Here is a 144,179-nt window from a genome sequence, read left to right as displayed (position 1 = left end):
CAGGCTCAAGTGATGCTCCCACCTCAGCCTCCCAGGTAGCTGGGACTACACGTTCATGCCACCACACCTAGATAATGTTTTCATTTTTTCTAGACATGGGGGTCTTGCTATGTTGCTCAGGCTGGTCTCAATCTCCTGGGCTAAGGCAATCCTCCCGCCTTGGTCTCTCAAAGTCCTGGGATTACAGGCATAAACCACTGTACCCAGCAAGCTGCCACTCTTATTCTTCTCTCTCTGGACATGAAAAAATCCATTTTAAACTCTAAAGAGAGGATAAGAAATGGGGCTGAATGCATATTAATACAGTTGGAATTAATGAGAGAAAACAATGTATGTAGGATGGACAAAAGACCTTGTTTTAAGACTAAAATTTATGAAGCTATCCTGCAGAGTTAATAATAAATTGCCAGGTACAGTGACTCATGCCCATAATTCCAGCACTTTGGGAGGCCAAGGCAGAAGGATTTCTTGAGGACAAGTGTTCAAGATCAGCCTGGGCAATATATTGAGACCCCATCTCTAAAAAAGATAAAAACATTAGCCAGATGTGGTGGTGAGTGCCTGTAGTTCCAGCTACTCTGGAGGCTAAGGCAAGAGGATCTCTTAAGCATAGGAGTTTGAGATTACAATGAGCTATGATCACACCACTGCACTCCAGCTTAAATGACAGAGTGAGACTGTCTCTTAAAATTTTTTTTCAGAATGATTAATAACTTATGCAAGTCTGGAAAAATAATTATGCCCATTATACTGCTATAGTTTTTTGGAAATTATTTGTCTTACCAATTATAAAAGTATATGGAAATCCTGATGTTGGAGAGGAAGATCAATACCTCTTTTAGCCTAACACTGTAATATTTTAGTTTTTTTTTTCAGGGAAACGTTATTTGACCCATTGCTTAAAGTAATAAATCAGTGAGATACAATGATAAGCAGTACTTTATGAATTATGTATAACATCTTAAGTTTATTTTTTTGTTTTCTATGCTTAATGGGCATTAATTATGCATTACTGAATATTCACTAAATGTTAATCATGCATTGGGTATTTTTCAGAAATTTTATTTTGTTGGTTAGGAAATATAACATCGTTCCTTCAAATTTTAAGTGGATAAATTATAAAACAATATGCCCTTTGTTTACTTTCATATAACTGCATATTAAGCCATTATTTTCCATATACTATTATTGCTACTTACAACACATATCCTACATTGAATGCTTACAGTGTGCCAAGAACCATTCTCAGCACTTTATTTTTTTTCTTGTTAGCTGGATATATTTCTTTTTCTTTTTCTTTTTGTCACAGAACACTGTTTGCAGTAGAGGAAACTGGCATTGCAGTCTGGTGGTATAATGACTTCTTCACATAAACCAGTACATGTTCATCCTTTAGCACAAAAAGCCCTAATGGCACATATCCTATTAAAATTCAGGACATCTCCAATATTCTCTCTCTCTGTTTTTCTTTGTCATATATATATATATTTTTAAATAAACATTCTCAAGGTTTGTCCAAAAGAAGGCCATGCAGGTTCTTGGCTAGCGGAAGACAATTCAGAACAGCTGTTGCACATTTGGACTGTCACCTTCTCCAGGCTGGCAGTTGATATCTTATTTTTTTAAACTCATTTTCATTAAAAAAAATGTTAAAAGTGCTCCAACTATCAGTTTTGCAAAATCTCTAAGGGAAGCACAAGAGTAAGGTGCTGAGGTAAAAAACAACTGAGGTAGCTTTTTTTCTGTGTGTTTTTCTTGTTAAAAAAAATCTGTAAATTTAGTGCTGCAGTAAACATACGTGTGCATGTGTCTTTATAGCAGCATCATTTATAATCCTTTGGGTATATACCCAGTAATGGGATAGCTGGATCAAATGGTATTTCTAGTTCTAGATCCTTGAGGAATCACCACACTGTCTTCCACAATGGTTGAACTAGTTTAACAGTGAACAGTGTAAAAGTGTTCCTATTTCTCCACATCCTCTCCAGCACCTGTTGTTTCCTGACTTTTTAATGATCGCCATTCTAACTGGTGTGAGATGGTATCTCATTGTGGTTTTGATTTGCATTTCTCTGAAGGCAAGTGATGATGAGCATTTTTTCATGTGTCTGTTGGCTGCATAAATGTCTTCTTTTGAGAAGTGTCTGTTCATATCCTTGCCCACTTTTTGATGGGGTTGTTTGTTTTCTGCTTGTAAATTTGTTTGAGTTCTTTGTAGGTTCTGGATATTAGCCCTTTGTCAGATGAGTAGATTGCAAAAATTTTCTCCCATTCTGTAGGTTGCCTGTTCACTCTGGTGGTAGTTTCTTTTGCTGTGCAGAAGCTCTTTAGTTTAATTAGATCCCGTTTGTCAATTTTGGCTTTTGTTGCCATTGCTTTTGGTGTTTTAGACATGAAGTCCTTGCCCATGCCTATGTCCTGAATGGTATTGCCTAGGTTTTCTTCTAGGGTTTTTATGGTTTTAGGTCTAACATTTAAGTCTTTGATCAATCTTGAATTTATTTTTGTATAAGGTGTAAGGAAGGGATCCAGTTTATTGCAGCACTATTCACAATAGCAACGACTTGGAACCAGCCCAAATGTCCATCATTGATGGAGAAATGTGGCACATACACAAGAAAATGTGGCACATACACACCATGGAATACTATGCAGCCATAAAAAGGATGAATTCATGTCCTTTGTAGGGACATGGATGAAGCTGGAAACCATCATTCTCAGCAAACTATCGCAAGGACAGAAAACCAAACACTGCCTGTTCTCACTCATAGGTGGGAATTGAACAATGAGAACACTTGGTCACAGGAAGGGGAACATCACACACCGGGGCCTGTTGTGAGGTGGGAGGAGTGGGGAGGGATAGCATTAGGAGATATACCTACTGTAAATGACAAGTTAATGGGTGCAGCACACCAACATGGCGCATGTATACATATGTAACAAAACTGCATGTTGTGCACATGTACCCTAGAACTTAAAGTATAATAATAAAAAGAAATCTGTAAATTTAATGCCCTGGGCCAACAACCTTGTATAAATTTCTACTTTCCTCCACATTTTTTTTAAAGAAAGAAATCATTTTGCTGAATATTGATGGCTTTATACCAAAATGCAAAAGACAAAATACATTCTTTCATTGTGGAATTTTGTCTTTGTTTGGTTGATTGGTTGGTTTGATGGGTTCCTGTTTTCCTCTTCCAAAATGCTAGGATAAGTACCATTGACTCTTGTTCTTTTGAGTAACCAAGTGTAAGTTGAGGCTGGTTTGTGCGTTTCGCTTTTGTTCCTTTTGTGTGATATGATACTCAGAGCACTGCTTTGCCTGGCAGGGGGTGTGTGGGGGGTGGGTGGGGGGGTTAGGGGGGTGCATAGATACGGGATTGAGATTGAGGGATAAGGGAGTTCAAAAGAATGGAGATGGAGAAGAAGGAGGGGGGGGAGGGGAGAGATAAACAGAGAGAGACAGAGAATTATATAGCAGTATACAAAAAACCAGTTTAAAACCTGTGAAGCACGCCTGTAACCCCAGCACTTTGGGAGGCCAAGGCGGGCGGATCACGAGGTCCAGAGATCGAGAGCATCCTGGCTAACACGGTGAAACCCTGTCTCTACTAAAAATACAAAAAAAAAAAAAAGCCGGGCATGGTGGCAGGCGCCTGTAGTCCCTGCTACTAGGGAGGCTGAGGCAGGAGAATGGCGCGAACCCAGGAGGCGGAGTTTGTAGTGAGCTGAGATCGCACCACTGCACTCCAGCCTGGGAGACAGAGTGAGACTCTGTTTAAAAAACAAAACAACAACAACAAAAAAAAAAAAAACAAAAAAACCCTGTGCAAAATGGGTGTATGAGCTAGATACTCAGGAGGAGTGACAGAGATTCCCCTTCAAGGACACGGCAGTATCCCTTCTGTTGATATACACAGGTGATCCAGAACTGCTGTGAGTGTCCTTTGGACGAGATTTCCCTCTGGGTGAATTTTGTGTGGGTGGTCTCGAAGCTCTCTACACCGTGAGACCTTCCAAAGACTTTATTCTTTAAAGTCTAGAAAAGCCTGCTTTGTCTTTAAAAAGAAAAAAAAAGTAATAAATGACTGAAAATTGGAGTTAGTTGAGTTATTTGATATATTATTTCTAAAATATATGACCACTGCAGGTATTCTGTGTAACCCGCAGGACACATGTCTTAACATCTTCCCCTTCTAATATGTATACACATATACAGAGACTATTTGCCACAAAAAAGGGCGTGCACTTTGCTTGGCTTTGAACACGTTCACCTTCGTTAGTTCAACTAAAAGGGATAGCGTCGTGGGAGTTAAGGAGAGATCCGAGTGGATGGTGAAGTGGATGGCTGAAGCCTGCAGAAGCCCTGCGGGCCGGGAGGCGGCCCGGTTGTTCTGGCAAACCTGACTGCCTTTCTCACCCCTCCTCAGCTCCTGGGATTGTCAGGGCCTCTGCAGAGTCCCTGGCCGCCTCCGCAGACTTCTCATTCCTCAGATGGTCTTTGGTTTGCTCTTGATCTGGCTAGCTGTGTTTGGCCCCATTCTGTCAGGTGTTGGAAGGGCTCCATTCATCCGTTGTTTTGCTGGTGCCTGTGGAAGCCTCACTTGCTGCGCTGTGAGGCGACTCCCTGAGGGTATTTCTGCTCCTGCTGCTTCACCTGTTGTACAGTTCCCCTGATCTTGCGCTGTGCAGTCTGGCACAGAAGCGCCCGATAATTCTGATGATCACTGCCTCATTTTCATCTGGCGTTTGGTCAGGAGGCAAGATGACTTCTGCACTGGTTAAGTTCTGCAGTTCACTCACGGTCTTGCCACCTTTGCCTATCACCCAGCCAGCTGTGGAAGAGGGCACTCTGACATGGGCTTCCAGCTCCACTTCTTCCTTGGGGTTAAAAAAGTTTTCTTCTTTCACTTTCCCAAAGATCCATCCCTGGCCCTGAACTGGGCTTCCTGTGGCCCGGTGATGATGACGATCCTTTCGCTGACGTCTGGGCCTTCCACAGGGGCGATCTTGATGGAGGCTCCAGCGAATCTCGCCAGCTGTTTGATGTGTGCCCCTTTCTTCCCGATGATGGTGCTCACACCCTGGGTTGGGATGAAGAGATTCACCATCCCCTGCTCTGGATAAGAGTGATGATGCGGGAACGGGCCAAACTGGTGATGGGGGTACAGGTGGAGAAGTATCCGGAGTGGGTATTAACAGCCAGCATATCATTTTCGAAGGCCTCACTCAGCTTCTTCATAATCTCTATCTCAGCACTGGCACAGGCCTCAAATGTGCCCTTCACAGTGATGGTTCCCGGTTGTACATGCTCAAATCCTGCAAAGATGAGATTGTTATCTTGGTCCCTGTTTCATGTTCCTTTTTCTTCCAATTTCAGCCTTCTTTTCCAACCAGTCTTCCAACCAAGCCATTGTGGGCCAAGATTTTCTTCAGCTAGTTTGGCCTCATCTGCCTCTTTCTGCATTATTTCAAGAATCGCGCGGCATGCTTCAGAAGTCTCCTCTGGGGTGGCATGGATGGTGACAGGCTTCTCTGCAGCTCCAGAGTTCTCTTTTCTATAGATGTCTACCTTGGACTGGGTCTGCTTAGTGATGTTCTTTGTGGTCAAGCCCTCCTTTCCAATGATGGCACCAACAAACTGGGTGGGGACCAGGATCCACAGCAGGAAATCGATCTGTCTGGCCTGAGAAGAGCCCCCAGGGGCATGGCCTTGCTCCCAGGAAGAGTGGTCCCCAGGCTTGGCTGGCTGAGGGGGCGAAGGGGAGCTCACCTCTTCATCCGGGATGTAGGAAATCTTGAAGGAGTAGTTCTCAAACTGATGCCCGCTTAGCTTCTCCATGGCTATTTTTGCTTCTTCTCTTGTTGCAAATGTGACGTTGACAACGGCGGTTTCTGTGTCTGTGTTGACTTGTTCCACATTCTCCACCGTCCCATATTAAGCCAAAAGTCCATCCAACACCTCCCACTGCAGGAGAGGAGGGATATTTCGAATCTGAATGTTCCTGCTCCTTAGCTTTTTAGAGACTGAATAATCAACTTCCATGATTTTCCCATGCAATTACACTGGAGCTGAGAGGGTCTCGATGGCGCGGATGGCCCAGGTCTGGTCCGGGTAGTCTACGAAGGCGTAGCCGGACTTGAGCAGGACCTGTCCCGCCAGGGACAGCATCCTGTCCCCAAAGAGCTGCAGGAGGTCGTCGGCGGTGATGGCGGGGCTCGGGTTCCCGATGAAAAGCTTATTAGTCATCCGTCTCTTCCCCCAGAGCCCGCGGCTCCCCGGGCCCAGTACCCGGCGCTCCTCACCTCCTCCGCTGCCCGCGTCCCTCCTCTTCGTCCTCCGCCCCGCCTCCCCGCCCTCCGCCCTCCCGCCACCCAACCCCACCCTCAGCCTGGCTACCCGCTCGAAGCACTTTAAATGTGTTTTCTACTTTAATCTTTACAAGAATTGAATGAGGTATGTCCATTTTACAAATGAGGAAACAAAGTCACAGAGACGTTGTGATAGTTTGCTAAGAATGATGGTTTCCAGCTGCATCCATGTCCCTACAAAGGACACAAACTCATCCTTTTTTATGACTGCATAATATTCCATGGTGTATATGTGCCACATTTTCTTAATCCAGTCTGTCACAGATGGACATTTGGGTTGATTCTATCTACATGTTTTATGGCTGCAAAATCAGATGACACTTAAGTTTATGCAGAATCAGTCTAAATAACTCACCTTATTTAAACTGTATGAATTAGATTTATCTTACTAGTCTCTTTTTCTAATTTTTTTTTTTAAAATTAAAGGAATCACAATTAACTTCAGTACAATGCCAGATGCTATTACTCAGAGGTGATGATAACTTTAAAGATTAAAGATTAAATTGACAGGGTGAGGTGGCTCACGCCTGTAATCCCAACACTTTGGGAGGCCGAGGTGGGCGGATCATGTCAGGAGATCTAGAATATCCTGGCTAACACGGTGAAACCCCGTTTCTACTAAAAATACAAAAAATTAGCCGGGCGTGGTGACAGGCACCTGTAGTCCCAGCTACTGGGGAGGCTGAGGCAGGAGAATGGCCTGAACCTGGGAGGCGGAGCTTGCAGTGAGCCGAGATCTGGCCACTGCACTCCAGCCTGGGTGACAGAGCGAGACTCTGTCTCAAAAAAAAAAAAAAAAAAAAAAAAAAAAAAGATTAAATTGACTTATTGTGAAAGTTTAGCCAACCAAAAATTCCAGAATAAATGAAAAAATATCTAGTAACCCTGATACAATCTTACTGGACTAATCTTTTAAAACCTGTATTTTCATCTTCAACACAAACATCAGGACTTCTAAAGTTGGACTTAAATGTCTTATGCCCGCAGTATTGGATGATGATCTCAGAATAAGTTTTCTCAACATTCTGTACTTGTCTTATACTGTCAAAAACATGAGAATTCATTTTAAAAATCTTTGCTCATAAAGATATCTATCTATATTTTCTTTCATAACCATGTTTTTATAGAACATAAAAATACAGATAGTTTGGCCAAACTACCTGTATTTGAGTTTTGGTCAAACTATTTGTATTTTTATGTTCTATATTGTCTAAATGATAGTTTATCCTGGAAAAATGTCAAGCCATTACCTTTGCCTTATATTTCATTTTATTTACTTATATATTTATGTATTTATTTATTCATTTTGAGTCAGAGTCTTGCTTTGTTACCCAGGCTGGAGTGCAATCATAGCTCACTGCAGCCTTGGACTCCTGGGCTCAAGTGATGCTTTTGCCTCAGGCTCCCAAATAGCTGGGACTACAGGCATGTGCCACCATGCCCAACTGATTTTTTTTTTTTTTTTTAATATAGAGATGGGAGTCTGGCTAAGTTGCCACAGCTGGTCTTGAACCCGTGGCTTCAATCAATCCTCCAGCCTTGGCCTCCTAAAGTGCTGCAATTACAGGCATAAGCCACCATGTCTGGCCTGTCTCCTTTTAAATAGAAAAAAATATATATATATATGTATTTGCATGCCTTCACTTAGTTCTCATCTGATAAGCCCAAAAATGTGCTTTAGATAAGGTATGTTCTCTCTACCATACCACTTGAAATCAAAGACTCAAATTGCAGAAACACATATACATCAAATTATGAACTATGTTTGTCTTTAAAATATCCTTTGGAAAAAATCTTTACTTGAAGAGGCTAGAGAGATGATGATTCATGCTATAATTTTATCTCATGAAACTATAGCAAATTTCTTTGGCTAACATCCCAGTCAAATTCTAAATATGACTTCATTCTACATGGAACATAACTGTCAAACTATGTATTCATTTTAAGTTTCTTAAATCTATCCCCAAGTACTGTATTTGACCACCCGTAGCCACCAATTTCAGAGAAAACAGTTTAAAATCACTCTTAAAATTTTAAGTTCTAAGTAGTCAATCACTTTTTGCTACAGTTCTGGGAGATAAAATTATTATATCAAGCACTAAATAAATTTCACTTTTCATTCAATTTTATACATTTCTGTGTCTAGCATACAGATTTTTCTTTCATAATAATAGCAAAACAAAGAAAAATAACCAATTTGAGAGCCTACTACGTGCCATGTACATTACATACATTATTGTCAATCAGCTTCACAATCTTGGAAGACAGTTGTTGCCCATGGGCAAAGGTAGTACTCTTTGTTCTATTCCTTTGTCCTTTGACTCAATCTGCAAGGAGCAGTTTTCTATGGTTTGATTTGGTTTGGTTAATGAACATTGCATGATCTGCAGCTAGCAGCTTGGTGCATGGCCGTTTATCAAATGCCCTAAGAAGACTGGTATGGCAATAACAGCTAGTGCTATATTTTCAAAACTGACTTTGGGTCTTTCCCTTCTTTTCAATTCTGTACCCATGTGGATATGGAAGGAACACTTAGGACTTGGTATAAGTCTAAACCACTTCCCTTTTCTCTGTTCTCTCTCTCTCTCTTTTTTTTTTTTTCCCACACAAACCTAGTGTCTTGCCCTGACACAGGAAGGTCTGGGATAGATGCCTTTATGTTCAATGAACAACTTTTTGCTCGTATATGTCCCTTATTCTCTCGATCTGGCAGATGTTCTTTTCATACCAGTGGAAAGGCAAATTTCAAAACTTGAGGGTGAATGAGGTGATGAGGCAGGAAGGAGAGACTAGATGTGCCATTTGACTTGCTTTGGGTATTGGCGTTTGTAGCCTCCAACCTAAGGAAGTGGAATTCTACACTTCTTCTGGACCAGCTCTCTGGAGTTTTGCATTAAGGTTTGGAGCCAAAGATACAGCTAGCAATGAAATATGACTTTGTCTTGATTTGCCCCATTGTGCAATAGCTTCCTCAACACTGTCACAGAAAGGAGTGACAGGCCCAAGACTAATTCAGACATTCCTGGCCAAATACCATTCAGCACCATCTTGATGCTAATCCATTTTTATAATTTTAATATATAATAGCAAAGATCAGCCAGGTGCTGTGGTTCATGTCTGCAATCCCAGCACTGAGGGAAGCCAAGGTAAGAGGATCACTTGAGCCCAGGAGTTTGAGACCAGCCTGGGCAACATAGTGAGATCCCATCTCTACAAAAAATTTAAAAATTTAGCCAAGTGTGGTGGTGTGCACCTGTAGTTCCAGCTACTCAGGAGGCTGAGGTAGGAGGATCAACTGACCCTGGGAGGTTGAGGATGCAGTGAGTCATGACAGTGCCATTGCACTCCAGCCTGGGCAACAAAGCGCGACCCAGTCTCAAAAAAAATTGCAGTCTGGGTGCAGTGGTTCATGCCTATAATCCCAGCTTTTTGGGAGGCTGAGGCAAGCAGATCATTTGCAGTCAGGTGTTCGAGACCAGCCTGGCCAACATGGTGAAAACCTCATCTCTACTAAACATACAAAAATTAGTCAGGCATGCTGTCAGATGCCTGTAATCCCAGCTACTCAGGAGGCTGAGGTATGAGAATCACTTGAATCTGGGAAGCGGAGTTTGCAGTGAGCTGAGATTGCCCCATTGTTTCCAGCCTGGGTGACAGAGTGAGACTCCACCTCAAAAAAAAATTGCAAAAGCATATATTATGTGCTAGGCTCTGTTGTGACTGCTTTAATAATGCCACAACAAACACATTGAAATTAACACTGGCAAAAAACTGTGCTGAATGTTGGCAGTAATGAAAGAGTTAAAATATATGAAATTTTATAATTTCCCTGTAAGGGTACAGGTCTCCTTAGTGCTGCTATGAACAGTTTTAGCTCTTAGCTGAGACCAAATCTGCAAATTATAGAAATCACTTAGCTTCACATATGGTGTCATTAATTACTTGTAGAAAAAATATTGAGACTTTTTTCTCCTGAATTTCTGTCTTTTAATTAATGGGTCTATCATTCCACATTTGTTTTTGTGAAATAACAACTTCAAATTATTTCAAAAAGGCTGCTTCAGCTTGCATTCGTTTAGTGAATTAAATACTATCTTCCATGGGTATTCAGCGTTCATGGTAAAAAATGTGAAGGATGGGAACTGAGTGAAGAAACATTACTTTCTATCCAATCCCATAGCAAGATTCTTACTTAAAGGTCATAATACAAGGTTGTCAGCCAGCTTCAACTAACAAGACTACAAATAAAATCATTTTTAGAAGATGGGAGGTCAGAGGGGCTGATAAACCAGCCGACAGTATTCTAACGTAGCTCCCCTTATCTTGTGCTACATGATGAATCAAAGTCTCTGCAGACCGTTATGGAAGAGCCAAAACAAAAGCAGGACAAATGTTGAAACCAGATACAGAGGAGGGTACAAGCAGGTCAATGAGACCTAGTAAAATAAAGCAAAAGCAGAATCAGAGATTGGCTAAGGACAGAAGCCAAGTTGCAAACAAAGATGTGCTATGTAGCAGCCCCAGTTTTGGTACATAAAGCTTTATAGATGTTCCTCCACTAATTTTAAAGGTTGCAGACATGGCATTTGACACAAGCTAAGGTCACGTCACTTGGTTTTGTTTTCAAAATATGAACGTCACCTTTCTGTCTCTTAAGTGCATTCAGGTGGTTGCAAAAGGCACTGAGCCAGAAAGCATAAGAATGGATGTAAATCTGTCTCTGCTAATATGAAACAATTCAAGGTACATGACAAACCAGCATTAAATCAGCAAAGGTTTATTTGTATTCTGATACTAAGAGCAGGAATCGGCCCATTTGCAAAGGTTCTGCTAATTGGCTTCTTTTTTTTTGAGACGGAGTTTTGCTCGTTGCCCAGGCTGGAGTGCAATGGTGCAATCTCGACTCACAGCAACCTCCACCTCCCAGGTTCAAATGATTCTCCTGCCTCAGCCGCCTGAGTAGCTAGGATTACAGGCATGCACCACCACCCCCCGCTAATTTTCTATTTTTAGTAGAGACAGGGTTTCTCCATGTTGGTCAGGCTGGTCTCGAACTCCCGACCTCACAAGATCCGCCTGCCTCGGCCTCCCAAAGTGCTGGGATTACAGGCGTGAGCCACTGCACCAGCCTTAATTGGCTCTTTTTAAGTGTAGAAAAACAGTTATCATCATTCTGGGATCATTGGGATTATTGGTTCTGCCTCCAGATAAGCAGAATAAACAAGCCTCAGTTCCGATGGAAACTACTTGTGTTGCATTCTTCCACACTAGGCTCTCACAGCCAATTCTAATTGGTTATTTGCTTTTCTCCTGTGTCTGTATCTTCACATCTACCTAGGCCAATGGACAGCTCCTGAGAATATTGTCACTTAAGATGTTTCCAAAAACTATTTGCCCTATGTTAGCAGAGCTCATCAGCTCACTTGCAGATAGGGTTGTCCGTTGGATTTAGTTTTTGCTTTCATTTCAGGAAGGGTCAAGTAGCTTGTGATAGACCTTTTAAAAAGTCTATCTACTTAAATATATTCCTACTTCAGTAAACTTAAGTGATATATCTACTTAAATATATTCCTACTTCAGTAAACTTAATATCAGGGGTAGGAGGGACAAATACATACTCAGCCAACTGATTTCACATGATCTTGCCACTAAATATTATTATATAGGAAAGTAAAGGCAATATACTTATTCTTTTTTATTTATTTATTTTTTTTTGAGATAGAATCATAGCTCACTGCAGCCTCGACCCCCCAGGCTCAAGTGATCCTCACACTTCAGCCTCCCTAGTAGCTGGGACTATAGGCATGTACCACCACACCCAGCTGCATTACACTTTGTCTAGTCTTCTCTTTAACGGTTATATACATTGACCTGCACCCACCATTTTATTCTTGAGATTGCAGTGATAGGAAAGTAGGATAAGAAAGGACTGGGGATAAACTGAGAAATGGAATGAATGAGAGAGTCATTCATAACTTATTCAGATTTAAGTTTTGGGTTATTGATTTATGTGTAGTCTAGTTCTCCCACATAGAAACTATAGCCATAGCTGACGTAAATAATTTTTTTATTGCTGTATGTGATTATACTTCACTTGTCTAAAAGACATTGGTCCAACAACTTCTCTTCTCTATAATATGACCAAGAAGTAGGAAATAAGGGGGATCACTGTGATAAATGAGAAGTAATATTTCTGCACTAATGCTCATGAACTTGGCCGAAAAGACAGCCCTTTGGATTTCCAGTCAGTCCCTGTCTTCCCTGCCTGTAGAAGTAACATGGAAGAAACAGATTTGAAAGGAGGACAAGGCAGGTGGTAGCAAGCACGATGGTAGCATAAGAAGTGGCAGTGGATGGCCAGGCATAGTGGCTCATGCCTGTAATCCCAGCACTTTGGGAGGCTGAAGTGGGTGGACCACTTGAGTCAAGAATTCGAGACCAGCCTGTCTAACATGGTGAAACCCCATCTCTACTAAAAATACAAAAATTAGCTAGGTGTGGTGGTGCACATCTGCAATCCCAGCTACTCAGGAGGCTGAGGCAGGAGAATCGCTTGAACCCAGGAGGTGGAGGTTGCAGTGAGCCGAGACTGCACCACTGCACTCTAGCTTGAGTGACAGAGTGAGACTCCATCTCAAAAAAAAAAAAAAAAAAAAAAAGTGGCAATGGACAATTGGACAATGAAGGAAGTAACAGAGAAAATGTAAAAGCAGATTGAAGACCTCACAAAATTTAGGGTTCTGGCCTATCTGTTAGATGGACAAGCACATCTACATACTCAAATAATGGAATATCTTTTACAGGCTACTAAGGAGTTTGGATAAATAATTAGAAATCATTAAGGACCTCTAAGCACTAGCATAGCACTAAATTTTAGTTTTGAGCAGCCAGACAAGAAATATTTAGCAAGAACCCTATCACCTGGGTCAGTGCCAGGGCTATGGAAGTTAACAAGGTACATTCCCCATCCTCCTGGGATTTATAATGTGGAGGAGACATTACTGAGGGAGTAAAAAATGATAGAAGAGGCAGAAGAATGACTAGAATACAAAAGGAATGAAAGTGACCAGACCTAGGGCCTCACTGGATGTGGATGGTGACAGAAAGTCAAGATTCTGAGATGAATCTTGATTTCCCACATGGGCAGTTGGGTAGGTCGTTGTTGTTAACTGGGAAACAAAAAACAAGAAGACAAATATATTAGAGAGAAAGGAGGAGTTCACTTTTGAGACGTTTGTGGGACAGCTAGAAGTCAGAAATATGTTTCTAACTTTTGGCTGTCCCACAAACGTCTCAAAAGTGAAAATTATTTGGCATTCTAATGTATTTGTGATAATGGAAGCTGTAGGTGAAGATGAGAATACTGTATAAAGATCAAGAAGAATAAGAACTATAGGAACTTAAAAACAATCAACTTTTAAAATATGGGTAGATTAAGAGGAGCTAGGAAAGAGTATGGAAAAGGATTTGGTCTGAGGAATAGGAATAAAATCAGGAGAGAATGCTGTTATGAAACCTAAGTAAAGGGTTGAATAAGGTGAGTAGTGACAAGTGATTTTTGGATTTGACAATAAGAGCATCTTTAGTAATTGTTGAAAGGGGAAAACCAAATCTAAAGGTTTGAAAAGTGGGGAGTGTTTATTTAGGGAAAGTTGAATCTCTGGGCTAAAGAAAAAAGAAAAGTGAAGAAAGTTGACAGAATGGAGAGAGCAAGCGTAGATTTTTTTCGAGAGGCCTGGCCTTCAAGGCGTGGTAGACAGCCTTTAGGATGGCTCCCAGTGATCCCTGCCACCTGGTTTTCATGCCTTTGTGCAATATCCTCCCATTGAGTGTGGGCTAGACTTAGTGACTTGGTTCTAAAGAATAGACTACAGGCCAGGGGCGGTGGCTTACGCCTGTAATCCCAGCACTTTGGGAGGCTGAGGCGGGCAGATCACGAGATCAGGAGATCGAGACCATGCTGGCTAACACAGTGAAACCCCGTCTCTACTAAAAATACAAAAATTAGCTGTGTGTGGTGGTGGGCACCTGTAGTCTCAGCTACTCAGGAGGCTGAGGCAGGAGAATGGCGTGAACCCGGGAGGCAGAGGGTGCAGTGAGCCGAGATCGAGTCACTGCACTCCAGCCTGGGTGACAGAGCGAGACTCCGTCTCAAAAAAAGAAAAAAGGATAGACGAATAGACTACAGCAAAGTGATAGGATGTCACTTCCAAGGGTTACAGAAGACTAGATTCCATCTTGCTTGCCCTTTCATACAGTCTCTGCTCACTCAGATGGAAGCCAGCTGCCACATTGTGAGCTGCCCTAGAGAGACCCACATGGCAAAGAAGTGATGGAAAATTCCAGTTAATAGCCAATAGGGAACTAAGGCCCTCAGTTCAACAACCTGCAAGGAATTGAGTTCTGCCAACAACCAGATGAATGAGTTCAGAAATGGTTCCTCCCTTAGACAAATTTGAAATGACTTTACCCCCAGCTGACATCCTGATTGCAGTCTTGTAAGAGACTCCAAGGTGGAATACCTAGCTAAGGCACACCCAGATTCTTTTTTTTTTTTTTTTTCAGCTTCCATCTTTTCAGACATGTTTTATTTATTTATTCTCTATTTTATTTATTTTTTTGAGACAGTCTCATTCCATTGCCCAGGCTGGAGTACAGTGGCGCAATCTTGGCTCACTGCAACGTCCTCCATCCCCTGGGTTCAAATGATTTTCATGCCTCAGGCTTCGGAGTAGCTGGGATTACAGGCATGCACCACCATATCCGGCTGATTTTTGTATTTTTGGTAGAAACATGGTTCACTATGTTGGCCATAATAGTCTCAACCTTTTGACTTCAAGTGATCCCCCTGCCTTGGACTCTCAGAGTGCTGGGATTACAGGTGTGAGCCCCCGCGCCCAGTTGACACCAGATTCTTGTTCTACAGAAACTTATTTTCAGCTAAGCTTGAGGGTAATTTGTAATGCAGCAATGGATAAATTGAAAATGCAGCTATGAAAGTGAATGGAGGCGGGAACTTAATCCAAATGGTAAGGTGTGAGACTGGGTGATGACTTTAGAAAATGTTTTGGAGAAAGGCTTTTTTTTTTTTTTTTTAAATTATACTTTAAGTTGTGAGATGCATGTGCAGAATGTGGAGGTTTGTTACATAGGTATACATGTGCCATGGTGGTTTGCTGCACCCATCATCCCATCATCTAGGTTTTAAGCCCCTCATGCATTAGGTATTTGTCCTAATGCTCTCCTTCCCCTTGCCCTGCACCCCCTGACAGGCCCCAGTGTGTGACATTCCTTTCCCTGTGTCCATGTGTTCTCATTGTTCAACTCCCACTTACGAGTAAGAACATGTGGTGTTTGGTTTTCTGTTCCTGTATTAGTTTGCTGAGAATGATGCTTTCCAGCTTCATCCGTGTCCCTGCAAAGGACATTAACTCATTCTTTTTTTATGGCTGCATAGTGTTCTGTGGTGTATATGTGCCACACTTTCTTTATCCAGTCTATCATTGATGGGCATTTGGGTTGGTTCCAAGTCTTTGCTATTGTAAATAGTGCTGCAATAAACATACATGTGCATGTGTCTTTATAGTAGAATGATTTATAATCCTTTGGGCATATACCCAGTAATGGGATTTCTGGGTCAATATTGGTATTTCTAGTTCTAGATCCTTGAGGAATCGCCACACTGTCTTCCACAATGGTTGAAGTAATTCACACTCCCAACAACAGTGTAAAAGTGTTCCTATTTTGGAGAAAGACTTTTTAAGATAAGACAAATTCAAGCATTTTATATCCTGAAAAGCCATTAGAGAATTTGAAAATAAAGCAAGGAGAAAGGATAATTGGTAGAGCAAAAGGAGATAAGGGAATATCAAATAACAGCCTTTCTACTCTAAATGTGGTCTATGAACCACTAGCATCAGCATCATGTGTTGGAAATGCACAATCTCAGGCCCCACCCTAGACCTACTGAATCAAAATCTGCATTTTAATAAGAACCACTAGTAATGCCTGCAGCCTGACTCAGAACACAAGTGAACAGAATAGATTCATCCAGGGGGAAATAATCTCTACCCGAGACAAGAGGGAATAGGGAAGGAGATGGAGATATTAATACATTTGTAGATAGAACTGAGAAGGAGAGAACTTGGTGACAAAAACTGCTTCCCTCCCTCCCTCCCTTCCTCTCTTTCTCTCTTTCTTTCTTTTTTTTTTTTTTTTTGACAGGGTCTTGCTCTGTTGCCCAGGTGGGAGTGCAGAGGCACAATCATGAATCACTACAGCCTCAGCCTCCCAGACTCAAGATTCTCCCACCTAAGCCTCCCAAATAGCTTGGACTACAGGCACGCACGACTATGCCAGGCTAGGTTTTTGGATTTTTTTTGTAGAGACAGGGTTTTTTCATGTTGCCCAGGCTGGTCTTGAACTTCTGGTCTCAAGCGATCTGCCTGTGTCAGACTCCCAAAGTGCTGGGATTATAGGCATGAGCCACTGTGCCCAGCCACTTCAGTGCTTTCTATGAAGTACAAATTCATTCAGGGCACAGAGCTTGAAATGAGTGGGAAAAAATTACAATAGCTATGAAAGTGAATGGAGGAGGGAACAGATCCAATAATATATATAAATGTCTGCAAATAATTACTAGGAGTACAGCTGAGTTTGGAGACTAGGAATTTGCCAGGTGTGGGATTAAATGATTTTTTTCTTTTAGTGTTGTACAGCAGTCCGCATGTAGACTAGAAAAGGCAGATTGCAGAATTAATGCAAGGATGAGATACAGTGAATTCTGGAAATGGGATAGTAAGTTGAAATAATGCACTAGAGCATCTTGGATAGAAAAGAAAGAAGTTGAGTCCAAGTTGAGGAAAAACAGATTTATTAGGCTGGTAGATAAGAAGTAAAAATGGTGAAAGGGTAAGAATCCTGGAAAATTAGGAAGGCATTTTCAGAAATCAGAGTAAAATAAGATTTCAGAGGTAAAAAGGTTGGATTATTTAAATCCTCCAGCATCTCCTTCATTTTTTTAAAAACACATCTCATGAGCAGTAACACCCTCCATTTTTAAATCTCTAGAAATAACAACAGATACGGAAATTGTAACCATATTATTTAACATGCTCAACCCAAGGGTTGTAATTGATGAACTAGCTTTATGTGGTTTACCACTATCCCTTCACATTTATTAAATGAGGAAAGTAGTTTTGCTGCCCCGTTGAGAGCTCCAAGAGGCCCCCAAGGACTTTTTAGGTATCCCTTAGAAAATAGACAGTTTTATGCTCACTTTAAGTTGCAAAACACAGTCTGAATATGGAAATTAGCATCTCCAGTTTTTCGGTAAGAATTATAATCTAAAGTTGATTTAGAATGAAATCTTCACTCTTACAGTTAGAATCAACTTCAGGCCAGCCTCCCCCATACCTGGAAGAGGAGATGTGATGAGTTTCTTTTCTCTCTTTGTTTCTTCTCCCTCAGCTTGATACTCATCGCTTCTGGCCCCTTGAGAGTTGAGGCATAAGGAGAGATGAAAGGAAAGGGGGCGCAGAGAGTTCTTATGTGACTGATACCACTCTAGGATGACAGTATGCTCTCTAGCTTGCAAGTATTTAAAGCAGATTCTCTCGCAGGTGTGTTTTTAGGTTCTTAGGTTTATGTTTACTCAACTGCCTGTGCTATGATGAAATCGTTTTCCTCAGTGGCCATTGCTGCTTCTGTAAATTCTCAGTCCACTCACACAGACCATCTCTTGGGGCTGGGGGAGAACCTCCTTTACCTTTGACAGAAGCCCTCCCAGGCCAGAACACTTTGTTTGTTTGTTTGTTTGTTTGTTTTGTTTTATTTGGCAGAGTCTTGTTCTGTCGCCCAGGCTGGAGTGCAGTGGTGCGATCTCAGCTCACTGCAACCTCCACCTCCCGAGTTCAAGCAATCCTCCTGCCTCAGCCTCCCGAGTAGCTGGAATTACAAGTGTTCACCACCATGCTTGGCTAATTTTTGTATTTTCAGTAGAGACGAGGTTTCACCATGTTGGTCGTGAACTCCTGACCTCAAGTGATCTGCCCACCTTGGCCTCCCAAAGTGCTGGAATTACAGATGTGAGCCACTGTGCCCGGTGCACTTTTTAAGTGACCCTCGGCTGATAATTCTCCCAAGGGCTCCACACCTCATCCCTGATAGTCATGCACCTTTGGCTTCTGTCAGAGGGGAATGTAGTTACTTCTCAAAGCAGAAGCATCTCTCTTGCATCTCTGCCCTGCCTCCTCAGCCAGTTGCTATAGGTTCTCATCTTTCAATTCCTCAGGCCTATCAAACACCAAACCACCATTTAGTGTTGTTATAAAGGAACCTGAGTCTGGATAAAGAAAAAGAGTTTATTTGGTTCACAGTTCTGCTGGCTAGAAGACTGGGCATCCAGCAAAAGCCTCAGGCCACTTCCACTCATGGTAGAAGGCGAAGGGGAGCTGGCACTGTAGAGATCACATAGAGAGATAAGGAAGAGAGAAGGCAGGGTGAGGAGGGAGTGGGGTGCGGTGCCAGGTTCATTTTAACAACCAGTTCTTGTTGGAACTAATACAATGAGAACTCGCTCATTACCACAAGGATGACACCAAGACATTCATGAGGGATCCTTCCCTGTGACCAAACTCTGCACATTAGGCCCCATCTCTAACACTGAGGATAAAATTTCAGTATGAAGTTTGGGGGGACAAATATCCAAACTATAGTGACATTCATAGCAACATTATTCATAATAGCCAGGAATTGGGAAAAAATCCAAATATCCATTAGTTGATGAATAAACAAGAACGGTATATCCATACTGAATCCTATTCAGCAATAAACAGGAGTGAATGACTGATACAGCCAATGACATGGATCAACCTCAAATGACTATGCTAAGGCCAGACGTGTGGCTCGTGCCTGTAATCCCAGCACTTTGGGAGGCCGAGGCAGGTGGGCCAACTGCGTCAGGAGTTCGAGACCAGCCTGACCAAAATGATGAAACCCCCGTCTCTACTAAAAATGCAAAAAATTAGCGGGACGTGGTGGCATGTGCCTGTAATCCCAGCTACTTTAGAGGCAGAGGCAGGAGAATTGCTTGAACCGGGGAGGCAGAGGTTGCAGTAAGCTGAGATTGCACCATTGCACTCCAGCCTGGGCAACAACAGCGAAACTCGTCTCAAAAAAAAAAAATTATTTTGCTAAATGAGAGAAGCTAGATACAAATGAGTATACATTGTATGACTGCACTTATGTGAAATTTCTAGAAAAAGCAAAACTGTAGAGATGGAAAGAAAATCAGTGTGTGCTTAAGATTGAGCAGAGGGCAGATTGAACATGAACACAAAGAAACTTCAGAGGGCAATGGAAGAGTTCTAAAAGTGAATTGTAGTGATGGTTGTGCAACTGTATAAACGTAGTAAAAATCATCAAAGAATAATCCACTTACAATGAGTAAATCATACAACATATAATTATACCTCAATAAAACTGTGAAGAAAAACCTTATTGGTTACTACTAAAACAGAAATAGAATCTATAACCCCTAAACAGTTAAAATAAAAATCAGATTAATAGATTTAACTACTCTAACAAAAAATGAAATAGGGAGAAAAACAATAAAAGAAAAACACACATAGTAAATGCAAAATAAAGTGGTAAGCCTGGGTGCGGTGGCTCACGCCTGTAATCTCAGCACTTCGGGAGGCGAAGGCAGGCAGATCATTTGAGGCCAGGAGTTTGAGAACAGCATGGCCAACTTGGCAAAACCCCATCTCTGCTAATAATACAAAAATTAGCAGGCATAGTGGCGCACTCCTGCAATCCCAGCTACTCGGGAGACTGAGGCAGGAGAATCCCCTGAACCCAGGAGGCGGAGGTTGCAGTGAGCCGAGATCGCGCTATTGTACTCCAGCCTGGGTGACAGTTCATAACTCTATCTCAAAATAAATAAATAAAGTGGTAAGATTTGTCCACACTTATCATAACTGCAAACATTGTAAATAAATATTTGCTGATTTTAAAAAATCTTTTAAAAAATTAACTTTATACTGAATTTCTAAGATACATCTTTATTTAAAAAACATCACAGATTGGAGTTCAAGGAGATGGCACAGCCCAGAATGTGGCTTTGAGAATGGGCTGTTGGAATGATTGAAGGAAGTCAAAAAACTTCAAGATCAAGACTGAATATCAGGCTGGGCGTGATGGCTCACACCTATAATCCCAACACTTTGGGAGGCCTGGGCAGGAGGGTTGCTTGAGTCCAGAGTTCAAGACCAGCCTGGGCAACCTGGCAAAACCCCGTCTCTACAAAAAATTTAAAAATTAGCTGGGTGTGGTGGCTTGTGCCTATAGTTCCAGCTACTCAGGGGGCTGAGGCAGGAAGACTGATTGAGCTTGTGGGAGGTCAAGGCTATAGTGAGCCAGATCATGCCACTGCACTCCAGCCAGAGCGACAGAGACAGACCCTGTCTCAAAGAAAAACGGAATAAAAGAAGGAAGGAAGGAAGGAAGGAAGGAAGGAAGGAAGGAAGGAAGGAAGGAAGGAAGGAAGGAAGGAGGGAGCGAGGAAGGAAGGAGCCGGGTGTGGTAGCTCATACCTGTAATCCTAGCACTTTGGGAGGCTGAGGCAGGTGGATCACCTGAGGTCAAGAGTTTGAGACCAGCCTGGCCAACCATGTTGGTGAAACCCCATCTCTACTAAAAATACAAAAAATTAGCTGGGTGTGGTGGCAGGTGCCTGTAATTCCAGCCACTCGGGAGGCTGAGGCAGGAGAATCGCTCAAAACCAGGAGGCAGAGGTTGCAGTGAGCCGAAATGGTGCCACTGCACTCCAGCCCGGGCAACAGAGCAAAAAACTTCATCTCAAACAAAAATAAAAACAAAAACAAAAAACCACACACACACAAAAGAAAGAAAGGAAGGAAGGAAAGAAGGAAGGAAGGAAGGAAGGAAGAAAGGAAGGAAGGTAGGAAAGAGAAGGAAGGAGAAAAAAGAAAAAAGATTGAATATCAATGTTGAAACTATCTAGAATGATTATGAAATTATGGATAGAGAGTAAGATTGAGGAGCATTTCCTGAGAGATTGCATAATGACAATGCTGTTGAGTGCTGGAGGATGAAAACAATGGTGTGAACCTTGAAGAAGAAAGTGATTTTACACAGGAGAGGAAGAATAAAAGTCTAAAATTGACAAAAAAAAAAAAAAAAAGGAGATTGACGACCCCTTCTCTGTGGCGTTTGTTTCATAGGGTGTGAGAGGATGAACAACGTATTCTCAGTGGGTTGTAGACAAAGTGTGGTAAGAGGGCAGCCAGTGAAGTCAAGAGCAGGGCGAGGCACATTCAGGGGAAAACTGAGATAGAGAATATGTAAGAGTTAGGTTTGTATCTGGTTGTATGTAATACAGTCATGACCTAGAGCAAATTAATCAAATAGGGAGTTTCCTGACCTTACAAAATAAAAAGTCTGAGAATAAGCATTTCAGGGTTCGCACTGCAGTTTCCTGAGATCATCAGGGAAGCATACTGCTTGCTTCCTGTGATACCATTCTTAACATGTGGCTTTCAATTTTATGGTACCAAGATGGTTTCTGTAAAGCCAAGCATCATGTTCTAGATATGGACAGGAAGAAGAGGTGGAGAAAAGGGCAAAGTGTGTGCCTACTTGACTCTGCCTCCCTCCCCGTCCTCCCCACCTCCACCTTTTTTTTTTTTTTTTTTTTTTTTTTTGAGACTGAGCTGTTGCCCAGGCTGGAGTGCAGTGGTGCGATCTCAGCTCACTGCAACCTCCGCTTCCCGGGTTCAAATGATTCTCCTGCCTCAGTCTCCCAAGTGACGGGACTACAGGAACACATCATCACACTCAGCTAATTTTTGTAATTTTAGTCGAGATAGGTTTCGCCATGTTGGCCAGGCTGGTCTTGAACTCCTGACTTCAAGTGATCTGCCTGCCTCAACCTCCGAAAGTGCTGGAATTACAGGAAACAGCCACCACACCCAGCCTGACTCTGCCCCCTTTTAATAGTAAAACAACAGTTTTTCTGGAAACTCTGAAGTAGACTTCTGTTTATATCTCATTGGCTAAAATCATGTCAACTACGACCACCCCCAACTTTATGTGTGATTTAGGGCACATTGATCAAAATAAATGAGCAAAATCAGTGTTACATTAGTAAAGAAAGAGAGATGACTGGGGACGGTGGCTCATGCTTGTAATCCCAGCACTTTGGGAGGCCAAGACGGATGGATCACTTGAGGCCAGGAGTTTGAGACCAGGCTGGCAAACATGGTGAAACCCTGTCTGTACTAAAAATACAAAAACATTAACTGGGTGTGGTAGCAGGCATCTGTAGTCCCAGTTACTGGGGAGGCTGAAGCAGGAGAATTGCTGGGACTCAGGAGGCAGAGGTTGCAGTGAGCTGAGTTTGTGCCACTGCACTCCAGCCTGGATGACAGAGAGAGGCTCTGTCTCAAAAAACAAAAAAACAAAAAACAAAAGAAAAGGAAAAGGAAAAGAAAGCAAGCAAGGTTATATATATCAACAGAAATTGATTTGTCACAGTTCTGGAGGCCAGAAGTCCAGGATCAAGGAACCAGCATACTCAGTGTCTGGTTTGCAGATGGCATCTTTTCACTGTGTTCTCACATAGCGGAGATGGTTAGCTATCTAGCTCTCTGGGGGTTATTTTATTTATTTATTTATTTATTTTTATTTGAGATTCAAGGTGTACGTGTGCTGGCTTGTTACACAGGTATATTGCATGCTACTAAGGTTTGGGCTTCTAATAATCTTGTCACCCAAGTAGTGAACATAGCATCTGATAGTTAGCTTTTTAACCCTTGCACCCCTCCATCCCAACTCTTTTTTGGAGCCCCCCGTGTCTATTGTTTCCATCTTTGTGTCTGTGTATACCACCCAGTGTTTATCTCCCATTTATAGGTGAGAACATGTGATATTTGCTTTTCTGTTTCTGCATTAACTCCCTTAGGATAATGGTCTCTAGCTGCATCCATGTTGCTTCAAAGGACATGATTTCATTTTTTCCTTATGACTGCAAGATTTTGGATAGACAATTAGCAGCCAGTGCCAGAGTATTCATTCATTATAATCTCATGTTGTTCTAAAAGGTACTAAGGAGGTTTTACAAATATGTTAACAACACAGCAAAGCTTTTTTTTTTTTTTTTTTTTTTTTTTAAGTATTAGAGACAAAGCAAACAAGAAGGGAAAATAAGATTATAAGACAAAGAAGAAAGTGAAATTTATTCACAAAATTGGCCCTGAGCTTTCTAGCAGGCAATTCAAAGAGGAAAACACTCTAAAGGAAATGCAATATTCTTGAGAAAATAGTTTGTGTTTGTTTGTTTGTTTGTGGAGAGTGCTCCAAAAGGCGTAGTAAAAAGGGATGATGTAGGTGGACAGCCACTACTGGGAGAGGGAATTATTGAGGAGAAAGTACAAAGAGGTACTTTAAAATATAGGATAGGCTGGATACGGTGGCTCACACCTGTAATCCCAGCACATTGGGAGGCCAAGGCGGAGAATCCCTTGAGTCCAGGAGTTTGAGGCCAGCCTGGGCAGGGTGAAACCCTGTCTCTACAGAAAATACAAAATTAGCTGGACATGATGGCAAAGTGCTGGGATTACAGGCACAAGCCACCATGCCCAGCCTTCATAAACTTTTAAAAACAGCATTCTGGTAAATTCTGAATGAGGCCATAAAATGGTTATTAAAGAAATTGTTAATTTTTTAAAAACCTGGTACAAAACCTTCCCTTTCCAAGGCTAAGGAATTTGCAATATTAGCTTTTTTTCTCTTGCATACTAATAAAATTAAATTTAAAAACATTCTGGCCAGGCGCAGCAGCTCTTGACTGTAATCTCAGCACTTTGGGAGGCCAAGGTGGGCGGATCACCTAAGATCAAGAGTTCGAGACTAACCTGGCCAACCATGTTGGTGAAACCCCATCTCTACTAAAAATACAACAATAAGCTGGGCGTGGTGGCATGCACCTGTAGTCCCAGCTACTTGGGAAGCTGAGGCAGGAGAATTGCTTGAACCCAGCAGGCAGAGGTTGCAGTGAGCCGAGATTGCATCATTTCACTCCAGCCTGGGCAACAGAGCGAGACACTGCCTAAAAAAATAAATAAATAAAAAATAAACTCAGATGCTGACTATATCTCTCACATTAATAGAATTTTAGAAAGCAAATAATGGTTCTGTGAACATACTGCAGCTCCAGTAGTGGTGTAAGTGATGGCAGCAGCGGCTCATCTGTAGCAGCTGCTGCAAAGACACAGGCTGCAGTTGGGGAGGTGTGGTCAGGGCTGTATGCTCTGTGAAGCCAGTGAGAGCTGGAAACAGGTGGGAGCCCCACCTTCCTGGGCGCAGCTGCAGCCACTCAGCCACAGCTGCGGACCCAGGCATCCCGTGCTCTCCGGGACCAGGAAGCCCCCTGCCCCCACAGGCTCAAAAGTGCCTGCTCCCGCTGCCTGGCCTCTCCCTGTCCCTGGCGCCTGCTCCGATTTCAGAGCAAAGTTGAGGCCAGGCCCAGGAGCTGACATACCAGTACCCTGCCACCACAGCCCCCTCCAGACTTTGGGTGCCAACAAGCACGGGAGGGAGGCCAAGGGGGGCTGAGGGTGACTCAGTGTGGGTACAAACATCCTGGGTGCCATGGGTGACATTTAGATGGTGGCAGGAGGCAGACAGGCTCCTGGGCAGAAAGGGATGGGTCCCCAGTGAAGCCCCACCCTCAAGCCAGGGACAGTCTGAAGCCTAGCGGCCAGACTGTCAGTTTAGCGTGGAGTCCACAGCCGGGAGTGAGAACCTCTGGTCCTTTTTCCAGGCCTATTCATGGACCAATCAGCATGCACTTCCTCCCTTCTGAACCCATTAAAAACCCTGGACTCAGCCAAACTCAGGGAAATGTCTAGACGACCTGCCTGTGGATAGGCCGATAGGATCTACCCATATGCCGATAGGATCTACCTACTCTGGGTCTCCTCTCCGCTGAGAGCTGCACTCATTGGATGACCTGCCTGTGGAAACGGGCTACCCACGTTAGGTCTCCTGAGACCTGTGTACTGTCATTCAATAAAGCACCTCTTTGCCTTGCTCACCCTCCAGTTATCCCTGTACCTCATTCTTCCTAGACACAGGACAAGAACTTCGGGCCTGCTGAATGGTGGGACTGAAAGTGCTGTAACACAAACAGGGCTGTAACATGCCCCCTCACCTCCCACTGGCCACATTGTGGGCGACAAGGAGAGAAGAGCTGCAGCCCTTCTGCGAGCCCAGACCTAGGAGCTCCCCGAGCCAGGGCTGTGACACCCTCTTTGGAGCTCTGTGGTTTCTGGCATCTCCAAGCTTTTGGGCGCCACCGTGTTCCCTCGTCCAGATGCGGGCGCCCACAGCGGAAGCTGCTTGTGGTGTATCAGATCCAGCTGCAGGCTTGCACCCAGTCAGCGCCTGTGCTGCTACCTGGAGCTGCCTGTCCCACTGCAGCAGCCAGCTGGCCTGGCTGTGAGCAGTAGCCAGATCCCGTGCTCACTCGCTCGTGCACCCTCCCTGCTCTGTGCCTGGCTCGCTTTTGGCAGGCATGGGATCTGGGCTGGTAGCATGAGACCAGCGCAGCCTGCCAGGCCAAATGGGTGGAATGAGCTCAGCAGGCTTGAGCAAAACTCAGGTAAGGGCACCACCTGCCACAGAGGCTTCCTGCTGAAAGAGTGACATTCCAATGATCCTATGACATAAGTGCAAGACGTTCGAATTCCTTCCTTGAAGAGTATCTCCTTTACATTTTTCTTGATTTTCCCCACTGTCTACAATATCATTCACTAATGTCTAAAATTTATTTCCTTTTCTACATACTACTCATAAATCTAACAATAACATAAAAAGCAATGTTAAACAAGTAGATCAAATAAGACTTTAGCTCATTAGTAAGGCAGTTCCTCAAAGGATGAAACATAGAGCCAGGTGCGGTGGCTCATGCCTGTAATCCCAGCACCTTGGGAGGCTGAGGCGGGCAGATCACTTGAGGCCAGGAGTTTGTGACCAGCCTGGGCAACATGGTGAAACCCCATCTCTACTAAAAATACAAAAATTAGCCAGGCTTGGTGGTGCCCATCTGGAGTCCCAGATAATCCCAAGGCTGAAGCAGGAGAATCATTTGAACCAGGGAGGTAGAGGTTGCAGTGAGCCAAGACAGCACCACCTCACTCCAGCCTGGGTGACAGAGCAAGACTCTGTCTCTCTCTCTCTCTCTCTCTCTATATATATATACATTAAACATAGAATTGCAATTCTACTTTGTGGAATGCAAAGAATTGAAAGCAGGAACTGAAAAGCTGTGTATATACACCAGTGTTCATAGCAGTATTGTTCCCAATAGCCAAAAGGTGAAAGTAATCCCAAGAGTCCATGGATCCATGGACAGATCAATAGCTAAACAAAATGTAGTGTGTACATATAATGGAATATTATTCAGCCTTAAAAAGGAAGGACATTCTGACACATGCTACAATATATATGAACCTTGAAGACATGCTAACTGAAATAAGCCAGTCACAGACGGACAAATATGGTGTGACTCCACTGATATGAGGTACTTGGAGTAGTCTAATTCATAGAGATAGAAAGTGGAATGGTGGTTACCAGGGACTGAGGGAAATTGGGAGTTATTGTTTAACTGGTACAGAGTTTCAGTCTGGGGAGATGAAAAAAGTTCTGGAGATAGATGGTGGTGATGGTTGCGCAATAATGTGAATATACTTAATGCCACTGAATTTTACACTTAACAGTTAAAATGGTAAATTGTAATGTGTATTTTACCACAGCAAATAAATAGGTAACAACTTAAGCTCATGTAAAGATCTAAATAGTTCCAAAACAAAAAAGAGCATTATCATTTAAATAATAATAATATAACTAAATCAATAAATTAAAAATGACTATAGCTTTCCATCACTAAAACTTAGTAGCTAAAAATAATTCATTACAACACAAATCACCTGCATGCAACTCAACTGATACAGAAAGAAATTGATTTCAAATACCTGTATTAGGTTCATTAAGACAAAACAACATCATGTTTTATTTAGTAGAAGTGAAGGATTTATTGCAGAAATTTTGAATCAGATAGCTGCATCCAAAAATAATCACAAATGCTAAAATATCAGTTCTCACCAAGTTGATCTATGGATTCACCCCAACCTCAATCCCAGCCTCAGCAGGATTTCCTGTAGATATCAACAAGGTAATTCTAGAATTTATTTGTAAAGGTGAAGGAAATAGAACTATCAAAACAATTTTGAAAAAGAAGGGAGTTGAAGGACTCACACTATCTGATGTCAAGATTTACTGTAAATCTGCAGTAATCAAGACAGTGTGGTTTTGGCAAAAGAATAGACATATAGATCAATAGAATATAATAGAGAGTCTAGGGATAAATCCTCAAAAATATAGTCAATTGATTTTTTACTAGGAAATTCAATGGAGAAAAGTTAATGTTTCCAATAAATTGTTCTGGAACAATTTGATCCACATGTAAAACATAAGCCCAATCCATACCTTAAATTTTATATAAAAATTGGCTCAAAATGGATCAGGGACCTCAAAATGGATCAGTAGAACTTTAAAACTGTAGAAGAAACACAGAAAATCTTTTTGATATTGGATTAGGCAAGGAGTTCTTAAATATGACATCAAAGTCATAGTCTTTAAAAGGAAAAAAATTGATACATTGGACTTTATAAAAATTAATTTTTTTGCCTCTTTGAAAAACTCCAAAGAAAATAATAAGACAAGCAACAGTTGGGGAGAAAATATTTACAAATTAAATATCTGGGTCAGGCATGGTGGCTCATGCCTGTAATCCCAGCACTTTGGGAGGCTGACTTGGGAAGATAAGTTGAGGCCAGGAATTTCAAGATCCACCTGGGCAACATAGTTAGACCCTGTTTCTACAAAAAATCAAAATTTTGCCAGGCGTGATGGTACACACCTATAGTCCTAGCTACTTGGGAGGCAAAAGTGGGAGAATTGATTGAGCCAAGGAGGTCAAGGCTGTAGTGAGCTGTTATGGCACCACTGCACTCCAGCCTAGGTGATAGGGTGAGACCCTATCTCAAAAAAAAATATATATATATATGTATATATATGTGTGTGTGTATAGATATGTGTGTGTGTGTATATATATATATATATCTGAAAAAGGACTTGAAAGCAGTGCATAGAAGGAGCACTTAAGACTTGCTAATTAGATTCAGCAAAATGTTAATACGCCATAAAGTGGAATGCAATTTTGATATACGCCACAACATGGGTGGACTTCGAAAACATGCTTAGTGAAATGAGCCAGACACAGAAGGACAAATATTGTATGATACCACTTACATGAGGTACTTAGAATTGGAAAATTAATAGACACAGAAAGTAGAATAGAGGTTACCAGGGTCTGGGAGGTGGGGTTGGGGGATACTAGGGTGAAGAGGGAGGTCATTATTTAATGAGTACAGGTTTTGTTTGGGGATGATTGAGTATAGATGTTGGTGGTGGTTATAAAACATTGTGAGTATATTAATGCCACTGAATTGTATGCTTATGAAAGGTTAAAAAGTTAAATATTATGTTATATACATATTACCTCAATTTTCAAAAATCTCAATAGTAAGAAAACAAGCAACCTGCTGTTTTAAAATGAGCAAAAGTTTCAAATAGATGCCACACTAAAGAAGATATATGAACAGCTAATAAGCTGATGGAAAAATGTTCAACATTATTTGTCAAAAAGGAAATACAAATTGAAATCACAATGAGATGCTAGTGAATGGCTATAGTAAAATAAAGATTGACAGTATTAAATGTTGATGAGTATTTGGGACAACCAGAACTCTCATACATAGCTAGGGGGAGTGAAAAATGGTACAGCTAGCTTGAGAGAAAGTTTGGAAGTTTCTTATAAATTTAAATATAAAATACCATGTGATCAGCAATCCCACTCCAAAATGTTCACCCAAGAGAAATGAAAACTTACAGTCACACAGAATACTGCATGCAAATGTTTATTGCAGCTTTATTCATAATCACCAAAAACTGGAAACAACCCAGATGTCCTTATACTGGGGAATGAATCGACAAACTGGGGTACATACATATAAAGGAATATTATTCTGCAACAAAAAGGAATAAGATATTGATACAAGCAACCCCATTAAGGAATCTCAAATGCATTATTTTAGGTGAAAGAAGCTAGACAGGAAGGGCTACATGCTGTATGATTTCATTTGAATGACATTCTGGAAAAAGCAACTCTAGGGGTGGAGACCAGATCAGTAGTTGCCACTGGTTAGAGTTGGGGAAAAGGGCTGACTACAAAGGAGTAGCATGAGAGAATATTTTTGGATGATGGAATAATTTTATATCTTGACAGTGCTGGTGGCTACATGACTGAATGCATTAGTCAAAATTCATAGATGTGTGAATTTTACTATATGAATTGAAATACAAACTGTAGAAAATGATCGCATATATATGACAATGAAAACCTTGGTTAATAATCATCTGGAGATCTTCTGTAGTGATTAGTGAAAGAGTGAATATATGATCAAGAAACATATCAAAACAGATGCTGCAGAATATGTGAAGAGGTGTGCTAATGTTGTATTGTTTCAGGCATGATAATATGGTTTTGTACAAAAAATTGTATTTCAAATAAATATACATTGGTAAATAGATCACTGTATTGCTACAAAGATGAACCCAAGCCATATTTTGAAGAATACTACAGAATTAATCATCACATGATAAACTAGGAGTCATAATAACAGATCAACAAATTTTGCCAACCAATTAATCATTCTGCAATCTGAAAAAGGCAGTGGAAAAATGCCTTGCTATTAAAAACATCATAGAAATTTGTTGGGGTGGACGAGAAGTATGTGCCTCTGGCAAAGAAGCTAAAAGCAAATGTGGAAACTCAAAACCCTCAAAGTAAAGCTGCTTCTCTTCCTGGCAACTGGCATGACTTCATATACATGAAATCTTACTTGGACATCTTATTAACTAGAAATGCTTTGATGTCAGTTTAGAAGAAAGAATTTCTCTATGCTTGCTAAATAACTAGAGATTTCAATCACCACAAGTTATTATTATAAAACTCTTCTATTAAAGTAAGACCAGATTGATTTCATACACAATCACATCTTACATTTGTAAAATGTATCAACTCTACAAAGCACTTTTACATATATGTGTGTGTGTGTGTGTGTGTGTATGTGTGTGTAATATATGCCTCATTTAAACTTAAAATTTATGCTTGGATTTGAGACAATTTTAGAAACTTTCAGGCCTGTAATATTCTGTTGTTTTCAAGTAGTTCAGGAGTTTTATAGTAATTTAGCCATAGAAATACATATCACTGTAAAGGTTACAATTTATTTTGGTGCTTTCCTTTCATAGTAACAAGAGAGTATAAGGTTTGTTGAGATCTACAGTTTAGGCAGCTGTCACCAACAGTGGCATTTGAGTTTTGGCCTTGATTCAAATAGAAACTAAGATTTCATCTCTCCTAGGCCACACCGCACCCAAACACTATGTATCATGTGGATAGAATGCTAGAATTTTAGAATTTCATACCAAGAACAATCGTGAGAGATTTTTGAGTATAATCCTTTCATTTTGCAAATGAGAAAATTGAGGTCCAGAAGACCTAAGTGATAAATACGTGGAGAAATATTTAGACACAAAAAATACTTAAATAAAAAACAGTTGCAGAGCAGAAATGGAGACAACTGAAATATGTTACAACCTTCAGCTGATTCTATACCTCTCTCCTCGTTGTTTTAATTTATGTAAATAGGCTGGGTGCGGTGGCTTATGCCTATAACCCCAGCATTTTGGGAGGTTAAGGCGGGTGGATTGCTTGAGCACCAGAGTTCAAGACCAGCCTGGGCAACATGGCGAAACCCCATCTCTACAAAAAATACAAAAATTAGTTCAGATGTGGTGGCATGAACCTGTAGTCCCAGCTACTCAAGAGGCTGAGGCAGGACGATCGCCTAAACCTGGAGGTCAGAGTGCAGTGAGCCATGTTCGTGCCACTGGGCTTCAGCTTGGGTGACAAAGTGAGACTCTGTCTCTAAAATAAAATATAAATAATGATAATTGTTCTTTTGCACGAATTGTTGTTGTTGTTGTTTTTTAATTATTGAGATAGAGTCTCGCCCTGTTGCCCAGGCTGGAGTGCAGTGGTGTGATCTCGACTCACTGCAATCTCCACCTCCCGGGTTCAAGTGATTCTTGTACTTTAGCTTCTCAAGTAGCTGGGATTACAGGTGCCCACCACCACGCCAGGATAATTTTTGTACTTTTAGTAGAGACAGGATTTTGCCATATTAGCCAGGCTTGTTTCAAACTCCTGAACTCAGGTGATTCTCCCGCCTCAGCCTCCAAAGTGCTGGGATTACAGGCTTGAGCCACCGTGCCCAGCATGAATTGTTCTTTTGCCTAGGGACAGGGCACCCTAGGCAGAACGAATCCTGGCAGTGGGCCCAGCTGTCCCATGGGAGTATTCAGTGAGTCCATGGACGATGGGCTACCTGACAATTCCACCAAGCTGTTTGGGTTTCCATGACTCGGAGGAAAGAAAAAGAGCAATGCGCCTTTTCAAGCCCCAGTGGCATCAGGTAAGGCAGGTAAAAGCAAACATTTGCATAGAACTTACTGTACCAGCCACAGTACTTTGTGTCAACCCACAATAATTCTTTTTTTTTTTTTTTTTAAACAGCGTCTCGCTCTGTTGCCCAGGCTGGAGGGCAGTGGTGCAATCTCGGCTCACTGCAAGCTCCGCCTCCTGGCAAGTACTATTATCACTTCCATTTGATAGGTGAGGAAATTGAGGCACAGGATAGTTAAGTAACTTCTCCAATATTCAGGTAGAAACTGGTAGCGCTGGGATTAGAAACTGCCAGTTTGGCTCTAGAGTCTAGCTAATGTGTTGAGCTGCCTCAGAAAAACAGCTGGCACTTAGATATTACACGTAAGTGCTAGGTGCTCTTTCTTTCTTTCTTTCTCTCTCTCTTTCTCTCTCTCTCTCTTTCTCTCTTTCTCTCTTTCTTTCTTTCTTTCTTTCCTTGTCTCTTTCTCTCTTTCTTTCCTTCTTTCCTTCTTTCCTTTCTTTCTCTCCCTTTCTTTCTTCCTTCCTTCCTTCCTTCCTTCCTTCCTTCCTTCCTTCCTTCCTTCCTTCCTTCCTTCCTTCCTTCCTTCCTTCCTTCCTTCCTTTCTTTCTTTCTTTCTTTCTTTCTTTCTTTCTTTCTTTCTTTCTTTCTTTTTCGAGACAAAGTATCTCTTTGTCACCCAGGCTGAGTGCAGTGGTGCAATCTCAGCTCACTGCAACCTCCACCTCCCAGGTTCAAGAGATTTTCCTGCCTCAGCCTCCCTAGTAGCTGGTACTTCACATGCATGTGACCACACCCAGCTAAAAGGCACTTTTCCTAAGGGCTGTACATATATTAAGTTGTTTAACCCTCGTAATAATCCTGTAAGTATGTATTATTATCAGTCTCATTTTATAGATGTGAAAGCTGGGCCATGGGTTAAGTAATTTGCCCAAGGTTACACAGCTAATAAGTTTCAGAAGCAGAATTTGAATCCTGGCAATCTGGTGACAAAGATCCCTCGCTTGGCCAAACTTTAGTCAGGCTTCCTAACCTTCTGCTGGGCCCATTTGTCCACTTTCTTGTAAAATCCAGTTTTAGCAAAGAACCCTGCTGAGTGAATTTGGCAGGAGCTGCCCTCATCCATGATATCTGATAATCTTCAATATCTGATCAAGTTCCTCATTCTTTCCATTCCCCAGGTGATATCCGGTCACCCTGGCCTGTCTTCGGCAAAAATCCTGTTAGTTTGGTTTAGCTTGAATCCTCTTTACCCCTGAGGTTTCTTCTTTGTAATTTTCTACCCACTGACCCCCACTGTGCTCCTTGGCTATATATTCCCACTGTGCTATTATTGAAGTTGAGCCCAATCTCACTTTCCCACTACAAGACGTCATTGTGGTGGTCCCTCTGCCTATCACAGTGGTCCTGAATAAAATCTCCCTTACTGTGCTTCAGCAGGTATCATTGAGTAATTTTTTCTTTTTACACTGGCTGTAGATAATGCCCCAACCACTGGTTTTTGCTTCTTAACAAACTTATTCATATTAAACATTTTAAATATATTTAATCCTGGCCAGGCACGGTGGCTCACATCTGTAATCCCAGCACTCTGGGAGGCTGAGGCGGGTGGATCATTTCAGGTCAGGAGTTCGAGACGAGCATCACCAACATGAAGAAACCCCATCTCAATTAAAAAAGAAAAAAAAAATAACCCGGTGGGTGGTGCACACCTGTAATCTCAGCTACTTAGGGAGGCTGAGGCAGGAGAATCTCTTGAACCTGGCAGGCAGAGGTTGCAGTGAACCAAAATCATGCCACTGCACTCCAGCCTGGGTGACAGAGAGAGACTCTGTCTCAAAAAAAGTATATATATGTTTAATCTAATTAATGTTAAGTAAGGCCAGGTGTGGTTGCTCATGCCTGTAATCTCAACTCTTCAGGAGGCTGAGACAGGAGGGTCGCTTCAGCGCAGGAATTCAAGACTCCATCGCTACAAAAAATAAAAAAAAAATTTTTTAAAGAAATGTTAAGTAACATATAACATGTAAAATATCTTAATTATATTACTTATATGATAAGATGAGTTTGCTTCTAGAATATAATTTGCTAATGAAATGTATTATTCAAATGGCAACGTGTTTATTACAAGAAATCTTTCAGGAATCACTGGAATTTTATTTACATTACTGCAAAAGCCAATGTTAGTTCAATTATTTTCTTGTGAAGATGTATATGACCACAGATTGAACTTTCTCCTTAAATATCACTCTCCAAGATTATGTCTCAGGAAAATATTATTTTCACTACTGAGAAATTTGATATTACAACTGTGTTTGTGCTATTGGTAGATAAATTTTAGGTGCTTAAAAATTTTTCAGATATGTTACAGTAGACTTTTCTGGGTCAAACATCTTCATGTAAGAATGTTTAAAATATGTTTGACTTTACTAGAGGGTGTTCTAAGTGTAACTACAATATCTATATTTTGAACTGGAAGCTTATAAAACTGCTTAATATATGATCAGAGATGAAATCTTTACAACTGTGGAGTTTATTAAAAAGCTGTGTTATATAATAAATACAACACATTAACATGCCTGGCTCTAGGGTATGCATATAGAGTTGCTTTCCCTTTTTAATATCTAAAGATGCAGATTTGCAAGGGTGCTCAGGGTTAGTGATGCACTATGACCATGCAGAAATAAGAATTTTGCCTTTGGGGACTCTCTCTGATTTTTAGAAATCTCAAACTTTGACCTTCTCAACAACTAATTCAACCACACTATATTAAATATTCACGTGTACTGAATAAGTTTTTCTACTGGTATCTTTTCCACTGGAATCCTTTAAGCTCTACAAGGATAAATAAAAAATCTTATCTCAGGGGCATGTGTTAGATTCTTTAAATGGCACTAGTAAGAACTAGTAGAAATAAAATGTAATTGATTAAAAAATGCAGACAGACAAAAGTGGAGGCAAGAAAGAATAGGAAGACTAAGGAGCAGAAATTAAGTGTGTCAAATAGAAAATTAACAGAAATGAGAAAAACTTGGAAAAGGTCGATGGAAAAGGCAATATCCACAGAAACAAAAGGAGGAAAATACAAGAAAAAACACAATAGGAGAAGGAAAGTGAAGGAAAAGTTGACATAAAATAGTAAGGCCAATAGAAACCGGAGTGGAATTTTGAGGAAGATCAGAAGATTAAAATAACATTTTTATTTTATTTTATTTTTTTGAGATGGAGTCTTTCTTTGTTGCCCAGGCTGGAGTGCAGTGGTGCATCTCAGCTCACTGCAACCTCCACCTCCCGGGTTCAAGCAATTCTCCTGCTTCAGCCTCCCGAGTAGATGGGATTACAGGCACACGCGACTACGCCCAGCTAACTTTTGTATTTTTAGTAGAGATGGAGTCTCACCGTGTTGGCCAGGCTGGTCTCAAAGTCCTAACCTCAGGTGATCCACTTGCTTTGGCCTCCCAAAGTGCTGGGATTACAGGCGTGAGCCACTGCGCCTGACTAAAATAGCACTTTTTTTTTTTTTTTTTTGAGACAGAGTTCTGTTCATGTTGCCCAGGCTGGAGTGCAGTGGTGCGATCTCGGCTCACTGCAACTTCCGCCTTCAAGGTTCAAATAATTCTTCTGCTTCAGCCTCCCAAGTAGCTGGGATTACAGGCTCCTGCCGCTATGCCCAGTTAAATTTTGCATTTTTAGTAGAAACAGGGTTTCACCATGTTGGCCAGGCTGGTCTCGAACTCCTGACCTCATGATCTGCTTTGGCCTCCCAAAGTGCTGGGATTTCAGCCATGAGCCACTGCTCCTGGCCCAAAACAACATATTTTAAACAAAAGTTTTCTAACAAGAAAACAAAAATTACCCCTGGGAGTGGCGATATTGAATACTGAAGTGAGGCTACATATAAAATTCTAACTCTATTATATAGTAAGCCGATACCCTTTGTACCAAAGGAAAATCATCATATAGACCTCTATGGCTTTGGACCAAATCCATGCCCTTTTCTGCAAATAATTATTTGAGCTTTTCAGAAACAGCCCTCGTCTGGCTATTTAGCCCTGGGTAGAGACGGAATGCCTAACTATGGGACATCAAGTGGCAATGTTAACTGAGCCTTCCTTTATGAAATGGGTGCTATCTGGACCACCAAGCCATAAGGTTGGATACACATGGCAGCAATCTGTCATCAAGTGGAAATGGCATATATCAGACTTATGCAGAAATGGGAAATAGGTAATTCCATGAAGAGTCCTTCAACAGTGACTGTTCGTCTCTCAACTCATATCTATTACTTTATAAGGAGTTTCTTACAACTGATTGAGAGGGGAAAATCCCAGGCCTGGTATACAAATGGTTGTACATGATATGCTGTTACCAACCAGAGGTGGATGGTTACATCATTATGGTCCCAATGAAAGGTGGCCTTGAAGGGCAGGAGTAGAGGGAAATTCTCCTAATGAGCATAATTTAGAGCAACATGTTTGGTTGTCCACCTTGTCTGGACTGAATCATGGTCAGAAGTATGGATCAGCACTGATTCATGGGCAGTTGCTAACATTTGGGCTGGAAGATCAAGGACTCAGAGAGGACAAGATTGGAAGATCGATAGAAGAAGATCTAAGGAAGAGGTATGTGGATGGATGGACCTTTCAGGATGGTTGAAACACTGCACGTGAATACATTTGTGCCCCATGTAGATACTCACCAAAGGGCACCATCTGATGAGGAAACTTTTAATGATCAGATGAACAAAATGACTCATTCTCCTGATGTCAGTCAGCCACTTTCCCCAGTCACCCTAGTGATCTCTCAATGGACCCATGTGCAAACTGATCATGTTGTCCAGAATAGAGGCTTTGCATGGGCTCAGCATTATGATGTTCTCACAAAGGCTGACCTTATAGCCTGGCTACATTGCTACTGCTAACAATACTAACTGGCCAACAGCACAAACCAACACTGGGTCTCTAATTTGGCACCCTTCCTTGGGGAGACAAGTCAGCCAGCCACCTGGTGGTCGGTTGATTATATTGGACTGTTTCCCTCCTGGAAGTGGACAGAGATCTTTTCACTGGAATAGACACTTATTCTGAATATGGACTTGCCTTCCCTGCCTATAATACTGGCACCACTATTCATGGACTCATGAAATGCCTTATTCATTTTAATTGTATTCTGCACAACAGTGCTTGTGATTATTTCACAGCAAAAGAAATACAACGATGGGATTATGTCCATAAAATTTACAGGTCATACCATGTATTCCTTCACCCAGAAACATCTGGCCTAGTAGAAAAGTGTAATGGCTTACCGAAGACTCAGTTGGTTTAAAGACAATGTCCTGAAAGAAAGCCATGCTATCTTACAACAGGCAGTGTGTGTTTTGAATCAGAGACCAATATGTGGTGCTGTCCCACAGCCAGAATAAATACAAGAATCAAGAGATGGAAATGGGGCTGGGCATGGTGACTCACGCCTGTAATCCTAGCACTTTGGGAGACCAAGGTGGGCAAATCACTTGAGGTCAGGAGTTTGAGACCAGCCTGGGCAACATGGTAAAATCCTGTCTCTAATAAAAATACAAAAGCTAGCCAGGCATGGTGGTTCATGCTTGTAATCCCAGCTACTGGGGAGGCTGAGGCAGGAGAATGACTTGAACCCAGGAGCCAGAGGTTGCAGCGAACCATGATTGTGCCACTGTGCACCAGTCTGAGTGTCAGAGAAAGACTCCATCTCAAAAAAAAAAAAAAGATAAGTTCCAAGATGGCTGAATAGGAACAACTCTGGTCTGCAGCTCCCAGCGAGACTGACGCAGAAGACAGGTGATTTCTGCATTTCCAACTGAGTGTAAACAAGGAGGCCAGAAAGCTTGAACTGGGTGGAGCCCACCACAGCTCAGCAAGGCCTACTGCCTTGCTGTAGATTCCACCTCTGTGGGCAGGGCATATTAGAACAAAAGGCAGCAGACAGTTTCAGCAGACCTAAATGTTACTGTCTGACAGCTCTGAAGAGAGCAGCAGTTCTCCCAGCATGGTGTTTGAGCTCTGAGAACGGACAGACTGCCTCCTCAAGTGGATCCCTGACCCCCGTGTAGCCTGACTGGGAGACATGTCCCAGTAGGGGCCAACAGACACCTCATACAGGCAGGTTCCCCTCTGGGATGAAGCTTCCAGAAGAAGGATCAGGCAGCAATATTTGCTGTTCTGCAGCCTCCACTGGTGATACCCAGGCAAACAGGGTCTGGAGTGGACCTCCAGCAAACTCCAACAGACTTGCAGCTGAGGGACCTGTTAGAAGGAAAACTAACAAACAGAAAGGAACAGCATCAACATCAACAAAAAGCACATCCACACCAAAACCCCATCTGTAGATCACCAACATCAAAGACCAAAGATAAAACCACAAAGATGGGGAGAAACCAGAGCAGAAAAGCTGAAAATTCCCAAAGCCAGAGTGCCTTTTCTCCTCCAAAGGATCGCAGCTCCTCACTGGCAAGGAACAAAACTGGATGGAGAATGAGTTTGATGAATTGACAGAAGTAGGTTGGTATTGGCATCAGAAGGTTGGTAATAACAAATGTCTCAGAGCTAAAGGAGCATGTTCTAACCCATCGCAAGGAAGCTAAAAACCTTGAAAGAAGGTTACATGTATGGCTAACTAGAATAAACAGTGTAGAGAAGGTCTTAAATGACCTGATGGAGCTGAAAGTCACAGCACGAAAACTTTGTCACGCATGCATAAGCTTTAATAGCTGATTCGATGAAGTGGAAGAAAGGGTATCAGTGATTGAAGATCAAATTAATAAAATAAAGCAAGAAGAAAAGATTAGAGAAAAAAGAGGGAAAAGAAAGAAACAAAGCCTCCAAGAAATATGGGACTATGTGAAAAGACCAAATCTACGTTTGATTGGTGTTCCTGAAGGTGACGGGAGAATGGAACCAAGTTGGAAAACACACTTCAGGATATTATCCAGGAGAACTCCCCCAACCTAGCAAGGCAGGCCAACAGTCAAATTCAGGAAATACAGAGACCACCACAAAGATACTCATCGAGAAGAGGAACCCCAAGACACATAATTGTCAGATTCACCAAGGTTGAAATGAAGGAAAACATGTTAAGGGCAGCCAGAGAGAAAGGTCAGGTTACCCACAAAGGGAAGCCTATCAGACTAACAGTGGATCTCTTGGCAGAAACCCTACAAGCCAGAAGAGAGTGGGGGCCAACATTCAACATTCTTAAAGAAAAGAATTTTCAACCCAGAATTTCATATCCAGCCAAACTAAGCTGAAGGAGAAATAAAATCCTTTACAGACAAGCAAATGCTGAGAGATTTTGCCACCACCAGTCCTGCCTTACAAGAACTCCTGAAGGAAGCACAAAACATGGAAAGGAACAACCAGTACCAGCCACTACAAAAACACACCAAATTGTAAAGACCATCGATGCTATGAAGAAACTGCATCAATTAATGGGCAAAATAACCAGCTAACATCGCAATGACAGGATCAAATTCACACATAACAATATTAACCTTAAATGTAAATGGGCTAAATGCCCCAATTAAAAGACACAGACTGGCAAATTGGATAAAGAGTCAAGACCCATCAGTCTGCTGTATTCAGGAGACCCATCTCACGTGCAAAGACACACATAGGCTCAAAATAAAGGGATGGAGGAAGATCTACCAAGCAAATGGAGAACAAAAAAAAAGCAGGGGTTGCAATCCTAGTCCCTGATAAAACAGACCTTAAACCATCAAAGATCAAAAGAGACAAAGAAGGCCATTATGTAATGGTAAAGGGATCAATTCAACAAGAAGAGCTAACTAGCCTAAATATATATGCACCCAATACAAGAGCACCCAGATTCATAAAGCAAGTCTTTAGAGACCTACAAAGAGACTTAGACTCCCAGATAATAATAATGGGAGGCTTTAACACCCCACTGTCAATATTAGATAGATCAACAAGACAGAAGGTTAACAAGGATGTCCAGAACTTGAACTCAGCTCTGGACCAAGCAGACCTAACAGACATCTACAGAACTCTCCACCACAAATCAAAGGAATATACATTCTTCTCAGCACCACATCGTACTTATTTTAAAATTGACCACATAATTGGAAGTAAAACACTCCTCAGCAAATGCAAAAGAACAGAAATCACAACAAACTGTCTCTCAGACCACAGTGAAATCAAATTAGAACTCAGGATTAAGAAACTCACTCAAAACCACATAACTACATGGCAACTGAACAACCTGCTCCTGAATGACTACTGGGTGAATAACGAAGTGAAGGAAGAAATAAAGATGTTCTTTGAAACCAATGAGAACAAAGACACAATGTACTAGAAACTCTGGGACACATTTAATGCAGTGTGTACAGGGAAATTTATAGCACTAAATGCCCACAAGAGGAAGCAGGAAAGATCTAAAATCAACACCATAACATTATGATTAAAAGAACTAGAGAAGAGCAAACAAATTCAAAAGCTAGCAGAAGGCAAGAAATAACTAAGATCAGAGCAGAACTGAAGGAGATAGAGACACAAAAAACCCTTCAAAAAATCAATGAATCCAGGAGCTGTTTTTCTTTTAAATCAACAAAATAGATAGACCGCTAGCAAGACTAATAAAGAGGAAATGAGAGAAGAATCAAAAAGATGCAATAAAAAATGATAGAAGGGATATCATCACTGATCCCACAGAAACACACTACCATCAGAGAATACTATTAAAAAATCTATGCCAATAAACTAGAAAATCTAGAAGAAATGGATAAATTCCTGGACACATACACCCTCCCAAAACTAAACCAGGAAGAAATTGAATCTCTGAGTAGAACAGTAACAGGTTCTGAAATTGAGACAATATTTAATAGGCTACCAATCAAAAAAAGTCCAGGACAAGACAGACTCACAGCCATATTCTACCAGAGGTACAAAGAGGAGCTGGTACCATTCCTTCTGAAACTATTACTATCAATAGAAAAAAAAGGAATCCTCCCTAACTCATTTTATGAGGCCAGCATCATCCTGATACCATAGCCTGGCAGAGACACAACAAAAAAAGAGAATTCTAGGCCAATATCCCTGATGAACATCAATGCAAAAATCCTCAACAAAATACTGGCAAACTGAATCCAGCAGCACATCAAAAAGTTTATTCACCATGATCAAGTGGGCTTCATCCCCGGGATGCAAGGCTGGTTCAACATACACAAATCAGTAAACATAATCCATCACATAAACAGAACCAATGACAAAAACCATGTGATTATCTCAATAGATGCAGAAAAGGCCCTTGACAAAATTCAACAGCCCTTCATGCTAAAAACTCTCAATAAACTAGGTATTGATGGAACGTATCTCAAAATAATAAGAGCTATTTATGACAGACCCACAGCCAATATCATACTGAATGGGCAAAAACTGGAAGCATTCCTTTGAAAATCGGCACAAGACAAGGATGCCCTCTCTCACCACTCCTATTCAACATAGTATTGGAAGATCTGGCCAGGGAGATCAGGCAAGAGAAAGAAATAAAGGGTATTCAATTAGGAAAAGAGGAAGTAAAATCGTCTCTGTTTGCAGATGACATGATTGTATATTTAGAAAACCCCATTGTCTCAGCCCAAAATCTCCTTAGGCTGATATGCAATTTCAGCAATGTCTCAGGATACAAAATCAATGTACAAAAATCAAACATTCCTATACACCAATAACAGACAAATAGAGATCCAAATCATGAGTGAACTCCCATTCACAATTATTGCAAAGATAATAAAATACCTAGGAATCCAACTTACAAGGGATGTGAAGGACCTCTTCAAGGAGAACTACAAACCACTGCTCAACGCAATAAAAGAGGACACAGACAAATGGAAGAACATTCCATGCTCATGGATAGGAGGAATCGATATTGTGAAAATGGCCTTACTGCCCAAGGTAATTTATAGATTCAATGCCATCCCCATCAAGCTACCAATGACTTTCTTCACAGAATTGGAGAAAACTACTTTAAAGTTCTTATGGAACCAATAAAAGAGCCCACATAGCCAAGACAATCCTAAGCAAAAAGAAAAAAGCTGGAGGCATCATGCTAGCTGACTTCAAACTATACTACAAGTCTACAGTAACCAAAACAGCATGGTACTGGTACCAAAACAAATATATAGACCAATGGAACAGAATAGAGACCTCAGAAATAACACCACACATCTATAACCATCTGATTTTTGACAAACCTGATAAAAACAAATACTGGGGAATGGATTCCCTATTTAATAAATGGCACTGGGAAAACTGGCTAGCCATATGTAGAAAGCTGAAACTGGATCCTTTCCTTACACCATATACAAAAATTAATTTAAGATGGATTAAAGACTTAAATGTCAGACCTAAAACCATAAAAACCCTAGGAGAAAACCTAGGCAATACCATTTAGGACGTAGGCATGGGCAAAGACTTCATGACTAAAACACCAAAAGCAATGGCAATAAAAAAAAAGCCAAAATAGACAAATGGGATCTAATTAAACTAAAGAACTTCTGCACAGCAAAAGAAACTATCATCGGAGTGAACAGGCAACCTACAGAATCGGAGAAAAATTTTTGCAGTCTACCCATCTGACAAAGGGCTAATATCCAGAATCTACAAAGAACTTAAACAAATTTACAAGAAAAAAACAACCCCATCAAAAAGTGGGCAAAGGATATGAACAGACACTTCTCAAAAGAAAACATTTATGCAGCCAACAGACATATGAAAAAATGCTCATCATCGCTGGTCATCAGAGAAATGCAAATCAAAATCACAATGAGATACCATCTCACGCCAGTTAAAATGGCGATCATTAAAAAGTCAGGAAACAGATGCTGGAGAGGATGTGGAGAAATAGGAATGCTTTTACACTGCTGGTGGGAGTGTAAATTAGTTCAACCATTGTGGAAGACAGTGTGGCGATTCCTCAAGGATCTAGAACTAGAAATACCATTTGACCCAGCGATCCCATTACTGGGTACATACCCAAAGGATTATAAATGCTACTAAAAAGACACATGCACATGTGTGTTTATTGTGGCATTATTCAGAATAGCAAAGACTTGGAACCAATCTAAATGTCCATCAAATGATAGACTGGATTAAGAAAATGTGGCACATATACACCATGGAATACTATGCAGCCATAAAAAATGATGAGGTCATGTTCTTTGCAGGGACATGGATGAAGCTGGAAACCATCATTCTCAGCAAACTATCACAAGGACAGAAAACCAAACGTTACATGTTCTCACTCATAAATGGAAGTTGAACAATGAGAACACATGGACACAGGGAGAGGAACATCACACACCAGGGCCTGTAGAGGGGTGGGGGGCTGTGGGAGGGATAGCATTAGGATAAACACCTAATGTAAATGACGAGTTGATGGGTGCAGCAAACCAACATGGTGCATGTATACCCATGTAACAAACCTGCACGTTATGCACATGTACCCTAGAATTTAAAGTATGAAAAAAAGAAAGAGAGATGGAAATGGGAGTGCGTGTTCTCACTATTATGCCTACTTGCAGAAATTTCGCTTTCCATCCCCATAGCATTGCATTCTACTAACCTGGAGGTCTTGATTCCCAGAGTAGAAATGCTTTCATGAAAGGCCACAACAATGGTTCTATTGAATTGGATGATGAAATTGCCACTTGGATATTGAGTACTCCTCGTGCCATCCAACTAAAGATAAGTAAGAATGTTGCTTTATTGGATGGGGAGACTGAACCAGATTCAAGGCAAAATTGGGTTACTGATACACTGCAAGGATAAAAATGACTATGTCAGAGAAACACAAACCAAACTCACAATGAGATACCATTTCATGCCATTCAGAATGGCAATTATTAAAAAGTCCAGAAACAACAGATGCTGGTGAGGTTGTGGAGAAGTAGGAATGCTTTTACACTGTTGGTGGGAGTGTAAATTAGTTTAACCACTGCAGAAGACAGTGTGGCAATTTCTCAAAGATCTAGAGGCAGAAATATCATTTGATCCAGCCATCCTATTACCAGGTATATACACAAAGGCATATAAATCATTATATTATAAAGATACATGCACGCTTATGTTCATGGCAGCACTATTCACAATAGCAAAGAAATGGAATCAATCCAAATGTCCATCAATTATAGACTGGAGAAAGAATATGTGGTACATATACACCATGGAATACTATGAGTCATAAAAAGGCACGAGATCATGTCCTTTGCAGGGACATGGTTGATTCTAGAAGCTGTTATCATCAACAAACTAATGCAGGAACAGAAAATCAAACATATATGTTCTCACTTATAAGCGGGAGCTGAACAATAACAACACATGGACACATGGAGGGGACCAACACATACCAGGGCCTGTTGGAGTGGGAATTACTGGGCAGGAGAGCATCAGGAACAATAACAGATAGATGCTGGACTTAATACCAAGGTGATCTGAGCAGGAAACCACCATGGCATACTTTACTTATGTAGCAAACCTGCATATCCTGAACCTGTACCCTGGAACTTAAAATAAAAACTGAAGGGAAAAAAAATCACTATGTCTTCAGCCTAGGGTATTCTTCAGAGTACCTCTTAGTACTTCAATGTCCAATAGTAAAAGTTCATGGAGACTTCAGTAACCAAACCAAGTCAGGACTACTGAGCATTTAGACACTTCAGGAATGAAGGCTTGGGTCATCTCATCAGGCAAAGAACTCAGTGTTGCTAAGGGCTTGACTGAAGTAAAGGGTAAGAGGGAATGGTTAGTGGGACACAGTTATAACTAACAACTGTGGTCCCATGACTAGTTACAGAAAGGAGGACGTAGCAGCTACATATATTTTCTTCATCGCTTATGTGTGTGCATGTATGTGTGTGCATTTGTAAGTATGAACTATTTTATTCTTCCTCTTCCTCCTTTTATTACTTAATATAAGTTTTGTTGGAGGTTAAACTATAACATTTAGTATTTCAGTAACAGAAAACCAGTTAAGACTGTGACTGAATTTAAGAAGTTATTAAAATAGTGTGGAGATGGATGGTGTGATTATATCCATTAGTGTGGATATAATGACTGTTGGGGCATAGTGTCTCCTCATTTTAGGGGTGGATGAGAATGTCTTTGTATATGGGATAGTTGCATCTAGGGGAATGGTAGAAATGTCTCATTGTATAGAAGTTTAAATATGTGTAGAAAAGTTTGTGTGATGCTGAGTGGTCAAAGAGGTCATCGTCCGTCAGCCCCACCCCACCCTCCACGCTACACTCAGCTTTGTGATGGGAGCTAGTACTCAGCTATACTCTGGGACCCCATTTTCACTTTGTTCTCTTGCTCCACCTGGCTCAGCCAAGGGGTACCAGCAGGAGGCTGCACAGCTGGAGAAAGAAGGGACTTGCTTTTTTTTTTTTTTTGAGACGGAGTCTCGCTCAGCCTTCCAGGCTGGAGTGCAGTGCAGTGGTGAGATCTCGGCTCACTGCAACCACCATCTCCTGGGTTCAAGCGATTCTCCTATCTCAGCCTCCTGAGTAGCTGGGATTACAGGCACTCGCCATCATGCCTGGCTAATTTTTGTATTTTAGTAGAGACGGGGTTTCACCATGTTGGCCAGATTGGTCTTGAACTCGTGACCTCAGGTGATCCACCCTCCTTGGTCTCCCAAAGTGCTAGGACTACAGGTGTGAGCCACTGTCCGCGGCACTTGCTTTTCTTCTTTTTGCTTCTTGTTGGCTTTTTGTTGGCATCTAGTCCTCTCCCTGCTCCTCCAAGCATCGCTCCAGCAGCAGCAGTTCCTTTCTTTGGCAGAAGCAGAATCCACTTTGCAGTTTTCCTGGTATTTGCAGAACCAGCTGAATAAGACCTTGTCAGAGACACCAGCACCAGTGGGCCACAGTGCTCCCCTTTCAGAGGGGTGGGGTAAAGTCTTGAAACAATGACTCCCAGCTCCCTATTCAAGGTTGTCCTTCATTAACGAATCTTATGTTCCCATCACACTACTTCCTGGATTTGGGAAAGGTGGATGAGAGTCAATGTGTAGACACGAGAGGCTACTTTGAATCTAGTGTTGGGCTGGTTTGGAGTAAAGAGGAAATGCAGGAGAAATGGAGTGCTGGTTGGTGGTGCCATTAGTTAAGGTGAGACCATGGGATACCGTAGAGAGCAATTAGAAAGGGGAGTAAAAATGAGGGGAAGGGTACAATATAGGGGGAGAGAATTGAGAGCAAGGAAGGAACAAAAGGCTAGAGGCAAACTAAAAAACAGGCAATACTGTGCTGAAATGAAGTTGAGAGACTGGGCCAGGCATAGTGGCTCATGCATGTACATCCTAGCATTTTGGGAGGCTCAGGTGAGTGGATCACTTGGGCTTAGAAGTTTGAGACCATCCTGGGAAACATGGTGAAACCCCGTCTTTACCAAAAATACAAAAATTAGCCAGGAGTAGTGGCGTGCACCTATGGTCCCAGCTACGTGGGAGGCTGAGGTGGGAGGATTGGTGGAGCCTGGGAACTTAAGGCTGCAGTGAGACATGATTGCGGCACTGCACTCCAGCCGAGCAAGACCCTGTCTCAATTTAAAAAAAAAAAAAAAAAAAGGCTAGGCGCGGTGGCTCATGCCTGTAATCCCAGCACTTTGGGAGGCCGAGGTGGGTGGATCACCTGAGATCAGAAGTTCAAGACCAGCTTGACCAACATGGTGAAACCCCATCTCTACTAAAAATACAAAAAATTAACCCGGCCTGATGGCAGGCGCCTGTAATCCCAGATACTCAGGAGGCTGAGGCAGGAGAATTGCTTGAACTCAGGAGGTGGAGGTTGCAGTGAGCAGAGATCACAACATTGCACTCCAGCCTGGGCGACAAGAGCAAAACTCTCTGTCTTAAAGAAAAAAAAGAAAAGAAAAAAGAAATTGAGAGACTGACAAGTCACCATTAATATTTAGGTATGTCTCCTTATAATCTGTTTTGTACGCTTTTTATATACTTATTCAATTTTAGATTCTGCCTTTTTCACTTAACATTACAACGAAAGCATTGCCTCTTGTTACAAATTATTCACCAACATTGTTTTTAATGACTTCTTAAAATCCAGTTCTTTGGTTAGATCATACTTTATTTAACTATTTCTCTTCAGATGACCATGCAGGTTGTTTTAAACATACATTAAAATAATTTCATGGCTATTTCTGTGGAAAAACTTTTTATGTATTTCAGATTGTCTCCTTAGGATATATTTGTCAAAACAGAATTACTGGGTCAAATACTGTGGATATTTTAAATCTTAATTTTTGTAATCTTAATTCTTACTCAAATTTTTACAGATCCATAATCCTTTGTCCACAATCCCATAATCCAAGAAGCACTGAAAATTGAAAGCTTTTTTATATTTTACCTTTTATCATTTAGCAGCAAAACCTGAGTAGAACTGATGTGAGATGATTTACAGACATTAATTTTCCCACTTAGTATGAATATTTATGTTTTTCAGAAATATTAGTGCGTTTGATTAAGAGGCACTATCTCAGAACCCACTCAAAGTGTTAGGTAATTAAGTATTATTTATGTCAACTGCCTTTTGAAAATTCCCAAATGCCTTACTTATAAAACACATCCAGCTTTAAGGGTTTCGGGTAAGGATTGCGAACCTGTACCAGGAGTGTTATAAGAAGGCACTGGATATGTTAATTTACATATGCATATATATATATTTGCTGAACTTGACACTAGTATTATGGGCTGAATCATGTATTTCCCTCCCCCAAAATTCGTATGTTTATGTCCTAACCCCCCAGCATCTTAGAATGTGACTGTATTTGGAGTCTTTAAAGAGTCTTTAAAGATGTGATTAAATTAAAATGTGGTCATTAGGATAGCCCTAATCCAATTACTAGTATCCTTATAAGGAGGGGAGGTTAGGACACAGACACACAGAGAGAAGACCACTCGAGACAGAGCAGGTCATCTACAAGCCAAGGAGTGAGGCCTCAGAAGAAATCACCCTGCTGTGCTGACATTTGTTTTTTTTTTTTTTTTGGATGGAATCTCGCTCTGTCACCCAGGCTGGAGTACAGTGGTGTGATCTCAGCTCACTGCAAGTTCCGCCTCCTAAGTTCATGCCATTCTCCTGCCTCAGCCTCCCAGGTAGCTGGGACTACAGGTGCCTGCCACCGCGCCTGGCTAATTTTTTTGTATTTTTAGTAGAGATGGGGTTTCACCGTGTTAGCCAGGATGGTCTCGATCTTCTGACCTCGTGATCTGCCAGCCTCGGCCTCCCAAAGTGCTGGGATTTCAGGCGTGAACCACTGCGCCTGGCCACCTGCTAACATCCTGACTGCAGACTTCTAAGTTTCAGAACTGTGAGCAAATATATTTCTGTTGTTTATACCACCTAGTCTGCAGTACTTTGGTATGGCACTCTAGAAATCAAATACTGCACAACTGGTGACATATAACTTTTATAACTAACAAAATTAGATACCAGTCAACCAAACAAAAACCACACAAATCCATCTTTCAAAACATGATTGGTTTTACCATTGTAGCTTACTATTATACTTGGAGCTCCTGCTCTTAGGGAAGGTTTATAGCTCATTTCTCCCTTAGGTACCCCATTTTCTCTCAAATTCCAGTTAATAAACAAGAGGGTACTTCTCATTTCAGGTATTAGCTCCTGTTGCCTAATAACTGTATACAACATCAATACATAGTTTTTATTGCTGTTATTATGTTTGGCTAATAAACTCAAGACTAACCAGAAGATCTATGGCCTCTGAGATCCTGCTGTCTCCTTTTTTTAATTTTTAATTTTCTGAGACAAGGTCTCACTCTGTTGCCCAGGCTGCAGTGCAGTGGCACTATCATAGCTCACTGCAGCCTTGATCTTCTGGGCTCAAATGACCCTCCCAAGTAGCTGGGACTACAGACGCGCACCACCACACCAGGCTAATGTTTTTTTTGTTTTTTTTTTTTTTATTTTTTTTTATTTTTTTTTTATTTTTAGTAGAAACGAAGTTTCGCTATGTTGCCCAGGCTGGTGTTGAACTCTTGAGCTCAAGAGACCCTCCTGCCTTGGCCTCTGAAAGTGCTGGGATTATAGGTGTGAACCACTGTACCTGGCCCACTGTCAGTCTCTTGATCTAAGAAAGACTCTCAATGTTTTTATTCATTCTCCAGAGAGAACAGATTTCTGTTCACCCGTGCACAGAATCACATGCACAATTTCAGTACCTACTTCAGTCTCTCCTAGGAAGTATATTGGAATGGGAACGGATATTATTATATCAATGGCCTAGGGATTACTTTAATTTCAATTTATTTATTTTATAGAAACAACTCCTGCCATGTTGCCTACGCTGGAGTGCAGTGTCTATTCACAGGCATGATCCCACAGCTGATCAGCATGGGAGCTTTTTGTTTTTGTTTTTGCGATGGAGTCTCACTCTGTCCTCCAGGCTAGAGTGCAGTGGCGCAATCTCAGCTCACTGCAACCTCTGCCTCCCAGGTTCAAGCAATTCTCCCTGCCCCAGACTCCCAAGTAGCTGGGATTGCAGGCGTGTACCACCATGCCTGGCTAATTTTTGTATTTTTTAGTAGAGATGGGGTTTCACCATGTTGACCAGGCTGGTCTCGAACTCCTGACCTCAGGTGATCCACCCACCTCAGCCTCCCAAAGTGCTGGGATTACAGGTATGAGCCACTGCACCTGGCGCTGCACAGGAGTTTTGACCTGCTCAGTTTCTGACTTGGGCCAGTTCACCCCTCCTTAGGCAACCTGGTGGCCCCTCACTCTTGGGGAGTCATCATATTGATGGTGAACTTAGTGCGGACACCCGAATAGATTAGTACACTACAGCCCACAGCTCCTGGGTTCAAGTGAGCCTCCCTGCCGCCTCAGCTCTCAGCTTCCTCAGTAACTGGGGAAAAAAACAGCTTTACCTTTTTTTTTTTTTTTTTTTTTTTGACAGAGCTTCATTCTGTCACCGAGGGTAGAGTGCAGTGGTGTGATCTTGACTCACTGCAACCTCTGCTTCCTGGATTCAAGCGATCCTCCCACCTCAGCCTCCCGAATAGTTGGGACTACAGGTGCATGCCACCACACCCGGCTAATTTTTGTATTTTTTGTAGAGACAGGGTTTCCCCATATGGCCCAGGCTGGTGTTCAACTCCTGAGCTCAATATATTCACCCACCTCAGCCTCCCAAAGTGTGGGGATTACAGGCATGAGCCACTGCGTCTGCCCTCATTTACCTTTTAAAAATTAAGGTAAGGACAGGCACAGTGGCTCATGCCTGGAATTCCAGCACTTTGGGAGGCTGAGGCAGGAGAATCGCTGGAGCCCAGAAGTTCAAGGCTGTAGTGACCTATGATGGCACCACTACAGCGCAGGCAGTAGAGTGAGACTGGCTCACACACAAAAACAAACAAACAACAACAAAAAAGTAAATAATCAGAAAACTTCAACACTTTATTGTTAAATTGTTAAAACGATTGTTAGTGTTTGTCACTTTACAAGTGACCCTAATAAATTACATTTCTAAAGTACTGAATTCTGTTAATGTATTGAAAAGACACCTGATTGCATAAGAACCTAGGCCACTCTAGTAATAAAATCTTTATTCTCCACAACAGCCACTCTTACAGCTAGTAGAGAAACACTTTAGGAAAGGTGTGTTTTTTTGTGGTGAAATGGCAGGAATAGCTCTTGTACTGCTGTCTCCATGTAAGCCTAGTAGTGGCAGATTTTTTTTTTTTTTAAGAGAAACACCAATAAATGGGAGGCAGTTGGTATAGTGCAAGGGCATGTGATTCTGTGCTCCACATAAACTAGGTTCCTTGTTCATCGACAAGGATGTGTGGAGTTGTAAAGTTCATTTTGAAGGATAAATGTTAATTCTGGCATTTATTGACCATCCACTGCAAGCAATATGCCTAACAGTTTGTAAATCCCAATATGAAAGAAAAAAATCTCATTCAAGAATTGTAACACAAGTGAACGTATTGATTATTTATTATAGAAACAGGGTCTTGCTATGTTGCTCAGGCTGGTCTTAAACTCCGGGGCCCAAGTTATTTTCCTGCCTCAGCCTCCCAAGTAGCTGGGAATACAGGGGCCTGCTAACCTGGCTATAAGTGGATGTATTTATTCTCAGAATATTTATTGAGTGCCCACTATGTGTCACACTGTTCTAGAGGCTGGAGATGCAGCAATAAAGACAATAAAAGTTCTTGTCCCTTTTGTTCATGATTTAGAGGTGCGGCTTACTTTTTAGTGACAGAGGTTACAATCTAGTGAAATGGTGATTTGCAACATGGGGGATTTTTAGAGTGCTTGATTTAGTTTTCTTTTTATTTAAAAATACATTGTTGCCATCACTTTTGCAAGTGGGGTAGTTCTTATCAGTCTCTTTGAAGATCCATCCAGTTGAGGCATTTAAAAACATCACAATGCTTTAGACTTGTAAGAGACCTTAGTTGTGACAGTAGTTTTAACTCCTTTATTTTACATATGAAAAAAAGGAAGTGATTTAGCTGAGTTTACCCACTGCATTACTGAGAGGTTAAAGACTAGGCCTCAAATCTCGTTCTCTTGTATACGTTCCTCAATCATATTCCTCATGGTTCCTGGTTTCCGAATTCGGGTCTGAATCATGAGAAGCTACATTTTCAAAAAGTACAGATGGTACAATGAGTTTAGAGGCTGCTATGTAAATGGAGTGATTTGGTTAATCAGAAAGAAGGCTCGGTGAAAGACATTCGTCTCAGGATACCTGAGCTCTAACCCTGGCCTATTCATTAAAGAAAAACCATTTAACCTGGGCCCTAACTTCCTTGTCTTTAAAATGAAGGGCTAGACTATGGATTTACAATGGCTTGACTTACGATTTTTCTACTTTACGATGGGTTTATCGGTGTACCAAATGCATTTTCGATTTACAATATTTTTTATTTAAGATGGATTTATCGGGAAGTATCACCATTCTAAATCGAAGAGCATCTGCAGTCGATGAGGCCATGTGCATAGTACTTTGAGTCCTTTAAAATTACGTATCTACGTACAGGGATTTACAAAGTGCCTGGCATATAGTGCTAAAAAAAATATTATTTATTTATTTAGAGGCGGAGTCTTGCTCTGTTGCCCAGGCTAGAGTGCAGTGGCACCATCTTGGCTCACTGCACCCTCCGACTCCCGGGTTCAAGCAATTCTCTCTGCCTCAGCCTCCCGAGTAGTTGAGATTACAGGCACCCGCCACCAGGTTAATTTTTGTATATTTTTTAGTAGAGACGGGATTTCGCCAAGTTGGCCAGGCTGGTCTTGAACTCCTGACCTCAGGTGATCCGCCCGCCTCGGCCCCCCAAAGTGCTGAGATTACACACGTGAGCCACTGCGCCTGGCCAAAAATTGTTATTTTATTATTAATCGCACAACAATCTCATATAGATGCCATTCAGAAGATGAAAACTTTGAGAATTACAGAAATTAAGCAATACTTTCAAGATCTATCAGCTAAGAAACAGGGGAAGCAGGCTGAGAACCCTGGACTTCTGACTGTACCATTTCCTTTGTAGTTTAGCTATGAAATTATCATTTTACATGAATTCAGAATTGATGTAAACCTAGAAAGATGGACAGAAACAGCACAGTTAAAGAGGGATCTAGTTGATGCAGAAGTAGCCCATGTGCATTGGCAGGAGGCAGCTTTTCTCATGGGAGAGGGATGCAGAGGTAGGGAAAATGTGAAGCCTTTAAATGCCAGGCTAAGGAGTGTGGGAGTCGTTAGTGGTTCTTGATCAGAGTGGTGGCATAATATTAACAGCATTTTATTATTCATCTAGTTGTGGATTACTGAATAGATTGGGGAGGTGGAAGTGGAGTTCAGAGACCAGTTTGATGGCTGTTGCTGGAGTCTGGAGTATGAGGACCTTTATTTAGTATATTGAGGTAAAAGAGACCTGGGAAGGTGTTCTTTTGTTAGCAGACAGCGTTGAGGGCACAGGCAAACTCCTTATATTTAAAAAGGCCTTATGAGTATGTATTGGGTTTCTTTCAAAAGCAGCTACTGCAGAGGCCTGAGAGGCCAAAAGGGCGCCTTTGGAATTAAAGCAGAGTTAGACTACTGGCTTTGTCATTTTCTAATTATGTAGCCCAGAGGAAGTCACCTAACCTCTCTTGAGTCTTGATTTTGATTCCTGTAAGTGAGGGGTGACAAGCCCTACTTGTTAGAGCATCTGTGTAGTGCTTTAAGGCATCCAGCAATGGCGCTGCGTGTTAGTTCCCGCCTTCCCCGGTGTCCTGCAGGCGGGGACTGAGTAGTTAAGGACGGCGGAGGCCAGGAAAGTCGGTCTACCTGGAGACCCCGGGCTGGCACTTCTGTCCAGACCTGGACAGGTCTCCGAACGCCGGCCGGTCCCACCTTGGACCAGGTTTCGCACGGCAAGACTGAGCATCCCAAGCCAGTCGGTGGGACAGACGTTTTCCTCCTCAGAGGGGCTCTGGAGCGCGCAGCAGTCCCTGGCAGCCGTGGGTACCGAGACGACGACCGGGCAACAGTGCGGAGAGGCAGCGCCGGCTCCCGAGGCCGCTGCGGCCACCTCCGCACCGCCCGCCGGCGAACTCGCAGCGGGTGCTGGGGCCGCGCTGGCCGCGTTTGAAGTCTCCGGCGCGGCCGCTGGTTGGCGGGCGCGGGTCACGTGCGCCCAGGCAGGAGTTTCCCCGACAGCTGGAGGCTGCGTGGGATCAGGCGGCGGTTCCCGAGCGCGGCGGTGCGGCCTTCCCCGCCCCCTCCCTCCCTCTTCCCCCGCCCGCTTCCGCCCGGCTTATTATCCTCCTTATTGACAAACAGAGCGGCTGCGGCGGCGACTCTCGGCGTGCGTTGATACCCAAGCCATGGGAGACAAGAAGAGCCCCACCAGGTAACAGCGCCCGGGCCCCGGGGCCCGGACTGTGCGGGCGGCAGGGCCCTCGTGCAGGGCTTCGGGTGGCTGCCTCGCTCGCCGCCCGGGCACCGGGGCGAGCACGGGGGCGGCGCCGCTGGTGTGCGAGTGCTGCCGCGTGAGGGGGCCGGCGCCGGCCGCCCCACAATGGAGCCGCGATGGCGGCGGCTACCGGAGCGGCAGCCCGGGTGTCAGAGCGGCTGTGGCGGCGGCGAGTGCCGCCGGGCTCGCGCCCTGCCTCTTCCTGACTTCCTTCCCCCTTGGAGCCGGAGCGCGGCGCGCCGAAGGCCCGCCGGGGGCCCGCCGGGCGGGGGTCGCGGAATTGGGGCGGGGGGCGGGGCGGGGGCGGCCGCGGGGCCGGGGCGCCGGGCGCGGCCTGCTGGTGACCCCGCGCCGCGTCGTGTCCGGGTTGTGTCCTGCAGGCCGAAGCGGCAGCCGAAGCCGTCCTCGGATGAGGGTTACTGGGATTGTAGCGTCTGCACCTTCCGGAACAGCGCCGAGGCCTTCAAGTGCATGATGTGCGATGTGCGGAAGGGCACCTCCACCCGGTGAGTCCCAGGCCTGCCCCGCGCGCCGCCAGCCGGCGGGGTGACGACCAGGGGACGCCCCTGCGGCTGCCACCCCCTCCAATGACATTCGCGGACCCGGCGGGGGGAAGCGAGACGAAGGTGGCTGTGGCGATAGGAACTGGGTCACATTGATCGCAACCCAGGCGATGGTTTGCGGTGAGGGGTAATTGAAGAGGCTGTACAGTTTTTTGCTTCCAAGAGAGAATAAATTATTTATGGGAGGCATTAGCTACTGCGATTTAATTCGTATCGCCGGGTGTAATGTCCCTCTCCCCACTCTGGGTATAAAAATGTTGGCTGCATTGTTGTGTTAGTGTGTAGGGATCAAGGAAAACCCATAAAATCCTCTTTAGGAGCAAAGGATGTAATTTAATTTCGTTCCTAAAAAAAGAAAAGTATCTGCAGAATACACAATATATTAAACTTCTTTTCTATATGGACTTCTGGAAGGGTCAGATCAAGGTTTTATTTAGTGTTTTTATTCCAGTTCTGTAATATTTTATAAATAAGTAGTTGGAGATGAGCCCAGTCACAGAAACAGATTTTTACCGAAAGTACCTGCATATCTTTGGTTTGATTAAATGGCAGTCTCTTAGACAAATGAGATAAAAAGATCTCTGCCTATTTTCAGACTTTATTTATTGTAAGCTTGCAGTATAATAATTCTGTCTTTTAAAAAACGACTTTGAATTAAATGGATAAAGAAAATCATCCAGGAAATTCAGTCTGGCATTCTTAATCTGTCAGCACTTAGTTATTGAGCTCCTTGATTTTTATAGGAAGGTACCCTTTGAATTAAATATAATCCTGTGATTTATTACTTAGTATGTAGAGAAGATATATATTTTGATGTTACAAAGTTCATTAGAAACTAAACTATAACAATAAGCATACTAATCTTACTGTTGCTTTAAAAAAGAGGGCATATATAATATTGACATATGCAAATATTCAGTAGACGTTAGATTTCTAAAAAATGAGATCTTGATTTTTTTTAAAACACTTTACAGAATTTTATTAAGTTTGAAATGTAGAGACAGGAATGGTTGACAATAACTTATTTGAAAATTTTCTCAGTGAAGCTCGCTGGTTTTGATATGCTTTTTTTTGTAAATATTATATGCTTTTTGTATATTCCCACAATGGATAAAATATTTTGTTCATTTTTCATATTCAAAAAGCAAACTTTCAAACATACTCTAAATTTAAGGGATTACAACAAAACATTCCAAAAAGAAAAACGTATATACTAAAATGATTGTGGTTACTAATTTTGGACCCATTTATTAATTCTCATTTACAGTGGATAAAATATTTTGGACATTTTTTATGCTTAGAAAGCCAACTTTTAGACATAACGCTAAATTTAAGGGATTACAACAGAACATTCCAAAAAGAAAAAAAGCATTTGCTAAAATGATTGTGGTTACTATTTTTGGACCCGTGAATTGTGACTTAAGTATTTTGAAAAGCAGAGTATCTTAATGGCTGTGTAAGGTTGGAGTTGGTTTAGAGTGTATTTGTATATCCGTGTTAGTACTTTGTGCTTTTTAAAATGCTCAGTAAGCAATATTTAGAAAATTTGTTTTTTTGGGGCAGGAACATTAAAGTGGAGACAATTATTATAATCTTGATCTCTGGTACTATATATTATTGCTTTTTGTTGTTCCCTCTCTATTTTCTTGTAGCCATTAGAAAAATACTGAAACTAGAAGAGCCTATATGTTTATTTGCAGGGACAGCAAGGAAGGGGGGAAGCTGGTGTCCTACTCCACAGCCAGTCTTGGGGTTAGAGGAACCCTGAGAAATAGAGTAGGTGGTGGCAGCTCAGAAGAGAAGAAACAGGCTGAATACCTGGCACCTGGAAGAAGAAGGAATATAGTACACAGGGGAGTTGGCCCAGGACAGAGAAGTGGGCCTAGTTTAAAAGAGGCTTGAGGCCCACCTGGGGGCCCCTGACTTTTTTTTTTTTAACCGGTGCATCCGAGCTCTTGTAGATCCAATTTTTAGTGGTGGAAACATTACTTGAGGAGGACTCAGAGAAGCATTGTCATTTGGATTGAAACTGAAGAGGCTCTGGGCAACTCACCAGAAATCTAAGGGACACTGTGTTCCTGAAAGTAAGTGTTCTACACTACGACCCTCTCAGCTTCTGCCTTCCTCTCTCTGAATTGTCTCTTCTCTTTTGATTTTGGCTCTAAGTTAAACCTAAGAGCTCTAATTTCTGTTATCTGTTATTTTCCTAGTGGTTTCTGAAATTCAGGGTAGAATCCATGTTTGTCTAGAACAGTGTGGAACAGGGTATTGTTAATAGAGAAGATATTGATTGCACCACAGAATATTAATATTTTTCCTCTCGGGTAATGTTAGAAAAACAAAATTAAAGGACTGCAGAATGCTGTTGAGAAGCAAAAGTTTCAGTAGTTGGAAGGAATAATTCTCCATAATTGACATAGTAATTAACAGGGTAATTTCCAGAGTAAGGTTGGCAAGTACTAAAGCTGGGACTGGATAGCTGCAGAGCAGAAGGATGCAGTTTGCTAATGTTTTGTTTGTGTGACCCATGAATGGGATTTGAATCCTTTGGGTCAGACTGACCTTTGAACTGATTCTGCCTCATTGCCAAATGTTAGGCCAAGTCTAAGCCATTTTAGACATTTGAAAAACTTTTTTCTTTTTAAACCTGCGGAGAAGATTGAGTCCTTGTTCTACCTTTAAAGTCTTTTTTTTTTTCTTTCTTTTTTCTTTTTTGAGATAAGATCTCATTCTGTTGCCCAGGCTGGGTTGCAGTGGCATCATCCAGGCTCAGTGCAGCCTCGAACTCCCAGGTTCAAGGGATCCTCTCACCTCAGCCTCCCAAGTAGCTGGAACTACAGATGCATGCCATCACGTGTGGCTAATTTTCTTATTTTTTGTAGAGATGGGGGATCTCTCTGTGTTGCCTAGGCTAGTCTCAAACTCCTGAGCTCGAGTGATCCTCCCACGTTGGCCTCCCAAAGAACTGGGATTATAGGAGTGAGCCACCATTCTGGTCCCTTTAAAGTTTTTATTGACAATATTTTTTTTTTCTTTAAGGAATATTAAGTTCAAATTCTTTATATTGCAACAGAAGCCCATTTCCTTTCGCTATATCCATGGTAGGCCATGTGTTTCTATAGAATGAAGTTACATTCATGGCATGTATTTCAAAATAAAACAATTTGTTGTAGCTTCAGTTCCTCAACTTTTAATTTTATTTTATATTTTGGGGTACATGTGCATGTTTGTTACTGGGTATATTGCAGAGTCAGGGAATTGGGCTTCTAGTGTACCCTTTATCCAAATAGTGAACATTATATCCAACAGGTAATTATTCAGTCCCTCACTCCAAAATTTTTTACATTGTGCTTTTGTGAGAGAAACAGTAGTAAATGTCAAACTGACAGGAAAATTTTTAGAAGGAAAAAAATTCCACGGTGACAAATTATTTTCAAGATGCTGCACAGTGTTTATATCTGAAGTTTCTTTTCTTTCTTTCTTTTTTTTGGGGGGGGGGTGGTGCAGAATTTGAGACAGAATCTTGCTCTGTCGTCCAGGCTGGAGTACAGTGGTGTGACCTCGGCTCACTGCAACCTCTGCCTCCCAGGTTCAAGCAGTTCGCGTGCCTCAGCCTCTGTGGTAGCTGGGATTACAGGTGCCCGCCACCACGCCAGGCTAATTTTTGTATTTGTAGTAGAGATGGGGTTTCACTATGCTGGCCAGGCTAGTCTCAAACTCCTGACCTCAGGTGATCTGTCTGCCTTGTCCTCCCGAAGTGCTGGGATTACAGGAGTGAGACACCATGCCCAGCCTATCTGAAGTTTCTTATAAGGCAAGAAATGTCCCAAATATAAATGCAAGGAACTTTAGGAAATTAAGGATCATTCTTGACTGGGCCTAGTGGCCCACATGTGTAAGCCCAGCACTTTGGGAGGCTGAGACAGGAGGATTTCTTGAGGCCAGGAGTTTGAGACCAACCTGGGCAACACAGTGAGCTCTTGTCTCTACTACAAATAAAAAAAATTATCTGGGTGTGGTGGTGCACGCCTGTGGTCCTAGCTACTCAGGAGGCTGAAGTGGGAGGATCCCTTGAGCCCCAGAGTTTGAGGTTACAGTGAGCTGTGGTCATACCACTGCATTCCAGCCTGGGCAACAGAGTGAGACCCTGTCTCAAGAACAAAAACCATTCTGAATCATCAGAGAAAATGAAATATTAAATATTAAGGATAGTCTGTATGAGGGTGATAATCAATGTGTGATGATGAAATTAAGACTGGTGTCTTATTGCTACTTCACCTAGGAGTGGATGGTTACTTTGCTTAATTCAGGTAGCAAATACTTAGAAATGAAAATGATAGAATTATTGGTTTGGGTTTTAAACTGTGGTCTAAATGGTTCATACCAGGCTTTCAAATGTAACAGGTAATGTTACATTTTCTTAAGAGGATATTGTAACAGTCCTTTAGGTTTCTCATAGGTGTTATTTTAGAGAGCTATGAAAAAGATTTCACATAGTAGAAAGAGTAGAAAAAAATCTTTTCTTTTTGTGACAGAAAAGATTTCACATAATAACTAGATGTTATTCTAGTGTGAGTTTGGTAACCTGGGTTCATATCTCATTTCATATCAACCATTTCAACATTCAGCATTCTGCAAATGTTTATTGAGCATCTTATTTAAGGGCTGAGTTGGATACTAGACATACTGTGGTGAGCAGAATGGATTTTTTTGTTTCTTTAAAATTTTACGGTTTTGCAAATCAGAACCACTTTAACTGTACCAAGCTCTATATGTGAGGTTTAGTGTTAGTAGATCTTTCCTTTAAGTGTAGGCTGAAGAGGTGGAACTTTTTCATTAAAAATATATATTGTTTATAACTGAACACAGTATTATCAGTATCATGGTTAGGTAAAAAGAATGAGTTATTTCAGCTTCTGTTAAAAGCAAACTATAAAATTCACATTCTGAAAGAAGCTTAAACCAACTACCATCTGGTAGAAATCTTTTCAGCATCGTTGTTTTCTTGTCATACTTGCTTTCTATCTTCAAATTGGAGGTTTGGCACTGATTCTCCTAGACCTTTTGTGTAGGAATGGGAGAAAAAAATTGAGGACCATCTACGTAAGTCCTTTTTAAACAAATGCAGGGTTCCTGAGCCCCCTCCTGTCTATCTGAGGAGCCTTTCTAGCAACCATTTAGTTGTTCAGAGACTCCTTATTCTAGGAGGTTTCTTACTTGTTTGTTTTTTGTCCACTGTCTTAGAGGACTCACACTGGTTAATTGTATGTGGGTAAATTTTACAAGTGATTAGTGTTTGTATAGTCCGGATATCAGAGTGGTTTTCAAAGTATAGTCTGAGGGACACTGAGAGTCCCTGATATCTTTTTAGTTGAACCTTTCTATGAGGTTCACACTGTTTTTATAATAATATGAAGATGTTATTTGCTTTTTTCAGTGTGATGGTGCAGAGGCAATGGTGGGTAAAACTGCCAGCACTTTAGCGTGAATCAAAGCAGTGGCACCAAGTTGCTATCTTCATTGTAATATTCACCACCATGTACATGAATGCAGTAAGAATAATGCCAGTTTGAATTAAGAATATCCTTGAAGCAGTAAAATTTACTAATTTTATTACATCTCATATTTTAAAAAATATTTTGTCTGACAAAATGGGAACTACACATAAAGCACTTACACTGTATACCAAAGTATAGCAGTTAAGGGAAAGCACGTGTGTAGTTTGTCTTGCAAGCAGAACTAGTCTTTTTGTCATACATCATTTTTACTTGAAAGACTACCTGAAATACCATAGTTATTCAGACTTGGATATTTAGCATATATTTTCTTGAAAGTGAATATATTCAAGAAGTATATCACTTCAAGGAAAACATTTGAGAGTATATGTTGCCAGTGATAATCACTCAAGTGAAAATTAGAATTTTTGAAAATTTGTAGCAACAATGAGCTTTAGAGTTTCTGTGTATAAAGACTTTTATGAGAAGATTAGTGGTGATATCAATGAATGTAATTTTTGACATTTTACCATGGAATGTGTCAGCATTTGGAAAATACGCATAACTCAGCAAACAAATTGTTCCTAGTTACCAATGTTTGATTTTATAAAACTGTAATGGGTAATCCATTCGAAGTACAAAACACCAACAGATTTTAAGGGAACACTATAAACTTCATTGATGTGGTTTCAGATTTCACATTGCACTAACCTTTGAGAAACAACTGTTTTTATGTAGTATCAAAGAATAACAGCTGTAATTATCAAAAAATGCTATTAAGCTACTTATCTCTTTTCAACTATATATCTGTGAGAGTGCAGATTTTCTTAATATTTTTGGACTAAAACAGCGTATTGCAACAAATTGAATGCTGAGACAGATGTGACAATCCAGATGTCTTCTACTAAGCCAGATGTTAGAGGTTTGCAAAAATATACAGTGCCACTCTTCACACAAAATATCTTTGTTTTGGAAAATAATAAGTTCTTAAAATAATAATATGTCATTTAATATGTGATGTGTTTATTTTTTAAATGAACTTATATATTTAGATTTTTATCAGTTTTTATTTCTAATATAGTAAACATCGATATATGACCCATATTAAGAAAAACAAAAAACAAAAACTCTCCTTCCTCGATGTCTCTAACACTCCTTTTTCATAGATTTCTATGTATATTTCTGAAACCCATTTCTGCGTCTCCAAACCTGTCATCTGTATATTCTCTACTTTGTATGTGGCATGAACTCCTTTCTGAAACCTCAGCTAGAAACCATCATTGTCTCAACTTTGATTCTAACTTGTGGTCATCCTTCTTGTCTTTTCTCTGGATTTTTCTCTTAAATCTATCCTTTTTCCAGTTTATGTAGTTACAGTTCAGAAGCCCATATCACTTCTCTCATGAACTGTTGGACAAATTGGTCTCTCCTTTGGAATGCTACTAACACTATCTTCATTGTCTTCTTTGAAACCTGTCTGATTATGTTGGTCCCTGTATATTAAAAAACAATTGAATCCTATTAGTGGCTGCTGAATAAAAGCTGAAATCCTGAGTATAGTGTTCAAGGCTATAATAATAATCTATCCCTAAACTACCTTCCTAGCTTCATTTCCTGCTGCTTATCCCAATCCTGTGTTGTATCAGCACTGAATTATTTTTATCATGTGGTACTTTTCTTTTTCTTTTTCTTTTTTTTTGGAGACAGAGTCTCGCTCTGTCGCCAGGCTGGAGTGCAATGGCACGATCTTGGCTCACTGCAATCTCTGCCTCCCAGATTCAAGCGATTCTCCTGCCTCAGCCTCCTGAGTAGCTGGGATTACAGGTGTGCGCAACCCTACCCAGCTAATTTTTGTATTTTTAGTAGAGACAGGGTTTCACCATGTTGGCCAGGATGGTCACCATTTCCTGACCTCGTGATCTGCCTGCCTCAGCCTCCCAAAGTGCTGTGATTACAGGTGTGAGCCACCATATGGCACTTTTCAAAGAGGCCCTCTAGGATTACTATCCCTCCACCCCTTAGTATCATACTGATTCTATGTAGTAGAGTCAGTCATGCACTCCATAATGACATTTTGGTCAGTGGGGGACCACGTATACAGTCCCATAAAATTATACTACTATATTTTTACTCTACTTTTTCTATGTTTAAGTACAAATATTTACTGTGGTGTTACAATTACCTGCAGCATTCAGTATAGTAACATCCTGTACAGGTTTGTAGCCTCAGAGCAATAGGCTCTACCATATAGCCTAGGTACGTAGTAGGCTGTACCATCTGGGTTTGTATAAGTACATTCTGTGATGTTCCCACGATGAAATCACCTAACGATGCATTTTTCAGAACATATCCCTGTCATTAAATGATGCATGGCTGTATGTATATGTAATTATTCCTGGCGAATCACTACATTGTAGTACAATTGTCTAGACACTTACCTGCCTTACAGGGCAGAGACCGTCTTACTCACTTTGGTATTCCTAGAAGCTAATAAAATACCTAAAGTATTGTAGATATTTGAATGTTTTCAATTAATGTTTAGGCAAATTTGACTATTGCTATGACACGTGATATTGCTTTTCCAATAATTTTGAACATTATGTTTGTAAAAATGTTATCAAACTTTTTTGTCTCTAAGTTGTAGGTATAAATCGTTTATTTATTTATTTATTTTCTGAGACAGGGTTTCACTCTATTGCCCAGGGTGGAGTGCAGTGGTGTGGATATAGCTTACTGCAGTCTCAACCTCCCTGGTTCAAGTGGTCCCCCCACCTTAGCCTCCCAAGTAGCTGGGACTATAGGAGTGTGCCACCACGTCTGGTTAATTTTTAAATTTTTGGTAAAGGGGGTATCTCCCTATGTTGCCCAGTCTGGTTTCGAACTCCTGGGCCAAAGCAATACTCTCACCTTGGTCTCCAAAATGTTGGGATTACAGGCATGAGCCACTGCACCCAACTGTTTTTTAGCATTATTTCAAGGCTGATATTGTACATGAACACCTTAGCATTTTTAAGGAACAGCTTTGGCAAGTTGTGTATTATTATTATGATCTCATTTGTGGGCACTTATTAGGTCTTATTTTTCAGATTGTTGAAGTTTATATAATATAGCTAAAAATGAAGTATTTCGTTACTAAAACTAATGAAGTCGTGAAAGTGTACAGCATATTAAGAAATATATTGTATATTCCATTGCTGCAAGGAGAATAAAATATCTACAAGGGATGTGAAGGATCTCTTCAAGGAGAACTACAAACCACTGCTCAAGGAAATAAGAGAGGACACAAACAAGTGGAAAAACATTCCATTCTCATAGATAGGAAGAATCAGTATTGTAAAAATGGCCATACTTCCAAAGTAATTTATAGATTCAATGCTATCCCCATCAAGCTACCATTGACTTTCTTCACAGAATTAAAAAAACTAATTTAAATTTCATAGGGAACCAAAAAAGAGCCTGTATACCCAAGACAATCCTATGGAAAAACAAAACAAAACAAATATCAAAGCTGGAGCCATCATGCTACCTGACTTCAAACTATACTACAAGGCTACAGTAACCAAAACAGCATGGTACTGATACCAAAACAGAGATATAGACCAATGGAACAGAACAGAGGCCTCAGAAATAACGCCACACATCTACAACCATCTGATCTTTGACAAACCTGACAAAAACAAACACTGGGGAAAGGATTCCCTCTTTAATAAATGGTGTTGGGTAACTGGCTAGCCATATGCAGAAAACTGAAACTGGATCCCTTCCTTACACCTTAGACAAAATTAACTCAAGATGGGTTAAAGACTTAAACATAAGACCTAAAACCATAAAAACCTTAGAAGAAAACTAGGCAATATCATTCAGGACATAGACATAAGCAAAGACTGTATGACTAAAACACCAAAGGTAACGGCAAAAAAAGCCAAAATTGACAGATGAGATCTTACTGAACTAAACAGCTTCTGCACAGCAAAATAAACTATCATCAGAGTGAACAGGCAACTTATAGAATTGGAGAAAATTTTTTGCCATCTGTCCATCTGATATCCAGAATATACAAAGAACTTAAACAAATTTATGAGAAAAAAAACCCCATCAAAAAGTGGGCAAAGGATATGAACAGACACTTCTCAAAAGAAGACATTTATGTGGCCAGCAAACTTGAAAAACTCATCACTAGTCGTTAGAGAAATGCACATCAAACTACGATGAGATACTATCTTATGCCAGTTAGAATGGCAATTATTAAAAAGTCTGGAAACAACAGATGCTGGAGAGGATATGGAGAAAAAGGAATGCTTTTACACTGTTGGTGGGAGTGTAAATTAGTTCAACCATTGTGGAATACAGTGTGGTGATTCCTCAGGGATCTAGAACCAGAAATACCATTTGACCCAGCAGTCTCATTACTGGTTATATACCTAAAGAATTATAAATCATTCTACTGTAAAGACACATGCACACATATGTTTATTGCAGCACTGTTCACAAAAGCAAAGACTTGGAACCAACCCAAATGCCCATCAATGATAGACTGGATAAAGAAAATGTGGCATATATACACCATGGAATACTATGCAGCCATAAAAACGATGAGTTCATGTCCTTTGCAGGGACATAGATGAAACTGGAAACCATCATTCTCAGCAAACTAACACAGGATCAGAAAACCAAACACCACATATTCTCACTCATAAGTAGGAGCTGAACAATGAGAACACATGGACACAGGGAGGGGAACATCACACACTGGGGCCTGTACTGGGGTGGGGGACTAGAGGAGGGATAGCATTAGGAGAATTACCTAATGTAGATGACAGGTTGATGAGTGCAGCAAACCACTGTGGCACATGTATACCTATGTAACAGACCTACAGGTTCTGCACATGTATCCCAGAACTAAAGTATAATAAAATAAATATATTGTATTCTTCACCTAAATTGTTAGTTTTCTTTTGAATGATTTTTAAAGTTAAGGTAGTTAAGGTAGACATCAAGGGCCTATCAGAAACTAAAATATATTATAAATGCATGCTTACTGGGAAAATATGCAATGAATTATGCTAGGATTACAAAATTGTGGATGAAACCCAATTCTAGCCTTTAAGGGTTTGAATTCTAGCACAGAAGATAGGTAATATTTGCTAGTGAGTAAATGCAAGGAGTTGAGAATGGATTTTCCAACATAATTCTAGTTTTTGGAGAAGTCTGTGCTTATATGAAATCAGTTATTGTTGTGGCTATTATTTATTTTACTTTAACATCTGGGATGCATGTGCAGAAAGTGCAGGTTTGTTACATAGATACACATGTGCTGTGGTAGTTTGCTGCACCTATCAACCCATCATTTAGGTTTTAAGCCTTGCATGCATTAGGTATTTGTCCTGATGCTCTGCCTCCCCTTGCCCCCCCACTCCCCGACAGGCCCCAGCGTGTGATGTTCCCCTCCCTGTGTCCATGTGTTCTCATTGTTCAGCTCCCACTTATGAGTAAGAACATTTGGTGTTTGGTTTTCTGTTTCTGTGTTAATTTGCTGAGAATGATGGTTTCCAGTTTCATCCATGTCCCTGTAAAGGACATGAACTCATCCTTTTTTATGGCCGCATGTGGCCATTATTAATAAAGCACTTTTGGTGGGGTGAGGTGGCTCACACCTGTAATCCCAGCACTTTCGCAGGCTGAGGCAGGAGGATTACTTGAGCCTAGGAGTTCAAGACTAGCCTGGGCAACATAGCGAGACCCCATCAGTACAAATAAATAAATATAAATAAAGCACTTTTGGTAAAATGTGCTTTAACATCGTTGCCAATTTCCAGTTTGATTACTGTCTCCCCTAAGAAATTTCAGCCAAATTATGTTCTTTGAAACAGCTGGCATTTCATTGCTGGGTAAAGCCTTTTCTTTATTCATTTGTGTATGTGTGTGTGTGTGTATTTTTTTTTAAAAGAAATTGCTGTTTTTAAGATGATAGTTATATAATTGACGTAAAATTTCAGTAGACTGAAACTTCCTACATAGTATGCTGGCTTTATATGTAACTTTGAAGGAAAGAGGAATAAGCAAAGAAACCTTTCACCCAACTATGATAGTTTTATGAACCTCTGTCAGACAACTCGGGTTTCAATCTAGGCTTTAATATTAATTCTGTGACTGGATTTTACCTTCCTCACCAGTTGCATAGGGTTGTTTGATGAGCAAATTAAAGTGTATATAGGAAAACATTCTGAGCACAGTAAAGCACTGCACAAGTGGCAGATAATGAAAGACACAGCTTTTACTGAGTTTCCAACACCAGAAACTACCAACAGTAACAAAAAAAAAAAAAAAAAAAAAAAAGAATTTGGCAGCAATAAATTACAAGCCACCATTTATTCTTTAACAGTAATGGCCACTATTTACTGAGCACTTACTGTGTGTCAGCCACTGTGATAATGGCTTTACCATTTAATCTTCTCAACAATGAGAATTAAAACCATTTAATCTTCTCAACAATGCTTTTGAAAGAAAAAAAATATGCTGGCGATCATTGCCAATATAACCAATAAAATAGATAACTTATGAAACATATATTAAACTTAATGTAGCTCTAGCATAAAATTATTTACAATATAGATGATTCCTGGGATGATTTTTCAAGTATTGAATATATATAAATTTAACGATCCTGCCCTTTTATGTAAGCACATTTGTGAAGTGCTTTACTGTATTGAGAGCGCTTTCCTCTATATCCTTCTATTTGCTCATCAAACCGTCCCCTGTATGGCTGGTGAGGAAGATGGTCCACTAGTCAGCGAATTAATGTTAGAGCCTAGATTGAAGCCTGGGTTATATGATTACTGGTTGATCTTTTCACTCCTTTGTCTTTAATAAAGAGGTTGATACAACTATACTAGTTGAATGAAAGGTTTTTTTGCTTATTTCTCTTTTCTTCAAGATTAGATATAGGGCCAACATACTTGGTAGAAAGATTATCATTCTGTGGAATATCAAGTTTTCATTCAAGGATTTGGTGAAACCTTAGTCTTTTTTCCTTTAAGGTATGTTTTCCTTAAATCTTCATAGCTTAGAATAATTATTTATTTAACAAATATTTGTTGAACACCTACAGTTTTTTGTTTATTGGCTTTCATGGTTGTTAAAACTGTACCTTTTGTTACATGAGCTGTGATTTATAATCATGTTTTAAAAGATTGTGTGTGTACTTCATTCTGTAATATTGTTTATTGTGGGAAATTACAGAATTACTGAGAAGTTTAGAGCTAAAAGGAACCTTTGAAGTGTTTCTGGAGTATTTAGTCACATCCTGAGCCAGACAAGTTTTTATTACTTGAAACCTTAATGATAGACGGATAACAGCATCTTCAGAGGGAAGATCTTGAGAGATTTGGAGTAGAGAGGCTTGTATTAAACTTTTGAAATGGACTGAGACTGCTACTGTTTTCAAAACCTTCTTGTTGGGATTTTCAGCTACGTTTGGAGGATTCTTAATTGTGGAACTTGGGGAACTAACATAATATTTAGCAATCTGCTGGTTGAGGTCTTTTCTATTTGTTGGAACTCATGGCTCTAGCCTCGTATCCTCTTGATAGATAAGAAAACAGGCCAGAAGTATTGTGACTTGGGTCAATAGTTGATCAGTGTGAGATTTAGAAATCTGAATTTCCAGTCCCTTAAAAAAAATTTTTTTTAAGAGACAGAGTCTTACTCTGTCACCCAGGCCAGAGTGTAGTGGTACGATCATAGCTTACTGTAACTTCAAACTCCTGGGCTCAAGCCTCAGCCTCCCAAGTAGCTAAGACTACAGGTGTGCTCCATCACACCCAGGTAATTTTAAAATTTTTTGTAGAGATGAGGTGTTGCTATGTTGCCCAGCCTGGTCTCAAACTTTGCCTCAAGCACCCCTCCTGCCTCAGCCTCCCAAAGTATTGAGATTACAGGTGTGAGCCACCATGCCTGGCCTCCAGTCCCTTTTTATAAGCTTGCTGTGGTAGCATTTAATTAAATTTGCTAGCAAGTAATTTCTTAAGGATTTCTTCTTCTTATTTTCCCTATACCTAAATCTGGTGGTATACCCCTTGACAGTTTCTAACATTAGACCTACTGCTTATAAATAATATAAGAACTTAAAAACAACCACTAAATGTTAAAAATCTAGGCTAATTGTATGGTGAATAAAGAATAAAATGACTTTTTTCCTATATTTACTAATATTTTTGAAGTACAGATGTTAACAAACTTAATTTTTATGTCTTTTATAACAACTTTTATTTTGCTGTATATCCTCACTTCTTTGATACCATAGTGTTTCTCAGGAGAAATACCAGTAAGTATATTTCTCTCTTTCATTTGTGATACAAATATTAAGAATCACTGATAATAATATAATCACTTTGATTATATGTGAATGTGTGAATGACTGGGTGTGTGTGTATGTATGATGTAAAGTTTGTATAGCTCCCTGACAATTTTTAGACATATGAATTAAACCATTTCATCTTTACGTGTTGTAACCCTGATCAGAGTTCCTTTGCACAACATTATACTTTACTTTTATAGAATATACTAGGGACAGTCAACCCAGAATGGCAGCAAGTAGATGATTTTTATGCCAGGGAGGTAGTTGCTCAACAGGTAAAGCTCTTGGTGCATTCGTGGAATAGGCAAAGTGATTTTGGGCTGCTTTCTTCTTTGTTCCATCCATTTTTGCTATTGATCTTTTGTCCCCCTAGATCCCAAAGTCTCTGCACTAATATTTATTTCTAGCCTACCTTCTAAAATGTTATGATTGCTTCACTTTTTATTTATTTCACCAACAGTTCTTCCTTTACTAGAATATCTTTTATGTTTTATTTAAGTCTGAATAAAGTAATTTTTCTAAATGCTAATGTAAAGAATCTGGGTTGTGGGGGGGATGGAATTTTATTTTTTCCTTAAGATAATAATTCTTTTTCTCATGATTATTGAAGTATTATGTATACATTAAAGATTTAAGGAAGTATAAGGAAGAAGATAGTAATGATTATCTTCATATTATCATTCCAGTCAGAAGTTAGCTACTTCTAAAATGTTGTGTTTCCACTCTGTAGTTTTGCATAGATATTAGCATTTAAAAGTGAAACTTGAGGTATCTCTCATTGGAAGAATGGGAAAAGAGTAGACTTTTTACCATTTTAGGACCCTCTCATGACCATTCTCACCTCATCTTGGTCCTCTAAGTCTCTGAGAAGTCCTCCAGTCTCTGAGAAGGCTCCAGTTTGTTTTGTCTTATTTAATTGAGCAGTTCTGAGTCTTATTTTTACCAGGGAACTTTGTTTTTCAATTTTAATATAGTGTGGAGATGTGCTGTTATGTAGGAGTTTGCTATCAAAGTGTGGTCCACAGACCAGTGGCGTTAGCATCACCTGGGAGCTTGTTAGAAACGTACAATCTCAGGCCTTACTGAGGACTTACTGAATCAGAACCTGCACTTTAATAGGATCTTTGGGTTATTTATATGCACATTAAAGTTTGAGAAACACTGCTCTCTTTTTTCCAGATAAGATAATGAGGTGGACAGGGGTCTGAAGTTTTCATCCCACTTAGAGCTGCTTTTTCCAAAGAGCTTTTCCCTCACGTTTTTGTGTGTGCATGTGTGTGTGCAGGCAGGGTTGTATGTATAGGTATGTGCTTGGCATGCATATGTGTACAGGAATGTGGGTATGTGGGCATCTCTCTGTGTCTATATCTCTGGTCCCCCTTTCTGTTTAGCAGATACTTCTTTGAATGAGCTTAATGAACTCTCATATCCAAAAATACTTTCTCTGTTATACCTCCTATCTCTTACCGCTGCTCCCAATATCTGTACACAGCTGTACATTCCTTCAACCAGCTCATCGAAGGACATGTTTGGGAAGCCTCCTGTGAAAGAGCAGGCTTCAGGAAATAAGAGGGTAAAGAGGAGAGAGGTTTGCCTGTTAGAATCAAGTAACAAGCTTTTTGGGGTAGAAGAGACCTGACTTTCCCTCAGGAGGGCCCAGTGGTTTCAAATTGTGTTGACTGGATCCCTGTGGTTTCATGGAATTGGCTCAGTGGGAGCAAGCAAGTGGGGCTCTGTGGTTGCCCACTTCACACTTCACTTCATCCAGATCATTTATACTATTATATATTTTATTAGGATTTCTCTTAATTTTTATTTTATGTGTTTTGCAAAACATTTTTTGTGGAAAATCACTGCCCTGTTTTACCACTCAAATTCTGTTCATCTCAGGCTAGGTTAATTGTGACTGGACTACCTACCGTCACATTTCAAAAAGAAGAGCTATTAGTGAGTTTTGTAGGGTGGCAGGAGAGATTTGAAGCTTTCTTTCTTGAAAGCCCTTTCTCTTTCCCTCCTTCCCTATATCTTTCCTTTTCTCCCCCTACTCATCTTCTTAGACACATTTGTTCTGTTTAAGGACCAAAATTAGTAAGGCTCAGAGCTGCGTAATCGACTGATTAAATTAGTAATGAGTACTATAACTTACAGATGAAACATTTGTTAAATTTATAATGCTGTCAAATAATACATTTTGATAACATTTAATAAGATTATTTTGGGAGACAACCATAATCCCAAAAGATACGGTCCTGAATGCCATAATCTCAAATGTTGAAATCTTGAAAAATCAACATCCTTAAAGTCTAAAATCCCCCAAATCACAATCCTAAAAGGTCAAAATCCCAAAAATGTATTCTGGAAAAAATAATACATTTTTTAAAAGACACATAGATTTTAAAAAGGGGATTTATTTGAGAAACAGATAAAAACAGAACAATTCATAGGCCATTTTATGCAGTAAAATAGGCAAAACATTTTTGCAAGCATAGATACTCAGGTATACTAACAGTCATGCAGATACAACAGTTAAAAGCAGGCAAACCATATTCATAAGTCAAAAAGGGAAATGTATAAATGCATATCACTGTGGTTGGTAATTGTGTGCACCCAGCTTTATAACTGCAGTAATCTGAAATACCGTGAAATACCTAAGCCTTGATGACATCGATAATCATCAATGTGTGTGTGTGTGTGTGTGTGTGTGTGTTTCCTAGTGGCCTCATGTAGACTGTCACATAAAAATTTGGACCTTACCAGTAAGTTTTAACGTCTAGAAAGTACTTTGGTAGTGTAATAGGAGTAAGCAGTATATATAGACTTAAGAATTAAGCAGGTGAAAGCAGAATTTTTTACTGTTTTCCATAGTTAAATAATACATCTGTTTTCAAGGTTGGGATTGTCTGAGCATGGTCGTGGTTTGTTTTAGGCCACTGTGCCCTTTTATGTATTATGCTGTTTCTTCGGCCCTCCACTTCCCCATCCTCCACAATTTCATGGTCTTTATGATCATTCAGGCTTCATCTCTGAAGGCTAAGCATTCCCTTGTCTCTAGGTCAGAATGAATGTCCTCTCAATTACTCTTAAAGCATTCTATGCTAAAAGTGATGATGTATTTACACAGTGTATTGAAAATATTTTGTGTTTGTTTCTTTCCTTCCTGAGGGCCATACCATTGGTCCATTATCACATTTCAGTTTAAATTCCCTCCTTGACATTCATATTCATGTGGTTTTTTGGTCGTAATTAAATATAAGTGATGAAATGAATTTAGCACATTTCTTAGTTAATAATAAGGATAATTGTAATAATATTAAAATTCTCAATGCCTATCACAATGCCTTGTGTAGGTACTGATAATACTTAAATGAACTGCAAAAGGCCCTTTATTATATATCTGATTCTGTTGCTGCTTTAAACTGCTTTCCACTGCTTGTTTTTTTAAGGAATATTTATGTAATTTCATATTTTTGTGAGTTAGTTGGAATATGTTTAATTATACCCATTTTACTGGATAGAAGAACTTACGTCGGTCTAAGCTACCTGCATGTTCAATTATCAGCAGTTTTAAAAATGTTTTCTTTTACCATCAATATAATGCATGATGGAAACCACAGCTGATAGATTTTATTCTCTCTTGTGTCATGCTTGCTTACTTGCTGAATCTTAACTAGAGGCAGAGAAACCATTTAGTGGCAGCCATTTTGATAGTCTAGGCAAGAGGCACTAATGTCCTGAACAAGGGGGATGCCAGATAGGAGAGAGAAATGAATGTATAGATGTGTTTAGGAGAGATCTGTAGGACTTGATGGTTGATTGGATATGGTTGTGGGAGGGAGGAAGTTGGGTTGTAGTGAAGGGGAGGTATCAAGGATGAATCTTAGGATTCTGGCTTAAGCAATTGAGTGAGTGGTGTGTGTTCTCACTGAGATAGCAAATAGGAAGACAGGTTTAGGGGAAGGTAATAGTTTACCTATAGATTTGTTGAATTTGGGGTGCCTGGGGAAAATCTGAGAGGGAAGATCTGTGAAGCAGTTTGGATATGTTGGGTAAGGCTTAGGAAGGAGGAAAGGGCTGTAAAGACATATTTGATAGTCATTAGTACACATGATTTGAGTTGAAGCTGTAGAAGCAGATAAGACAGATGAGGGAGGGAATAGATTGCATACCATGAGAAAAGAGACCTAGGAGAGACTTTTGAGGAACATCTTTATTTTTTTACAGTGATAGGAGAAGAGCATCCCACAAAGAAGAAGAAAGAAATGGAGAAGGAAAAGAAAATCAATAGGGAGTAAGAAAGCCGGGAGAGTGTAACAATACAGAAACAGAAGGAAGAGGATATTTTCAAAAAGAGGGGGGTGTGTTCAGCCATGTCCAATGGCTTTTACTTTCATCAGACAGAATCTTAATTTTTCTCTCAAGTTCCATGTAATATTTGTTTTAGTAAGTCTGGCATTTAGATTTGTATTTTTAAGTTGTAACAAGATAATAATTCTGCATAGTGCTTGTCCTCAGCTTTTCATGTTACAATAATTCTGATTTATATTTATAGGCTAAATAAAGCAGGTTAATATTGGTAGATAGGAAGATGAGTAAAATTATGTTAGTAATAACTTTGTTTCCCAAGGATATAATTATCTAGTAATATCTATCTTTAAGTCTATGCTTCTAATGATGACTTTAGATTATAGCTACAATATGTGATAGAATTAACAACAAAAATCCCAAAACTTTGGGTCCTTCTTGGTGTCAGGAATTTAAGTGGTAAGTAAATGTACAGTAACTTTATTTATTTTTTGAGAGGGAATCTCGTTCTGTTGCCTAGGCTGCTGGAGTGCAGTGGCACGATCTCGGCTCACTGCAACCTCTGCCTCCTGGTTTCAAGTGATTCTCCTGCTTCAGCCTCCCAAGTAGCTAGGACTACAGGCGCCACCATGCCTGGCTAATTTTTTTTTGGTGTTTTTGGTAGAGACAGGGTTTCGCCATGTTGGCGAGGCTGTCTTGAACTCCTGACCTCAGGTGATCCGCCCGCCTCAGCCTCCCAAAGTGCTAGTGAGCCACTGCGCCCGGCCACTGTATGGTAGCTTTGAAAACTCCTGGGAGATTGCATACTTAATTGTGAGGGAATATGTGTGGTTTCAAGAAACCTTCATTTTCTGTTTTTAGGAGGAATGAATCATAGCACTCTTTAATGATTGGTTAACCAAGCAAATCATAGAACTTCTTTTAAAACTTCATTTGTTCTATAAAGTAACAGCTATCTGTGAAGTACACTGGATTTTTTTTTTTTTTTTATTTCAATTTTTTATATATATGAGGTCTCACCATGTTGCCTAGGCTGGTCTTGAACTCCTAGGCTCTTGGGATCCTCCCACCTCAGCCTCCCAAAATGCTGGAATTACAGGTGTTAGCCATTGCACCCAGCCTACAGTGGATTTCATATGATTTACAATGCCTAAAGATTCAGGTTTCAGGAGTGCTGAATAGCAAAGTTATTTAGAACATAGGCAGAATAAGAAAGGAATACTCTTTCTTATTCTAGAGTCTATAGAATCTAGAAAGACTCTAGAACTAAAAATCAGTGAGTGACTTTTGAATTTCACAAGTATTTTAATTAACCATTAAACATTAAAATGCTATTTTGAGGCAGGTGTTGGGCCGGGTAATGGAGTTACAAAAGAGAACAAGACACATCCTTACCCTCATGAAATTTGTTTATTTATTAATTTAATTAATTTATTTAAGATGGAGGAGTCATGCTCTGTTGCCCAGGCTGCAGTGCATTGGTGCCATCTCAGCTCACTGCAACCTCTGCCTCCCAGGGTCAAACGATTCTCCTGCCTCAGCTTCCTGAGTAGCTGGGACTGCAGGCGCCAGCCACCACACCTGGTTAATTTTTGTATTTTTAGTAGAGAAGGGGTTTTACCATGTTGGCCAGGCTGGTCTCGAACTCTTGACCTCAAGTGATCCATCCGCCTCAACCTCCCAAAGTGCTGGAATTACAGGCGTGAGCCACTGTGCCCGGCCAGCCCTCACGGAATTTAAGTTGCAAACAAAAAATACAAAAAGAAAAAATCATTGCAAACTGTGGCAATGACAGGAATTACTTGAAATAGGTGAAGAGGAGAGGCTTCTGTGAATGGGTGGCATTTAATCAGAAAGCAGATGGATAAGAGGAGGCTGGGCATGGCGGCTCACACCTGTAATCCCAGCACTTTGGGAGGCTGAGGCCATTGGATCACTTGAGCTCAGGAGTTCGAGACCAGGCTGGGAATGTGGCAAACCCTGTCTCTACAAAAAGTACAAAAATTAGCCGGGCATGGTAGCATGCACCTGGTTTCCCAGCTACTTGGAAGGCTGAGTTAGGAGAATGGCTTGAGCCCAAGAAGGGGAGGTTGCAGTGAGCTGAAATTGTGCCACTGCACTCCAGCCTGGGCAAAAGCCAAACCCTATCTCATAAAAAGGGATAAGAGGAGGTATTTGTGAAAGAGTTATGGTTAACAGCAAGTTGGAAGCCCTTTGGTTAGTTTGTTTTACATTGAGCAGAGACTAGTGATAGTGAGGCAGAGGGTGAGTGGCATCAGATGAAGGTGAACAAGTGAGTAAAATGCCAGATCACAATTTAGTTGTAAATAATGTGACATTGAGATTTTATTGGAAGTGTAATGAGAAGCCATTTAATGAATTTAAGTGTAGAAGTGCTCTGTGGCTTCTGTAAGGAGAATGGACTGGCAGCCTGCAGTAATGTGTAAATAGAAAGACTAGTTGGGCTATTCTTCTAATTAGGTGAAAGATAATGGGGCATTAATATTTTGAGATTAGATAAAAGAGAATGAGTTTGTTCCTTACTGTTACTAATACTTTTATGTTTCCATAAAAAGGTCATTAATATACACACAATGAAGACTTTTTAAGGTATGGCATTTCAGTACTTATGGTTTTATATGTACTTTTAAAATGATAATGAAATTATTAAAGCAGAATGATTTGCATGAATATGTTGAAATGTAAAAGAGGAATTTCTATTTTAAAAAGTTATTTATTCAATGGAAGTAAAAAAGGATGACTTTTCCTAAGGAAGGAAAATGAGACATTTGGAGCCACTCAAGTTGGCTTGAGACAATTGAAATTTGTGATGTTAGAAAAATTTGTCATTGTTTTATAAAATCAGTTTTATACAGAAATTATTCACTTTAGAGATGGCAATTAAGAATTGACTTGAAAAGTAATATAAGGGTTCAAAATCTGGTCAGATTAATTTAAATAATATAATAGAATTTTGTTCTTTTTCCCACTTTTTCTCTCAGAAGCCTGCAGTCATCTTAGGGCTCAACTGAGGAAGGATCCGTTTGCAAGCTCACTCATGTGGTTGTCAGCAGACCTTAGAACACCTGCTTCCACATTAACTCACAGGTCTGTTGTCAGGCCTCAGGCATCTGGCTGTTGGCCAAAGACATCAGTTTATTGCTATGTGGGCTTGTCTTTTTCTATAGGCTCAGAACGTGACAGCTTGTTCGCCCCAAAGCAAGATATCTGGACAGTGAGAGAAAGGCCCGCCTTGGACTCCCAGAGTGCTGGGATTACAGGTGTGAGCCACAGTGCCAAGCCTCTTAATGACATCTTTTATATTAGCTTATACCATTAGAATAAAATATTTGCATTATTGCTCCTTGATCTGTTTTATCACTATAAACATGTAAGACCTTTGTGCTATGTACTTACTCCAGTGACTAGGAGTCTAGTAAACTAGAAAAGTTACTTAGATGACCCTTTTCTGATATTTATTCCAATTAGAAATGGAGGTCTGTGTAGTACCCCTGTTTGAATGGGTCATTTAAAAGTGAATGAATTTATTACTGTTGTACTTAATTCAAATTTATAGAAAAAATGCTTGCATTTACCCAAGGCAATTTGTATCTTAAATTTAAGTAAGAATCTAGCACAGATCTTGACAATCTTGACAGGTGTGTTGTCAACCCTAACAAATACAAATATGACCTCATAACAGGATTGAAATACAAGATTTTCGTTAGAATTACATTTTGAATTTGATTTTGTAGAATGATTTTACAGACCGTTTTATCCCTTTTTTTGTTTTTGTTTTCTTTCGTTTATTCAGTGGTCAGTTAGTATTCTTAAAGGAAAAGCTATACACTTTCTTTGTTTCCATAGAATGAAGAATCATGAAATCATAAGTTTCTTGAAGGAAGGAGGTGATTATTTAGAAGCATGATGGTAAAGGGTATTAAAATGTATCTGTAGCAAGTACCTGCTAGTGTAGTTACTAGTGTTAGAAGTCATCACTGCTGTGGCACAATAAAATGAATATGATGAATATGTATTGATTAATATGTATTCATTCAGTTAAAAGGAATATAATATCTTCATATGAGCTTGAAGAAATTTCTTTTGGAGGGATTTTTTTCTTTTGAATAGAAATAGTTTTATTTCAATGACGGCCATTTTTAGGCAATTATTTTAAAAGTTTCTTTAAAAATTTGCTATATTTCTTTTGTACAAGTGTTTAAAATTAACATTATTAATGTCAATGATTGGCATACGTTTATGTGTTTGTGGTTGGTGTGTTAGTAGGTGATACGTGGTTAAAGACTTTTATTTTTGAGATGAAATCTTGCTGTGTTTCCCAAGCACAATCTTGGCTCACTGCAACCTCCGCTTCCTGGGTTCAAGCTATTCTCCTGCCTGAGCCTCCTGAGTAGCTGGGATTTTAGGCACCTGCCACTATGCCTGGCTAATTTTTGTATTTTAGTAGAGATGGGGTTTCACCATGTTAGTCAGGCTGGTCTCGAACTCCTAACCTCAGGTGATCCTCCCACCTTGGCCTCCCAAAGTGCTGGGATCACAGGCGTGAGCCACCGTGCCCAGCTGACTTTTTTTTTTTTTTTTTTGGAGACAGAGTCTCCCTCTGTTGCCCAGGCCTGAGTGCAATGACATGACTTGGCTCGTTGCAGCCTCCACGTCCTGAGTTCAAGCAGTTCTTCTGCCTCAGCCTCCCGAGTAGCTGGGATTACAGGCGCATGCCACCACGCCTGGCTACTTTTTGTATTTCTAGTAGAGATGGGGTTTTACCATGTTGGTCAGGCTGGTCTCGAACTCCCAACCTCAGGTGATCCACCTGCCTTGACCTCCAAAAGTGCTGGGATTACAGGCATGAGCCACTGCGCCCGGACGACTTCCTTTTTCCTTTTCTTTTTTTTTTTTGAGACAGAGTCTCGCTCTGTCATCCAGGCTGAAATGCAGTGGCACGATCTCCGCTCACTGCAACCTCTGCTTCCCAGGTTCAAGCAGTTCTCGTGCCTCAGCCACCCGAGTAGCTGGGATTACAGTCGTGCACCACCCTGTCCATCTAATTTTAGTGTTTTCAGTACAGATGAGGTTTTGCCATATAGGCCAGGTTGGTCTCGAACTCCTGATCTCAGGTGATCTTCTTGCCTCAGCCTCCCAAAGTGCTGGGATTACAGGCATGAGCCACCATGCCTGGCCTGGTTAAAGACTTGAGTGATAAAATGGGAATTGTATCAATGCATTTTATCAGAATTCTAACATATTGTTAGTCCACCATGGTGGCTTCCATACCAAAAATCTAGTGAATGTTAATGACAATGGCTAGTTAAGAAATAATAGATTTTGACCAACTAATTATTCTTGTACTAATATAAAATACAATGATATTGTTTTAGCAAAATGAAATAGCCTGGTGGCTGATATTTTTGTATATTAAAATATAGCAGCCATTATAGTAGACATTTTAAAATGAAACCATTCTAATGATTTTCTTTTCCTTATGTTTCTGATAATGTCAGAAGTTTCCCCTGACATTATATTTAGCAAATTGTTTCCATATTTACTTTGATATATGCATATATAGTTATCTAGTGAATTTACACTTTCCCCTGTAGTTCTGCGTTTAATTATAATATCAAATAAAATGAAATAATCTTCTTATTCTGATAGAGAAGAAAAAGCTGGATCACTTACCAGTAACTGGAGTTCTCCTATTGGGTAATCTCCACAGATCCACATTGTTTGAAGTTATTGTGAGTGCCTCGAAGACCAAGGAACCGTTGAAATTTCCAATTTCAGGAAGGTAAGCAAGTGCACTGAAGCATGTCTCTAGCATCTCCCAAATCCCCTCCCCCAAACTTTCTTACATATACGTCTGTACTGCATGCCCCCTCAGTTCCAGTGGATGCCCATCAGGAAGATTCTCATGCTGGACAGAAGGGCAAGAGAGGTGGATCTGTGAGGGAAAAGACCCAATAGGATAACTCAAGTTACTGGTAAGTAATCTGGTTTTCACAAACTTGAGATTTTTTTTTCCCACAAATTTTGTCCCTTGAGAAGGAATTTAATTGAAAAGAAAGGAAGTTATTTGGGATAGCTTCTTTTTGTATGTTTGATGTGGATTGTGGAAAGTATTGTATGGACAGTAAATACTGAGCTATTAATGGGTGTATGAGTGAAAAGTATGACATTAATTTTAAAGTATCTTATTTACATAATAGCTGCTTCTAAAAGATTATACATTTACTTGGCCAGGGTTGGTGACTCACGCTTATAATCCCAGTACTTTCGGAGGCCAAGGTGGGTGGATCACCTGAGGTCAGGAGTTCAAGAACAGCCTGACTAACATGGAGAAACTCTGTCTCTACAAAAAATAGAAAATTAGCCGGGCATGGTGGTGCATACCTGTAATCCCAGCTGGTCGGGAGGCTGAGGCAGGAGAATTGCTTGAACCTGGGAGGCGGAGGTTGCGGTGGGCCGAGCTTATGCCATTGCACTCCGGCCTGGACAACAAGAGTAAAACTCCGTCTCAAAAAAAATTGCACATTTACTGCCTTTTAGTAAATGGTGTAGTTGTTCTAAAGCAATATAGGGAAGCTAAACGTTGAATTCTTTTATACATTGCTTTATGATATTGCTTTTTTGAAGTAAATATTTACACAGTAAAATTTATGGAGATATCATATTTGGTGAATTTCTTTTGGCACAGTAGTACTAACCAGCAAGGATCGTTTAATTAACTAGCACTTTTTTTTTTCTTTTGAGACAAATCTGGCTCTTATCGCCCAGGCTAGAGTGCAGTGGTGTGATCTTGGCCTACTGCAACTTCTACCTCCTACGCATAAGCCAGCCTCCCACTTCAGCCTCCTGAGTAGCTGGGACTACAGTTGCACACCACCATGCTCAACTAATTTTTTTATTTTTTATAGAGATGGCGTGTTGCCATGTTGCTCAGGCTGGTCTGGAACTTACGAGCTCAAATGATCTGCCCACCTTGGCCTCCCAAAGTGTTGGGATTACAGGTGTGAGCCACCACTCCTGGCCTGACAAGCACTATTTTTTTTTTTTGACTAGCACTTCTTAATGATAGTTTTCAGTGTATCTTGAACTTCATTGAAAAATATATTTGAAAAATAATATAGGATATGTTGCAATTATATTTACCACTTCCTTATTTGTAATGAAAAGACTTGATGTGAAGTGTAGCAGAATTGGTTCATTTTAAGCTCTCTGATTTCCTCAGGTACCAAATAACTTACTGAATTGATATTTGTAAATATTACTATATAATTAGTTTCTTGGTTCTCATTTTTCTCCCACTCATTTTGCATTATTACTAGGGTTACTATTTCTAAAAAGGCATTTTAAATATAAAGAGCTTGTAGTGGTGTCCTGCTTATAGCTGTTTTACAAAACTTTCATCCGTTTTCTGGATACTTGAGGCCTGCTACTATAACAATTCCATCCTGTTTATCCAGCCTTAATTTCTTCAGTTTGAAACTTTTGTTTATTCTTACCTGGATAGTTATATTTACACTTGGTTTGTGGTTTCTGACTTTCTTCAGGTAAACTTCTCTCCGTTCTTATTTCTGTACTTTAAAGTTGAGGCAAGTCTTACCCCTTTTATCAGTCCTTTTATGCTAGTATCTTTGTTATCTCCAATTCTTCAGTAGAAAAGTGGGATGTCTGTAAGATTGTATTAATTCATGGAATTTACTTAATACAGTGCCTTAGCAGCACCCAGTTAATACCCTTATTGGCTAGTATTCGGCTGTAGATTGATCTTAAACGTTTTTGTGGTTATGGTTAGCTGAATGATACAGTTTAGCCCTTAAATATTAGCTTTAGGTTGTATTGCCATTTTTTAATTTTAATTTTAATTTATTTCATGTAATTTTTATTTTTTATTTTTTGAGACAGAGTCTCACTGTGTTGCCCAGGCTAGATTGCAGTGGCGTGAACTCCGCTCACAGTTGCTCCCAGGTTCAAGCAATTCCCTTGCCTCAGCCTCCCAAGTAGCTGGGATTACAAGCATCTGCCCCCCACGCCTGCCTAACTTTTTTGTATTTTTAGTAGAGACAGGATTTCACCATGTTGGCCAGGTTTTGAACTTCTGACCTCAAGTGATCTGCCCGCCTTGGCCTCCCAAAGTGCTAGGCATGAGCCACAACGCCTGGCCATATTGCTATTTTTAAAAAATATACAGCTCTTTTTAAAAAAATTTTATTATTTTATTTTTTACACAGGTATGTTGTGTAATAAAAATATGCAACTCTTAAACTGAGTTTTTAGGTTCTTTGAGAGCAAACATAGTTTGCCTTTTTTTTAAGATTTTTTTTAAAGATATTTATGGTTTATCTTACTAGTTCCTAACATCAGTGACTGAGATTAAATCATCCCCACTGAAACATTAGCTTTTCTTATAGATTCATGAATACACCCACCAGTTTTTTGTTTATTTGTTTTGTTTTGTTTTGTTCGAGACGGAGTCTCACTCTGTCGCCCAGCCTGGAGTGCAGTGGCGTGATCTCGGCTCACTGCAAGCTCCACCTCCTGGGTTCACGCCATTCTCCTGCCTCAACCTCCCGAGTAGCTGGGGCTACAGGTGCCCGCCACCACGCCCAGCTAATTTTTGTAATTTTAATAGAGACGGGGTTTCACCATGTTAGCCAGGATGGTCTTGATCTCCTGACCTCGTGATCTGCCCGCCTCAGCCTCCCAAAGTGCTGGGATTACAGGTGTGAGCCGCTGCGCCCAGCCTACACTTACCAGTTTTTTTAATCTATGAAGCAGATTCATTTGCCTCATCAATCTTATTTGTACTGCATTTTTTTCTTAAAAACAATTTTTCCCTTTAAAAGCTGGTATAGTGAAATTCTAATTATTTAATATGATAATAATTTATCTTGTGGCATATAAAAAAAGTGTATAGTTTTGAGAGCATAGAGTGGCTTCCCTTAAAGATTTAGTGTTAGAAAACAAAGTGGAAATACAGTATCCTTGATTTTTGCAGTTTGAATATCTTAGATTATTGCTTTTTTCCCAGAAATGAAGGAAGGAAATGCTCTTTGACAGATTGCCTCTTCTAAATAATCATCAGAAAGCAGTTTGTCCAATCATTAGACAAGCCAAGATAAAGAACATTTAGTCAGATGACTTAAATACTAGTTTTGAATCTACTGCTGCATGTCTTTGTACAATTCTGTTCAATCTCATAGTTTCTTTGGTGTGAATGATATGGTCATTATATTGAGAGTGTTATTGAAATATGGAGAAATATATTGAAATATTCCAAGTGAAGTATCATGTTGGGCTCAGGAGTGGGTTCAGAAAAAAATAATGTGTGGAAATTTGGGTATGGTGTGTGCATGTATATGGAGAGAGAGGAAAAAAAGGTAAAGCGAAAGTTGTAAATGTTCACAATTTTGAATCTAGGTAGAAGGTATATGGGTCATTGTACTTTCAACTTTTCTATGGCTTTGAAATTTTTTAAAGAGTTGGGGAGAAAGTGTTTTAAAAAGAACTTTGTGCTTCAGTTTCTCTAATTCTAAAATGGGAATAATAGAACTTTTCATGCCTTGAAGCAGGTAGGCACAGTGGGATAACATTTGGCAGAAGAGCAGCCAAGAGAATTCCTAAAAAGTGATTGTTTTTTTTTTTGTCATTAAAGAAGAGCTTTATAATGGAGAACTTTTCAAAGAACATTTTGCCTAAGCTGTTTTAGCTTAAAATTTGTCAGTTACTTTTTTTTTTTTTTTTAAATACAGACTCTTACTCTGTTGCCCAGCCTGGAGTGGAGTGGCGTGATCTTGGCTCACTGCAGCCTCCGCCTCCTGGGTTCAAGCGATTCACCAGTCTCAGCCTTGTGAGTGCTAGGTCTACAGGTGCGCACCACCGCGTCCAGTTAATTTTTGTATTTTTAGTAGAAATGGGGTTTCGCCATGTTGGTCAGGCTGGTCTCGAACTCCTGACTTCAGGTGATCTGCCCTCCTCAGCCTCCCAAAGTGCTGGGATTACAGGTGTGAGTCACTGCACCCGGCCAGACATCAGTTACTTTTTTTTTTTTTTTTTTTTTTTTTTAACTAAGAGCATATTGCATTATAATTGAACAAAAACAGTTACTTCAGAAACAATAAATATTTATGTAAAATAACCAATTAAAATCTTGAAAAATATAGCTTGTAATAAAATAACTCAATAAATGAGTAAAACAATAGAAGATTTGACACAGCTAAAGAGAGAAGTTACTAATTTGAAGAAAGAAATGAGTACTTCTCCAGACAAGCACAGAGAAATGAAGAGGTGAAAAATATGGAAGAAAAGATGACACTTAGAGGATAGACTGAGCAGTTCCCATATAGATCTAATTGGAGTTTTAGAAGAGCGCATACACAAAATAGTGGAGAAGCAATTTTAAAGGAAAAATGATTAAGAATTTTCAAGAATTAAAATACAAAATGGAAATTACAAAATGATTAGAACTAAATGACAACAGAAGTACTGTATCAAAATTTGAGTGATGCACAAAAAAATGGTACTTGGGGATAAAGTTATAATCTTTAATGAATGTATTAGATTGAAAGATTGAAAATAAATGAGCCAGCTGTTCAATTTAAAAAACTATAAAAAGAGTAGAGCCAAAGGAAGAAGAGGAAATAATAAAAATGAAAATAGAACTAGAAAATAATCAGCAATGCCCGGGGGCGGTGGCTCACGTCTGTAATCCCAGCACTTTGGGAGGCTGAGGCAGGTGGATTACGAGGTCAGGAGTTCAAGACCAGCCTGGCCAAGATGGTGAAACCCTGTCTCTACTAAAAATACAAAAATTAGCCAGGTGTGGTGACAGGCGCCTGTAATTTCAGCTACTCGGGAGGCTGAGGCAGAGAATTGCTTGAATCTGGGAGGTGGAGGTTGCAGTGAGCTGAGATCGGGCCACTGCACTCCAGCCTGGGTGACAGAGCGAGACTCTGTCTCAAAAGAGAAAGAAAATAAGCAGCAGCAATAAAAACAATGTTGCGATCAGTCAAAGCTGATTATTTTCAGTTGATTCTGGAAATACCCAAGAAAAACAGATGAGACTAATAGTCAAATTTAATAAAGAGGTATCAGTACAACTATAATGGTGATTTTTAAAATTATAAGAAATTGCTAATTATGTATATGTATATAAATTTTAAAAATGAGAGTTTCATTTTCTAGTAATTTTTTTTTTTCAAATTTGTCTGTACAAGAAAAAGAAACCAAAAACCATTAAAGAAATTGAAGCTGTAATAAATTTCCCCAAGAGGAATAGGTGTTTTTGTAATAATATCTTTATTGAGATATTCACATACCATATTACTTACCTGGTTAAAATATACAATTCAGTAGATTTTAGTATTTTTACAGAGTTTTGCCAAGAGTTACTATAGTCATTTTTAGAACATTTTCATCTCTCCTAACCCTCTATCCTTAGGCATCTACTAATCTACCTCTTATTTCTATAGATTGGCCTGTTCTGGACAGTTCATAAAATGGAATTATACAATATGTGTTTTGGGAGGGGTTGATTTCTCTCACTTAGCATGTTTTTAAGGTTTATCCACATCGTAGCATATGTCAGTACACTTCATTCTTTTTTATAGCCAAATAATACATCATTGTATGTGGATATACCACATTTTGTTTATTCATTTATCAGTTGATGGATGTTTGTATTGTTTTGCACTTTCTGGTTATTATGAATAGTCCTTCTGTGAACTGTTATAGTCCTGTGTTGTTTCCAGGACCTCCCTCAGATGCTTTACGTCTCTGACATAAAAATGCCACAGTATTTGCATATAACCTGTGTACATTCTTCTATATGCATTACATGATCTCTAGATTACTTGTAGTATCTAATATAACCCAAATGCTCTGTAAATAGTTGTTATAGTACATATTGCTTAGAGAATAATGACAAGAGAAAAAAGTCTGTACATAGTATAGACACAACTTTTCCCCCCGAATATTTTCAATCTGCAGTTGGTTGAATCCATGGATATGGAGCGCTGACTATATATACCTAGGAGTGAAATCGCTGGGTCATGTGATACTCCATGTTTAAACTTTTGGGGAACTGCAAGACTGTTTTCCAAAGTGGCAGCATCATTTTATTTTCCCACCAGCAGTGTACAAAGGTTCACATTTTTCTGTAATGTCACCAATGCTTTTCATTATCTATCTTTTTAATTATTGCCTTTCTAGTTTGGGTGAAGTGGTGTCAGAAGGAATAGGTGTTTTTTTTTGGTTGATTTTTTTAGAGATGGGGTCTTGCTGTGCTGTTGAGGCTGTAGAGCAGTGGCTATTCACAGGCATGATCATAGTGTACTGTAGCTTCAAACTCCTAGCCTCAAGCAATTCTCCCACCTCAGCATCTCAAGTATGAAGGGATCGTTTTAATGATGATATTTGTAATTATAATTTGAGATATGCTTTTGGGGAACAGCTAATCCCAATCTTATACAAATTGACTCAGAGAACAGAAAAAGAGGGAAAGCTACTTTACCTGTTTATCAGGCAAGTTTAGTATTTAAATCTGGAATGGAAAGACTATACAAGGGAAAGTATACTACATTCAGTTTTACTTATGAACACAGACATATAACAATTTTAATTGGGATAGGAGTTTAGGATAGTTCAATATTTGAAAATTGTATCAATTTAATTTATAAGAAAATTTAGGAAAAAAATCTAGATAAATTTGGTAAAACTATATGTTAAAACTCAATACCCATTAAAGTTTTAAAAAATCACTCTTACAGTATGAACAGAAATGAACTTTTTTTCTTACAGTAAAGGCTACCTTTCAAATAGCAAGCATCATGCTTAATAGTGAAACTTCGGAAACATTCTCATTAAAGCCAAGTATAAGACAGATATATCTCTATCAATAAACAAAAAAGAAAGAAAATCCAAAAGGATTGGAAAGGAAGGGAAATGAGATGAGATTCTTCCTAGAAATGTTAAAAGAAATGAAGGTACTGTTTGTATTAATAAAAGAATTCAACATTGCTGGATACACGGTCAGCATTCAAACTAGCAGTAGCCAATTAAAAAATAAAAAATATCTCCTTTATATGAAATTCTATAAAGTACCCAACATTTTCTTGAAGGACATAAAATTAGACATGAATAAAAGGCAGGATATACTATATTTTTGGGTGGGAAGTTAAAATTTATTTAGTAGTAAATATTACTGAAAAGTTACTTTGTGAATTTTATGTAGTTTCAGACAAAAATCCCAGTATGATTTTTTTTGTGTGTGTGGAAAATGACCTTCATGTGCAAAATTAAAGGTTCAAGAATAACCAAGATAGTTTTGGAAGAAGAAAAAGAATGAGGAGGAAGTTCCTCTGTTGGATGTCACGATGAATTTAAAAATTATGGTATTTAGCCCCGGGCGTGGTGGCTCACGCCTGTAATCTCAGCACTTTGGGAGGAGGAGGCGGGTGGATCACCTGAGGTCAGGACCAGCTTGGCCACCATGGTGAAACCCCATCTCTACTACAAAAATTAACTGGGCGTGGTGGCATGTGCCTGTAATCCCAGCTACTTGGGAGACTGAGGTGGGAGAATCGCTTGAACCTGGGAGGCAGAGGTTGCAGTGAGCTGAGATCGTGCCATTGCACTCCAACCTGGGTGACAAGAACGACACTCCGTCTCAAAAAATAGAAATAAAAATTATGCTATTTAGATTGAAATACTACATACAATGACAAAGAACAAACTGCTATGCATAACATGGGATGAATCTCTCCCAGACTTAATGTTGAATGAAATTAGTGAGACACAAGGATTACATATTGTACGATTTCATTTATAGGAAGCTCAAAAACAAGTAGAAATAATCTATAGTGATAGAGATGAGAATTGTGGTCATCTTGGAAGCATGGTACTGATTGGGAGGGATCATGAAGGAGCCTCCTGGAGCATGAGGAATGTTAATAGTTCGGCCTGAGCTGAATCACACAGGAGTATATGTATTTAAAGGTCAAGCTGTCATTCAGTATTTGTGTGCTTTATGTAAGTACCTCTGTTAAAAAAAATTATGGCACTTGAAATATAGTATTAGTACAGGAAAAGACAAACTAATAAAAGAGAGAGTTCAGAAATGGATTCATACATATTTGGAACATTGGTGAAGGCTGGAAACATTCCCTGGCAGTAAGGAGAGAAAAAATAGACTGTCAAATTGGTTTTCTAGATGGGGGAAAAACTAGATCTCTGCTTCAAGCAATATGTGAAAATAAATTCCAGTTGAATTAAATAATACACGTGAAAAACTATTTTTTAGAAAGAGGATAATAGAGATGAGTATGCAACTTTAGGATATGGAAGATCTTTACCAAGTCAGGAAAAGAAGAATGAACCATCAAGGATAAAGACATTAAGGGTAAATGATTTTGCTGCCTCAAAAAGAAAAACTTGAGTTTAATAGAAGACATCAGGCTGGGCTTGGTAGTTCACACTTGTAATCCCAGCAATCTGGGGAGACCAAGGCAGGTTCACTTGAGGTCAGGAGTGCAAGACTAGCCTGATCAACATGGTGAAACCCTGTCTGTACAAAAAATACAAAAATTAGCCAGGCATGGTGGCACGTGCCTGTAGTCCCAGCTACTCAGAAACCTGAGACACTAGAATCGCTTGAATCCAGGAGGCGGAGGTTGCAGTGAGCCGAGATTGTGCCACTGACCTCCAGCCTGGGCTCGAAAAAAAAAAAAAAAGACATCATAAACCAAACTAAAAGATACATGACATACCTAGGAGGAGACACACACAATGTCTTTAATATTCGGTGGATTTGTGTCCAGACTATATAAAGATCAAAAGAATAAGATGATACACATAAAATGAACAATGGATATAAAGGCAATTAGCAGCAGAGGAAACGGAATTGGAATGGCTAATGAACTGGAAAGATGCTTAGTCTCATTTGTAGGGAAGTACAGTTGAAAATATATGAGCTATCAATTTTCACCCATTAGATTGCAAAGCTTAGGATGGGATGTTACACAGTTGAAAATGTGCATACTCTATTATCTAGCAGTTAATTACTATTCAAGGTATTAGTCTAGAGATACTTGAACACTTGCCCAAGGAGGAATGTACATGCATATTCATGTGGAAAAAATAATCTAAATGCCTGTCAGTAGGAACGCATGGATAAATAAGATATAATTATACAATGGAGAATTACCTAGATCTATATTTAGGCTATTATCATTAATTAGTATTTGTTTCAATTTAAGAAACACTTTGTACTTTCTGTGTCCAGGTTCTGTATTGTTTTAAGCCCTTTATGAATCTTAACTGTTGTAATCATTTTACAAGATTACAATTTTTACAATTCTGAAAAGTCAGAAAGAAGTACTATCATTATATTCGTTTTGCATATGGGAATACTGAAGCATAGAGGGGTAAATAACCTCACTCTCATAGCTAGTAAATAGCAGAGCCAAGATTTGAAGGTAGGATTTGAACCTAAGTTGTCTGGCTTCAGAGTCCACTATACCATGCTACCTTTTGATGTGTATGAATATGGAGATACCACCTAAATGTAAGGAAAAGTTCATTTCGGAATGATGTGTATAATGTGATCTCATTTACCCAAACTTATGACAGTGGTTGCCTCTGGATGTGGTTGCAAGGTGAGGGAGATACACTGATGGTGGTGAAAGGAAACTAGCTTTATGGAACTGCATGCTTTTCCTTAAAGAAGATGTACATTACTTTATAGCTTTTAAAATACTTATATGGAGTATAGGTATGTGCTTATTTTTGCAAAAAGAAACACTGGAAAGATTGACCTTTGTTGTTTTAATCTTCATTTCTTCTTGATACTGGTTTAGGATTATAAATTATGCTACTACAAAGACACATGCACACGTATGTTTATTGTGGCACTATTCACAATAGCAAAGACTTGGAATCAACCCAAATGTCCATCAGTGACAGACTGGATTAAGAAAATGTGGCACATATACACCATGGAATACTATGCAGCCATAAAAAAGGATGAGTTTGCGTCCTTTGTAGAGACATGGATGCAGCTGGAAACCATCATTCTTAGCAAATTATCACAAGAAGAGAAAACCAAACACCGCATGTTCTCACTCATAGGTGGGAACTGAACAATGAGCTCACTTGGACTCGGGAAGGGGAACATCACACACTGGGGAGGGGGGAGGGATTGCATTGGGGAGTTATACCTGATATAAATGATGAATTGATGGGTGCTGACGAGTTGATGGGTGCAGCACACCAACATGGCACATGTATACATATGTAACCTGCACGTTATGCACATGTACCCTAGAACTTAAAGTATAATAAAAATAAAAAAGAAAAAAAAAAAAAAAAAAAAGAAAAAGATTAGCTTGGTTCTGATGCAGTAGAGCAGCAGATAAGCACTGGGTGCTAGGGATAGGAAGGTGAATAGTTTTCAGCCTCTCTCTTTAAGGAGTTCAGCTTTACAGGGAAAGAGATAAGGAAAATAATTTTGATTCAGTTGATACATGCAAATCTGTTTTCTGCCTTGTTTCTCTATCCTTGTCACTTTACCTCCAAATACAAATAGGAAAAGGAGGAAATGTCTTGATTTGGGGCATGGGAAACAGGCAGTGAAATACTGATGAAGATCCCACTTCTATTCTTTTACAAAACTATCAGAGTGTAAACTCTGTAATGGTCAGATATCATAGCTTGTTCACCATCTTATCTCCAACATTTAGTATAATACCTTTTGCTTAGTAAACTCCTAGAGATGTTTGAATGGATAACTGATGCACTTTCAGATGTCACTCTCACATTAAAGCATCTTAACCCAAAAGTTCTCCTTAAACTGTTTGAGATACCTTCCATTGATTCCATTTCTTCCATTGGTTGTCAGGCACTAAGGTAATTTAACTGAGAACACTATATAACCTTGAATTGCTATGTGCCAAAGAATTCTGACTTGAGTAATGTTCTAATCTGTAGGAAATGTTGGGTCCCAAAAATCTATTTTATTTTTAACTGTGCTGAGTCTAATCCTTTTTTTTTTAAGCTAATAGTCTTTTAATATTGGAATAGTACAGTTGGTTTTCTCAGTCAGTATTACTGTATTTTGTGTCTTTGAGTTAGTGCTAGCTTGTAAAACTGTTATGTTCTGTATTTTGAAATTCCTAATTCCCTAAAACCACATTTTCTTCAAGTTTCCTGATAGGACCATAGACTGTTTCTGGATGGTATTAGTGTTTATAATATGAGAATTCCAGTGCCTTTTGAAATCTATTATGGTATTGCATAAAAAGTAATGGTACTATTTCATTTCATTCTAGTGAGAAAGGTGTGTGGATTTTTTGGTGGTAAATTGGAGTCCATGTATGTGTGATCCTCCCAACAGAGTGAATTTAAATATCTAAAGATTACTGAGAAAGGATAAACTTGAATAAATCATAGTGAACAATGTTTATGTCACTTTTTAAAGTTTTAACACTTGAGTAAATCCTGGAACAAAGCATATTATTATGTTTGATAGATTTAAACTATTGGTCAAATCCTGTTCCATGTGTACATAGTGTTTCTTTCTTACTCTGTAACCCTTTTGCCAGAGATAACAGGAAGAGAGCCTGGTTACCATTGGGTGGAACAATCCTGCCGGCTCAAGCCTCTGCCTAGAAATTTGGGTCATTCTCTTTTTTGGACAGTCTGGTAAGCTGTCACTGTTTTTCACCTTAAAATCATCTTGTCGAAGATATACCCAAGAGGAAATTAATACTAAAGGAACAAACAATATTAAATTCAACGAAAACGTTAAAATAGTCAGATGAAATTAAACATAGCTAATCTAGAATTGTAAAGTTTTTTTTTATATGAAGTGTTCAAAATCAGGGTATATTTTACATTTATAGCACATCTTAACTTGAACTAGCCACATTTTAAGTGGTCGGTACCCACATGTAGTTCCTGTATTGAACAGCACAGACTTAGAGCATTTGAAACAAGCTTTGGTGTTACGTAGTTCTGCTGTTTGAAAAAAGCTTTGGTGTTACATAGTTCTGCTGTTACTCCTCAATAAAGGTGCCTCAGCTATCTTTTCTTTTTTTGTTGCTTCACTTGTTCATGGGCACTCATCTTAACTATTAAATCATTTGTAGTCTGAAATCTGCTATCCATTTCTGAATTTTACAGAGCATTTAGGGCTTTCCATAAGTGTTCCCTGATACCTAGATCTACTTAATTTGTTTAGATAAAATGTAATGTTTCATTCTGATAAGCCTTTGTTTTGAGACAGGATCTCGCTCTGTTGCCCAGGCTGGAGTGCAGTGGTGCGAACTCAGTTCACTGCAACCTCTGCTTCTTGGACTCAAGCAATTCTTGCACCTCAGCCTCCCAAGTAGCTGGGATTATAGGCGTGAGCCATCAACACTTGGCTAATTTTTGTATTTTTTTTGTAGAGACAGAGTTTCGCCATGTTTCCTAGGCTGGTGTCAAACTCCTGAGCTCAAAGTGATCCACCTTGCCTCAGCCTTCCAAAGTACTGGGATTATAGGCTTCATTCTGATAAGCTTTTAATCAGAATATTGGCTCTGTTTTTTGTCAGAATATCAGACCCTCTACGTGGGCTAGAGTAGGTAGGATTATAATTATCATCATCTCCCTAAGGAAAGGTCACTAACTTCTTTTTTGCTTTAAAGTCATTGCTCTGAACCAGAAGGATTCCTTACATGATGACTTATATTTTTATAAGGTGAGGCCCAACATTTCACTCTATGGGAGTTGGATATGCTTTCCCTAGATGTTAATTGCTTAGAGGTTTTCAAATCAACTCATTTTGTTTTTTACTTTTTTTCCTAGTAGATGCTATTTGGGAGTGAACGTATTGCAAAGTAGAACTATATCTAGTTTGGTATGCCAAGGTATAACATAAGTGCCTTAATATTTTGATAGTCTGTTGCTTTCATCTGTCATAGATGAGGGACAGTTTAGAAGATTATTTTCAGTAAATGAATTTATAACTTCTAATACTAGTTATCCATGTATCCCAATAGCAGCTGAATTTTCTATAATTTATTTCAAATACTCTCAAACTTTACTCTTGTAAGATTAATTGGACTCTGATTATATAAATGTTAAGATTGTGAGGTTTTGGGGGTTACGTGTTTTCTTATGTTGATTATTGTTTAATTTCTGTACCCATTGTTAGTGTCTAGTTTTTCTCAGCCTACCTCTTTGTTATACCACTTCTATTCCAGCAGAATCTCGAACGCAATTTTAGTTCTTCCCAACCCTGTTATCCAGGCATACATATTATTTATTGGACATTTCCCTGCATAGTTAGTGCAGCATTTAGCTGTTACTTACCCCTGAGAAGATAGTAGTGTGGAATTAGCAGTGACTGGATGTGGAATTAGCAACAAAGTTCCTGGCTTGGAGCTGAAGTGAAGCAAAGAATATTCTTCTTCTCCCATCCACTATGATCACACATTCTATTTAACTTCATTGCCCCTAGCTAGATGAAAGCTGATAGCTGCTAATTTTGGTCACTGGGGTGTTGGACAAATTTTTGAATTAGAGGAGGGTTCATAGCCAAAGGAAGAACAGCAGTCAGCCTAGAAAGAACACTGGGCAGCACATGGCAGCAGTGACTGCGAACAACCTGCTAAATAGCAGGCTGGGGTTAGAGCAAAGGAGCACTGTAATAATTTTCTTACTTGTATTTTCTGTGCTCTAGTTCTGTCTATTGTCATGACACTAATTTTCGAAAAAATTCCCCTTTTAAGCTCATCACTATTTACTGAGGACAACGAAATGTGAGATACTTTCTTAGAATTGAACAAAACAGACACTGTCTTCTCAAGTGGTGATTACTTGATACCCTCTTGAAATCTTTAGTAACTCTCCATTCCTATTTAAATCTCCACTGCCCTCAGGTCCAAGTCAGACTCATCAGCTTTGTCTTTGAGCTTCAGCAGGGACAAATGACTGGTGGTATTGGTTTGCTCATAGTCTTGTTTTGTCCCTTCAATGTTGTCCTGTACCATGTTTCAAAGAAATTTAATGGCTATCATTAAAAAATCAAGAGCTTTCACTTGGAATTTTATATTTCCATCTTCTTTTTTTAAAAAAGGAAGATGTAGCAACACTGAGCCACCTTTGTTCATTGCAACAATCTGTACCATTTAGTTGGGGCTTTTGCTTTTCACAGTCCCTGTTGCCTCCTGGGTTTTTCGTGTACCTGGTCCTCTTTATTCCTTTTTATTACTTACCTACTCTCTGTAGATAATTCAGCTTGCAACACTTGTTCTAGATAATCTGGTCCCTCACTACTGTAAACTAACTTTCTTTTCTTTATTATGAAACTCTGGTATAACCAAAGGGACATCCTCTTTAACATGGTCCACACTCCTTAACATGGCTTGCAAATTGTTTCATGTTCTGGTTCCTGTTTATTTCTTCAGCCGTAATTACCTCTTTCCATTCACCTGTATAAAGTTATGTCCCAGCCATATTTGTCACCCACTTATAGGTGGTGTGCTCTGCTCTTCCTGGCCTTTACACACACGCTAATCTCTTAATCTCTGGATGCTGTTTTGCTTGCCCTCCCATTCTTTTTTTTTTTTTTTTTTTTTTGAGATGGCGCCTTGATCTGTCACCCAGGCTGGAGTGCAGTAATGTGATCTCAGTTCACCTTACTGCAACCTCCACCTCCTGGGCTCAAGCAGTTCTTCTGCTTCAGCCTCCCGAGTAGCTGGGATTACAGGCGTGTACCACCACACTCGGCTAATTTTTGTGTCTTTAGTAGAGACGGGGTTTCACCATGTTGCCCAAGCTGTTCTCCAACTCCTGACCTCCGGTGATCCACCCACCTCGGCCTCCCAAAGTGCTGGGATTACAGATGTGAGCCACCGTGCCTGGCCCTGTTCTCCCATTCTCTGTAGCTGCCCCAGTAACCCCTGCCTTCCATTCCTCCCCACCACCAGTTTAGTTAATTTCTATTCACTTCAATTCTTAATTTGGGTGTTACATCCTTCAGAAAGCCTTCTGTGCTCCTGTAGGATCTGCTTAGGTACCCATCCTCTGTATTTCCATAGCTGCCTGAATTTAACCCTGTCTCAATACACCATGACTGGTTTGATGGTCTATTCTCTACAGTGTTCTGTAGCCTTTTTGAGGGCAGAACTGTGTCTTCGCCTTTGATTTCTAATGCCCATCATAGAATAGGTACATTGTAAATATGTATTGAATGGATGACTCACTAGGCTCTTTTAATAATCATTAATTCTGAGCCTATGTGGTTTCTATTGTACGGAATATTGTTTTCATCCTTTCAACTCTTCTTCATCCTCTAAGCTTCTGCTAGGGGACTATCCCTAACAAGATACTTCTTTCCCTGGCCTGTTTTAGTATCTACTTACCTTTTCCTTCTTTAAATTCTGGTAATACTTTTTAGAAATCTTGTCTTAGCATTTGTTTCCTATATGTTTCTTTAAATTGAAGTTACATTTAATGCCACAATTTCATTCTTAAAGTATTAAAATTTGTCAGTAACCTGTGCTTTACGTGATAGTATATTGCCAGCTAAAATAATGTATCCATTGATTAGATCGATTCATGAGTCAAACCATTATTACTTTCTTGGATATTGTTCCTCATTTACAGAGAACTTAAGACATCTAGCCAGAAGTTTTTCTCTCTACCTAGGTTTCTTTATCCATTTTGAACTTCTCCCATAATAGCACTTAGTGGATGTACTTCAATTGCTTGTGTATTTTTGTGTTTCTCACACTGAACTATAAGGGCTGAAATGGTATCTATCATATTAAAACTACCTGTTGTTATAATGTTTTAACTAATATTGGAGTTTAGAAGATCTTGATGTTCAAAAGAAGTGTTTGATATATGTCTATAAAGTGTTTTCAGTAAGCTAGGCATGATCATCTCATTTATTTACATGTGGACTGTTAGTTACACAGCTTCATTTGTGTGTCTTCTAGACATCTCAAACTTACGCAAAATGAACTTACGTATGTTTGCATGTTTTTACTGGAATGTGTGTTTCGTGAGTATACCTGTAACATAGGGCTTGGACCATAGGTAGTTTTTAGTAAATGTTTATTAAGTGAGAGAATGACTGTACAACACCAAAAAATTTTTATGTTACTGATTTAGAATATTATAGGACATAGGTATATAAGAATGGCTTAGATTTATTTATTTATTTATTTATTTATTTATTGTGCAGTGGCATAATCGCAGCTCACTGAAACCTCTGCTTCCTGGTTTCAGGTAATTTTCCTGCCTCAACCTCCTGAGTAGCTGGGATTACAGGCGCTTGCCACCACACCTGTCTGATTTTTGTATTTTTAGTAGAGACGGGTTTTCACCATGTTGGCCAGACTGGTCTCGAACTCCTGACCTCAGGTGATCTGCCTGTCTCAGCCTCACAAAGTGTTAGGATTACAGGTGTGAGCCACACTGGCCAGCTTAGATTTATTTTACTTCACAACTTGTAGCGTAGAGCTTGCAGGGCTGGAAGTTGCTCTGGGTGAGTCATTGAGTGAGTAGTGAATGAATGTGAAGTGAAGGCCTAGGAAATTACTGTATGCTACTGTAAATTTTATAAACCCTGTACACTTAGGCTACACTAAATTTATTTTAAAAATTTTATTTCTTCAGCAATAAATTAACCATAGCTTAATGTAATGTTTTTACTTTATAAGCTTATTAATTTTTTTTTACCATTTTCACTCTTTTGTAGTGACACTTAGCTTAAAATGCAAACTCAACAGCACAAAAATACAGATATTTTCTTTCTTTATATCCTTATTCTTATTCTTATTCTGTGTGCTTTCTCCATTCAAATTTTTTTTTACTTTATTACTTTTTAAACTGTTTGTTAACAATGAAGACACAGACACATACATTAGCCTAGGCATACAGAGTCAGGATCATCAATATCACTGTCTTCTTGAGAACTCTGCCTTGTCTCACTGGAAGGTCTTCAGGAGTAAATAACATGCATGGAGCCCTCATCTCCTGTGATAACAATGGCTGGTCAGATGTGGTGGCTCATGCCTGTAATCCCAGCATTTTGGGAGGCCGACACAGGCAGATCACTTGAGCCCAGGAGTTGGAAACCAGCCTGGGCAACAGGGCAAAACCCTCTCTACAAAAATACAAAAAAATTAGCTGGGTGTTCGTGCATCTGTAGTCCCAGCTACTCAGGAGGCTGAGGTGGGAGGATCACTTGAGCACAGAAGGTCAAGGCCAGCTGCAGTGAACAATGATCGCACCATTGGATTCTAGCTTGAGTGACAGAGTGAGATGCTGTCTCAGCAAAAAACAAAAACAACAATGATTTCAGGAATACCTCCTGAGGGGCCTGCCCCAGGTTGTATACAGTTATAAATACAAGGAATATACTCTGAAATAGCAATAAAAAGTATAGTAAATACATAAACTAGTAATAGTCATTTATTATCATTGTCAAGTTTTATGGACAATACGTAATTGCATGTACTATTTTTTTTTGAGAGGGAGTCTCATTCACTCTGTTGCCTAGGCTGGGGTGCAGCAGCGCAATCTCAGTGCACTGCAGCTTCCGCCTCCCCAGTTCAAGTAATTCTTCTGCCTCAGCCTCCCAAGTAGGTGGGATTACAGGCATGCACCACCACACGTGGCTAGTTTTTGTATTTTTAGGAGAGATAGGGTTTCACCATGTTGACCAGGCTGGTCTCAAACTCCTGGCCTCAAGTGATCTGCCCCACTCGGCGTCCCAAAGTGCTGGGATTACAGGTGTGAGCCACCGTGCCCGGCCGGTATGTGCTGTACTTTTATATGACAGGCAGCACAGTAGGTTTGTTTATATGAGCATCACTGCAAACACACGAGTACTATGTGATGTTATGACAGCTTCTTCACTAGGTGATAAGTATTTGTCAGCTTCATTTCTTAGGGAACCACTGTCACATATGTGGTTTGTTGTTGACCAAAATGTTGTTAGGGGACATGGACTGTATGTTTAAAAGTAACTTTGCAAAGAACCAGAAGAAGTAAACTATGTAACTCCAAAATTGGGTAGGAGAAGAGGAGGACTGATAGTACTGCCTTGACCAAAATCTTTAAATCCATTCACTTCTATCTCTACCATTTGTCAGCTACCCTAAGCCACCATCTCTTTTCTGGGCTACTCTAATAGTGTACTACTTAGTGTCTCCAATTCCATATGTGTTTTAAAAATTAAAATATAATGGAAGTCACTTACATCCTTAAAAGTATTTCAAGGTACTTATTGTACCTAGAATAAAATCTGAGTTGTGTTGTTTTGTTTTGTTTGAGACAAGGTCTTACTATGTTGCCCAGGCTACAATGCAGTGGCATAATCACAGCAGCCTTGACCTCCCAGGCTCAAGTGATCCTACCACCTCAGCCTCCTGGGTAGCTAGGCCCACAGGTGTGTGCCACCATGCCCAACTATTTTTTTTTTTATTTGTGGAGATGAGGTCACACTGTGTTGCCCAGACTGGTCTTGATTCCCTGGGCTCAGGAGATCCTTCTGCCTCAGCTTCCCAAAGTGTTGGGATTACAGGCATGTGCCACAACACTCAGCCAAAATCTAGGTTCTTTAACATGGCTCATGAAGCCCTTCTTGGCCTTGTCTGCCTGTCTCTCAAGTTTTATCTCATGTAATTTTTCCCCTTATTCAATATTCTTCAGCCTTACTTTCTTTCAGTTTCTGTAACACTCTTTGTATTATTTAAATTTAATTGTATCTTTTTTTTTTTTTTTTTTTTTTTTTGAGATGAAGTCTTGCTCTGTTGCCCAGGCTGGAGTGCAGAGGCACAATGTTGGCTCACTGCAGCCTCCTCCTCCTGGGTTCAAGTGAGCACAACCGGCTAATTTTTATATTTTCAACAGAGGCGGGGTTTCACCATGTTGGCCAGGCTGGTCTTGAACGCTTCTGACCTCAAGTGATTCTCTCACCTTGGCCTACCTAGCTGCTGGGATTATAGGCATGAGCCACCGTGCGTGGCCAAATCTTTCTTGCTTCTTATTCACCCCCACTCCTGTTAGAACCCCTCATGGTATTGGGTAGGGTGGGGAAAAATGAACACTACAGTTTGTAATTATATATATATAGCTATTGTTTTTCATTACCATTGTATTCCTAACACTAAGCATGATGCTTGGCACATAGTATGTGCTCAGTGTAAAATAAGTGTATAGCAAAAGAAGGAAAACAAGGAAAAATTCAGAGAAAACATGAAAACAAGACTGAACATGCTTGTTAAAAGTGTAAAGGCCCATGATATAGCTTAGCTATTAAGGAACATTTACATTAGATTAAATACAAAGCCCACCTATACACTTGGTGTTTAGAAACACACTAGAACAGAATTAGTATGTTTACCACTAATTTACCATCCATTAGTGGTAAATTAATGGATGGTTAAAACAAGATACTAGGCAAATATAAGCAAAAAAAAAAAAAAAAAAAATCAGTAGATTCGTATTATTAGAAAAAGTTGAATTAAAAGCAATAAACATCAGGTGAGAAAAAGAGACACTGTGATAATCCAAGGTATAGTTGCTAATATAAAGAGGGCCACAGATCTTTACTTTTTAAAGATGAAGCACAAAAGTATTTAGAGTGAAAGCTATATAAATTCAGGGAAGAAGAGAGAGACAGTAATGGGAGTACTTTAAACATAGCAGCAGTGGTAGATGGTAGACCTTAAAAAACATTTTCAGTCCTTGCCTCTTCAAAGAAATAAATACGATTATAAAGAATCTGAGTCATATAATTTGTCTGATTTATAAGGCTGATGTAATAAATGTATCATTCTGTTATTGTAAAGAGAAATAAATTCCCCTCAGAACATTTTAAAAGATAGGTTATATTTTTAAAACTTTTAAGTAGGTTACATTGTATTATAAAGAAAGCTGAAAAAATATTAAAAAGTAGAAATATTATTAACCACATACTCTACAGTGAAATTTTAGGTTGACAGCAAAAGTGAGAGCCAGAAACCAAACTACCAAACCTTTCCAAATCCCAAAACAAAAACCTCAATTACTTGAATTTAAAAATGTAAAATTATTGTCCTTGAAAAATGAAAAAACTTAATTCAAAGGTCTAAAGATACTGCAGACTGGCAACTGCAGTAGAAAATAATTACAATAAAAATGAAAGACACGAATGACATACAGGATACAAGTAAAATTATTTCTAAGAATTTCATTACTAGAAAATGAAAACAAATTAAACCCTTAATGAAAGAATTTAATACAACAATAACAAAATAAACCTAAGGAAGCCTGGAAAAGTAATTGGTGAAGATAAAGGATAGTAAATAATGAATTAGAAAACAGAAAAAATAGTTAAGATAAATAAAACAGAACTTGTCCTTTAAGAGAAAAGTAAGACTAGCTAGCAATCTTTTTTTTTTTTTTAACAAAGGGAGAAAGTACAAAAAGCAAAACCAGGATTATGAAAAAGAAGTAACTATAGCTATAAACAGTATAAACAATTATTTTTTATTTTATTATTTGTTTTTTTGAGACAGGATTGTACTCATTCTGTTGCCCAGGGTGGAGTGCCGTGGTACTGCCACAGCTCACTGCAGCTTCTGCCTCCCAGGCTCAAGAGATCCTCCTTCCTCAACTTCCAAAGTAGCTAGGACTACAGGCTCACGCCACCATGCCCAGCTCATTTCTAAAACTTTTTTGTAGAGATGTGGTCTTGCTGTGTTGCGCAGGCTGGAATCAAACTCCTGGCTTCAAGTGATCCTTTGGCCTCACGTAATCCACCACATGCAGCAAAAACAATCTTAATAAAATGATAAAAGTAAATTGTTATGGCATTGTATAATGTATTAAAACAGCATATTTTGATTACAATTTGTGTTCAACCCCTTCAGAATTAAATGTAGCTGCTTTTATTATTTAGAAAGTATATGCTGTAGTGAATACATACACTATTGACCTGTTTTCTTGTGCTGATCATTTTTATGTGAATTATTAACAAAATGTGCTTATCCTAGAGTAATTTTCTTCTGATGCATGTTATCTGTAGCATACACCATCAATTGGTACTTATGAAACCGCATGTAATATTAGTGTTAACCTAAGAAACAATCAGAAATGTAAAATTTCCTAAGATTTTATATTTGCTGCAAAAAAGGCATATACTATATGTTTAATCTATAATGTATGTATCATACTTAAATATCAGATACATATAGACAATATATATTTGTGTACCTGTGCGCAGTTACATATACACAAGTCTAACTAGCAAACTTTAACATTCCTGCTACTGTGCATCATCATGCTCTCAGGCCCCTACTGGTTCTCCTTGCTTCCAGTCTGTCCCTGATGCCCTTGCATTGTCATCGGGGTGGATTTGAAAATGAATTCAGTGTTTTAAACCTTTAATTATAGGACATTTCAAATATCTGCAAAAACAGAACAACATTAAAAAATCCTAATAAAGATTGAACGTGTGATAGATAACTGCCTGTTCTTTCTGATTCAAATTCCAGGCTCCAGACCAGTTAATATATCATTAGAATTCTCCATATCCTGCCTCTAACTTGCCTTTCCAGCTTATCTCTTGTTATAATCTCAGTATGCAGTTGTAGTTGATTATTTACTAGTAGGTTTTCTGAAAAAGATTTGGAAATTTTACACATCTTCTTGACATTGTGACTTTGCTCATAGTGCTCTCTCTACCTTAACTGCCCTGCTTTTCAGCTCCGTCTGTTGAAATTCTACACACACTCTAGGCTCAGTTTAAAAATCATCTCTACTGGAAGGATTTCCTGACACATTTCTACTCTGACTCTCCCACTTGTAGGTATAGTCTCAGCATTACCTACCCTCTCATATTTATTCAACAAATGTTTGAAAGTATAGTATGTTCTGAGTCATTACTGGATTCATCATGTGTGTTTCCCCTACTAAATTGAGACTCCATGATGTTAAGAACTATCTATCTTCATCTTTTAGTCTCCTCTTGCGTTTAGCACAGTACCTTGCACATTGTAGAAGCTTTGACTTGAGTAGTGAACTTTTGTGGTTTTTTTTGTAAATAGGTTATTGCATAATAAAATTGTACATGTGAATACTTAGAACATTTTTTAAATTAAAAAAAAAAAAAAAATTTCTGGCTGGGTGCTGTGGCTCACGCCTGTGATCCCAGCGCTTTGGGAGGCAGAGGTAGGTGGATCACATGTGGCTAGGAGTTCAAGACTAGCCTGACCAACATGGCGAAACCCTGTCTCTACTAAAAATACAAAAATTAGTGGGCATGGTGGTGCATGCCTGTAATCCCAGCTACTCGGGAGGCTGAGGCATGAGAATTGCTTGAGTATGAGAGGCAGAGGTTTCAGTGAGCCAAGACTGTACCACTGTACTCCAGCCTGGATGACAGAGTGAGACTCTGTCTCAAAAAAAAAAAAAAAAAAAAAAGCAAAGCATATACATATTTCTAAGTTTAGAGCATATAACTAAGGACAAAGAGGATAATTAAATGATCTTAGAAACCAAGAAATAATGACAGACTAAAATATTTTTGGATATATTGATTTATTCTGTTCATTTGATTAACTCTATTCCCATTCCTCTCCCTTTTTCTCTCTTCTGTATTCCTCTTTCTTACATCAGAAACCACTGTCTTTTCACGTTTTTGATAAACAGATTTATTATCTATTTTTGTGTGACAGACTACCCCAAAACATTTATTTTCTCACATTTCCTGTGAGTCAGTAATTTGGGAGCAGCTTAGCTGGGTGATTCTGGCTCTGAGTTTCTCCTGAGGGTACAACTAAGATGACAGCTGAGGCTGCAGTTACCTGACGGCTTGACTCAGCTGGAACATTTTCTTCCAAGATGGCTCATAGGGCTGCTTGAGTGTCCCCATGACATAAGGGCTGGCTTCCCCCAGAGTGAATGATCCAGGAGTAAACAGGGTGAAAGTCACAGTGTCTTTTATGACTTAGCCCCAGGAATCTCACTTTGTAATTTCTGCAATGTCCTGATTATACAAGTCAGCCATATTCAGTGTGGGAAGGCCAAGGGTATGAATGCAAGAGATGTGAGCCTCAAAGAATAAGAACAAATAGTTATTATTTATTAATACTTATTTGTAAGACAATGTGTTAAGGTATTTTCATGCTGTATATATTTTACTCCTCAGAATTACTGTTTTATAAAAGAGAAATGAGGATTTTTACCTAAGTATCAGAGTAGGATTTGAATTCAAGCAATCTGACTTCAGAACCAGGCTCTTAAATGTTATGCCATTGTATCTCAATCTTTAGTATTCTTGGAACACAAAGAATATAGAAGCATACCACTAATTTTTGGTAAGTTAAAAAAAAAAAAGATTACATCTTAAGTAATAAAAACAAGCTGGGCTTAGTGGCTCATGCCTGTAATCCCAGCACTTTGGGAGGCCAAAGCAGGAGGATGGCTTGAGGCCAGGAATTTGAAACCAGCCTGGGCAACATGACAGAACCCCATCTCTACAAAAATTTTATTAAAAATCAGCTGGGCATGGTTGTGAGCACCTGTAATACCAGTTACTTGGAAGGCTGAAGTGGGAGGATTGCTTGAGCCCAGGAGTTTGAAGTAACAGTGAGCTATGGTTGTGCCACTGCACCCCAGCCTGGGTGACACAGCAAAACCCCATTGGTCAATCAGTAAATAAATAGAATAAAAAATAAATAAAAATATAAAATAGTAATAATGAATAATTAGTACTTAAAATAATCATTATTCATAATAAACCAAATCTGTGAAACCGGTATCGTATACTAAGTTCTATGTAGGGCTCATGAGCTTGAACTGTATATATCAGGTTCCCCATTTAGTATGTTTCACTTCCTCTCAATTTCTACTACCTCCTATGCTAATTTAAAATTATAGTTTGCTGAATTGGTGGCAAGCAATGGCTTGCTCAGATCATACTGAATATTCAGATTGAACTTTACCCAGAAATTAAGGATAATTTCCTACCGATGGGTGTTTCTTTTACCTTCAGACTCTTTATGGGCTTTGTCCCTCTAAAATGCTAGCAGTCTGAATATTCCAAATTGAGGCATTGGCAAATTTAATACTAATCCGCTTCCTGGTTACTTCTAGTGGGAAAGTTAATTTCTTTTCTTTTTTTCTTTTTGATATTCAGAAGTCTTGCTCTTGTCACCCATGCTAGAGTGCAATGGAGTGATCACTGCAACCTCCGCCTCCTGAGTTCCAGTGATTCTTCTACCACAGCTTTCCTAGTAGCTTGAGATTACAGGCACCCGCCACCATGCCCAGCTAATTTTTGTATTTTTAGTAGAGACAGGGTTTCACCATGTTGGTCATGCTGATCTCAAACTCCTGACCTCAGGTGATCCGCCCCCCCGACCGCCCTCAGGAAAGTTATTTTCTTGATCAACCCTTATACACCATATTTGATATTTTATTTATTTATTTATTTATTTATTTATTTATTTATTTATTTTGAGATGGGAGTTTTTTTCTGTCACCCAGGCTGGAGTGCCGTAGCGCCATCTCGGCTCGCTGGCAACCTCTACCTCCCAGGTTCAAGCTCCTGCCTCAGCCTCCCGAATGGCTGGGATTACATGTGTGTAGCACCACGCCTGGCTAAGTTTTTTTGTATTTTTAGTAGATACAGGGTTTCACCATGTTAGTCACCCTGGTTTCAAACTCCTGGCCTCAAGTGATATCCCTGCTTTGGCCTCCCACAGTTCTGGGATTACAGGCATGAGCCACCATGCCCAGCATTTTTGTTTGTTTGTTTTTGGAGACAGAGTTTGGCCTTGTCGCCCAGGCTGGAGTACAATGGCGCAATCTCAGCTCACTACAACCTCCGCCTCCTGGGTTCAAGCAATTCTCTTTCCTCAGCCTCCTGAGTAGATGGGATTATAGGCATGCACCACCATGCCTAGCTATTTTGTATTTTAGGGGTTTCACCACGCTAGCCAGGCTGGTCTCAAACTCCTGACCTCAGATGACCCACCTGTCTCAGACCCCTCAAAGTGTTGGGATTGCAGGTGTGAGCCACCACTCCCGGTCCAGCCTAACTTTTTAAAATTAAAAAATAAATTTATTGTATTGTGCCCTATATCTAGAACACTGCAGTAAAACAAATATCACAATAAAGCAAGTCATACGAAGTTTTTGGTTTCCTAGTTCATATAAAAGTTATGTTTATACCATACTGTAGTTTGTTAAATGTGTAATAATAGTATTATGTCCAAAAACAACAATGTATATACCTTAATTTAAAAATACTTTATAGCTAAAAAATTCGAATGACCATCTGAGCTTTCAGCTAGCTGGTAGAGGGTCTTGTCTTGATGTTGATGGCTGCTGAGTGATCATGTTGGTGATTGCTGAAGGTTGGGGTGGCTGTAGCAGTTTTAAAAATTAAGACAATAAAGTTTCTGTATTGATTAACTCTTCCTTTCATGAAAGATTTCTCTGTAGCATGCAGTGCCGTTGCATAGCATTTTACCCACAGCAAAACTTCTTTCAAAATTTGAGCCAGTCCTCTTAAGCCCTGTTGCTTCTTTATCAATTAAGTTTATGTAATATTCTAAATCCTTTGTTGTCATTTAAACTGTGTTCACATCATCTTCACCAGACCAGGAGTCGATTCCATATCAAGAAATCACTTTGTGTGTTTATCTGTAATAAGCAACTCCTCATCTGTGAAAGCTTGATCTTGAGATTGCAGCAATTCAGTCACATCTGCTTATTCTACTAATTCTAGTTCTGGTTTTTTGTTTTTGTTTTTGCTGCAAAGTCTGGCTCTATTGCCCAGGCTGGAGTGCAGTGGCGCAATCTTGGCTCACTGCAGCCTTCACCTCCTGGGCTCAAGCCACCCTCCTGCCTCAGCTTCCCAAATAGCTGGAACTACAGCTGTGCGCCACCAAGCCCAGCTAATTTTTTGCATTTTTGGTAGAGACAGCGTTTTGCCATATTGGCCAGATCTGGTCTTGAACTTGTGAGCTCAAGTGATCTGGCCTCCTTGGCCTCCCAAAGTGTTGGGTTATAGGCGTGAGCCACCATACCAGCCTAATTCTAGTTCTATTGCTGTTTCTACCACATCTGCTATTACTTTCTCCACTGAAATCTTGAACCATTCAAAGTCATCCATGATAATTACATCAACTTCTACCAAACTCCTGTTCATGTTGATATTTAGACCTCCTTCCATGATTCACAGATGTTCTTAATGACATCTAGAATGGTGAAGCCTTTCCAGAAGATTTGAATCTACTTTGCCCAGATCCATCCAAGGAATCACACTATCTGGCAGCTATAGCCTTATGAAATGTATTTCTAATATAATGAGACTTAAGGGCCGGGCGTGGTGGCTCATGCCTGTAATCCCAGCACTTTGGGAGGCCATGGTGAGTGGATCACCTGAGGTCGGGAGTTTGAGACCAGCGCAGTCAACATGGTGAAACCCCGTCTCTACTAAAAATATAAAAATTAGCCAGGTGTGGTGGTGCATGCCTGTAGTCCCAGCTACTTGGGAGGCTGAGGTAGGAGAATCACTTGAACCCGGAAGGTGGAGGTTGCAGTAAGCCAAGATGGTGCTACTGCACGTCAGCCTGGGTGATAGAGTAAGACTCCGTCTCAAAAATAGTAATAATAAGACTTTAAAGTTGAAATTACTCCTGGATCCGTGGGGCTGCAGAATGGATGCTGTGTTAGCAGGCATGAAAACAGCATTAATCTCCTTGTACGTGTCCATTAGAGCTCTTGGGTGACCAGGTGCATTATTAAAGAGCAGTAATATTTTGAAAAGAATCTTTTTATCTGAGCATAGGTCTCAATAGTGAGCTTAAACAGTGAGCTAAGTATTTTAAATTCAGGTCTTAACAGTGAGCTGAATATTTTAAATTCAGTATACTATGCTGTAAACAGATGTGCTATCATCCAGGCTTTGTTGTTTCATTTATAGAACACAGGCAGAGTAGATTTAGCATAATTTTAAAGGGTCTAGGAATTTTGGAATGGTCAGTGAGCATTGGCTTCAACTGAAAAGTTACCAACTGCATTAGCCCCTAACAAGAGAGTCAAACTGTTCTTTGAAGCTTTGAATCGAGGCATTGACTTTTCCTCTCTAGCTCTGAAAGTCTTAGATGGCATCTTCTTTCAATAGAACACTTTTTGGTCTACATTGAAAATCTGTCATTTAGTGTAGCCACTTCGATCAGCTTTCTTAGCTAGATCTTCTGTATAACTTGATGCAATTTTTATATAAGCACTTGCTGATTCACTTTTTAATTTTTTCATATGAAGGTGCTTGACTTTTCTGCAGCTTCCTCACCTCTTTCAGCCTTCATAGAATGGAACGGAGTTAGGGTCTTGCTGTGGATTAGGCTTTGGTTTAATGAAATGTTGTGACTGGTTTGATCCTTTATCCAGATGAAAACTTTTCTCCATATCCCAGTAGTAAGGCTGTTTTCCTTCCTTAACATTTTTGTGTTCCCTGGAGTAGCATTCTAAATTTCCTTCAACAACTTTTCCTTTATAGTCACATCTTGGCTAACTGGCACTAAAGGCCTAGCTTTTGGTCTGTCTTGGCTTTTGACATGCCTTCCTCACTAAGCTCAATCATTTCTAGCTTTTGATTTTAAGCGAGAGATGTATGCCTCTTCCTCGCACCTGAACAATTATTAGACACCATTGTTGAGTTATTAATTGGCCAAATTTTAATATCGTTGTGTCTCAGGGAAGAGGGAGGCTCAAGGAGAGGGAGAGACAGGGAACAGCTGGTCAGTGGAGCAGCCAGAACACAAACACTTAACCAGTTTAGTTGACTGTCATATACAGGTGTGGGCCTTGGCTCCTCAAAACAATTACAGCAGTAACATCAGAGATCACCAATCATAGATCACCATACCAGATATAATAATAATGAAAACATTTTAAGAATTACAAACATGTGACAGACAACTTTTACATGCTATTGGAAAAATGGCGCTAATAGCCTTGCTGGGCACAGGATTGCCACAAACCTTCAATTTGTAAAAAGTAATAATGTAAATCACGATAAAATGAGGTGTGCTCTTGTGTTCTTGCTATTTAAGATTTTCGTTGTTTGTCCTGATATGGATATCACTTAAGCAGTGGTCTAGAAATTATATATGATCATTTAAGATATTTTCAGTTTTTTGAAATGTAAATTCTTTTTCCTGCAATAGCCAGTTTATATTAAGATGGAAAATTCAATATATTCAATAATGTTTTCTTTCTGTGGAAAAAACATTACGACCATTCTGACCACATTGAGTGTGGGAAGTGTATTTTTGATTGCCAATTACATACTGAGGTTTAAAGCAACGTGAAGATTAGGCAATCATTTGCAACCTCTTCTATAACTTTGTATCTACACAGGTAAAGTTCTGATTCCAGCTCATCTTTTCCAATGATATTGTGGTTCAGTTTATGTTATAGTTTCACTCTACTAGAAGTAACTTTTCTTTCAGTTTTGATGTGATAAACCAGAAGTCATTGTTCATGTCTTTCTCAAATAGATTGTCTGTAGACAGCTGATTGATTTTTTTTACATTTGTGTTTTGTTCCAACTGTAAAGCAAAAATACCTGTTACCATGTTACAGTGTTAACTCTTCTGCATTGCATGCTATCAGCTTTATAAAATAGCCGGCCACATCGTATGTTAACAGAATTTTGTGCCTTCTGCTTCCTCGTCAAAAGTATCATGAACTTCGTGAATTTTTAAAAAAGCTTCTTTATTATGTGTTCTATATTGTAAGTATAACTATAAATGATGCTTTTGTAGTTTTAACCTTTATTTGTGAAATAATTCATCAGTTTACATAGAAGAACATATTTTGTCCTTGTTTTATAAAACATACTGAGGTTTGGCATTACTTTGTTTGGCAGAGAGGTACTTTGTGTTGAAAATTATTCAAAACCTTTGATGTTTCATGCCACTATTTGAAGTAAGATTACACTAGATAACACTGGCCACTAGAAGCAAAAGGATGTTAAAGAACATTCTTTTGTTTGTAAAACAAGCAAAATGCAAAATGTAAAAAACTGTTAAAAAACAGTTTTCAGATACTTGTTTGTACACTTCTCATTCACACTTTTCTAGGTACTTGGCATAAACATCAGTTATAAATTCATTTACCCAGTTCATACTGATTGACATTCCACATTCCATTGAAGCCTTGTTTATTGTTTTCTTTCACATCATTATTTTGAATTCTGGCATCTATTAATTATTTTCATCTCTGCTTTTATGAGTTAAAACAATTTTTATGAGTTTGGATTATTTATTACATAATAACAGCAGGGTTTCTGTGAAAAATCATAATTACCTTTTAAATTTATGATTATACCAGGCTCCCTGTAGAGCATACAATAGACTGACAGAACCCACCCAGTGTTGGTATAGAGACTGTGATTTGAGAATACTGCAGTAAGCTGTTCCAGGAGCAGTTATTCAAAGAGCTACAGATCTGATCATTACGTAAGAAGTAACAGCTCTAGCTGGTAGAAGGCAGTGGAGACATAAGATGAAAGGGGCAATAATACTGCCTGCCTATGACTCTTAAAACCAGTGTCTTACCAGCACCAGGGCAGGAAGTAGAGGGAAAGCAGTAGGGGAAGTAGTAAGGAAAGAGCACAGAGTAAACTGTGTAACAGAAATAAGTACACATTAAAATGAACATCACAAAGAAGTGAAAAACCAACTAGCACAGTTGTATTAGAATGATAAGTAAAGGGCAAATCAAGTATTATTTTTAAGTAACCTCAAACAAAGGACAGCTTGTCCCACTCTGAATGTACTGTAACCGAATGGATGATTTGTTGCAGTCCAGTGTGAGTTAACTGAGTGCCATAACTTCTATGTAATATATAAAGATTCAGTTGGCCAGAGCTGGGTGTATCAAAGAAGCCATCCTCCCATTATGGGCACCAGATTTTCTGTAGTGAAGAATGGCATCTCAATACTTTTTTATTTTATTTTTTTGAGACAGAGTCTCGCCGTGTCACCCAGGCTGGAGTGCATTGGTGCAATCTCAGCTCACTGCAACCTCCATCTCTTGGATTCAAGCGATTCTCATGCCTCAGCCTCCTGAGTAGCTGGGATTATGGGCACGCACCACCACATCCAGCTAATTTTTGTATTTTAGTAGAGATGGGGTTTAGCCATGTTGACCAGGCTGGTCTCAAACTCTTGGCCTCAAGTGATCCACCTGCCTCAGCCTCCCAAAGTGCCGAGATTACAGGTGTGAGCCACCTGTGCCTGGCCTCAATACTTGAAATATTATAGTACAAATACATATATTAGTTATCTACTGCTATAACACTACTATAACAAATTACCCTGAATATAGCTACTTACAGACATTTATGTCTCACAGATTTCTATGGATAAGGAATCTGGATGCTGCTCAGCTAGGTCCTCTGATTCAGGATCTCCCAATACAAGGCTGCAGTCAGCATTGTGGCCAGGGCTGCAGCTCTCTCAAGCATCCAGACAGGAGGAATTACTCACTTCCAGGCTTATTCAGGTGGCCGTTGACCTCAGTTCCTTGCTGGCAGTTGGACCTAGGACATTAGTTCCTGAAGACCTGTTGACCAGAGGCTTCCCTCAGTTCTTTGCCACATGGGCCACTCTGTTAGGGGAGATCACAACAAGGGAAGAGAGTGAGGATGGAAGCTAGAGTGTTTTAGTAAGCTTATTTTGGAAATGACATCCAGTCAGTTTTTGCTGTATTCTATTTATTAGAAGCATCTCACTAGGTCCAGCCCACACGTAGGGAAGGGGGTTGGATAAGGGCATGAATACCAGGAGGTCAGGGATTACTGGTGGCCATTTTAGAAGGCTGCCTGCCACAGCCAGGCCTGGTGGCTCATGCCTGTAATCCCAGCATTTTGGGAGGCCGAGGCAGGCAGATCATGAAATCAGGAGATGGAGACTATCCTGGCTAACACAGTGAAATCCCGTCTCTACTAAAAATACAACAAAATTTGCTGGGCACGGTGGCGGGCGCCTATAGTCCCAGCTACTCAGGAGGCTGAGGCAGGAGAATGGCATGAGCCGAGATTGCTCCACTGCACTCCAGCCTGGGCGACAGAGTGAGACTCCGTTTCAGAAAAAAAGAAGGCTGCCTGCCATAATAAACATTTTCATGAGTGAGTAAATGAATGAAGCAAAGGAAGGAAACTTAGGAAAAATACTTTGTACTAGTAAGTCCTCCAGAATTATAGGTTGCAGAAATGGAAGCTGAATCGTAAAAGAAAAAGTTAATACCTAGAAAAGACTTACTTTAGCTAAAACTGGGCATGGCTTATTAGTGAGTATACTATCTGTCCATCCATGATGTAAAGAACTATTTGGAAAAGTGTTTTCTTCCAAAGAACTATTTGGAAGATGTTTTTTTTTTTAATTTTAAAAAATAACGGAAATGGGAGCAAACTGTAATTGATACAGTTATATATGTATTTACAATGATTATTTGGATTATTTGGAAAAGTGTTTTCTGTGAACTCTAAATCAAATAACATCTTTTAATACTACTGATTTCTTTTTTCTTTTTTTTTTTTTTTTTTTTTTTTTTGTTTTTTAGACAGGGTCTCACTTCATTGCCAAGGCTGGAGTGCAGTGGTGCATCATGCTCACTGCAGCCTCAACCTCCTGGGCTCAAGCGATTCTCCCACCTCAACCTCCCAAGTAGCTGGGACTGCAGGCACGTGCCACCACATCTGGCTCATTTTTATATTTTTTGTAGAGATGGGGTTTCTCCATGTTACCTAGGCTGGTCTCAAACTCCTGAGCTCAAATGATCTGCCCACCTCAATTTCTGTATTTAGAAAACGTAGACCTTCAGATTTGATGTTTCAGTCACTGGTTCCCAACTCTCATTGCACATTAATATTACTATTTTGAGATGGAATCTCACTCTGTTGCTGAGGCTGCAGTGCAGTGGTGCCATCTCGGCTCACTAAAACCTCTGTCTCCTGGGTTCAAGCGATTCTCCTGCCTCAGCCTCCTTAGTAGCTGAGATTACCAGCTCACGCCACCACGCTCTGCTAATTTTTGTATTTTTAGTAGAGACGGGGTTTCAGCACGTTGGCCAGGCTGATCTCGAACTCCTGACCTCAGGTGATTTAGCCGCTGTGGCCTCCCAGAGTGCTGGGCTTACAGGTGTCAGCCAACGCGCCCGGCCTCACTGCACATTAGAATCACCTTGGATTCACAACCAGACCAGAAAGAGGATACTGGGCTCTATCCCAGTCGACATAAATCAAATTCCTAAAGATGGAGCCCAGACAAGTGTATTTTTTTCTTTCTTTTGAAAGAGAGAGGGTCTCACTTTGTTTCACAGGCTAGAGTGCAGAGGCACAATCATAGCTGAGTATAACCTCAAACTCCTGGCCTCAAGCCATCCTCCCGCCTCAGCCTTCTGAGTACGTAAGACTACAGGTGCGCACCACCACACCTGGCTAAAGGGGTATTTTTTTTTTTAAAGCTCCTCAGATGATTCCAGTATGTCGCCAGGGTGTTAGACACCTCTGATTTAAGTGGTTCTTAATAAAAGATTAGAATTATGCACCCTGTCTCTGGTTTAGTACAAATTGAAAGGGCAAATAATTTTATAAGCAAGTTTTCTTCATTTAGCATATATTTAGTATACAGTATGTACATAACACTTTGAGGGTGAAAAAGAAATGTAAGTAGTTTGAAAGTGGTGCTGACACTTTGGACAGAAGATGTTTTTTTTTTTAATTTTAAAAAATAACGGAAATGGGAGCAAACTGTAATTGATACAGTTATATATGTATTTACAATGATTATTTGTCATTGTCTACATAGGCTGTAGTGTTTTAGAGATGGGAGAGATGACTATAATACTAGAGTAGATAAGGTTATTTGGAAAAGATGGAATCTGCAGTGGATTAGGAAAGCAAAGGTGAAATGTAATAATTTGCTTTACCTGGCAGATCCTGATTTAATCCTGTTTTATAGGCCATTAATTGCACAATAGGAGGAGCCGAGGAGATTTGAAAAATAACCTGTACCAGGCTTCATTCCTGGAGATTTTTTCTCCAATTGGTCTGGGTGGGGGCCCAATTATAGTAATTTTAAAAGGACTCCTTGTGATGCTAATGTGCAGCCAGGGTTGAAAACAAGTACAATAGGATCACAGATCCCTGGAAATTTTTTAGTAGGATGGCTTAACATTCATTCATTAAAAAAATTAAATATTTATTTTTATTTATTGATACGTAATAGATGTACATATTTTTGGACAGTAAGTATTTTTATGCCGTAGGCACAGGAGAAACAGCAGTGAACAAAATAGAAGAGAAAAAATTCCCTGTTTACAATTGGGGGGTGGTAGGGAGCTTGTATTCTATTCTGGTAAAAGAAAACAGATAATAAACTGTTAATAATAATATGTAATGTAGTAGGTAGAGATAAGTGCTTTGAAGAAAATAAAGCAAAGTAAGGAGGATAGAGTAGGGAGTGAAGTTGGAGAGTAGAGTGCTGTTTTGTGTCAAGTTAAGAAATACTTCTCCTACAATTATGATCTGGCATTCATATGCAGTAAAAAAGAAAAAAGTAAAAAGGAAGGCTTCTCTGACATTTGACATTTGAACAGAGACCCAGAAGAAGTGAGGTTAGTGGTCAGAGGAACAGCAGGGGAAACCCTTGGGCAGAAGTAGAAAGGTGTTGATGCAACATGCTATGGACTCCATTGTTTCTTTCCAAAATTCACATACTGAATGAAGCCCTCACCCCCAATGTGACTGTATTTGGAGATAAGGCTTGTAGGAGGCAATTATGATTAAACGAAGTCATAAAAGTGGAGTCCTAATCCAGTAGGATTGGTGACCTTGTAAGAAGAGGGAGAAGTTTGTCTGTCTCTCCCTGTGTGTGCACTGAGGAAAGGCCATCTGTAAACCAGAAGGAAATGTAAGTAGAAGAGAGCCCTGAGTAGAAGCTGAACCCTACTGGACCTTGGTCTTGCACTTTCCAGCCTCCAGAACTGTGGGAAAATAAATATCTGTTGTTTAAGCTACCCAGTCTATCGTGTTTTGTTATGACAACCCAAGCGGACTAAGACACTGGAATAATGGGTTCCATATAGAAGAGTATAGAAGATCAGATAGGAAGAGTCTAAATCACATAGAGACTTGTGGACTAGAGCAAGAATTTTGGATTTTGTTGATTGCCATATACTCTGGTTGCCAATGTGTAACAAGGAAGGGGATTGGTTGGGTGGAGAGGAGGAGCCCATTGGGTGGTTTTAAGCAGAGGAATAATGTAATTTGATTTACATTTGGAAGGATCACAGTGGCTGCTTTGTGGGAGAGTGGCCTGTAGCAGAGCAATTGAGGGATGTTATTTATTTATTTTTTGAGACAGAGTTTTGCTCTTGTTGCCCAGGCTGGAGTGCAATGGCGTGATCTCGGTTCACTGCAACCTCTGCCTCCTGGGTTCGATTCCCCTGCCTCAGTCTCCCGAGTAGCTGGGATTACAGGCACCCGCCACCACGCCCAGCTAAAATTTTTTTTGTATAAAAATACAAAAGTAGAGACGGGGGTTTCACCATATTGGCCAGACTGATCTCGAACTCCTAACCTCAGGTGATCCACCCACCTCAGCCTCCCAAAGTGCTGGGATTACAGGCATGAGCCACCACACCTGGCTGGGATGTTATGAAGATGTTACAAGGGTGGTATCAGTGGAGGTGGTAAGAAAGTACTCAATTTTAAACTTATTTTGAAGGTGGGGATGGAAAGAATTTGATGGTGAATTAGATGTGGGTATGAGAGGAGAAACGGAATAAATACTGCTTCTAAGTGTTTGGTCTAAGCAACTGGAAGATTGAAGTGCTATTTACTGAGATAAAAAGATTGTTGAAGAATGGAAGAGTGGGAGAAGGGAGAAATCACGAGTATATTGTTGGCTGGGCGTGGTGGCTTATGCCTGTAATCTCAGCACTTTGGGAGGCCGAGGCAGGAGGATCACTTGAGGCCAGAAGTTTGAGACCAGTCTGGCCAACATGGTGAAACCCCATCTCTACTTAAAATACAAAAATTAGCCGGCGTGATGGTACACTTCTGTAGTCCCAGCTACTTGTAGACATCCAGGTGGATTTTTTTTTTTTTTTTTTTTTTGGACACAGAGTCACACTCTTGTCACTTGCAACCTCTGCCTTCTGGGTTCAAGTGATTCTCCTGCCTCAGCCTCCCAAGTAACTGGGATTACAGGCGTGCACCACCACATTTGGCTAATTTTGTATTTTTAGTAGAGATGGAATTTTGCCATGTTGGCCAGGCTGGTCTTGAACTGCTGACCTCAAGTGATCCACCCACCTTGGCCTCCCAGAGTGCTGGGATTACAGGTGTGAGCCACCAAATCTAGCCCCAAGGTAGATATGTTAAGTAGGCAGTTGGTTATTTAAGTCTGGAGTTTATGGGAGACATTGGAGCTGATAAAATTTAGTATCAGTGTATAGATCAATTGTTTTCAACCTTGAATACACATCCGCTTGGGAACTTTCAAAAAATTTGAGCCTATGGATCCTCATTTAAGTGGGACCTAGGTATTCCTGTTTTAATTTTTTGTTTTGTTTTGTTTTGTTTTGTTTTTTGAGACAGAGTCTTGCTTTGTCGCCAGGCTGGAGTGTAGTGGTGTGATCTTGGCTCACTGCAACCTCTGCTTCTTGGGTTCAAGCAATTCTCCTGTCTCAGCCACCTGAGTAGCTGGAATTACAAAATGCGCCACCACACCTGGCTAATTTTGTATTTTTAGTAGAGACAGTATTTCACCATGTTGGCCAGGATGGTCTTAGCCTTTTACCTCATGGTCTGCCCACCTCAGCCTCCCATAGTGCTGGGGTTAACAGGCATGAGCCACTAGCCGCCCGTTTTAATTTGATTAGTGGTTAGGTTAAAAAAATTTAGACAGCTTTTCTTTTTTTGAGGTATAATTGATATACAATAAACCACACATAAAACATGCAGTTTGTTAAGTTTTGACATATGAGTATACCTGTGAAACTATCACCACAATCAAGAAAGCAGACATACATCCATTATTTTCCTGAGTTTTTTTGTGCCCGTTTTTAATTCCTCCCTCCTGTACCTACGCCTGTCCCATCTCTGGTCACTAGGCAATCACTGATCTGCTTTCTGTCACTATAAATTAGTTTGCATTCTCTAGAAATTTACGTAAATGAAATCATGCAGTGTGTATTTTTTTTTTTTTTTTTTTTGTCCAATCTCGTTCACTCAGCATAATTCCTCTGGAGTGTCAGTAGTTCATTTCTTTGTGTTGTTCAGTAGTATTCCATTGTATGGATGTACCACAGTATCCATTCACCTGTTGATGAACATTTGGGTTATTTTCAGTTTCGGGCCATTACGAATGAAGTTGCTGTGAACATCCGTGTACAAGTTTTTGAATGGACATATATTTCCTTCTCTGAGTACATAATCTTGAAATGGAAATGCCTGGATGTTATAGATCACATTGTTTTCATATGTTTCAATATGAGGGGTTTATGTATACCTTTGAGGAAAATCTTGATGCATAGAAAATATTATTCAGGGACTACTTTCATTATTAAAATTAATGTTCATTACTTTCAATGTCATAATCTAGTTTTTCCTTAAATGTTATTTTTACAAATATTATTCTATTTATAAAATTTAGCAAAATTTAACTTTTGTTTTCTAGGCATAGGTATTTTTAAAACACCATTGCAAATGAAATCCAGTGTGGAACCACGGTTGAAAACCATTGTACAGATGATACTTAAAACTGAGGACTGAATGAGGTCACCAAGAGGAGTACTTTTAGCATGCATAAAAAAATCACCCTAGTTCTAGGGCAAGGCCTGAGAATTTGCATTTTTAAGGGGTACCTGGTATTGCTACTCTTCATTCGTTGACTACACTTTGAGTAGCACTGGTCTGGAGGGTTAGTTTAGATAAGAGGTATCTAAAGACTCAGTCCTGAGGCACTCTGAAGTTTAGAAATTTGGGAGACTGGAAGGGAATCAGTAAATGAAACTGTGAAAGAGTAGCCAGTGATGCAGGAGAGGAATGTGACGAGTGTGGTGTCCTAGAGGCTGAGTGAAAAAAGTTTTTCAGGAAGGGAAGGAGTGATAAACTCAGTGAAATGTTGCTGGAAAAGGCTGGGATGACTACAGTTGACTGTTGGTAAAGTGATTGTCAGTGACCTTGAAATAAATAATTTTGCTAGAGTGGAAGGACAAGAGCCTGACTAAGGTGAGCCTGAGAGAGAGTGGGAAAAGTATAGAGTGAACATAGACACATTTTTTGAGGTGTCGTGGAAAAGAAAACAGAAATGGGGCAGTGGCTAGACAAGGATGTGGACTCAGGAAAGAGTTTTTTTGTTTGTTTTTTTCCTTTTTGAGGTACGAATTATCATAATATGTTTGTATGCTGACAGGAATAACCCAGTAGAGAAGGAAATATTGTTTAAGCAGGAAACAAAGGAGGTCAGTGGCAGGAGTGTGTCCTGGAGAAAGGGATCCAGTCAGCAGAGTGATGGATAGTTTAAATAAGAGTAAGGGTAGTAGGGAAGTCAGACTGTGTTGGTACAGATGGAAGGTTGTGGACATTCTAATCAAACAACTTCTCTTTTCTCTGTGAGATAAGAACTAAGGTCACCCCTTGATAAAACAGCATATGATAAAAGCAAGGTTTGTTCAGTGCTCTGTTCCCAGTACTTAGAACAGTAATTGTAAATGCTTAATAAATATTTGTTAAATAAATTAATGGAAGCAAGAGTAATCTTGGGTTGGAAAGGAGAAGGTGCTGTAGAAGTCTCCTGTTGGGTTAAGCTAGAGTAGTATTAGTGGGTATGATAAAGAGGAACAGTTGGAATAATATGAAAGAAAAATGGAAAGGACTTAAATGTTTAGTTGGTTAAAAGGAAGAGAAAGTTGAGAGTGACCTATTTGTAGTCTTGAAGATCGTCCTTAGTCTTTCAAATTAAGTGAAAAGCAAATGCCAAACTGTGATGTCATTTAATGATTTGAGAGGCTTTGCTGAAAACTTTAACCTAGGTTTTATAGAAATGATGTAAGTAATCTGTTTTGTCTATGCTTACCAAGGACTATCTTAGTATTTCCCAAGGAATCAAGTCTTCCTGCCACCACCTTCCAGGAGTTCAGGGAAAATTGTGTTCTGGTCTGCTGCATAAGTGTTTGCTGTTGAAAATTAAATACATATAGACCTTGGAGCCTGGTTCGTGACTATAGTCTTAGCTGCTTAACAGGCTGAGATAGAAAGATCTCTTGAGCCCAGGAGTTTGAGGCTGCAGTGACTATGACTGTGCCATTGCACTGCAGTCTGGGTAATAGAGCGAGACCCCATCTCTAGTATTTAGAAGAATTTTTATTCCAGAGTCTCTCTCTCTCTCTTTACCTCTCTCTTATATCCATTTGCAGTTACTCCCCATTTCGTTCCTTAATTTTCTAACCCTGAGCAACCACAGGTCTACTTCCTGTTTCTATGAATTTGCCTGTTTTAGACATTTTATATAAACAGAACCATGCGAGAATATGTGGTCTTTCATGACTGGTGTCTTTCACTTAGGATAATGCCATAGGCTCATCCATGTTGTAGTGTCTGTCAATATTTCATTCCTTCTTATGGAGGAATAATATTTCATTTTACGAATGTACACCATATTTGATTTATCCATTCATCAGTTAGTAAACATTTGGGTTGCTTCCACTTTGGGGCTATTAAGGATAATGCTTCTGTGAAGATTCATGTACACATTTTTGTGTGAACATATGTTTTCATTTCTCTCGGGTATGTGCTTAATTCACTCCTGTGCAGACTTCAGAATAGCACTTCTGCTATCTCTGGGCTTCTATATTTTTCAAAGCTTTTAAATATGTTACCAACTAGGAATGTTGTAGCCCCTGTCCTAGTCGCTTAAAAAAATATTCATGTTGGCTTACATAAAATTGTATGACATCTAAATTAATCCACCACTGTATCATACATGCCTCAGTTGAAGCATATTTAAGAAGGCTGTAGCCCATCTGCTGTCATTGTGGCTTAGTAGCCAGGTAGATGGATGGATATAAGAGATTTCAAATTATAATAATTTATAATTTTGCCTTCTGTCCTTTATTATGATAAAAATGTAAGTGCTTACTAACTGCTGTTAATGATGCAACTTGAACTCAAAGTTCCTTGTATCTTTCTTTCAAGCTTCTAAATTATTTTAATTGAAGAGCTTCCCAAGATTCAAGGTGAATTTAAAGTTAAAAGATTGTCATTTGTAAGTACTTAACTGTGTGAATAAGGATTTTCTCAGCATTGTACAACTAAATCACATATAGAAAGAGCATAGAGCACTGGAAGAATAAAAAACAGATAGCATTAACATTGGAAATGTAGTTAGAGGCTGGTTTGTTAAGGAGCCTAAATACTTGTCTTTAAATTCTTTTTTTGTTTGAGAGTGGGTCTCCCTCTGTGGAGGGTCATGGCTTACTGCAGCCTTGACCTCCAAGGTTCAGGTGATCCTCTCATCTCCGCCTCCTGGGGAGCTGGGACTACAGGCATGCACCACTACACCTGGCTAATTTTTTTTTTTTTCTGTAGGGATGGGGTTTCTCCATGTTGCCTAGCCTGGTCTTGAACTCCTGAGCTCAAATAATCCACCCACCTCAGTTTTCCAAAGTGTTAGCATTACAGGTGTGAGCTGCCATGCCCAGCCAGGTGTGAGATTTTTGTAATGAGAAAATGATCAGGAGTTATATACCCAGCTCTGGCCCTTTTGTTTGTTAGTCTGTAAGAATCACAGGCAAGTGCTTAGTTGATTTTATTTTCAAAAGTAATTCTACAGGTAACATATTTCCCTGTTTTTTTTTTTTTGTTTTTTTTTTTTTTAAAGAGATGGGGTCATACCACGTTGCCCAGGCTGAAATGCCAGTGGCTGGCTATTCACAGGTATGATCACAGTGCCCTGCAGCCCCTCTAACTCCTGGCCTCAAGTGATCCTCCTGCCTCAGCCTCCTGAGTGACTGGGACTACAGGCATGCACCACTATGCCCAGATAGTACATTATCTACTTTAAAATATTAGAATATTACAGATAAAACTAAACAGTTCCGGCTGGGTGTGGTGGCTCACACCTGTCATCCCAGCATTCTGGGAGGCCGAGGTGGGCAGATCACTTGAGGTCAGGAGTTGAGTGAGACCAGCCTGGGCAACATGGTGAAATCCCATCTCTACTAGAAATACAACATTTGCCAGGTGTGGTGGCGCATGTCTGTGATCCCTGCTACTCAGGAGGCCGAGGCAGGAGAATTGCTTGAACCCAGGAGACAGAGGTTGCAGTTAGCTGAGATCGTGCCACTGCACTCCAACCTGGGAGACAGAGTGAAACTCTGTCTCAAAACAAAAACAAAAACAAGAAACTAAACAATTCCTGACCACTTATGTTGCTGTAGTGCTCTCTCCCACTTCCCACCATTCAACATTTAGAGCTGATATTAGGGAAGGGCAAGGAATATGTTTGTCCTTGAAGAATTCTTGAAGAATACGGGTAATAATGATACTATCGAAGAGGTGGATATACAGGCTAGAGTGCAGTGGCACAATCATGGCTCACTGCAGTCTCAACCTCCCAAGGCTCAGGTTATCCTTCTGTCACTTACCCCCAGTAGCTAGGACTACAGGTGCTTTCCACCATGCCCAGCTAATTAATCTGTGTGTGTGTGTGTGTGTGTGTGTAATTGTTTTTTTGTTTTTTGTTTTTTTTATTTTTCAGTAGAGACAGGGTTTCACCATATTGCCCAGGCAGGTCTCGAACTCCTAGGATCAAGTGATCTGCCCGCCAGAGCCTCTGAAAGTGCTGAGATTACAGGCATGAGCCACTGCATCTGGCCACAGGTTTTCTATATAGAGGAAACAAATGGAACTCTTAGAGTGGATGAGCTCCCTGAAGCAGAATATAAGCCAGGAACCAACACAGATATCAAGTATTCTTTGTTATCATTAAGATATACAAGGTAAATGAGCATGTTTTGAGATAAATTATTATTTTAAAAAGGGAAAGATGGAAGATTCAGAAGAGAAAAGTGCTATTTAATTCATTCAGCAAACATTTGTTGAATGCCTGTCAGGCTCTGAGCTTGTTACCAGTGTTTCAAAAATGGAAAGGCACAATCCTTCAGGAGCTTGCAAGCATACCTACAATTATAGGATAATGTGACTCACTGACTTATCAAAAACACGTAACATAGCCGGTCTGCGGCTCATGCCTATAACCCCAGCACTTTAGGAGGCTGAGGCAGGAGGATTGCTTGAGCTCAGGAGTTTGAGACTGGCCTGGGCCACGTTGTGAGACCCTTATCTCTACAAAAACCAGAAAAAAATTACCCAGGGTGGCTCTGCGTGCCTGTGGTATCAGTTACTTGGGAGGCTGAGGTGGGAGGATTGCTTGACCCCAGAAGGTGGAGGCTGTAGTGAGTTGTGGTTGTGCCGCTGCACTCCAGCCTGGGGGACAGAGCAAGACTCTGTCTTAAAACCAAGAAAGGAGAGAGAAAAGAAAGGGAGGAAACGCTTCTACTGTATATCTCTAACCCTGTTACTTCCTAAAATTTAGTCTTGTAGCTCCGCTACTCCAATAGTGTCATTATTACTGATATCCTTCAAGAATAACGTTTGTATTCAACATGAAAAGAGAAGAAGTTGTCTGGGCACGGTGGTTGACACTTGTAATCCCAGCACTTTGGGAGACTGAGGCGGGTGGATCTCTTGGGTCCAGGAGTTTGAGATGAGCCTGGGCAACATGGTGAAACCTGTCTCTACAAAAAATACAAAAATTAGCCTGGTGTGGTGATGCATGCCTGTAGGCCCAGCTGCTTGGGAGGCTGAGGAGGGAGGATTGCTGAGCCCAGGAGGCAGAGGCTGCAGCGAGCTGAGATTGTGCCACTGCACTCCAGCCTGGGGAGCAGTGAGACTATGTCTCCGGAAAAAAAAAAAAAAAAAAAAAAGTAAAGAGAAGAGATTAAGAACAGCATGAAGTAACCTCAACATTAAAGGGCCTGGAAGAGGAAGTACTAAGAGGAGCCAGTTTAGATATAAGACGACTGAGAAGGACCTACTTACTGGAGAAGGTAGGAAGAGGAGTAAGAAGAATCTTTGTAGCTGTGGTGCAGGAGAATGTTTAATACAAGTGTCATGATACACAGAGGTCAAATAAGATGAGGACTGAAAGGTGTCCTTTGGTTTTGGCAAACTTGGTGACCTCAATGTGATTTCGTTAGTGGAGTGGAAAGAGGTTTGGAAAGGTAGAAGTGAAGGCAAGGGCATAACTGAGAGAATAGCAGACATTTCCAAAATACTGGAAGAGGAGAAAGGAAGAGCAAGTAAACAAGGGGTTAAGGAGGAGTTTTTTTCCATCTGGATGGGAGAGACTTCAGTGTATTTCTATGTCTGTGAAAGAAGTATAGTGTTCTTATGATGGGAGGGATGGTATGAGCCCCACAATATTTACAACATTTTAAAAGGTAATGGTGAGTTTTTAAACTTATTAAATTAAAATATTAATACTAATTATAAATTTAATTAGAAAATGTTAAGTTTTTAAAAAATATTTAGGCAGGCCATCTCAACCAAATGACATGTAAATGTGCAAATATGCCCTTAGATCTAGAGTTTGTATAGTAGATTCTGCTTACTGTAACTACTTTGAGAATGGTGGCTTGTTTCTGTGAAGGGAGTGTTCTTGTGTTTTTAAAGGAGAAATTGTGTTTAAAATTATTTTGATAGTTTTGGGGACGATAGCTAAATACCAGGTTATAATCTTTATTTTCTGCAACGTGAGATAATCATGTTTTTGAAAAGAATTTAAGGAAGAAGCCAAGCCTCTTCGAACTAAATCACCCTGCTTAAATTTTATGACATAAAATTTCTTTCAGCTGGGTGTGGTGGTGCATGCCTATAATCCCAGCACTTTGGGAGGCTGAGGCAGGTGGATCACTTGAGGTCAGGAGTTCGAGACCAGCCTGAGCAACAGGGTGAAACCCCTTCTCTACTAAAAATACAAAAAAAAAATTAGCTGGGCATGGTGGTGCACACTTGTAATCCCAGCAACTAGGGAGGCTGAGACAGGAGAATCTCTTGAACCCAAGAGGCGGAGGTTGCAGTGAGCTGAGATCTCGCCATTGCACTCTAGGCTGGGCAACAAAAGCAAAACTCCATCTGAAAAAAAAAGATAATGCTGTCTTTCTTTTCTTGAGATAGATGTGATGGGAAGGTTTGTCAGGAATGTTGTGGGATTTATGTGAGATAAAAGTGTAACAGAATCCTAGACTTAAAAATATGTCATCAAGATACATTTGTATGTTCATAAATATTATTTAAAGTATTTTATAACTTACAGTATATATATATTTAACATTCATGATTTTATTTGACTTACCCAGTAATCTTGGGATGCAGTCAGAGCTCAAGGTATGGAAACAAAGCCAGACGATGACTTGACTGTCCTGGACTGTAGCTGGGGACTATAGGCATGCGCCACCACTCCTGGCTAACTTTTTGTAGAGACAGGGTTTTGCCATGTTGCCCAGGCTGGTCTCAGATTCCTGGGCTCAAGCTATCTGCCCGCCTTAGCCTCCCAAAGTGCTGGGATTATAGACGTGAGCTACTGAGCCTGGACAGAAATTTTCAACAGCTTTTTGTTTATTGAATTTCTGTTGTGTGCTAATTATAAATATTTTTCAACATTGAGCTAAGAACCAGAAATGGTAATTCTAATACGGTAGTATTTAAATAATTAGTTCCAGGATATGTGTATTGTTTTAATAGGTAGATACACAAACAATTTTTCTTAAGTACAACCCAATTTTAGTTTTTGAGTCCTTTTTCAAGTGGTTCTACTTACAGAATTGATACTTTATGTTTTATTCTTTTCTTGAGGTCTTCAAAGAAGGAGAACATTTATTTTTTGAAATTACCATATGGAACTTTTGGTCCCGTTTATATTTCTGTCGTATATAACGGGATCTTAATTATTTGATTTTTCCTATATCTTGAGATAGTTTGCTGTATCATCCTAGGAATTATTTTATTTATTTTAATTTTACTTTAAGTTCTGGGATACAGATGCAGAATGTGCAGGCTTGTTACATAGATAGACATGTGTCATGGTGGTTTACTGTACCTATCAACCCGTCATCTGGGTTTTAAACCCCTCATGCATTAGGTATTTGTCCTAATACTTTCCCTCCCCTTGCCCCCCACCCCCCAGCAGGCCCCAGTGTGTGATGATCCCCTCCCTGTGTCCATGTGTTCTCATTGTTCAGCTCCCACTTGTGAAGAACATGCGGTGTTTGGTTTTCAGTTCCTAGGAACTATTTTATCTTTGCTACTTAGTTATTTCCAACTGTATTTAAAAGATACCGGAATAATAAGAAAACAGAAAAATGGTGGAGTCATCTAGAAGGATAGCGCAATTTTGAAAAAAAAAAAAAAAAAAACACGATTTTATCATCTTTCCAGAAAGTATAAAAGTGTAGAGACAGTATTTTTGTAGTCTTTGCCCTCCTTTTTCTTTTTTTTAAACTTTCATTGAACACATTTGAGAATTGAGAATTTTTCATTTTCTGCTCCTAATGACAGGAAGTTTACAAGATGTTTCAGTTATTAGATGAATCAGGGGATGGTGTAAAGCCAGTGATAGTGGCATCCAAAACTGTAGTGATGTTGAAATTGACCATATAAGGGAAATCTCAGACCATGAGTCATCAGATGACAATATCCTTGATCATTTTTCTCAAACTCAATAATTGATAAGTGAACAAATATTTCTGAGCACAAAAAGTAAATGTGGTTTCTCATATAAGTAGTCATTCAACAGAAAGGATTTTATCATGCAATATTTTGCAAAAAGAACTTGGAGCATCTTGTTTTGCTTTAGAGACGTGTGACAAAATTCTTTTTCTTCTATATTTGACACAAAAATTTACTTGAGATAGTTCATTAGTGGACCGATGCTGAAGGTAGGTATGTGTACCTCATCTACAAATGAAAATGGTAATTTTGAAGCAGAGAGAATGTCTGTCTCTTCAAGAAATTGCCAGTTGTCAAGGGTTTCAAAAGTAAAGCGTCCTATGATACAAGTGCAAGAAGTGGTAGAAGTAAAGAAAAGCTAAAACCTATTAGAAATGTATTTGAGGCCAGGCGCAATGGCTTATGCCTGTAATCCCAGCACTTTGGGAGGCCGAGGCAGGCAGATCACCTGAGGCTGGGAGTTCAAGACCAGCCTGGCCAACATGGTGAAACACCCTAAAAATACAAAAAATTAGCCAGGCATGGTGGCACATGCTTGTAATCCCAGCTACTCAGGAGGCTGAGGTAGGAGAATCACTTGAAGCTAGGAGGCCGGAGGTTGCATTGAGCCAAGATCATGCCACCACACTCCAGCCTGGGTGACTATCTCATTCATAGATAGATAGATAGATAGATAGATAGATAGATAGATAGATAGATAGATAGATAGAATTTAAAACCAAGAATCAGTACTTAAAAGATGAATGTTTCTAGGATTAGGCCTGACAGTTGATGAGGAGTTAGTTACATTTGAAAAAAATAAAATAAAACCTAGCCGGGCACGGTGGCTCACACCTGTAATCCCAGCACTTTGGGAGGCTGAGGTGGGCAGATCACAAGATCAGGAGATTGAGACCATCCTGGCTAACACAGTGAAACCCTGTCTCTACTAAAAATACAAAAAAAAAAAAAAATTAGCTGGGTATGGTGTTGGGCACCTGTAGCCCCAGCTACTCGGGAGGCTGAGGCAGGAGAATGGCGTGAACCCAGGAGGCGGAACTTGCAGTGAGCCAAGATTGTGCCACTGCACTCCAGCCTGACAGAGTGAGATGCTGTCTCAAAAAAACAAAAACAAACAAAAAACACCTTTTGGCCTTTCGAGGTCTAGATAACTTCAAAACCAAGTTATTATGGAATAAGAAATTGGGTTTACTCTCTTCTAGAGTCTTAATAAAATGCTTAATGAAGTTGTTTCATTGTTCTCTTGTTAAAAGGGTCCATTGTGATGTTTGTTTCTCCTGGTATACTGACCATTTAAACATGGACAGAAGTTATTTCCTTTCTGTCTATAATAACTCCTCCTTCTGTTTTCTCTAACACAACACACAGTTTTTTTGTTTTTAATTTTTAGTGCATGAGGGCAGGGCCTGTGTTTGTTTTGTTCATGGTTAATCTCCAGCACATTACCTAGTGCCTGACACATGTAAATGTGCAATAAAATTTGTCGGACAAGTAGTTTCTTTCCTTTTTTTTGTTCCAGAAGACAGGGTCTCACTCTGTCACCCAGGCTGGAATGCGGTGATGTGTGTAATCGTGGCTCACTGTAACCTCCACCTCCTGGGTTCAAGCGATTTTTCCACTTCAGCCTCCCACAGGCACGTACCACTATGCTTGGCCAATTTCTGTATTTTTTTGTAGAGGTGGAGTTTCACTGTGTTGCCCAGGCTGGCCTCGAACTCTTGGACTCAAATGACCTGCCTGCCTTGGGCTCCCAAAGTGCTGGGATTACAGGCGTGAGCCACTGTGCCTGGCCGTAAACAGGTGGTTTTCTTATAAAATCTTTCCTTGGTTAGATTTTTGGGCTTTTGTTAGCCAGAGTATTAGCAGATTCACAGTAGGTTTGGATTTAGTCCAGCCTTTTTTATTCAGTGAGATTTACCATATTGCTTCAATTAGCCATATATTTTGGTGTTACTAAGCAGATTACTTCTTTCTGAAATTTGAGTTATGCTATCTCTTTTTAGTAAAGAATCAGTCTTTGTTTTTAATATTCTTTGTCTTTCTTTCCTTTCTTTCATCTTACCTGTCCAACATGACAAAGCTCAATTATGATGAAGTTGATCAAGCCTAAAATATTATTCCTATAATATTTAGCACATGGGATTTTTGTCAGTGGGGGTGGAAGGCAGACCATAGTTGAAAACTACATATATGAAGCCAACATCCGTTGACCTCCTGCTCACACAGAAGGTCAGCTAGCCCCAAAAATATTTTGTCCTAATAAGTAATGAAATGCTCCCCCTTTTCTTACATTATAGTAAATGAATAGACTGCCAAATTTTATACAGTCTATTTGGGCTGTCTATGAAAGATACATAGGGATCCCCAAATTGGTGAATATCATAGCTGACAAATACAGTCTAATCATGGCATATGTTAATAAGTAGATGATGGACTGTAGTTGGCCAGTGGCTAGTCAGTAGTCATTTATTAACTGGGCAACCATTTTGTGCACATCAACTCCTTATCGTGGATCCTTTGGCATTACTAAAAGTGTGCTGTCAAAACCATGAATGATAAATCTGTGAACATAAAAAGGTATATTTTATAAATGATACTCGGTCCTTTATTTACTGAGTTAACTATTTCCTACCTCTAAAATTTCCTCCTATCCTGATTTTTCTCATCAAATAGAAAAGGGATCATAAACTTTAAGATACCTGGAGATAGAAGGGCTTTTCTTTTTAATAGGACATGGAGTTGAGTGACTTACGACATTGTAAAAAGATCATCATAAACTGTGTTCCTCCTACCTTCAGTGAAAGCTCTTTAGCCCTTACAGAGCAGCAGAGAACTTTATTTGAATAATTAAACTATATTTGAATAATTAAACTTTATTTGAATAATTAAACTACATTTATGTTTTATGCCTCTTTTCTCTCAAAATTCAACCAGATGAAATAATCCTAGAATTGAGGTACAAAATCGTAATCTTTAAGTGAAAATCAACTTTCACATTAAAATAAGAATAAAAATGGAATAGTTGTGTAGTATACATTTAGGAAAGCCTAGGATAAAAAGAGAATGATGTACTCGAGAACAGAAAAAAAGAACCACTACAGAAAATTTGTTGATGGTTAGAAAATAACAACAAACAACACTAGTTACAGAGATTACACGATCACTTATTAGACCACTAGTCTCACATTTTTACTTCTACTGTGGTGTAATACCTTTCTATTTCAGACTCATGCCAGTAATTGTTGTAAAATTCAAGTCTGAATTTCTTCAGTGACTTCTCATCACTTAAGAATAAAATCAGACTGCTTAGCTTTTAATCGTGGGATCCCTTCTTATCTATCCAGCTTGGGTTTTTTTCGCTCTCTCTACCACTCTGCTCTCCATCTCAAACTTTATCCTATAGTAGTACCAGTATTCACCAGATATATTGCACTTCTTCATGCTTCTTTTTAAAGTGTGGTCCCTAGAGACCCCAGCACAACTTGGAAACTAGTTAGAAATACAGTTTCTTGGGCTCTACATCAAGGCCTACTAAATCAGAAACGCTGGGGGTAGGCTAAGCAAGCTGAATAAGCCTTCTAGGTGATTCTGATGTACCTTAAATTTGAAAACCACCACCTTAACCCTTTTCTTTTTTTAACCTCAGCCATTAACTACCATACTGTCAATATCACTTTTATTTGTGCAACTCTTAATCTACATTTCAAACTCTATGTCAGTTCTGTTTTTTAAGTTGTATATTGGACATCTGTCCTGGATATCCTTTCAGTACTTCAGACTATCTAGGCCCTGAGCAAAATTCATTATCCATCTCCTGAAACCTACTTTACATACTGTTGCCTATTTTCTCTCAGCCTGGCAGCTTTGATTCTTAGATTGTACAATATTTTCTCATTATTTTTTATGTTGTCTTGCTGCAGAGGAACAGGGGGAAAAAAAGATTTTTAAAAAACTGTACTAACCAAAAAAAGGTCAGGATTTTTCATGCAATAAAGTTACTATTGTTTTAGAGCCATCTGTTAAAATGTATTTTTATCTTACTTCTTCCCTCCTTCCCTCTGCCTTTTTCTTTGATGTATCCTTCTTTCTCTCTCAAGAACTTAGAGACTGTATTTTGAATCTTAACCTCAGTTGTGCAAGTTCTGTGGTAAAGCTGGATAGGTGAAAGCTTGTACCAGCATCAGATGTTGAAGCCAGGCAACATTTCAGATACCCCTGAAGAGTTCTTACAGTAGGTTCTCAATAAATATTTTCTAAATGAGTAAGTTAGCAAGTTAGATGAGTCTCAAAGGACTGGGTAGATCTCCAGGGTCAAAAGAGCATAGTGAGATTGTAGCTGGAGATGTAAGAAACTTAAAGGATTTAAGCAATAAGGAGTGAGAAATTTTGATAATAAATGTTTATTAAATGAATAAATGAAAAGCTTTAAAAAACAGCCATTGTCACAAATGGTTAAGTATTTCCTTCTCTGAAGGAGGAGGGATAAATTATTATTTCAGTGTAAACTTTGAAGTTTGATTTTTAGAATTCATGTTTATATGGGTACATCCCATTTAGTTTGATATACATTTAAAATAATTTCTTATGTTGATTTATGTAACAGTATTCTAATGTTTGACCATATATCTTAGACTATAAATTTTAACTGTTATAGTTTGTTCTCTTTTTGTTGAACAGGAAAAACTGATATATACTTGAAAGTTATTGTGTTATTAATTTGTTTTCATAATGTGAGATATTCTCTCACAAAGCACTTATGTTTTAAGTTATAATTTAAAATACCTTTCTTTTTAACATGCACACAGGAAACCTCGACCTGTCTCCCAGTTGGTTGCACAGCAGGTTACTCAGCAGTTTGTGCCTCCTACACAGTCAAAGAAAGAGAAAAAAGATAAAGTAGAAAAAGAAAAAAATGAAAAGGAAACAACTAGCAAAAAGAATAGCCATAAGAAAACCAGGTAAATTTGAAGAGTGTTTTATGACATTTTTGAAATAATAAAACCATTTAATTTTTTAAACATTGATACACTAATATACACAAAGTGGAAGTAAAATATTTGATTTCCTTTATTTTAAGGCATCAGAAAAGGTTTTACTGAGTTTGAAAGATACATTGGAAATTAAACACAGAAGCCACAAATACAAGCTTAAATGTGGTGATGCTTTTTTCTTTTTACTAGATTGGAAGACATTATGTCTGGATGTTTTGTTTTGTTTTGTTTTTCCCTTAAGAAGAGCTGTTTGAACCAGGAGTGGTTTTCAAAATACTGAACAGATAATTGCATGGGTTTTAACCTATCAAAATGGTCATGTGTTCAGTCAGAACAATCATGATACCCTTATTGGTGTGTGTCATGGAGTAACAATCTTCCTTGCATGTATGTAGCTCAACCTTAGTTTTTATCACCTTCCTCCATGGTACTGTTCCTCCATTTCACTGTTGGCTAAAACATCTATTTTAATAAAATTAATAAGCTGTCTGCAAAATTATGATACACAGAAGCACAAGTTCTACTTCTAGGCTGTCACAGTTTTTAGTTGCATTGAAGAATATTCATGAATGGTTTGATTAATGTTAATGAGTTGAAACATTTTATGATATTTTTGTGGCTGGTTACACATAAATTGCTTTAAATATGTATATTCATTTTGTTACTTTCACCTACTTTTAATATTTATTTATGCTCAGAAATTTGGTAGAGGGAAAAGCTAGTTTAAAATTTCATTTTTTTTTTATGTTTAGACCAAGATTGAAAAATGTGGATCGGAGTAGTGCTCAGCATTTGGAAGTTACCGTTGGAGATCTGACAGTCATTATTACAGACTTTAAGGAGAAAACAAAGTCACCACCTGCATCTAGTGCTGCTTCTGCAGATCAACACAGTCAAAGCGGCTCTAGCTCTGATAACACAGAGAGAGGAATGTCCAGGTCATCTTCACCCAGAGGAGAAGCCTCATCATTGAATGGAGAATCTCATTAAAGTTTATTTTCTCCAATTTCTTAGTCACTTCTGTCCTACCATGCAAATACACAGATTATGCCAAGAGGTACCACATTTTCATGACAAATACATTCATGCACAATCCATAATTTGAGTTTTACATAAAATAGAAATTTGTTAGAATTTGTTAGATTTTATTGCAACTATGCCTACCAAACATTTCCAGACTTAACATTTTGGTCTCTGCAGTTAAGTGCCATGAAAATGTGGTTGAATTATTCATTATGCAGTGTTATTGGTAAGTGTATTTTCACTTTTAGTTTAGTGAATTCTAACACATAATTCTTGAATTCTCTACTATTGGCATGTAATGAATTTAAATTTTTTATAACATAGTGCAAGCTGCCTAAATATGTATTATTTGAAAATTGTGAAACAGATAGTTATATGTATACAAGTCAAAGATCAACTTAACTATTGCTGCAACAGGTTTTTCTTAATGGTTATCCTCTTAAATACACCTGCTGGTACTTGGTGTGGTTAAATAGGAAAATTGTTATTAAATAAAGAATTTGTATGAACCTTTGCCAATGTTTTTGACACGTTTTACTAATTATTGTTCCTGAATTATGTTTCTGGTTTTATCCATTTTTTGAGGTTTTTTTGTTTGCTTATTTTTCAAAATATTCATTTATTGTAATGTTTACTAGCAGACTAGTAAACAATAAAGCATTGATTATTTAGCTTTATAATTCAGGTTTAGTGCTATTGTCATTGAACACTGCTATTTTCTGTATCATATAAAACATTAAAATTCAAATAATTATAAGCATTTGGCAAAAACGAGAAAAGAAACTTGCCATATTTTACAAGCTGCAATTTTAGAAAAGCTTTAACTTAATGATAGTTTTATCACTGTTTTCTTGTCCCAAACTTATCCAGGGCCATAGATGCATGAATCTAATTAAAACAGAAATAGGAATTGTTGCACAGAAATGGGAAATAGCTAATTTTAAGTCAGTCTAATTGGCCTCTTACTAAATACAACAATTCTTATGAAAATCATAGTACCCTATTTTCAGACACAACTGCCAGTTTACACATTTCTCAGTATCTTGAAAGGAAAAAAGTATAGCCCCACTTATACTATGTAAAATTACCAATAAAATATTTTTATGACTACAGATTTTGCATTTTTGTTTATGACTATTAACGTGTTTTATTTCGTATTTAGAATTTCAACCTGGAAACCACACAGTACTTAAATTCTCCTGGGGTCTCCTGCTTTCTCTTAACCATTTGCTTAATATATATCTACCTATAGGAGACTTCTGAATTGTAAATGGACTTAAAAATAGAATGTGGATACAAAATATCACATAAGACATCATGATAACATTTGAAGAAAAAATAAAACTGTAGACCCTAACAGTTGTGATATTTGGTGGTTTCGTGTGGTAATGTAATTTTCTGTTTACAGTACTTTTTACAGGCACAGTGGTACTGTCTTTTTTGTAAGATGCTAGTTGTGAAATACAATTGCATACAGTAAAAGTCTGTGATTAAAACATTTATATACCTCATTCTTTAGTGTTGTTAAATGAAAAATTAAAATTGTGTTTGTTATAAGATACGTTCAGTGGAATACCAACTAACCAGATATATTCCTTTAAAACACGATATTTTTGTCTTATTCTGTTTTTAACGTGTTTCAAATGTTTTATATATTCATTTTTGGACAGAGTAAAAAATTTAAAATGTAATAGGGAAAATATTTAATTTTTAAGTCAAAAACTATACTTTAAAGGCATTACATCTTATGATCAAATACTTTCAGAATGCATTTTAAATGAGCTGCAAGAGAGAAAAATCTGACAGGAGAGGGGATTTTACCTGAATGGAGCATACTCATATTTCTACATAGGTGGGTAGATACTCATCTTTCTACATAGGCAGGAACACAGTGTAGCATGGAGATTAAGCATGCTAACTGACACCTCATGTTTGAATCCTGCTGTAGAATGGAAATGAGCTTAAATTACCCAAGCTTACTTTCCATCTATAAAACAGGGCTAATGGTAATCACATCTAATTTATAGGGTTGTTGGGAGGATTAAGTCAATCCATGTAAAATTCTTAATTATCTGACACATAGTGGTCACTCAGTAAATGTGAGCTTTTACTATTGTTATAGGTAAAATCCCATTACAAAAATACAAAAATATTTTTTGTAACAATTATTTTCATGCCCTCTTGGATGACATAAAGTAATAGTGTTTTATAGATTTCACTAAATTTTCAGTGTAATATCAGATGTTTTCTCTGGACGCAGAAAGACCATCTTTCCATAATTAAAGAACCTGGTGGGTGTGCACTAGGAGATTGGAGAAATGAATTAAGTCGACTAGTTTGAAAGTGTTTTATTAATCACAGGTATCTCAACTTGCCTTTGTTTCACCCTACCTCAAATACTCTTCCACACCAGGAAAACAAACGCAAATTCCATAAATAGAACTGATATTAAAATATGCAGAAAGATTCAGAACCTAGGTTTAGGGTACATATTTTGCTCTGTTTCATGAACTTACAAGGTGGTTTGAGCACTGGGTTCCTTTAGCCAAATTCCATACAAAAAGAACTTGGATGTTTTCCAGCATTTATTACCTTACTTTGCTATAAGTAAGAGTAAAGATAGCCCGGGTGCGATGGCTCATGCCAATAATCCCAGCACTTTGGGCTGAAGCGGGCAGATATTTTAAGCCCAGGGCCAGCCTGGGCAACATGGTGAAAGCTCATCTCTATAAAAAATGTGTGTGTGTGTGTGTGTGTATTTAAAAAGTGAATATACTTTGAGGCAGAAGAAGAATCTTAAAACCTTTTGTATTATACAATAGAAATAGTTAAAGGTTTTATTTTTATTAAATGCTTTCCTAAAATGATAGTGGATAATAGACAAAGTGAAACATTTTAAAAGGAAGAGAAACTTCAGCCTTTCTAAGTTGATAGCATGTTTATTAACTTTTAAAGATCCTTATAGCCTAAAAGAATGTAGCCTCTGCATATTATATGCATTAATGGCAAATGGTCTAGAAGTTTTTGTTTCCACTGAGGCTTCCCCCACCTACTTTTTAAAACTTCCTGCTATGGTTTGGATATGGTTTGTCCTCACCAACATTCATGCTGAGGCCTGAGTCCCCAGTTTGTTTGTGTTGGTAGGTGGTGCCTTTAAGAGATGATTAGGTCATTGCGATGGATTAAGGGCTTTCTCATGAGGCTCAGTTAGTTCTGGAATGGATTCACTCTTGCAGGAATGGATGAATTCTCACAAGAGTGGGTTGTTATAAAGTGAGGATGCTTCTTGTGTTCTGTTCTCTTTGCCCTCCTCAGTTCACCATCTGCTTTCCACCATGAGTTGAAGCAGCATGAGGCCCTCATCAGATGGCCTGCCTGATCTTCGACTCCTTAGCCTTTGCAATCATGAGCCAAAATAAATCTCTTTTCTTTACAAATTGCCCAGTCTCAGGTATTCTGTTACAGCAAAAAAAAAAAAAAAAAAAGTGGATTGAGATACAAATTTTTTGCTCTGCAACTTACCTCTTTTCCAGAATCTTTTAAGGACTCGATGTAGGAACTAAGCTATTTAGTAAGTCATTAGTAGAAGTTTCCGCACAGTATTTTGAAAATTAAGTGGAAACAGAAAAGTGAGTGCGTATATAAGGAAAGTAATAGTAAAAAAGCGCTTTGACTTCTTAGTACTCACCCTCTCCTGTGTATCCCCAGGCACCTTCAGTTGTCTGGAACAAAGAATGTAGGAAAAACTGAAGAAGTTCAGAACAGTTACCAGTGACAAAAATCACTGATTAGAATAAAAAAGACAAGGTTATAGAATATATGTTGTTACTGATCATCTTTCAAAAGCAGAAGGAAAAGAATGCCCTCCCTGGCTACTGAGGGTGATGAAAAGTAAGCCCCACTCCTATCACAGGCAATGAAGGACAGGGATGGAAAAAAAAAGTGAAGAAGAAGGGGAAAAAGCAAAAGTTACGAAAAAATTTAGAAAAGGGGACACTGGGATTCAGTCTGGATAATGGTAGAATCACTAGGAAGGGAAAGAACAAATAGAACTTAACAGCACATCAGTCTCTGGTGACGTTTTAAAAATATGATAAAGCATCTTCATGATGTCTCTGTCATTAGCTAAAGTTTAGCTTGTGTTTATTAAGACTATTTACTAAGACAGCAGTATGTGTAATACAGAATGATGTTCATCAAAACCAGTTCGCTTTAGGAAACTGTCACAGAGAAGTTGTACCTTGAATTACAAGATAATTCAAGACCCACTAAACCTGTGTGTATTATTTCCACTCCTCAGGAATTCCAGTTGGGGAAGTATCTATTTCACTGGGTCCTTGCCCCAAAAAGTTCCCCCAGGGGTTTATTCTTACAACTTGAAGTTTTTTGTTTTCTGGTTTTAAAAAAAATATTATTTGGTGTGATTTACACTAGATACATGTGGCCATTTAGAAGAACAAAAGAAAATTACTTTCCTGAATGCACATCCCTACCAGCCCAGATAATTTAAATGTTAAGTATGTAATGTGCAATTGACCCTTGAACAACATAGGTTTTAACTGCGTGGGTGCACTTACACATGGATTTTCTTCCAACTCTGCCATGTTGAAGACAGCAAAATCAACCATTCCTCTTTTTCCTCAGCCTACTCAATATGAAGACTATGAGGATGAGACCTTTATGATGATCAACTTCCACTTAATGAATAGTAAATATATTTTTCCTTCCTAATGATTTAACAATTTCTCTAGCTTACTTTATTGAAGAATACAGTATATAATACATATACAAAGTGTGTTAATCAACTGTTTATGTTATCAGTAAGGCTTTTGGTCAACAGTAGGCTTTTAGTAGTTACGTTTTGGGGGAGTCAAAAGTTGTATGCGAGTTTCTGACTGCTTGAGGGTTGGTGTCTCTAACCGCCACATTGTTTAAAGGTCAACTGAATTAGGCTTTGTGCTTAGCCAGTGCAGATATTCCTGTCTTTATGGAATGGTCTAATTCTGGAGCACATGAAAGGCCATAAGACTAAATACTTCAATGGAAAAAATCAAGTAGCTATCTGGAAGGCTTCAGTGCTCTGGGACATGTTTCACATTCTTAGTCTCCCCTGTTGGTGGGAGTTATGGACTGTAATAGCTCCCTCACTGTTGTAATACAGCATTTTGTTGACTTTGGTTTTATTTACATCAGTATTATTTAATTCAGTGAACACTTACTGAGTATTTGGTGAACACTTATTGAATACATAATAAGATGTGGAATGCACATCTTAAAGACTGTAAATTACAGTGCTGTAACTATAATAATAAAAACATGTATGAGATACGAGAGAGTGCTTGTTACCCATTTGTTTCTAGAAAATTCACCTAGGCTTAAGTATCTACTGCAAGTCCACATTGAAAATGTTAGGGCCTCATCTTGATGTTTGAAGCTGATAATGTTGGGTGTCACCAGTAGTTTTAGTCAACTCTTGTTTTATTTACTCTAGCTTGAATTTTCAAAAGTTTAAGACTTTAGGCCATGTAAAGTGAGATAATTTATCATTTTCCTGCACTAATTTTTTTAAAATCACACAACAACTGAATGAGGTCTGCTATGTCCTTTTTGTAGATGAAGAAGCATATTACATCACTCTGTCCAAAAGAAATTTTATTCAGATTTATTTCAGAAAGAGCTTTGCTTCACCTGAGAAATTGCCTTTTCCTTATGGACAAAGCAGATTATGAATTGCCCGAAATTTTTGCTGTAGTTGTGAGAAATCTCCTATTAAAATTGGGTTCAGGCTGGGTGCGGTGGCTCACACCTATAATCCCAGCACTTTGGGAGGCCGAGGTGGACGGATCACCTGAGGTCAGGCTGGTTCAAGGCCAGTCTGGCCAATATGGTGAAACTCCGTCTCTACTAAAAATACAAAAAATTAGCCGGTCATGGTGATGGGCGCCTGGAATCCCAGCTACTTGGGAGACTGAGACAGGAGAATTGTTTGAAACCAGGAGCTGGAGGTGGCAGTGAGCAGAGATCCCACCCCTGCACTCCAGCCTGGGTGACAGAGCGAGACTCCGTGTCAAAAAAAAAAAAAAAAAAAAAAAAAATTGAATTCAGTTTTAATAATTATGTGGGCTTGGTTGTCTGCTTATCTGTATTCTAATGTTTTAGTCTTTTTCTATCAAAGGAAAAAGATTTAATATAAAGATTCAAGCTTCACATCATGACAAATAATAAATTGTGAAATATAATTTTTTCTTCTTCTTTTTGTATTTTTTATAAATATTGGGTTTCCCAACATTTCCCTGGCTGGTCTTGAAATCTTGGGCTCAAGCCATCCTCTTGCATTGGCCTCCTAAAGTTTTTGGGATTATAGGTGTGAGCCATGGAGCCTGGTGGTTACTCTTTTTCTATTTTAATCTAATTTCTGATTCTTGGTCTTTTTTGTATTTTTCCAGAGTTTGATTTTTATCTATTTGTTTTTCTTTTGTTCTTATAAATGGCCACAAATCCTAGTGTAAATCAGGCCAAATAGTATTTTTTTAAAAAAATTCTTTATTTCAAGTTGTAAGAATAAACTCAGAGGGGAACTTTTTGGGGCAAGGACCCAGTGAGATACATACCTTCCCAGCTGGAATTCCTGAGGAGTGGAAATACTACATACAGTTTTAGTAGGTCTTGAGATTACATCTAGATTTAAATTGGCTGACCTACCTGCACGAAGGGAGTTTGGATGAAAGCTACCACCTCATCATCATTTTTCTAATAAATCTTTTAGCAAGAAAAATCAGAAACGAAACTGGAAACCAAGATTTATTAACTTAGATTTTATGGATATTATTTTCATTATCCTCTTTTAATTCATAATAATGCTGACAATAAAATGGTCCTGTGTTTACTTTTGGAGTCAGCAAGAATGGGAAGAGCTGGAAGATTATAAAATAAGTTTGGGGCCGGGCGCGGTGGCTCAAGCCTGTAATCCCAGCACTTTGAGAGGCCGAGACGGGCGGATCACGAGGTCAGGAGATCAAGACCATCCTGGCTAACACGGTGAAACTCCGTCTCTACTAAAAAAATACAAAAAACTAGCCAGGCGAGGTGGCGGGCGCTTGTAGTCCCAGCTACACGGGAGGCTGAGACAGGAGAATGGCGTAAGCCCGGGAGGCGGAGCTTGCAGTGAGCTGAGATCTGGCCACTGCACTCCAGCCTGGGCGACAGAGCGAGACTCCGTCTCAAAAAAAAAAAAAAAAAAAAGAAAAGAAAAGAAAACTAGTTTGGGAGAAGATTTCTAAAGGACAAACAAAATGACAGTGAACACATTTTGTTTTTTAATTTTTGTGGGTACATAGAAGGTGTATATATTTACAGGGTACATGAGATGTTTTGATATGTAATGCATAATAATCACATCATGGAGATTGGAGTATCCATCTCCTCAAGCATTTGTCCTTTGTGTTACTGACAATCCAATTATACTCTTTTAGTTATTTTTAAATGTACAATTATGTTATCAAATAGAAGGTCTTATTCTATTTTTTTTTGTACTCATTAACATCCTCCCCACCCCCGCCACCTACCCTTCCCAGCCTCTAGTAACCATCCTTCTACTGTCTGTCTCCATGAGTTTAACTGTTTTAATTGTTAGATCCCACAAATAAGTGAGAGCATGGGAGTTTTGTCTTTCTGACCCTGGCTTATTTCACTTAACATAATGATCTCCAGTTCCATCCATGTTGTTGCAAATGACTGGATCTCATTTTTTTTAAGGCTAAATAGTACTCCATTGTTTGTATGTACCACATTTCCTTTATCCAGTCATCCGTTGATGGACATTTACATTGCTTCCAAATCTTAGCTATTGTAAACAGTGCTGTAATAAACATGGGAGTACAGATATCTCTTCAATATACTGATTTCCTTTCTTTTGGGTATATACCCAGCAGTGGGATTGCTGGATCCTATGATAGCTCGATTTTTAGTTTTTTGAGGAACCTCCAAACTGTTCTCCATAGTGGTTGTACTAATTTACGTTCCCATCAACAATGTACAAGGGTTCCCTTTTCTCCACATCCTTGCCAGCATTTGTTACTGCCTGTTTTTTGGATATAAGCCATTTTAACTGGGGTGAGATGATATCTCATTGTAGTTTTGATTTGCATTTCTCTGATGATCAATGATGTTGAGCACCTTTTCATATGCCCATTTGCCATTTGTACATCTTCTTTTGAGAAATGTGTATTCAAACATTTGGCCCATATTTTCATTGAATTATTAGACTTTTTTTTCTTACAGAGTGTTGCTTGAGCTCCTTATGTATTCTGGTTATGAATCCCTGGTCAGAGGGGTGGTTTGCAAATATTTTCTCCAATTCTGTGGGTTTCCTCATGTTGTTGAGTGTTTCCTTTGCTGTGCAGAAGCTTTTCAACTTGATAGGATTCCATTTGTCCATTTTTACTTTGGTTGCCTGTGCTTATGGGGTGTTACTCAAGAAATTTTTCCCCAGACTAAGGTTCTGGAGATTTTCCCCCATGTTTTCTTTTACTAATTTCATAATGTGAGTCTTAGAGTTAAGTCTTTAATCCAGTTTGATTTGATTTCTGTATATGGTGAGAGATAGGGGTCTAGTTTCATTCTTCTGCATATGGATATCCAGTTTTCCCAGCACGATTTATTGAAGAGATTGTCTTTTCCGGTGTATATTCTTGGCACCTTTGTCAAATATGAATTCATTGTAGGTGTGTGGACTTTTTTCTGGGTTCTCTATTATTTTCTATTCATTTTTTTTGGAGACAGAATCTCACTATGTCACCCAGACTAGAGTGCAGTGGTGCAATCTTGGCTTACTGCAACCTCCACCTCCTGGGTTCAAGAATTCTCATGCCTCAACCTCTTGAGTAGCTGGGATTACAAGTGTGCACCATCACACCCAGCTAATTTTTGCATATTTAGGAGAGACAGGTTTTGTCATGTTGGCCAGGTTGGTCTCTAACTCCTGGCCTCAAGTGATCCACCTGCCTTGGCCTCCCAAAGTGCTGGGATTACAGGTGTGAGCCACTGAGCCTGGCTTCTGGGTTCTATTCATTGATCTATGTGTCTATTTTTATGCCAGTACCATGCTGTTTTGTTTACTATAGCTCTGTAGTACAATTTGAAGTCAGGTAATGTGATTCCTCTAGTTTTGTTCTTTTTGCTTATTAGGACAGCTTTGGTTATTCTGTGTCTTTTGTGATTCCATATAAATTTTAGGATTGTTATTTATATTTCTGTGAAGAATGTCATTGGTATTCTGATAGAGATTGCATTGAATCTGCATATTTCTTTGGGTAGGTAGTATGAACATTCTAACAATATGATTGTTCTAATCCTTTAACTTGGAATCTCTCCATTTTTTTGTGTGTCCTCTAAATTTCTTTCGTCAATGTTTTATAGTTTTCATTGCAGAGATCCTTCACTTCTTTGTTTAATTCCTAGGTATTTAATTTTATTTGTGGCTCTTTTAATTGGGATTACTTTTGTTATTTTTCAGATTGTTCACTTTTGGTATATTGAAATGCTACTGATTTTTGTATGTTGATTTTTTATCCTGAAACTTTAGTGAATTTGTTTATCAGTTCTAATAGTTTTCTGGTGGAGTCTTTAGGTTTTTCCAAATGTAAGATTATAATTACCTGCAAACAAGGATAATTCAACTTCTGTTCCAATTTGGATGCCCTTTATTTATTTCTCTTGTCTGATTGCTCTAGCTAGGACTTCCAGTAGTATGTTGAGTAACAGTGGTGAAAGTGGGTGGTGTTGAATGCATTTTTAAAAAGAAAGAAGGTTGAGTTCCCAGAAGAAAAGAGCAGTGATCTGGCCTTAGCCTGAGAGGTAGTTTTTGGGTTTTATTTATTTATTTATTTTAGACGGAGTCTTGTTCTGTTGCCAGGCTGGAGTGCAGTGGCGCGATCTCTGCTCACTGCAACCTCCACCTCCCGGTTCACACGATCCTCCTGCCTCACCCTCCAGAGTAGCTGGCACTACAGGCGCGTGCCATCACACCCAGCTAATTTTTGTATTTTTAGTAGGGACAGGGTTTCACCATGTTCGCCAGGATGGTTTCAATCTCCTGACCCTGTGATCCGCCCGCCTCGGTGTCCCAAAGTGCTGGATTTTTTGGTATTTAATAAGGGAAAATTTTAAAAGCCTATGTTTTCTAGCACAGAATAAGATAAATAATTTAAGGAACACTTTCACTTAATTGGAAAAGAGAGCAAAAAAGAATATTTACTTTATTAAAAATAAAATATATAAATGTAAAAATAAAAGAAACCAAACATAACAGGATTACCTAGTGATGTAATTTCTGTACAGAAAGGAATATGAGGGAACAATAAGAATTCTGAGTTCAGCCAAGTTTCAGACAAAAGTGTGATAGTAGCAGAATTCTTAATTATTTTCAGTCTTCAATTTTTGGGAACGTGGGTCAAAAGAGTCTTGAAACCCTTCCTTCCTTCCTTCCTTCCTTCCTTCCTTCCTTCCTTCCTTCCTTCCTTCCTTCCTTCCTTCCTTCCCTCCCTCCCTCCCTCCCTCCCTCTTTCTTTTTTCCTCCTTTCCTTTCCTTTCCTTCCTTCTTTCCTTCCTTCCTATGCTTATTTCCTTTTTAAAGTTTAAAAAAATATTTTGGGGGTACATAGTATGTGTATATATTTACAGGGTACATAAGATGTTTTGATAAAGGCAGGCAATGCAAAATAATCACATCATGGAGAATAGGGTATCCATTCCTTCAAGCATTTATCCTCTGTGTTACAAACAATTCAATTACATACACTTTTAGTTATTTTTAAAATGTACCATTATGCTATTGATTATAGTCACCCTGTGGTGCTATCAAATAGTAGGTCTGTTCTTTAATATTATAATTACGAGTCTTGACTTATCACAATAATTTGCATATGGGTGTTTTCTTTTTTTTATATTTTTCTATTTTTTGAGATGGCTTTTTGCTCTTGTTGCCCAGGATGGAGTGCAGTGGCGCAATCTCAGCTCACTGTAACCTCTGCCTCCAGGGTTCAAGTGATTCTCCTGCCCCAGCCTCCCAAGTAGCTGGGATTACAGGCATGCACCACCATGCCTGGCTAATTTTGTATTTTTAGTAGAGACGGGGTTTTACTATGTTGGTCAGGCTGGTCTCAAACTCTTGACCTCAGGTGATCCACCCACCTCGGCTTCCCAAAGTGCTGGGATTACAGGCATGAGCCACACACCTGGCCTATGGGTGTTTTAATTCAAAATTTCCTCGTGACTAAATTTCCCTACAATCTAGCTTTATATTTTACTTTTTTTTTTTTTGAGACGGAGTCTCACTCTGTCACCCAGGCTGGCATTCAGTGGTGCGATCTTAGCTCACTGCAACCTCCACCTCCTGGGCCCAAGTGATCCTCCCATTTCAGCCTCCCGTGTAGCTGGGACCACAGATGCACAGCACCATGCCCAGCTAATTTTTGTATTTTTTGTAGAGATGGTTTTTCACCATGTTGCCCAGGCTCATCTTGAACTCCTGAGCTCAAGTGACCTTCCTGCCTTGGCCTCCCAAAGTGCTGGGATTACAGGCATGAGCCATTGCGCCTGGCCGTTACTATTTTTTAAAAAATAATATATTTTGTTTTACTAATTGGTATGCAGGGTTCTTGAAGTTTGAACCAGGGAGAAACAGAGGGATGTCCAGAGGATATTCCTTGCTCTTTCCCACCTAGCCCACTCTACACTTTCCCTACCTTGTAGATGGAAATGTCAGCGAAATTCTGGTATCATATAGGAGGTTAAGACATCCTCATGAATTGGCTTTCCACCGCTTCTTTTTTTTTTTTCAATTTAAATTATTTATTTATGTTTAATCTTTCACTACTTCTTTTTCTACTCTTGTGGCCTGTAGCAACGTGTTTTTGAGAATGAAGAGCATCACTTTACTTTCATTCTTCCCCTGACTCTTTCCCTAGAGTTACTGCTCTGAATGAACACATGAGATTTTTGTTCAAACTAAACATTATTTTCCAACTTTTCCTCCAGTCCAACAAAATCTCTAGGAATCGGACTGTGGAAAATCGGGAAATACACTAGAAGACCACTAGGGGAGAGTATGAATTTTACTTTTAACCTGAGTTTCTGAATCTTTGTGCTCTGCTACTAATGTGACTTGTATTTCACTGATTGTAAATTTTATTTTAGACTCCAAGACCAGTCTGAAAGATTATCATATAACATTGGTTCCCTTTTTGCTTTCAATTTGAATTTGTACCACTCCATTTAATGCTTATTTGCTCCTAGTGAGATAGCATGGAGTAATGGAAAAGAACAAGAAATAGAAATCTTAGAGGATTTCTATTTGAATTTTGGATCTTATTATTAACCATGTGGTAAATGAACATCTCCGAATTTCAGGCTGTTTGCTTTTTGAGGGGAAGTTGTTTTATATTTTTAAATTTTTCTTACCATCTGTGGTCACATCTCTATCAGGCTCGTTGTTTTAAAAGAATAGAATAACATCTCCTACTTCATAGCAATGTTATAAAGATTAAATTAAACATTTATGTATGTATGTATGTATGTATGTATGTATGTATTTGTAGAAAGAGGGGTCTCATTATATTACCCAAGCTGTTTTCGATCTCCTGGCCTCAAGCAATCCTCCCAGCTCTTCCTTCCAAAGCGCTGGGATTACAGGTGTGAGCCACTGTGCCCAGCCAAGGATTAAATTCCATTGTGCATAGACCTTTATAAAATGGAAGTCATGCAAAAAGGTTTTTTTTTTCCCTGCAAAAAGTTTTTGAATTTTAGTCTGAAAAGGTGTAGAATTTAACTCTTTCTCCATAAGATGTCTTTTTTTTTTTTTTTTTTTTTTAAGGAATCAAGTACTTAAGGTAGAAGTGTAAAGAAAATGCTGAGCAGGTCCCCAAATCTGCTCCAGAGTGATTTAGAGAAGATATTTAAACAAAATGAAAACTGCGGCCAGGCGTAGTGGCTCGCAGTGCGATCTTAGCTCACTGCAACCTCACTGCAAAGTGCCTGTAATTCCAGCACTTTGAGAGGCCAAGGCGGGTGGATCACGAGGTCAAGAGATAGAGGCTATCCTGGCCAACATGGTGAAACCCAGTCTCTACTAAAAATACAAAAAATTAGCTGGTGCACGCACACGCCTGTAGTCCCAGGTACTCGGGAGGCTGAGGCAGGAGAAGCACTCACTTGAACCCGGGAGGCGGAGGTTGCAGTGAGCCGAGATTGCGCCACTGCACTCCAGCCTGGAGACAGAGCGAAAGTCCATCTCAAAAAAAAAAAAAAAGAAAATGAAAAAAAGAAAACGCCCATTGATTGAATGCCTATTGTATATCCAAGATGTACTAGGAGCTATACGAAAAATCAAGATTAATCTTTTAAATATAAAATTATTGAGATGTGGCTTAATTCTGAATCAGAGAATTTTCCAGATCATGGAGACCTCTATCTCCTAAACAACAAATTTTGATACTCTTAAATTACTTTTTCTCCACCTAAATTTACCTATTTGATAGGATGAATGAAGGTCAACATGGGTTAAAAATTTGGATATCAGTCTATCAGAGAATTAAGAGACTGGCATAGAGAAAAAAATAGATTTAGGAATACATACCTTCACGCCGTACATGAAAGAAACACCTAACTGTTGTGACATCAAATATGTTAAAGCGTCTTCATTAACTTAATTTTAGCAATATCAAAATGCAATGTGTAAATCCGGTTAATAATTAGAGGGGATGCCAGCATGCACACGGCTCCTCAAAGATAGCCAGTTAAGATGGTGTGTAATAGAAAAATCATTTCTATTTTTGGAATGGTTTATATAATTTTTCAACAGAAAATTACAGGATTAGAAGGAACCTAAAGGGATGATATGGTCCAGTACCCTGACGTCAATAAATGAGTGGCTGTTCTTCCCGATATGCTCTTTTCATAAAACTGTTGCAGAAATGAAAATTGCTTGCCTTCTCTTTTTGCCATTCCATTATTTTAACCATCTGTGGGTCAAGGAGTTATTCTTTTTTTTTTTTTTTTTTTTTGAGACGGAGTCTCGCTCTGTCGCCAGGGCTGGAGTACAGTGGCCGGATCTGGGCTCACTGCAAGCTCCGCCTCCCGGGTTTACGCCATTCTCCTGCCTCAGCCTCCCGAGTAGCTGGGACTACAGGCGCCCGCCACCTCGCCCGGCTAGCTTTTTGTATTTTTTAGTAGAGATGGGGTTTCACTGTGTTAGCCAGGATGGTCTCGATCTCCTGACCTCGTGATCCACCCATCTCGGCCTCCCAAAGTGCTGGGATTACAGGCTTGAGCCACCGCGCCCGGCAAGGAGTTATTCTTAATTATTACTACGTTTAGTTTCTTTGTTGAAATAGATAAGTTACAGTTAGTATCTTTTAAATTAAACATTTTTCGAGTACTAGTCCTTACTCTAGTTTCTTGGTACCATATCCTTCAGCTTTCTCTCAAAAGGTGTTTTCATTATTATCAATGCTTTTCCTATCATTCTGGGTACTTC

The 144,179-nt window shown here is 39.4% G+C and overlaps 1 protein-coding gene and 1 pseudogene across 10 annotated transcripts; one reads left to right on the top strand and one right to left on the bottom strand.

Moving 5' to 3' along the window:
• Positions 1–4,563: 4,563 nt before the first annotated feature.
• LOC111520219 lies at positions 4,564–6,250 on the bottom strand (annotated as a pseudogene).
• A 47,514-nt stretch (positions 6,251–53,764) lies between these two features.
• Positions 53,765–133,131, top strand: YAF2 (YY1 associated factor 2). 10 transcript variants are annotated; one of them, XR_002724598.1, is made up of 9 exons: positions 53,779–53,978; positions 54,422–54,547; positions 56,305–56,688; positions 72,677–72,810; positions 75,334–75,367; positions 75,760–75,865; positions 78,489–78,560; positions 78,654–78,753; positions 128,438–128,537. XR_002724598.1 is itself a non-coding variant. In XM_023182824.2 (5 exons), exons 1-5 carry the CDS (start codon positions 53,953–53,955, stop codon positions 129,611–129,613), a joined length of 615 nt encoding a protein of 204 aa, XP_023038592.1. In that variant the 5' UTR covers positions 53,784–53,952; the 3' UTR covers positions 129,614–133,131. The 10 variants fall into 10 exon arrangements, 2 of the variants coding, with proteins under 2 accessions (XP_023038590.1, XP_023038592.1); XR_002724599.1 differs by having other exon boundaries at positions 78,428–78,560; XR_002724602.1 differs by lacking the exons at positions 53,779–53,978; positions 54,422–54,547; positions 56,305–56,688 and adding exons at positions 67,940–68,422; positions 90,370–90,469; positions 129,376–129,610 and having other exon boundaries at positions 128,438–128,590.
• The last annotated feature ends 11,048 nt before the right edge of the window (positions 133,132–144,179 follow it).

The sequence above is a fragment of the Piliocolobus tephrosceles genome, chromosome 10, assembly GCF_002776525.5.
Source record: "Piliocolobus tephrosceles isolate RC106 chromosome 10, ASM277652v3, whole genome shotgun sequence".
Classification (NCBI taxonomy): domain Eukaryota; kingdom Metazoa; phylum Chordata; class Mammalia; order Primates; family Cercopithecidae; genus Piliocolobus; species Piliocolobus tephrosceles.
The sequence above is the reverse complement of the archived record's forward strand: the minus strand, read 5'-3'. Positions and strand labels throughout refer to the sequence as shown.

Excerpts from the sequence above, each read along its gene's own strand:
- YAF2 (XM_023182824.2), top strand. The coding sequence starts at position 53,953 with ATGGGAGACAAGAAGAGCCCCACCAG. Across the intron at positions 53,979-54,421 it reads GACAAGAAGAGCCCCACCAG|GCCGAAGCGGCAGCCGAAGC; the intron begins GTAACAGCGCCC and ends TGTGTCCTGCAG. Across the intron at positions 54,548-78,488 it reads CGGAAGGGCACCTCCACCCG|ATCCACATTGTTTGAAGTTA; the intron begins GTGAGTCCCAGG and ends TAATCTCCACAG.